The 140,550-nt window shown below is 42.9% G+C and overlaps 5 protein-coding genes and 1 long non-coding RNA gene across 10 annotated transcripts in view; 3 read left to right on the forward strand and 3 right to left on the reverse strand.

Annotated features, from left to right (window-relative positions):
* Positions 1-973: 973 nt before the first annotated feature.
* LOC125893255 (uncharacterized) lies at positions 974-4,715 on the forward strand. Its single transcript, XR_007449850.1, has 3 exons — positions 974-2,575; positions 3,074-3,210; positions 3,348-4,715. It is a non-coding gene; the product is annotated as an uncharacterized LOC125893255 (long non-coding RNA).
* Positions 4,716-15,941: 11,226 nt separating this feature from the next.
* Positions 15,942-34,051, forward strand: plin6 (perilipin 6). The gene is given in 9 exon segments (XM_049584399.1): positions 15,942-15,992; positions 15,994-16,085; positions 19,184-19,223; positions 22,030-22,228; positions 22,758-22,840; positions 23,171-23,408; positions 24,312-24,496; positions 32,139-32,405; positions 32,535-34,051. Coding segments are annotated over 9 exon segments (1,587 nt in total). The 3' UTR covers positions 32,967-34,051.
* On the reverse strand, positions 34,034-38,340 carry zgc:171704 (Ras-related and estrogen-regulated growth inhibitor-like protein). Its single transcript, XM_049584400.1, has 4 exons — positions 38,019-38,340; positions 36,878-36,931; positions 36,678-36,754; positions 34,034-36,143 (listed from the first exon to the last, which is right to left on the reverse strand). The coding sequence occupies exons 1-4, from the start codon at positions 38,119-38,121 to the stop codon at positions 35,733-35,735; spliced, it is 645 nt and encodes a 214-aa protein (XP_049440357.1). The 5' UTR covers positions 38,122-38,340; the 3' UTR covers positions 34,034-35,732.
* A 3,434-nt stretch (positions 38,341-41,774) lies between these two features.
* trim33l (tripartite motif containing 33, like) lies at positions 41,775-67,606 on the reverse strand. 5 transcript variants are annotated; one of them, XM_049583294.1, is made up of 14 exons: positions 67,387-67,606; positions 56,754-56,799; positions 56,464-56,599; positions 56,077-56,203; positions 54,983-55,099; positions 51,485-51,599; positions 49,396-49,542; positions 47,827-47,938; positions 45,953-47,550; positions 45,025-45,197; positions 44,780-44,891; positions 43,688-43,744; positions 42,304-42,411; positions 41,775-42,212 (listed from the first exon to the last, which is right to left on the reverse strand). In XM_049583294.1, exons 2-14 carry the CDS (start codon positions 56,781-56,783, stop codon positions 41,916-41,918), a joined length of 3,129 nt encoding a protein of 1,042 aa, XP_049439251.1. In that variant the 5' UTR covers positions 56,784-56,799; positions 67,387-67,606; the 3' UTR covers positions 41,775-41,915. The 5 variants fall into 5 exon arrangements, with proteins under 5 accessions (XP_049439251.1, XP_049439247.1, XP_049439250.1 ...); XM_049583290.1 differs by having other exon boundaries at positions 67,050-67,606; XM_049583293.1 differs by lacking the exon at positions 67,387-67,606 and adding an exon at positions 63,811-64,973.
* Positions 67,607-118,093: 50,487 nt separating this feature from the next.
* Positions 118,094-133,848, reverse strand: dcst2 (DC-STAMP domain containing 2). Its single transcript, XM_049582979.1, has 16 exons — positions 133,622-133,848; positions 132,603-132,862; positions 132,189-132,359; positions 131,561-131,662; positions 131,095-131,289; positions 130,802-130,867; positions 130,517-130,730; positions 130,217-130,374; positions 129,908-130,072; positions 129,656-129,823; positions 128,097-128,197; positions 125,405-125,544; positions 123,780-123,904; positions 120,868-120,961; positions 118,439-118,624; positions 118,094-118,302 (listed from the first exon to the last, which is right to left on the reverse strand). The coding sequence occupies exons 1-16, from the start codon at positions 133,720-133,722 to the stop codon at positions 118,113-118,115; spliced, it is 2,436 nt and encodes an 811-aa protein (XP_049438936.1). The 5' UTR covers positions 133,723-133,848; the 3' UTR covers positions 118,094-118,112.
* The window catches only part of dcst1 (DC-STAMP domain containing 1), a 10,600-nt gene continuing 3,811 nt past the window's right edge, over positions 133,762-140,550 (forward strand). Inside the window, exons 1-14 of the mRNA XM_049582980.1 lie at positions 133,762-133,952; positions 134,074-134,199; positions 135,126-135,200; positions 135,289-135,417; positions 136,256-136,395; positions 136,878-137,052; positions 137,156-137,299; positions 137,383-137,504; positions 137,588-137,742; positions 137,833-137,932; positions 138,034-138,129; positions 139,222-139,348; positions 139,747-139,863; positions 140,545-140,550. The exon at positions 140,545-140,550 is cut by the window's right edge and continues 137 nt beyond it. Coding sequence (XP_049438937.1) covers positions 133,907-133,952; positions 134,074-134,199; positions 135,126-135,200; positions 135,289-135,417; positions 136,256-136,395; positions 136,878-137,052; positions 137,156-137,299; positions 137,383-137,504; positions 137,588-137,742; positions 137,833-137,932; positions 138,034-138,129; positions 139,222-139,348; positions 139,747-139,863; positions 140,545-140,550 — 1,558 coding nt within the window. The 5' untranslated portion in view covers positions 133,762-133,906. The remainder of the gene's footprint in view (positions 133,953-134,073; positions 134,200-135,125; positions 135,201-135,288; positions 135,418-136,255; positions 136,396-136,877; positions 137,053-137,155; positions 137,300-137,382; positions 137,505-137,587; positions 137,743-137,832; positions 137,933-138,033; positions 138,130-139,221; positions 139,349-139,746; positions 139,864-140,544) is intronic.

A 140,550-nucleotide genomic window follows, 5' to 3' on the forward strand; every position in this document is an offset into this window, starting at 1 on the left:
CTGTGTTTGACCGACAGCAGCTGGCAGGTGGAGCTCCACAGGGAACGTGACAGAGTAAAGACCACAGCAGCGTCTGAACGGACCAAAGTCACATCCACAGGTGAGTTGAGATGCTGCTGCAGCTGACCAGCTCTGGTAACCAACATTACAAGTGCACTTTCACCCGTAAACGTTTCTTTGGTCGCTCGTTCAACAGGCCGAGGTGAAGGACAAGATGTGTGTTTATTTTTGTAAGTTACCCAGATAAAAAGGAGACTTTAGAAGAAAGCTAATGTGGGTTGTTGTTCAAAGTTTATGTTTCTTGTTCATCAGGCTGCTGATTTATAGAAACAGTTGAGACTTTGACTTTACGCCTGCGCCTGAAAAGGCCTAAGATTTACTTCTAATCTTAGCGAGAAGAATGCTTAACCTTGTTCAGTTCACGATCTGAGCTGACACTGTGCGACGCTGTGTTGGGCTATAATCAGGCTGATATCATGTAGTCTGAACCCGGCATAAGAGAAGTCAGGTTTCAGGGCAAGTTAAACAGTGCGTATCCTGCTCCATGTAAAACACAGCTACAGAGGCTTCTCCATCCTGACGAGGAACAGATTTCTGAAACTGAATACTTCTTGTGTTGTTCATCTTTAAAGAGACTGAAAACTGTGCAAACCATTGCCAGTCAGCAGCTGTATCAGACACCTGTCTGAATGTGTTGTTGCTAAGGCACGACCAGAACAGCTGATTTGTAAATGGTTTGTAAGGCAGAGGACAACTGAACCTGCCTCCGTCTGGTGTGGTGACACCAGCATTACTACACAGGAGTGGAGATGAATGTGAAAAACATCTCCGGCTGGGAAACATCTGGAGTTATTTAATGATATGTAGCCAGGTGGGAAAAAGTAGCTGGTTACTAACGCCACCAGAGGGCACTGTCTCATGTGGGGGAATTGTTTTGGAGAGTGGTCCAGAAAACGGAAGTCGCCATCTTGTTTGCTGCGGTGTGGACACGCTGCGTTTCTCGAGGGGTATTCCAGAAAGCGGGTTTAGTGATAACTCTGAGTATGTTAACCCTGAGATGAGGGAAACTCTGGGTTTTCAGTTCCAGACAGAGAGGTAACTGAAACTCTGAGTCAGTCACCATGGTAACAGACTCTGTGAACATAACCTGCTCGCTGACAGGTTTCCTTCAATAAACCCTGAGTTTCTCTCTGTCTCCTCCCTCTTACACGTTGTTTCATTTCCTCATTCATTCAGTCCGTGTCAAAGCTTGTATCGAAGCGCATTCATTAGCGGAGATTTACCGTCTGTCACAGTCTAAATCCTGCTGGATATTAGTTTGTTACTCAGGACTGTCTGAAGTTACTGAATTTATGCACATCAGTCATTTCTTTGGACATCAGCTTTTGTCTTTACATTCCAATATTACACAGCGAGAATTCACCCTCAGCTCAGAATCAAACCTCTGTCCTTTTTATATTTATTATTTTTATAACACTGTGCACAAGGATCAGACTGTCAGTCTGTCAGAGCAGCTCCCACATGTTTATTGCACATAATGTGTAGGTCTAATTATTTAAATGTTAAAATGGGTATGAAGCTTTAGACACGTAGTATCAGTGACTAATGATCTCTATCACTGATGTCACTGGTCGCACTGATGGAACATAACTCCTATAGCCTAATATTGGGGATTATATGTTCATATTTCTGAGTGAGCAATGGTGCAGCATTTCACTGTCTTTACATTTACTGCATTTGTAGCTGAAATAAAGTCACTGAATGCTGTTGAGTCAAGATACAAATAGATGTGCAACATTTTCAAATCTACTGTATTTTAACCTCAACGTCTTTTCAGGTGCAAATCACCAAACATATTATTACTGGGTCAGACTGTGAGTTTACAGTCATGTCTTTATGTCTTTGATCTATAGCCTAGCCTATATGTTTGAAATCTTCTGCCTCCTGTGTTTTTCCCCATCAGATCAAATCTGAACAAATATATTATGATATATTATTAATATAATGTAATGTATCTACAGCCTGATACACAGTCAGATTCCACCACTTTATCTTCATTAAGGAAATGTAAGTCTGATAAATGATGAATAAACTTTTTTATTAACTTTATGGTTAACTTATTGACACTTTCCTCGCTCTGACTCAGGCTCTTCTTTTAAAGATAAACGTGCACCGTCTGCTACACATGCATTAATATCTCTACATCCACTGGATTAAAATGGAGGCGCTGTCTTTTATTTACCTGTTGCCATGGTGAATCGTGGAGTCGGAGCTCCATTGATGATGGCTTTTTATTGTTGGTTTAACTTGACTGAACTAACTCAGATCAGCTGTTCTGGAACCGGATACTCACAGTTTCCCATCTCAGAGTAAATCAACTCAGAGTTCAGGGTTAGACTCAGAGTTTGTTGAACCTCCTACCTGGAATACCCCTCTGATGTTTATGGAGTGTTTGTGTTAGATGCTGACACATAAACAGGCTGTGTCTCATGATAGCCTTGAGAGAAACCCGTTGGATGTCATCTAGTTAACGTTCCGCCGTTAACACTGTTTGTGCTCCGGAACAGATGCACACGTTAGTATGCTTTATAATTCTGCACATTCACTGTAATATTTTGACCTGTGAATGTAAGACTGTTAACTGAATATGTGAACTTGTTGTGTTACAGGGTCGAGAGAGCCACGATAGTTATTTTTGCACTCTGTTGCCAGCCTGAACTATTCAGTTGTATTTTTGATAGTAGTCTGCAGAGAGATATTTTTTGTATACTTCTGTACTAGACTGGAAGACTCATTTTGCACACTTGTGTACTAGCATCCTGATTTCAGTTGTCCACCTTGGAGAGGGGTTAGGCACCAGTAGCTCAGGGTCATCAGCATCGCTACTGTGTGAATGTAACAGATTAATTAGGCAGGTCTAAAGGGTTACATAGTACAGAGCAGAGTGTTAGGGGTTACTGGTTTTTGTTTATCTAAGGGGACTGCAGATACAGCAGAGAACAGTCTGCTAGTTTTATTTTGAAACTCTCATGATTTATTTAATTGTAACCAAACACCACATTCTTTTGTTCAGAATAAAGGCCCCTGAAAGAGATTTCTGTGTCCTGTGCTGATCCAACTCCACCAGGCTACAGATATATATTGTGAAATGGTTTCACTGGTCCGGCCCACTTGAAGTCAGACTGAGCTGTCTGTGGCCCCTGAACTGAGGTGAGTCTGACACTCACTCACGGGGTTAAAAGTTACAGCTGACACATTTCTGGAGGAATTTATTTAAAATGATGTTTGTAGTAGTTTCTTGGTGAAATATATTAACACTCTCCTGCTTTTCAAATGGGTTTAATCAGCTGGACAGACGACCTCCCTGTCATATATCTGTACTGCTCCTCGGCTGGTGTTTCTAAGGTGTGATGGTGAAGGCGGGGGCCCATCGATACTCACCTGCTTGTAGTCGGAGCGAAACATTGAGAGTGGTCTGGACGATGCACAGCAGGCCAAAGCTGACTCCCACCAACCACAAGACTTTTGACCCTCCTGCAGGAAGATACACACACACACACACACACACACCATAACTTTATTATTACTTTGAGGAAGTGGTTTTTGTCCCGCGTCATTAGATTCAGTTAATTCCTTTTAATAAACTTCAGCTTTATGAAGCACCTTCAGTTTTCTACCTCAAACACAAATACTAACAATCACATCATATTTTAGCACGTCCTCCACGACTCTGTGTTTTATGTCTGAGAATAATAACCAATGATGATGTTCAGCAGAAGAACAAAGAGGAAGTGGCTATAAATACAGATTTCTATGAAAACGACCAAAACTATCACTGACGTCACAGTTATTAGGAATAAACTAACAAACCTTACGTGTGATTATTTTTATACAGAGCGTGTAAAGTCCTGAAAGGAAAACTTTTCATGAGCTGAGTGGGTGGTGAGGTCGTTGCAGCTTCCAAATAAGTTCAACAGTATCTGCCCACAGACGCCATAACAGGAGATATGATGAACTCACTGTCTGTGGTTTAAAGAGGCAACAGACAGCATCTTTTCCTAAATATATCATGATGAAAATAATGTGGGTTGCACAGGGTAGTGTCCACAGTAAAAGCAGACTATCAGCGTTTACATAGGTTACTTAGTGGCTTTGCAATCTTTGCAATAAGCTTCTGTCATGTGTTGTGAAACTGGTCAGTCAGCCAATCAGGGACTGGAGCTGGTCCTTATGAGGAGCTGGGCATGAGATAGTTGAGTCACGAGCACAATGGCAGACGGACAAAGTTTGGAGACAAGTGAAAAACGGCCTAGCAAAAGAAAAGGAGCTCCTCTGTGTGCATTCTGCTGTAATTATTTGCATTACTATTTGTTTTTTCTTCAGATAAATCTGATAATTGTTGCTCGGTCTCTTTACTCATTTATTTAGTAGAGTGTCCACACACCTTCTCATTCTACATATACATAGAGGTATACTGGTGGCTTTACAGCCTGCATTTTATTCATTATCTCTGATCCCCACGAACAATTTGGTCGTTGCGACAGTGCGATGCAACACCACTGACGCTAGGTGGCGCCAAGCTAAAAAAAACAAATCCCACCTGTTGCCTCCTTAACTGTACTCACTGTTTGATGATCAGGGTGCTGTGGTTGGTTTAAGAGTCAGCTGATTTGCAGGATGATGCTATCAACTAATTGTCTTGACTGTTGCATTTACAAAATAAAAAAACAAAACTCTCCAAATAAACAGGCCCTCACAAATCAAAGTTAAATGAACGGGGTTTTAAAGGACTTCATCAAACAATAAAAACCAAGATCAACCAAACACACGGCGGGTAAAGACTGTAACCCTGTGGTGTCTTCACGCTCCTCACTCACTTCAGCACACCTGCCTTCAGTTCAAGGTTCCTGAGATGCCAGGTGGTCAGGTGACGCATTAAAGAGACTCAGAAGAAACTAGGACCTGCTAGAAATGGCTCTGACAAAGGAAATGACTTGTTTGCACAGAAAGATAAAAAATGTCACCTTTCTGGACTTTAGGGGTTCCGTACTTTTATTTTGCTGCATCTCATCTTTAAATTTTTACAGTGAACATTTGAAAGGAGCCACTGTTACTATAAATATAAAGTACTGTTACCACACTGTGAAAATATTCCAGCAAAATGTACTTGAAGGGTCCAACAAACCCTGGACACCCAGGCCGTCCCAGAGCATCAACAAGGATGACTAGAGCGTAATATTTGTAATATTCTGGTCATATGTGACGAGTTGGGATGAGGACGTGTCGGTACAGATGTGGTGTATTTTAACTCCTTTATACACTGCTTGGTAGTTTAATCTGCAGCGATGCATCATGGTCCATGAGATCATCATATGTTTGTGGCGTGGCTGTCCTGTGAGAACCACGTATCTCTAAACTGTCAGAAAAACAGCTTGTTTGTGACGACGACTGTTCAGCTGATCCAGGAGGGTTTTGCAGAGTTAATTTAGATTAAGAAGGAGGAGAACTTTCTCAACACATGAAGGAACAACTCGTCATTCAGTTGATCACAAACACTCAACATGAACACATCTGGAGATACATGCTTTTCACTGGACAGGAAGGGCCATAAAGACTGTCATCTGTGAAGTAACTAACACAGTCAGACGATGTAGAGCAGTAAAATATACAGTATTTACCTCTGAGATGGAGGAGAAGGAAGAAGCTGCATAAACATACTCAAGTAAAGGACGAGTACGTGTATCTGTTACAGTCCATGTACTGATTCAGTTCCACCACTGAGAATGAGTAGTAACGCCCACACTGACATGTGACCTGATTTTTAAGCAAGGGAATCTCTACAGCATCGTGGTACTTGATCATATCAGCATGTCATTGTTATCAGCTGATATTGTCTTTAAAATGAAATATCAGAATGGACCAACATGCCAATATCTGTCAATATGACAAACCAATATAAATATTTTTTTAGGAAAAGTGAGCTGACTGGTTGTTCTGTAAGATCAGACGTAGATCAGAGCTTTGTGTTGGGTGCTCATGGAGAGCAGGAAACAAAATGTACGCAGGATGGCGCTCCAGGCGCTCCAAAAATACAGAGAAACAGCTTTATTGTCGCGGCTAAATCAATGAAAGAGCGAGCATGTTTCGACCACTGCAGGTCTTCATCACGGCTTTAAAAACAAGTTTTTAAATCTGTTTTACACATTTCATAAACCACCACAAAGTGAATCACCCCAAGAAAACAAAATATTTAGAGCTTTTCAAATTTTAAGAGAAACGTTCTTTATAAATGCAGATAAATCCAACAATGACCTAACAGTCCGACACAATGCAAACACAATGCATGGTGTTCAACAGGGTGTCACAGCAGTGCGCCGACACTAATGAAAATACAGATAGATAAACAAGGTAAAAGCAAACAGGTATATTCAGTCAGAGGATGTGGGGAAGAAAGTTGCATAACTTTCCATAATATTGGGATACCTATACATATATACACCTCACATATGTGTTGGATGCGTTTGTGAATAAGCCGAACATCAAATAAAGATGAAATGCTGAACTAAATCTCAAGCAGCCTGTCTAAAGTAAAACTGTATGAGGTCAGAGGTCACACCAAAGAACAGGGCTGTGAAAAGAACGGAGGAGGTCGGAGGTAAATAAAATAAATACTTAGTTCAGATATTCTGACCTGAGAGATGATTTCCTCTCTGCTGCTGTCTCTCTCCGCTTCCATCAGCCGGTGAGTTGATCTCCATTCTTCTGACCGTCTCGAGCCAAATGTTAGAGAGAGAGGACTGATCTGTCCTACAAATTATCTCCACAACTGTAGGTGTAAATTAATCATTCCCTCTTTATGAAGACTGACCATGATGCAATGCAACAACAACTGTGTCACCAACCGCAGATCACAAAAATAAGTGTTCAACTTCCTGTCACCAGAAGATGTAACACACTAACAGTTTCCATCATCATCACGTTGAAGCTCCTTCTTTGGAGACAAAAAAAAGGACAGGAAGTCATGCTGTTTATCAAAAAGAACAATACCAGTGAACCCTTCATTCAACTATTTCTAAACGCATATAAATCAAATACTAAAGGAGGGGTCATCTCTTGACTCAAACGCAACTATCTGATCAGCCAATCACAGCCTACCTGAGTATTGTTGCTGACTGTGTCCGTCCCTTTATGGCCGAGGCGCTCTGAATCAGAAATAAATAGAGTATCAGCTGTTGCACAGCGCAAATAAATATTGGATTGCACTGATTATTCCATGTGTTTGATTTATCAACCTGATGGCTCTCAGGTAAAAACTGTTTTTGAGTATTTGTGTGTGACGTTAAGCTCCTGTATCTCTGAGCAGAGGGCAGGAGAGAGACCAGCTTGTGACCCCGGTGGGAACAGTCTTAATTTTCATGGCTCTTCAGAGGCACAGGGAGCTGCAGATATCCTCCAGAGGAGGCAGAGGGCAGCCGATGATTCTTTTCATCACCCTCTGCAGAGCGTATTTGTCAGCAGCTGGACAGCCGTCACACAGAGATTCAGTGTGTCAGCACGCTCTCAATGGTGGAGCATTCGTGTAACACCAGCAGCTTCTCCTTCAGTCTGTTCTTCTGAAGCAGCCTCAGGAGGTGCGGTCACTGCCTGCTTCACGGCTGCAGAGGTGTTTACTGACCAGCAGAGGTCCCCAGAGATTTGCACTACAAAGAACTTGAAGGTGGAGACCCTCTCCACCCTGTCCCTGCTGATGAGGAGGGGGGCAGGTTCTGCTCAGTGTTGAGAGACATGTTTGTTTTCACAGCACCACAGACAGCTGCTGGATCTCTTCTCTGTACGCCGACTCATCTCCACCGTGTGTGAGAGCGACCGCAGTGATGTCATCAGCAAACTTAATGATGGTGTTGGAGTCAGAACAGAGAGCCAACAGCCGCTGAGACTCTGTGTCCTGCCGCCATCTTTTTTGTTCACCTAAGCAGAGCTCAGTGGGCAGAGCAGGTGTCTCATGTAGGCAGTGTCTTACTGCAGCTGTCGTGGGTTTGATTCCAGCCTGCATGTCATCCCCTCTTTCTGCCCCTTCACACTTAACACTGTCCTGCTGATTAAAGGCAAAAGCCCAAAAATAATCTTAAAAAAAAACCAACAGCAGCAGACAACTCTGGGTTGATCTCCATCTCTGGGAAACTCAGGGCGTTTTTTTTATCTCCAAGGTAATGGATTCAAAAGCAAAAAGGTCAGAGTTCATGACGTAACGTTTTGAGACACCAGCATGTCCGATTGTGTACAGGATGCCGTTTGTAAAGTGTCTCACGCTGAAAATAACATCAACATTTTGCCACATTTAGCTTCAAACAATGTTTAAAAAAGTGTTGTGAATTTTTTAACGTCACCTTTTACCACATTTACAGCAATATTTGTTAAATTATATATTAAAAAGTTAAATCTAAATATTAAATGTGGCACCTAAATGTTAAATGTTAAATCTAATGCTAAATCTAAATCTAATGTTAAATCTAAATCTAATGTTAAATCTAAATCTAAATGTTAAATCTAAATGTTCTGGGTGAAACTAAATATTTCGCTAATATGCAAATTCACACTGCCGATCACCGGAAGTACCGAAATAAAAGCTCGAGATGGTCAGACTGTTTATAGAATCAAATAACGAATTAAAACCAGCTTATCAGGGGAAATAGACACTTGAACATACATTAGCGTGATAATAACTACCTAAAATAACAAGAAACATGTTTGGAGAAATTTTATTTGATGTGTACTTTGAGTTGTTAGTGTCCCTTCGGAGGGAATCACCTTGTTGTTTACAAATACTTCCGGGTAGAAAACCAGCGGAGTTTAGCTACATATATATATATATATATGCATATCTCACATTTTTCACGTCACTATATCACCGTTTAGACTAATCTGGTGTTTGTAAAGTCTATAAACACTATGACTGAACAAACATTACTATCACATTCTGAAATTAATAACATGGTTATCATAGATTAGCGGTGCTAACCGTTAGCTGTTAGCCCCGTTAGCGGTGTCTGTAATGACTCATTAAGTCTAAACGGTCAGTGAAAAAAAATATTTTTTCCAGCGGATGTCTTAGTTACAACATGATTGAGCTAACTGGAGTAGTTTCATGTCGTATCCGACAACGGGAGGCTTTTAACAGATGACGTCCTGATGTTAGCTTTGCTAACTGTCCCTGTCAGCTGCAGCCACTGATGCTTTCTAGACATCGTGATTTCCCAAAACTGAATAAATACCACACATCGCAACACAAAACTGCTTTGCTAGCTCAATCATGTTGTAACTAAGATATCCGCTGGAAAAAAATATTTTTTTCACGGACCGTTTAAGAGTTAATGAGTCATTACAGACACTGCTAACGGTGCTAAAAGCTAACGCTTGTTAGCTTAGCTTAGGTTGTTAATCCCTCCGAAGGGACACTAACAACTCAAAGTACACGTCAAATAAAATTTCTCCAAACATGTTTCTTGTTATTTTAGGTAGTTATTATCACGCTAATGTATGTTCAAGTGTTCATTTCCCCCGACAAGTTGGTTTTAATTCATTATTTGATTCTATAAACAGTCTGACCATCTCGAGCTTTTATTTCGGTACTTCCGGTGACCGGCAGTGTGAATTTGCATATTAGCTAAATATTTAGTTTCACCCAGAACATTTAGATTTAACATTTAGATTTAGATTTAATATTTAGATTTAACATTTATATTTATATTTAGCATTTATATTTAACATTTAGATTTAGATTTAGATTTAATATTTAGATTTAACCTTTAGATTTAGATTTAGATTTAATATTTATATTTATATTTATATTTAATATTTAGATTTAACCTTTAGATTTAGATTTAATATTTAACATTTAGGTGCCACATTTAATATTTAGATTTAACTATTTAATATATTTCTAAGTTAACAAATATTGCTGTAAATGTGGTAAAAGGTGACGTTAAAAAATTCACAACACTTTTTTAAACATTGTTTGAAGCTAAATGTGGCAAAATGTTGATGCTATTTTCAGCATGAGACACTTTACAAACGGCACCCCATAACTGTGTGCAGAATGAATGCAACAGCACGTATGTTTTACAGACAGCTGCAGTACTTACTTGAAGTGAAAACAAAAAGGATGTGATTCAGAACGCACCCACGGTCACCTCTGGCTCCGGAAAACTAAGATGGCGTCGGCCATAATGCCAAACTGGAGTCCACAAACCAGTGGGTGACATCATGGTGGCTACGTCCGTTATTTTATACAGTCAGTGGTTCTTTCTTTGTCAAAGAGGTGTGACGAAAAATGTGTTTTTGTTTTCTGATTTCTGACACGATGGTTGAAGAATCACGCTGTTAGTGCTCGAACATTTTAGAGTCAGACACATTTCTGAAACTCTGCAGTAATCTGCACCAGCTTTTACTTTGAAGGTCAAGTCACAAGTCAGGACTAGGGCTGGGTGATATAACCACTATGTACGATATATCGCTATATTTTCAAGTACAATATGAATTTATTATATCGATATGAGGTCAAGTTGCGTTACATAACCATACCAGTGTTCATCTCTCCTCTCTCACAGCTCCGCCCCCTCACTCACTCACTCGCTCACAGTTTCTCCATCAACACTCAGACACAGAGTTGCTCCTCTGTTTAATCTGTCTGTTCATTAGTCTACAGTGTGACGTCGGTCTGTACGCTGCACGTGCTGCGCTACGTCAGTCTGTGAGATGAATGAAATGACCGCAGCAGCACACGTGCAGTACAGCGCTGCGCTGCTAGTTTGTGTGTGTGAGGCGGATCATAGTGCATAGTGGTATTTCTAGTCTAATGTGTGACTTAAAAACATGCAGCAACAACACAGATGTTTCATATACAGACGTATATAAGGAGGACAAAGTGTCTCTGTCTCCGTCCGTCCCTCAGCCTCTCTGCTGGTGCTCTGTGCAGAAATAAGATTCAAATATTTAAATCAGCACTAGATTCATTTGGAAGGCCGACAGATGGAAACTTCGTGTGTAACTCTGCCCACAAAGATTTTTAACCGTTTCAAACCTACCTGACACTTTAACAGTCCTGTTATAGTTCAGCATCCTGAGCTGCAAACCTTTAAACCTCTGTAGCTCCAGTGCTGCGTGCACAAAGTTACCGTACATTATTTTTAATTTCCATGTTGTGCAGCTGTTTATTTTCAAACAGGGAATAAAATCCTTGTCTTTGCATTTTATTTTGATCACAGTCTGTTTTTATAAAAGTGTGTGTGACATCTCAAATGTGGCTCTGACCTGCAGCTGAACACGGAGCTCATTTCATAGAGAACACCGAGATAAATATTGTGTATCGCCGCTCAGCCTGTAAATACCCAGATATGAATTCATGTCCATCTCATCAGCCCTGAGTCAGTAGTTCTTGTTGTGTTAAGTAAGTATGACAAAAAAAATGTGTTTTTGTTTTTCTGATTTCTGACAGGGACAGAAAAGTCCCGATGGTTGAAGCATCACACTGTGAGCACTCGAGGGTTTTAGAGTCAGACACATTTCTTCAATCAGAGAATAAAAAGCATCTGCAGTAATCTGCACCAGCTTTTACTCTGAAGGTCAAGTCACAAGTCAGGATCAACAAAGTCAGTGACGTTAAGTCTGAAGTCAGACCCGAGTCGATACATGTCAGTGTATGTATATATATGTACACACTGTTGGTTTAAACATGAAGAACTTCATAGTTGAATAATAAAAATAACATCTCAGCGAGGCCTCAGAGGCTCAACTCTTCATCTGTGTTTTATAAAAACTAAATCCAGCGTGTAAAAAGTGTTAAACCAGAATATGTGAGTGTCTCAGTCACATGAAGGTTTCCCACTAACTCTCAGACACTGATCCCTTCATGATCAGGACTCTGTGGTGTTCCGCTCGGCTCCGTCCTCGGGCTTTAAGAGGAAAAACTCCACGCTGGTGATGTCACAAGAAACCTCTGAGAAAAGATCAGGTTAAACTAATTATCTTTTAACGAGTGAGACAAAACTCAACAAGTGACATGTTGTTTGTTGAAATATCAACATCAAATGGAAACTGAATCACAAAATGTCCCATAAAGTTAGTTTTAAGATGAGTCAGCTGTCTGTGAGCATCACGCTCTCCTCTCTGACTTTACACATAAAGCAATTAATGAAGTGATTGAAACAGAATCATCAGTGAAAACGCTGATCATCATCACATGATCTATGGAAATATCTTTATTAGGATCTGTTGTAATGTGATTCCAGGAATCTACAGTGATTAACAGATTACATGATGATCATCAGACACCACAGATTACTGAGAGGATGACTCCAGGGTCACACTAACCTCTGGTGATATTTACACCATCAGTTTGTTGTGTTTGGATCAGTTATCAGTAGGGAGGTGCTGATGCTGAAACTCAGGGCCGATACAGATGTTTTTATATAGTTTGAATCAAAAAGAAAATTAAAGCTCCAACACACCAGGAAATTCAGGTTGCGAGGTACGCTGTGCTCACTGGAGGTTTAAACCATTTAAAACTGTCTTGAAACTTTGTATTTCAGGGGCCGGTTGCACAAACTGGTCTTTACTAAGCCTGGTCGTAACTCCTAAGACGGTCTTTGTTAAGACCAGTCTTAAGGAGTGGACTTACGCCGGTTGCACCAACAGGGCTTACACCAACAGGGCTTACACCAACAGGGCTTACGCCTGGTCTTAGCTACGCTGGTTTTAGCTGTGCACGTCCATGTGAATGCCCCTCGCGGCCTGCCTAGAGGAGCGCGGTGACGTTAAATGACGCGCCACTGAATCACCCCGTGTACTTGACAGATGACAATTGACAGTTGACAGCCCCTCTCATCTGTGTTGACAGTTTATTTACAGTTTAAGATTTGAAGAAAACATGAAGGATCAACGAAAAACTTTACCGACACTGAAATTAGAAAATTAATCAAGCTGTACAGCCAGCAGAGAGACGTATCACAAATAAGAACAAACAGTCGGTATGGGCAGAGATAACGGGGCACATCAACACGTGTTCACACTCTGGCTGCCTTCATACAGAGGCTGACATGAGGAAGAAGTGGAAAGATCTTCTCAGCAAGGCAAAACATACATCTCCTCCAAAAAAATTCATCCAACTGGCGGGGGTCCTCCCCGAAAACCTCAATTTACAGTGACATCATTGTTGATGTATTTGGGGAGGATTCCCCTGCCTGCTGGGAAGGCTGGTGGTGGTGCTGCGTTGCAGCCCAACACAAACTGTAAATCCGGTGACAGCTCTTCAATAAGTTCAAACAGATCTCTCCTACCGAATTGAAACCTCTCAATCAGCTCCTCGTCATTATATAGGCTATGTCCAGTTGCTTCTGTCCCTAATTACCCTCTCCCGTCTAAATGCCCGCTCGTATACCAAGTTGCCATAACCAAGTTGCGCTCTCTGCGCTCTAGAGCGCATGAGAGCAGCTTGGTAATGACCTTACACCTGCTCTTGACTAGGTGTAAGATTTACGCCTGGTCTTAGTGAGAAGAAGGCTTAAGCCCTGTTGGTGCAACCGGCTAACTATAAGGTCGGACTTAGAACGCCAAGTTACGACTGACTTAGCTTAAGACCAGGCTTAAGACCAGTTGGTGCAGCCGGCCACAGGTTTTTAGCAGTTACATTTAGTCACTGTGAGGGACTGATATCGTGAAGAATTATTGATACTACTTCTGTTATCAATTCAGTACTTTATCAAAACTATTGGCTCTGCATGAAGAATGGACTTAGTAGTTCAGACAGTCCTCTTCAATGTGAGCAGGGTTGTTGTCACTCACTGCTCCGTCCAGCACTCGCTGTATTTCCTCATCAGCGGTGACACAGATGGAAGTCTGCACCTGGTCTATCGTCCACAGAACGAGGCTGCACGCCCACATTTTCACAACAAAATAGAACAGGCTGCAGTGAGAGTCTCTCTCCATGGGATATTTCAAAATAGCAGCTTTGTGCATTTAGTCCTTCTCAGGCAAGCTCAGGGGTTTAGTGTTGCTGTAGCCCACAGGAAGTGAGGATTAGAATATATGACCTTCACATAATCCGCTCCAAATGAATCTATATTTTTAAAGTCATTACTAAAAGTGTGTGTCATATAAAAACTAAAGTGATGGTCAAAGTTGTCACAGTGAAATTTAAGGTGTGCTGATGGATTCACGTCATCAACTCATGCATTGAGTAACATTACAAGTTAACGTTCCACCTTAAAAGTTGCCGGCAGTCGGCCCAGTGAATGAAGTTATTTTTTCTCTTTCATTTTATAGTTGTAGTTTACTGATGTATGAACAGAGGTTACATAAAACCAGAGTGAGCGCTTGCTTGCGTTTCTTGAAAATGTTTCGCTTCTCATCCAAGATCCCTCTACAGTTCTGAGGTAACCAAGACCTGGACGACTGAGAATCTTCACCGACAGAAGCTGGCAATGGGAGTCTAATAAAGAATTCAGTAGTTCCTGGACAGATGTGTTTACTTTCACTGCCAACACTGGGAAATTAAAGTTCTAAATAATCATCACCAGCACCCTGCAGAGTCGCCACCTTGTGGTCAAACATATCAATGAATTCTCATTTGGACTCAACAGGCTGTGTTACCTTTATTTTAAGGCTCAAATATGTTCTGTGGCTTCAGACAGATTTTTTTTTTTTTACTTTTGGGTCAAAAATGGCTCTTGTGATAGTAAAGGTTTCTGACCCCTGATTTAGCCTCTACAATAAAGGCTTTTAATACTTCCTTCCATGTTTTCTGTATTTACAGAGGGTCTGGATCGCCTTCCTGTGTATCTTGTTGTTTCCTGTTCTCCATGAGCCACCGACACAAAGTTTTGATCCACATTTGATTTTACAGAACAACCAGTCGTCTCTCTTTTTTCATATCGGCAGAAACGGCACGTTGGCTGATTCTGATATTTCATTTTAAAGCCAATGTCAGCTGATTGATGACGTGCCGATATTATCGTGCATCCATATAAAACAGTTATTTTGCTCTGTTTGTTTCCTGATGGTTGTCACGCTTTTAAAATCGTGTGATTATATGATAAGATAAGATACACCTTTATTGATCCCACAATTGAGAAATTCCAGTGTTACAGCAGTCAAGGGGAAAGAGTCCGATTAAAGATTTTAATATTTAAAAACTTAAAAAACTAGGCATGCAGAAAAAAGTACAAAAGATACAAGAAACAGCAATAAATAATAACAATAATAATAATGAGCAGTGGATAAAAAGTGAGCAATGGATTAAAGTGAACATATTTAGTGCAAGTGAATATTGAATGTGCAAATAACAACATGGGGGACAGCAATGCTTATAGTGGTGTCCATAAAGCGTTCCTTCACACACTTTGGGTGAGTCAGTCTTTCGCTGAAGGAGCTCTCCAGAGCTTTTATCTCCTCCTGCAGAGGATGGGAGTCATTAGTCCTCAGAGATGACAGCTTGGCTGTCGTCCTCATTTCTCCCACCACCTGCACAGAGTCCAGAGAGCATCCCACGACAGAGCTGGCCTTCTTGATCAGCTTGTCCAGTCTCTTCCTATCTGCAGCCGAGACGCTGCTGCCCCAGCAGACCACTCCATAAAAGATGGCTGATGCCACCACAGTGTCAAAGAAGGTCTTCAGGAGCGCCCCCTGCACTCCAAAAGACCTGAGCCGCCTCAGCAGGTAGAGTCTGCTTTGGCCTTTCCTGTATATTCTTTGTATATTATATTCAAAGAATAACTCGAAAGCCTCAGTAGAAGCTTTGAATATTAAAAAATGACACTGGGCACAGCTCTGTGTGTGTGAGTGTGAGTGTGTGTGTGTGTGTGTGAATGAATTCATTGAGTGTCTGTTAATTGATTGGTTGCTCACAGAATCAAACAGCAGACGTCTGATTCACGTTCTCAGTGGTGATGTCACAGCACGCTCCGTCCAATCAGATTGCTGATTTCAACCACAAAAAGTGTCTGCACTCTGTACGAGCAGGTCACACAGGCAGAGACTCTTTGTCATCATCATCATCATCATCATCATCATCACTCAGGCTGTCTGATGGGGTAAGACCTGATTTTCTGAACAATCTCTGGCTTCATCAGTCGATCAGAGAAACTTTGATGTTTCATTAATTTCTCAAGTTCAGTTTATTTTAACAGAAAATTTCATTCAGAACATTTCTCACATTTGATTTCATTATAATCTCTTTGAGTTTTGGAAATTGTGTTTTTCTGTATTATTTATAGACCCGATAATCAGTCAGTTTCTTCAGGAATCGTTCTGACTGGTCATAATTTATAACTATAACAAGAAAATAAATGTTTTTCACAGGAGAAAAAAAAATCTGAAAATAATCTAAAATCAGCCTCAAAGGACAAAAGACAGTTTGAAATGTCAAAATATTGTTTCATAAAACTGAGAAGATTTGTTCAAAAACATTCATAACTATCTGTAAAATAACTAATGTATGCTGTAAAGCCCTGTGAGGCAAATTGTGATTTGTGATATTGGGCTTTATAAATAAAATTGATTGATTGATTGATAATTGATAATACTTTCTGCCGTCACTTATTCTAAGATTTTAGTGTTTTATGAGCTGATTTTTTCAGATTTGGATGTGTTTTTTAGTTTTTGTTTGTGCTTGTCATCAGCGGTGAGACTGCGAGGTGTTGTCCTGTCAGGGTGTGGCTTCACTCATCTCACTCTGGAAGTTTCTGTTGCTGTTACAGTTTATTAGTTGTGCAACTGAACAAATTTGCTGATTAACTCACTCAGATCAATATCATGTTGATGTTTGATGATTTTGTTCCTTAAAATGTGATAAAATCTGTTTTTTAGCATCTCAGTAATAAAATAAAAAGTTTCTGGTTTTAAACATCTCTCTGATTTTAGTGTCATTTCTGATAGCTCTTCTCTCAGATTTCGACCCTGATATTTTAAATATTTCCTGTTTGATCGTTTAAAAAGCAGCATGAGACCAAACTGAACCGTCGGACTCAGAATTCATTTCATCTGGAGTCTGTCTTCAAATGTTTTTTACGGTGTAGATTTGAATCATTTGAATTTGAAATCTGAGTTACAGAAAAGTCAAACTGACAAACAGCAAGGAGCCCAACATGAGGGCTGCGACCCCACAGAGGTCATGAGACGATTTACACAATGTGAATGCAGGAAAAACATTTATGCTGCATAAGGTTAGATTTAATCTTTTATCGGCTTTGAAATGAACAATCAGAATCAGCCAACATGCTTTTTCTTATTTAGCACAATGACTGAATATCACAGACACTTGTTTCATGTCTCCATCAGCTGGTGGGCCGTCGTGATGAGAGCATGTATGTATAATATGATGTTAATTCACTACAGAAGAGACTTGATGATCACTAAGGTTAGGTGGAGGAAAAGTGGATATATTGATATCAGTTATTGGTTATATAAGTTGTTATATATCAGCATATTGAATATCAGCAAAAAGATCCAATATCCTGCATCCCTGCAACTTTCTCGTCTTGTTATTTCTGAGTAAGTTTCAGGCATCTTAGAAACAGCTGACGTCACTTCCTGGTGCATCTGATTATAATTTATACTTTTTATAAATATTCTGTAATTGACATATTTAACACTTTGAACAAAGGTGCTGCTGAGCAGAACCAAACGCTCCGAAATGTGTTTCGATCCCACGTCATTATGAGCCAGTAATTCCTGTATGACCACATATTTTGGAAGGCTGTGATCATGTGACCAATGTGCTGATGGTACAGGAAGGAAGTGGTCACAAGTGGTCCAGTTCGGAGGTTTGCTGGTGGACTTTCCCAGGATTTTCCAGGACACTGGAACTGTGTGAATTTGTCAATATATTGTTTTTACATTGTTTTAAACACTGGGCTTCTGAATGATCCCAGAAAACACCAGGACGAGTCAGTATGATTCTAAATGACACTTTTACTTCAAATATAAATGTGTATTCATCACTTCTTATGTAATGTTAGCCTAAAAAACTCAAGATGGACTAAATGTTTGCTGAGAAACACAGTTTGTTACCTTTTCAAATCTGGGATGTGTCACGTGGAGGCAGGAGGCAGAGAGCAGCTGCTTTGATGGGATGTCCTCTGGAAATACTCTGTTCTAAACTCAGCTGAAGAGCCAGGTAACAGTCTCTAAAGAAACAGACAGGAGCTTTAAACGTTTTCTACTGGTTCTTCAGTTTAGTTCAGTGACCTAACTGTGGAAAGAACAGGTTGAGAACCTCTTCAACACTGGTTCCCAACCCGAGGGTCCCGACCCCCACTAGGGGTGCTAATGCTTCACAAGTAGGGATGCACCATCGTGGATTTTTGCAGATAGGCTGATATATAACAACTTATCTGACCAATAACTGATATCAATATGTCCACATTTTTCCCACCTTTCCCTAAATGAGTCTGTCTGTAAGGAGATGTTTTAATGGTGGATTATTTTCACAACAGTGACAAATAATTCTGAGGCTGAAGACAAACACTGTCATTACCTGTCAGGTGAGGGAGACGTGATGCTGCTCTGCAGGACGCTCAATTTGTGTGGTTGTCTGAAGGAACGTTAAAGAGGCAGCAGCTCGACTCAGTTGTCGGGAAAAACACACACTATTAATTGGAAATTGATGCTATGGACCAACTTTAAAGATTAAAATATGAAATTATTAATATAAACAGAAAAAAAGGGCACTTATGTAGTCAGAGGGCAAAACAACAGGTGCTTGAGCGCCACCTGGAGTCTGTCTGTGCACGCGTCTGATTATTTGTCCAGTTTATCAGTTATCTGTACATTTATTGCTCTGCAATGAATTTAATATGAAGTATCTACAGTATGTTGTGACCTCCAGGTTGGGAACTGATCACTGACTGGATCATAACTCTCACAGTGTAAACAAACAGAGGTTGATATGATACAATGCAGATGTTTGTGATGTTTATGTGAGCTCTGTGTTTATCTGAGAGAGAATGTTGAATCGATGACAGCACTTGGTTGTCACGGTGATGTGTGGGGAACATAATCAGAGTCCTGTATCGATGGTAAAATGGGAGACGATGATTTTTCACGCTGGTTTGATGAACAGTCGAGATCTTTGTGGAGGTTCAGCAGCTGACTGCCTCGTGCTCATCTCTCCTCTGTTTGTTCCTCTCAGACTCGGTGAAGGAGAAATGTCTCAGCGTCAACATCAGGAGGTAACTTCTTCTGCTACTCCTTCCTTTTTCTTAATGTCCCTCTCCTTTTTGTTCTCCTGCTTCTTTTTCTTCTTCTCTTCCTTTGTTGTCTTCTCATACACAGCTCAAAAACTGAAGGGAACCCTTAATGGTCACAGTGTAACAGGAAGTCAGTTAAACTTCAGGGATCAATCAAGTGATTGTGAATCAGTTTCAGCTGCTTTGGTGCAAATCAAAGTGACAACAGGTGCAATGGAGAGGCAAAAGAAAGACAACCCCCAACAAGGGAATGCTAAATGGACCTGCATTTGTATAGCGCCTTTCTAGTCATCTAGTGACCACTCAAAGCGCTTTTGACACTACGAGTCACATTCACCCATTCACACACACACATTCATACACTGGTGGCCGAGGCTACCATACAAGGTGCCACCTGCTGCTCAGTTTTAACACACTCACACACCGATGGAACAGCCATCAGGAGCAATCTGCTCCTTTGTGTGAGGAGGAACAGGAGGAGCACTGCCAGAGCCCTACAACATGACCTCCAGCAGGCTACTGGCGTGCATGTTTCTGACTACACTGTCTGAAGGGGAGGGTCACACAGACCTCCATGTCAGAGCCAACAGTACCCTGACTGCTGTCAGGTACCAGGATGAAACCCTCAGAGTGACTGTCAGACCTTACGCTGGTGCAGCGGGCCCTGGGTTCCTCCTGGTGCAGAGGGCCCTGGGTTCCTCCTGGTGCAGAGGGCCCTGGGTTCCTCCTGGTGCAGCGGGCCCTGGGTTCCTCCTGGTGCAGGACAATGCCCAGCCTCATGTGTCCAGAGTGTGTAGGCAGTTCCTGGATGATGAAGGCACTGATGCCATTGACTGGTCCTTTCGTTCCCCTGACCTACAGTAAATCCAACTGAGCATCTATGGGACGTTATGTATCAGTGCATGTGACGCCGCCAAGTACCACCGCAGACTGTCCAGGAGCTCACTGATGCCCTGATCCAGGTCTGAGATGATTGATAATTTTGGTTCTCAGTCATTTGGTTCTCAACAAATTATACAATGTACATCAGTAAATATTTTACACTTCAATCATTCATTCATCAATGTATGTGTCACTTAAGTGTTCCCTTCATATTTTTGAGCAGTGTAGTATTGCGGTAACGTTACCGTGTTTTCAGATCAGATGTAGTAATGTTACCGTGATTCAGACCAGATGCAGTAACGTTACCGTGTTTCAGACCAGATGCAGTAACGGTACCGTGATTCAGACCAGATGCAGTAACGTTACCGTGATTCAGACCAGATGCAGTAACGTTACCATGTTTCGGACCAGATGCAGGAACGTTACCGTGATTCAGACCAGATGCAGTAACGTTACCATGATTCAGACCAGATGCAGTAACGTTACCGTGTTTCAGACCAGATGCAGTAATGTTACCGTGATTCAGACCAGATGCAGTAACGTTACCGTGATTCAGACCAGATGCAGTAACGTTACCGTGTTTCAGACCAGATGCAGTAACGTTACCGTGATTCAGACCAGATGCAGTAACGTTACCGTGATTCAGACCAGATGCAGTAACGTTACCGTGATTCAGACCAGATGCAGTAACGTTACCATGATTCAGACCAGATGCAGTAACGTTACCGTGTTTCAGACCAGATGCAGTAACGTTACCATGATTCAGACCAGATGCAGTAACGTTACCGTGATTCAGACCAGACGCAGTAACGTTACCGTGATTCAGACCAGATGCAGGAACGTTACCGTGATTCAGACCAGACGCAGTAACGTTACCATGATTCAGACCAGACGCAGTAACGTTACCGTGTTTCAGACCAGATGCAGTAACGTTACCATGATTCAGACCAGACGCAGTAACGTTACCGTGATTCAGACCAGATGCAGGAACGTTACCGTGATTCAGACCAGATGCAGTAACGTTACCATGATTCAGACCAGACGCAGTAACGTTACCGTGTTTCAGACCAGATGCAGTAACGTTACCGTGATTCAGACCAGATGCAGGAACGTTACCGTGATTCAGACCAGATGCAGTAACGTTACCATGTTTCAGACCAGATGCAGTAACGTTACCATGTTTCAGACTGGAAGCATTAACGTTACCGTGATTCAGACCAGATGCAGTGACGTTACCATGTTTCGGACCGGAAGCAGTAACGTTACTGTGTTTCACACCGGATGCAGTAACGTTACCGTGATTCAGACCAGATGCAGGAATGTTACCGTGATTCAGACCAGATGCCGTGACGTTACCGTGTTTCAGACCAGACGCAGTAACGTTACCATGTTTCAGACCAGATGCAGTAACGTTACCATGTTTCAGACTGGAAGCATTAACGTTACCGTGATTCAGACCAGATGCAGTGACGTTACCATGTTTCGGACCGGAAGCAGTAACGTTACTGTGTTTCACACCGGATGCAGTAACGTTACCGTGATTCAGACCAGATGCAGGAATGTTACCGTGATTCAGACCAGATGCCGTGACGTTACCGTGTTTCAGACCGGATGCAGTAATGTTACTGTGATTCAGACCAGATGCAGTAACGTTACCGTGATTCAGACCGGATGCAGTAATGTTACTGTGATTCAGACCAGATGCAGGAACGTTACCGTGATTCAGACCAGATGCAGTAATGTTACTGTGTTTCAGACCAGATGCAGTAGCGTTACCGTGATTCAGACCAGATGCAGTAACGTTACCGTGTTTCACACCGGATGCAGTAACGTTACCGTGTTTCACACCGGATGCAGTAACGTTACCGTGATTCAGACCAGATGCAGTAATGTTACTGTGTTTCAGACGAGCGCCGTGCTCAGGGTCTCCAGCCTTCCTCTGGTTCGCTCGGCACTGCAGTCGATGACCTTTGTGTACTCAGAGGTCAAAGGTCGTTACCCTCTTCTGCGTCTGATGGGAGGAGTTGCTGAGGTTGGAATCCGCAGTGTCTCCCAAGTCGCCATGACACAAGCCACGCCCCTCCTGCAGAGTCTGGAGCCACAGAGTACGTGATACTGCAAATACTACTGATACTACTGCTGATACTGCTGAGTATTACTGACTGACTCCTGCAGAGTATATGTAGATAAATACTGTTAATACTGCTGCAGCCTGAAGTCTGTGGAAGTGAATACTGCTGCTGATAATACTGTGTTTGATACTATAAATACTACTGCTGATACTGATACTGTGAGTACTTCTGTCTCTGTCTGTCTCTCTGTGTCTGTCTCTGTCTCTGTGTCTGTGTCTGTCTCTGTCTCTGTGTCTGTCTCTGTCTCTGTGTCTGTGTCTGTCTCTGTCTCTGTGTCTGTCTCTGTCTCTGTCTCTGTGTCTGTCTCTGTCTCTGTCTCTGTGTCTGTCTCTGTCTCTGTGTCTGTGTCTGTCTCTGTCTCCGTCTCTGTGTCTGTCTCTCTGTGTCTGTCTGTCTCTGTGTCTGTCTGTCTCTGTGTCTGTCTCTGTCTCTGACTCTGTGTCTGTCTCTGTCTCTGTGTCTGTGTCTGTCTCTGTCTCCGTCTCTGTGTCTGTCTCTGCAGTTGAAGTTGCCAACAGTATGGCTCTGGTTGGTCTCGACCGTCTGGAGAAAAACTTCCCCATCCTGAACCAATCAACGGACGAGGTTTGTTCTCATCATCATCATCATCATCATCATCATCTCTAATATCACAGATCAGACCTGGAGCCAGTTATTGATCAAAAGGAAATTAATGACAAATAATTGAATAAGCAATAATTTAATCATCAATAATTCCCCTCTTTTCTATCTGCGAGTCTGTTTGTCGTCCACAGACGAGACATTTGTCCCTCTGTTATAGTAACCTATAAACTAAATGATTGATTGACAGATTAATCAATAATGATCAGAGTGAATATGCATGTTGCTTCGGGGTCAGAGTGAGCAGGTGTGCAGAGCGTCCCCGTTGACCAGGTGTTGTCCCCTGGTCGTCAGGTGATGGGACACCTGAAGGACGCCCTCTTCCTGACGCTGGACGACGTGCAGCTGTGGATGGTGGACGGGATGGACGGAGCTCTGGATCAGCTGGAGCGTCTGTCCGACGCCGCTCTGGCGGCCATGCGGCAGCTGCAGGACACTCAGGTGGGCCGAGCCGCCACGTTGGGACTGGACGACGTCCTGAGTCGTCTGGAGGACGCCACTGCCTACTACCTGCCCCTCCCCCCCACGCTGCGTGAGTACAGGGGCATTCTGGGTAACTGTGGGTGAGGATTTGGTTGCAGCCGTCTGACTGAGCTCAGAGATGTCTCACATGACGTCCACCAGTCTGTCCTCCACCAGTCTGTCCTCCACCAGTCTGTCCTCCAATCTGTCCATCAGTCTGTCCTCCATCAGTCTGTCCTCCATCAGTATGTCCCCCATCAGTCTGTCCTCCATCAGTCTGTCCCCCATCAGTCTGTCCTCCATCAGTCTGTCCTCCATCAGTCTGTCCTCCATCAGTATGTCCCCCATCAGTCTGTCCTCCATCAGTCTGTCCTCCACTCTGTCCTCCATCAGTCTGTCCTCCACTCTGTCATTCATCAGTCTGTCCTCCACTCTGTCCTCCATCAGTCTGTCCTCCACCAGTCTGTCCTCCATCAGTCTGTCCTCCAGTCTGCTCTGCAGCAGTAAACCTGATTTAAAAAGTCTCAGACTGACATCAGACGTGATCATTTAACCCTTTATGGGCATCACTTATTTATGAAGGCGGGTTGGGGCCATGTTAAATAAAAAAATCTTAGATTTCAAGAACGAAGTCGTAAATCTGTGAGAATAAAATTGAAATATTACGAGATTAAACTCATAATTTGAGGGGAAAAAAGTCACAGATTGAAACTGGAAAGTTGGTAACGTGGTGTAAAAAGTGAGGCGGTGTAGATCAGTGTGGATGAATGAAAAATGAAAACAATAAAGAGTTTATTTTGGGTTACACATTAGGTGACACTGTAGATGTGATGATGTCACATGAAGTCCTTGGTAACACGTTATGTTACTGAAGCTCTGCTCTTCAGCTCCAGAATCTTCTCTACGTTTTATTTCACAGAGAATCTGAGAAACGCTTCAGATGGGTGAAACGTCTCTGCTGTTTGTCTGTCAGGTCGGGAGTGGGAGATGAGGGTGCAGGAGTACGAGGATGAAGATGAAGACGCAGACGAGCCCAGCCTGTGGACGAGGGTGCGCAGCCTCCTGCTGAACCTCAGCCTGCAGCTTTATCACCGCATGATGAAGGTCAGAGAGCAGCTGCAGAGAGCCGTCAGGGCCATGGGAGACGCTGCAGACAAGGTATGAATAATGTTCATGAACTTTATTTATACAGCACATTTTGAACACAGTCACAAAGCGCCTGACAAAACTGAATGAAAGAAAAAGCAGATAAAAAAAGATAACAGAGTAAAACATGATAATAAAAAAGGTGAGTCTGCAGCTCTGATCTCCTCAGACACGTCACTCCATAGTCGAGGAGCTGTGACTGCAGGAGCTGTCAAACCTGTGCTTTAATCCAGACGTCGAAACAACAAGAACAGATTCATCTGAGGACCTCAGGCTGTGAGAGGGAACACAGGGCAATAAAAGATGTGTTATAAAACTTGGAGCGAGGCCTCAGGGCTTCGCAAGTCATCAATAAAATCTTACAGTCATTTCTAAAAGCAGCAGGTCACCAGTGTAGGGAAGGATCGCCATGACGTGTCATGTTTTCTAGTCCGAGTCAAGACTCTGGCAGCAGAGTTGTAGATGAGCTGGAGGCAGGAGAGGGATTTCTCACTGGTGCCAGAGGAACTACAGCAATCTATTCGACTGGTTATGAATGCATGAATCAGTTTCCGTGTGTGTGTTAAAGGAATGATCTGATCCTGGAGATGTGTCTGAGGTGGTGGAAGGTGGACTGAATTATTGAATTTACATATTTGTCCAAACTGACGGTTTGTTTAGAAATGACAGCGAGGTTCCTGCAGTGTGGAGTCACAGAGTCGGACAGAGAACTGAGACCGTTATGTGATATGTGAATGTTCACACCAGCCTGTGATGAGGTGACAGTAAAATACAGAGTTTCAAACACGTTCAGACATATTTGTAGTTGTATGGTGTGTGTATGGTTGAGGTGGTTGGTGGGCGGCCCTGGAGCAGAACATGCTGTGATATTATATATGTCATCTGGTCTGGGAACGCCTCGGGTCCCTCAGGAGGAGCTGGAGAGCGTCGCTGGGGAGAAGCACGCCTGGAGTACTTTGCTGCCCCCGAGCCCTGGCTTTGGATAAGCAGATAATGATGGATGGTTTGAGACAACACGAGGGAACATGAACAGACAGAATTAAAAACTCAAAGTCTCTGAGTTCACTCATTCATCAGATTCACTCCATCCTGATGTTTCAGGCAGCTGCTTTGCAGATAACCTCCTCATCAGAGGTGATAATGATCAGCTGCTTGTTTATTTTGGGAAAACCAATTTGGGAACTGGTCCATCAGCAGAGTGCTTATATGTTCATTATCTTAATAAAGTGTTCATACAAAGCTGACACATTAAATCAAGATTGAAATGTTAAACAAAGAAGTACAACAGAAACATTTTCTGAGTAAACTTGCAGCTCAAATGGAAGTTTTAGATCAAGGACAGTGATTTAAAGACGTCTCTGATTTTAAAGTTAATTTGAGAGCTATGAGGTCAGACTCCATATTTTTTGACAAACCTCTAAATCAGATGTTTATTAAAGCAGCACATCAACATTTAATTTCCCCTCTGAATATTTCCCTCGTCACGTCTGGCCTCAGACATGTGTCTCCTCTCAGCAGCTCAGTGCAGCTTCAGCAAACTGAGATGATTATCAGCGTCGCTGTGACGCAGCTGTTTAAACTGAATCTTTCTGTCCTTTAAATCACCATGATAGAAATCTGAAAACAAACAAGTGTGTGTGTGGCGGTGGCAGCGGCTACGTGACCAGACACATGAGCGTCTTTCCGTCCTGAACACACAGATCTCATTCACTGTAATCGGATGCAGTCCGACTGATTTCACACTGAAGCTCAGAAATAAATAAGAGTTTGTTTTTATAACAGGACTCTCAGGAAATGACATAAAACTGCATGAATACACAAAAATATTAAACTCAAGCAGCAGCTGAAAAAAATCAGTCTGTCACTGCTGTCTGACAGAAACCTTACATTTACATGATCTGTTTTTATTTTCATATAAAGTGATGTATCTGATAGGAAAGGCAGCTTTATTTATACATTACATTTCATACAGCTGTGCTTTACTGAGCGATAGAATATAAAACATAAGGAAACAGATTTACAATAAAAGAGTGAAGATATAAAAGGTTAAATTAATGACTAAATGATTTACAGTTTTAAAAAAATCACCATTAAAATTAGCAAACATGCAGAACAAGAGGTGCAAAGATAAAAAGATTATTTATAATGACTTAAAATGGAGTTTATAAATAAGTTAGCGCTCATTACAGGGTGGAGGAGGCAGAGTACGGAAGGAACGTTTTTAGCTTTGAGTCGAGGCTGTCTGACGTCATCTGGGATGTTGTTACAGGTCTGTGCTGCTTTACGATGTTTTGTTTGAAATCTTGGGACGGTCAGTCAGCTGGACGCAGATGTCCTCAGATGTCCTCTGATGTCCACAGATGTCCTCAGATGTCCTCTGATGTCCACAGATGTCTTCAGGGTTCCAGAGGGTTCAAATGTCAAAAGTATGTCAGAGATATAGAACGTATTTGAGCGCTGAGCCACAGAGTGATTCCTACACAAGCAGCAGGATTTTGAAATCAGTTCTCTGAGTGACAGCTAGTCAGTGTAATGTTGGGTTCACACTTTATGATATCAGCCCGATAACAGCCCGACAGAGTGTTGTACACTGTCCACTCAGATCGTGAACGACTGTTGTACGATATCCTCTATTGTCTTATCTCCTGTAGTGTGTCACAGTAGACGACAACCGACGCCACGTCTGAGACGCCTCACAATGTCCCTACAGAAAGTCTAGCGTGTTTGATTTTTGTCTTCCATGACTTCTCCCGTCACAGCCGTCACTTTGACCAATAGGAACACAGAGCGATCTGCTGCCGTGGAAACTGTAGGACAACAACAGCCCAGCCTTTTAGATATTTCCTGTAGGGACGTTAGCACACAGAGTGAAAAGGAAACAGCAGAGGCACTTTATCAACCCGCTGAGTACTGCCATTAGCATCAAGCTAGCAAAGAATGTTCTTTCTTCATAATGGAGGATATAAAGGAATCAAACTCACAGATAGTGTCTGGGCCTTTACTCAGCACAGCTGCAGAGGCTACCAGCTGCATCTCAAACACACCACATTAGAAACAGGCCCTCATTTATTATTCTGTTTTTAATTTCAATCCTGTTAAATTTAATGCATCACACCGTCATTTCAAACTCAACACTTCCTGTATCCGTTTCAAATTAAAAGCCCCTTATCATTTCAGCTGAGATAATCCCTTCATTTTCATAAGGGTTTTATTGTGAAACATTTGCAAGAACTTCCTGTAGAGGATTCAGTGACTGTCATGGTGGTACTTCAAATGTAGCTCCGCCCATCTGGTGACACTATTTACATTACTATAGTAACAGTTCAGCTGGAACATGAACAGACACAGTGACTAAAATAATAGTAATAATAATAACAATAATATGACGAGAATAATCCGATGACATCACACATGTCGTGAAAAACGACCAAGGATGATTGGTCATGGACCATCCTGTAGTCTGTCATGTCTGTCGGCCAAGTCACGACACAATTTTATGACTCTGCAATCACCTGATCTGACATAGAGAGACTGTCAGAACGGACAAAAATATTGTGTAGTCTGCATCCGACATAAGGATTTTAGAACGGGAGTAATGTGGTCATATTTCCAAGTTTTTGTCAGGACCCTCGCAGCAGCATTCTGAATAATACGAAGTTGCAGATCATCTTATTTTGAAGGGCCTATAAACAGAGCACTGCAGTAATCTGACTGGATATAAAAGCATGTTTGAGCTTTTCAAGGTCTCACTTTGACATTATTCCTCTGACCCTAGCAGTGTGTTTAAATGGTAGCAGGCAGATGATGTTATGGATTTGGTGTGGCTGTGGAAATTTGGTCCAAGATGACACCAAGGTCTGGTGTGTGACTCTTAAGTCCAGCTCAGACCAAAGACTCACGACGAGACAAAACCGTTTTAGAACGTTGCAGAGAAAAGTAGCAGCCATGTGAACCTGGTGAAAGCAACAGTATTTGTCATCTGCATATTTATGGTAAGCTACATTATTATTCTGTGTGATTTGGCCCAATGGAAGCATATGGAGATTAAACAAGAGGGGTCCCAAAATGGAACCCTGTGGGACCCCACATGTCACGGCCATCTGCTCTGACATATAGTTACCAATCGAGAGAAAGAACTTCCTGTCATGGAGATGTGACCTGAGACAGTCCGACCCAGGTTTCTGGTCTCCATAACAGGACGGTCTTCTCTCTCTAAAACAGCACTTAAATCCATCAGCACTGAAACAGAGACTCTGAGTCTGTGTTCAGGTGAATGTCAGTTATTACCTCTCTGAGTGCAGCCTCAGTAACGGGGCCGAACACCTGACTCAGAGTTATCAAAGCAACTGTTCAGCTTGGCATCAGCACTGCTCTTCTTCAGGAGAGGCTGCAGTTTCATTTGGAGAGGAGCCAGACTGGACGGAGACATAAACTTTATAAAATCAGCAGAGCGGCCTCTCCGCCCAGTTAAAGAGGCACACAGGAAGATAAGGAGCTCCATCCCTGATAACAGCTTCCTCTGCAGAGATCTGACTCTGTGTACGTGCTGCACCAGGCGTCTGAGTCTGAACACACTCACTGTGCCGCTGTGTTTATTTACCCTCTGTCATCATGAGCTACTGTAACACACTCACTTGTTTTATGTTCATCTGTTTCGACCAGTGGTGGAAGAAATATTCAGATCCTTTACTGGAGTAAAAGCACTCAAGCCGGTCTGATACTCAGTGTTTGCTTAATCATTTCATTATTGCTGTTTTGACGTAAATTGTTCTGTATTTTTCTGACGCTGTCGTCATCGTGGGCCTTCTGACTACGATGGCTGATGTGAAAATGTCTCTATCTAGAGCCAGTGTTTGGTTTGTCCATTCTGGGCTACTGTAGAAACATGGTGGTGCAACATGGTGACCTCTGTAGACGAGGACCTGCTCTCTGTGCAGATATAAACAGCTCATTCTAAGATGACAAAAATGCAACGAGTCTCATTTTCATCTGATTAGACACTAAAGAAAACAGACGGATTATATTATTCCCTCCTGAATCTGACACACTGGAGCTTTGACAGACTCAAACATGTTTAAATCATGATCACATCTTATGATAACATTATTTATAATAACATTTATCATCATAGTTAAAAACTGCGAGCTGCTGACTGAGCTTCACAATAATGAGACTGTGTGTGTGTGTGTGTGTGTGTGTGTGTGTGTGTGTGTTGGCAGCCGTCCTGGTAGTGTCCTCTCGTGTTGTTCTGGCTGTTGCTCAGAGGTCACGACCTTCTGTCCCAGTCTGACCCAGATACCTGATGAGACCCTGCAGAGTCTCTGTTCACTCAACGCAGCCAGCAGGAACCAGATTCCTCTCTTCACTGGTTTCACTGGTTTCATCACGTTTCTCTGTTTGGTTGATCAATGTTGTTTCTTCTGTCTGTGAACCTTCATCATCATCATCATCACCATCGTTATTAAATTATCTTCTGGTGGTTTAAATCTCGAGACGACTCGTCAGATTGTCTCAAAATGTCCGGAGCGTGTTTATAATTCTGAAAAATTAACCAGGGGTTAAACCCAGCGCTCCCAGTTTAACTCTGAGAGAAACCAGTCCTCCTTGAAAGTAGACTGAGTGTTACTGACTGAGTGTTATTATGGGCCCCACAGTGCGGAAGATCCAGGTAATTTCATACTGCAGAAACAGAGCTTTTTGGCTTCACTGAGTCACTTTGATAGGAATGAACGGGGGCCACCTTCAACACTGGATCCAGGTCATGGTTTTGCTACTACAAAAATTGACTTCAAAGTCCAGGGGCCCTTCCTGGGGACCTGGGTCTATGGGGACCCTTGTACATGTACTCACTTTTGGAGCCAGCCTCAAGTGGCCATTTGAGGAACTGCAGTTTTTGGCACTTCAGCGTTGGCTTCACTTTTAAGGCCTGGAAGTTAACACTTGGTATTTGCAAATGTAGATGACTAAAATCTCTAGATTATTTATAATGCCAGGACACATAGATAACCTGAGACATAATAAAATTAACTGTACATGCAATTAAAAAGTAGCTAATTCAACAGAAAAGAAAAATGCAAGGATAACTGTTCGCCTTCAATAAAAACCATCACAAACAAAATAAATACAGTTCATACGTACATATGACCTGGACAATAAAAACATTTCTCATTTTAATGAGTTAAAACCAACAAGTATCGTAAAGGTTTGTGCTTTTAATTCAAGTGTGGATTTCCTCTTTTTAAGGTTTTACTTGGTGCTGAAAGTTGATTCATTCAGTTGATCTACAGAAAATTCATCATACATATGAAACAGAATATTTTTAGGGTCAAACATTTAATTTCCTGCATTCTGGTTCATTTTTATGCATCAGTTTGTTTGCACCAGTTTATGTAAATAATTTTATAATAATAATAATAGTAATTTATAATAATAATAATCATGATGTTTTTCTGTAACTGAGGAGCCGTGCCGACCATCAGAGTTTGATTTGTTGGTTGTGTTTGTGTCTGAGCTCGTCACAGGTTCAGACTCTGATGCTCAGTTATTTCTCAATTTATTTTCACTGCTGGTCCTGAGAGTACGACCCGTTGTGACTGTCCCTGAATCAGCCCCCCTGCTGTCGCTGTCGTTGTTGCTGTCTCTGTCCTCGTGGCGTGACTCTGGCGGCCATCCTCACGTGTCTCAGTCCGCAGCTCTGAGCTGGTCTCAGTCCAGACCTCTTGTTCTCTGGTGTGCTGGGAAACTGTTGAAGCTGCCAGCTGGACTCTGAGAAGCTTTCAAGTCCTGTTTGGATCAGACGTCCATCAGAACAACAGAACGTTTACTACAGACGCTGGATAGACAGACAGAACTGACCTCTGACCTCTGACTGAGGTCACAGAGAAAGAAGAGCTGAAGGTGACGGTTCTCTTAGTGAGCTGTTCAGTTATCAGCTTCATCACGTCGTGTTTCTGTCATTTCTCTGTCATGTTCTTGTTTTAGTGCAGGGCATTTTTTAATTGTGTTCCCATCACGTTTCCAGAAAGTTTACGTCATGTTTCTGTCATGTTCCCCTTTTGTTCCCATCATGTATCTGTCATGTTCCCGTTGTGTTATCATCTTGTCCCCGGCTTGTTCCTGCTATGTCTCTGTCATGTTCCCATAATATTTCGGTTGCATCCCCCTCTTGTTCCCATCATGTATCGGTCATGTTCCCCTTTTGTTCCCATCAGGCTTCAGTCAATGCCTTGTTTCCTGTGGTTCCTTCACAATAAGAGCTTGTGTTGGTCCACTTGAAGTGTTTTATTGTGACGCAGCAGCAGGAGGAAGTGTTGTGTTAGCATTAGCAGTGTTAGCAGCAGGTTCATGAGTGAGTTGATGTGATGAAGGTAATTAAGTTCTTGTGTTTGGTTTTTTGGGAGAAAAAAATGTTTTTACAGGATGTTGAGAAAATCTGGAGCCAGAAGAGTCCTGATCGAATTATTAAGATAAAAACAATGAGATTCAACAATAATCTGGGAACTGACAGTTTCTTGTGTTTCACATGTGGTGATGTCATGATTTTCTGAGTGGATCAGGTTTTGTTGTGGGGCTTCAGAGGACCTCGGGGGTCTTCAGGGGCCTCACTCTGGTGCTGGTTGCTGTGTCAGCTGCTGACCTCCTCTGTTCCCTGCAGGTGGGCCTGGGTGGAGTCCTGGATCTGGTTGGTGAGCTGCTGCAGTACCTGCAGCGCCTTCTGGTGGCGCTGGTGTACCGGGCAGAGGGTCTGCGGGAGCTGACAGTGGGCGGAGTCAAACATCAGGCCGTCATGTTAGCTGAGCTGCGTCCCGTGCGTCAGATCAAAGAACTGCCGGCTCAGGTCCAGCAGCTGCTCAGAGACCTGCAGGAACTCTCCAAGCTCCTCCTGCAGCTGGTGATCAACGCCACGCCGCTCTACACCATGGTGAGGCTCACGGGACGGACTCACCGTCTGAGACACACACACACATTTCTTGGTCTAGCTAAGCGACCAGTTTCCTGTTTCCAGTCACAGTGTGTGGACGATAAAATAATCTGAACTCGTGTGTTTCAGCTGCAGCAGCCGACGGCTCAGGAGGTGGAGGACTTCCTGAACCAGGAGGACTTCTCAGCTGAGTCTTCGGCTCGTCGCAGCTCTGCTAACAGCCTCTTCCTAAAAGCTATGGATGGACGTCCTCGCCGCCGCCGCAGTCTCTACTCCCGTGCTGCCCGGAGCCCCTCCGGCCCCCGGAGCCCAGACCCCACAAACACCCCCCGCCGCCGCTCCAGCACGAAGGACCTTCCAACCATAGAGGTAGACAGCCTGCAGCTCCCTTCCGAGGTCACTGCGCACCGCCGTCCATCCGCCACGGAGATGCTTCTCGCTCCGCTCAAACAGTTCGTCTCCCAGAGCCAGAAGGCGTTCGAGTACTTGAGCCCCAACACCCCCGAGAACGGCACCAGTGCCACCAATGGCACCGACGACGTGGAAACAGACGACTCTTAAACACCATGCTGACATCTCTGATCCAGTCACCACTGCCGGTCCCACCCCCCGACCAATCACAGAATCCCGTCTCATACCCCAACGATGACACATTTCTGCCTCAGCTGATGCTGGTTTGTTCGTACACGTTCAGCAACAGAGCGATCGGAAAGTTAGTTTAGATCTCTGAAAAACGAGTCGATTCATAAATCAGGAGGTTTTATTTTATTGTAACAGAAACAGGAAAGATTTAACGACGCCTCGTCAGCTGTGGTTTGACTTTTAGTTTTCATCAAGAATTTATATATAAATTTAGATTTCAGTCGACTTTATTATTATTATTACTATTATTATTATTATTATTATTATTATCATTATTAGCATATTTTAAATGTACAGTTTATAAAAAATGTTTATTCCATAAAATATTTACTTTAAAACTCTGAAAACAAATTAGTGACAAGATGCGCTGACGTGGTTTTTCCAGTGCTTTCAGTCACATCTCATGACCTTCATCATCATTGAGTCTCACATACATCTGCTGAGGTCCACGAGACGTGACTGAAAGCTCTGGAAATAAATTGCTGTTTGACAAAGATTATTCAAGCTCAACATGTTATTATGAAAGGCTGCTTCTCTCCTCTGGGCCACCGTACTGAGACAAAGCATGCCGGCTCAGTTTACTGTGATGAAGAGTTGTTTTTGTTGTTGTTTAGAGATGTGATGAAGGTTTTGACAGAATAGTGAAAGGTGACAGAATGGTCCTTAATTATATTTGATCCGACCTGAATCTGATGGATATCTGAAATATTTTTCAGGACTGAAGTTGAACTGAATTTAAATAAATTAAGTGTCTGTAACTGACTTTTAGTTCACGTCAGAAATATAAGCTCTTACATTTTCAATAAATATAAATTCAGTCTGTCTGATTGCTTATCTAAGAAGCAGCTGTTTGTGTCACCATGTTTCCCTCCATATAAACACTAACGTGTCTCTGTCTGTATCAACATGTAATCTGACGTGTTTAAATAAAGCTTTGAGCTCTGCAGCTTCACTTTGTTTGTTGCAGAATTAAAAAAAAACTCAAGTTTCTTTGTTCAGCTTTTATTTAAAAACAAAAAAAAGCACCATGAGTCATTTTCAACATCTGAAGTTTCACATCTGACCTTCGCTTGTTCTCTTTCCATCACATCAACATGTGTAAATATTTATTTACACAAGCAGTGTTCGGTGAACATCACCACGCTCAGAAAGTGAAATAATGATAATAAACTGAAACACTGTGAACCAGAAATCATTTCCACACAGACACGGGGGTTTCTGTAAACATGGTTTTTCCCTCCTCCAAATTAAACAACACAACTGAAGCTCTGTCAAGAGCCATGGTGCCTTTTGGGATTCAAGATGGCTGCCACCATGTTGTCCTGAGAAGTTTGGGCCTGAGACAATCCAACTAAAATCTACACAATCCTCTGTAATATCTTCAAAAGACCTCGTCACAGGGCTAACAACAATATATTTCATCTTCCTGTGACGGTATCTTAAATCAGAGACGCTGGATTTTTAACTGTTGGCTCAGTCGAAACACCAACACTGACTCCGGCCTTCAGATCCTGAGGACTTCATCACGGCTGCACAGGTACGTGTTCTCCTACAACAACATAAAGTCTTCTACCAGGAGCTTTGAAGCCAATTATTGTGGTGGCAAAACAGTGTAATTTCACCACTGAGGGATGCTTTGCAGCCCAAAAAGACTGCTACCATTGACTGACATGGTGAAAGAGATGTCAATAACTCAGTAGAGACTTTTTTTTAAGCATCACAACCGTCATAAAATGACCTGATTGACTGTCCGGATTTGATCCATTTTAGGCTGCACTAAAAAAAAAAAGTTTCTAAAAACCTTCAGCGTGGACGGAGTTTTACTAAAGGCTCGTTTTCAGTGACCTAAAACGCAGTTTGTTGGACAAAAAAACAAAACACATAAAAAAAGCTTTGTCAACAAAAAACACCCGTGACCGTGTAGATGAGGTCGAAATCATGACTCCAACAAACAAACAAACAAGAATCAATAAATAAACATTTAAACAGATTTTTATCAAGAAATATGTCAAGTTAAACACAGTATAAGTTTCCAGTGAAACCAGTAAAGTTTACTGGAAACATGTCTCATATCCAGTTAGCGCCCTCTAGAGGCTGCAGGGTTCATCACAGCCACAGTAGCATTATAATGTGAAGGGTTCATCCTCTGAGGAGCAGGATGAGGATTTGTTTGCTAACATGCTAACAGTAACAATGCTAACATGCTAAAGTGCAGCAGCTACAATGTTAACCCTGTTCATCATGTATGTTTAGCGTGTTAGTGCTTTAGCTAACATTAGTTCTGTAGCAGTAAACCTAAAGTACAGGTGAGGCTGATGTGAAGGTGATTAAACACTAATATGATGACCTGATGATGGCGCTGGATGAAAGGTAAGGATCATTACATGAACACAAATGATGAATCACATGTCATCACAATCAGTCCACTAATAGCTGTTTAGATGTTTCGGCGGTTGCCATGGTGCCAGCTTGGCTAAAAGTCTCCATACACGTTTTTCTGTCGAGTCAGCTCGGGCCATCTCACGTCGCTCTGAAACAAAACATTTCTACGACCTTCTTTGACCAACTTCACGTCAACGCGTTCTTCCAACCTGCCTCTGTCCATCACCTCTCTGACCTTTGACCTTCCCTCATGAAGACAGGAAGTGTTCACTGTGATGTCACCGTGGGTTCTTCCATTCTCGTCTACTCGGCTCGTTTCTTTGCAAACACAGCGGACACACTCCGGACAATCCCTCGGACACCGGCCAAGCTCTTCCTCAGCGCTCGGTTCTCTCTGACGAGGTCGACCAGCTGGTGGAACACCAGCAGGACGCCATGGTACGTCTCTGCGGCTGACACCTCGAAGAAGGCGCAGTGTTGAGACAGAGCGAGCAGCCTTCCCTCCTCACCGGAGACACTGCGATGATTGCTAAGGTCTCGTTTGTTCCCCACAATGACGACAGGGGCGGACGATAGCTTCCTGCTGCGACGGATCTGCTGCAGCTGCAGACGGACCACGTCGAAGCTGCGACGGTCGCAGATACTGTAGACCAGGATGATCCCGTCGGCCCACTGCAGCTGTTTGTCACTGACGGACGGACTCGTCTCACCGTCCTGACGACCAAACAATAAATGTATCGTCAATTATGATTCAAATAAACATTTATTTTCATGGAAAGATTATAAAGCGCTTTAGTGAGGAGAGAATATTTGAGCTGCAGTTCCTCTGACGGCCACCAGATGCTGCTGTGATCAAACTGTATTGATGTGAATGAGAAAATCTCAAACTTCTCTCCACAAATACAAACGCAGTTTTTACACAACGCGTTAAGCTCTCAGCAGATTCACTTAGCAGAGACTTTCAAAATAAATGTCTCATGAATTAGAATTTAAAGCTCGTATAACCTCTGTGTGTGTGAGTGTTTCTACTTGTACGTGCTACATTGTGAGGACTATGACATGTAATAACAGAGTGAGGACATTTTGGCTGTTCCTCACTTCTTCAAAAGCCTGATTGATGGTTAAGACTTGGTTTTAGGGTTCTTGTAACAGTTAGGTTCAGGGCAGGGAGAGCATTATGTTAATGAAGGTCCTCAAAGATAAAAGTACAAGAATGTGTGTGTGTGTGTGTGTGTGTCCATCTGTTACCTGTGTGTACAGAGAGTCCAAGATGTTAAAGCAGACCTCCTGACCGTCGATCCGCTCGACTCGACTGTACACAGACTCTGAAAACAGATCAAAACATCAGATCAGCTGATTATATATTGATCACAATAACAATAATAATAATAATAATAATAATAATAATAACAAATACAGTCACTCTGAGGATTGATGTGGGTTCTTACCAATTTCTCCATACTCTCCGATAAATCTCCGGGTCAGAAATCTGACGGTGAGAGCTGCAGACAGACAGACGGACACATCATTAATATAAAGGCAGGAAACGCAGAATCAGTCTCAGGTTCGCATGATGATGATGATGATGATGATGCACAATTTATTTTGATAAAATGTTAAAACTTGTTTTGTCCTCAGTGTATAGGCTACACATTCTTAAACTGGAGAACATTAAGATTCAGTGTAGCCTACAAACATGGTAAATGAAACTTAAAATGTTAAAAGAAATGTTATTAATTTTAACAGGTTTTGTCAAAGCCTCAGAGACACTGGAGAGAGAACTTGTTTCCCACCCCTGATCTACGCTGTGTGCAGTCAGTGGATTATATATTTGCACGGACACTGAAAACCTGTGGCGAGAGCACTTTGTCCTCCACACAGAAAATTAATCAGAAATCAATAAAGAATCGTATCAATCAGCTGAATTGATAATGGCACTGTTATCAATAAAATCTTATGAATTACCATCCCTACTCTTCTGTTCTGAGGTTCAGTTCTCCAGTTGATTTTATATTTGATATAAATGTTTTTTTTCTGGGTTTCAAAAAGTTTCTACAAATTAATAACTGATAAAATCATTTAAACAACAAAATGAAAAATGCTGCTGCCTGATTTCAAATTAATTTATGAATCAACTGATCGCTTTAGATCGAGATTTATTGACTATAGACCACACTTTTTAAAAAGCACCTAGTTTACATTTTGTCCTTCAGTTTATCTGTCTATAATAATAATATAAATTTAAACATGGAGATGTTACGGAGTATCTGGCAGGTTCTTCTTCCTCTTCTCAACAATGTTATTTCACATTCAAACAGGACATCATATCTACCATCGGGTCAGTACATTAATTACAAAACTTTTTAATCTTCCCGTCAGCTCCACGTTAAAATCCAGCCGACAGAAATTCTAAAACAATTAAACTAAAAACAAACAATCATCTGAAACAAATAAAAAGCCTCAAAATAAAACCAGACAGTAAAAAGAGAAACAAATATCAAATTAAACATTTTCGGTATAAATTGAACCTGAAAACTGGACAGAAACTGAGTTTGGTCATTTCTGTGTTTGGAGGTAAAGTTTTCTCACCAGACTTTCCGACGCTGTGAGCTCCCAGCAGCAGGATGTTTGCCTCCACTCTCTGCTGGTTCCCCTCCATCGCCTCCACCCGACCTTTCACTTCCACCACCATCTTCGCTCAACACGGTCTGGACTACAAGCTCTGACAGGTCCCACAGCAGGTCTCCTCGCTCAGGCTCAGGTCTCCTGGTTCAGGTTTAGGTCCTGGTCTCGCTGACAGGTCTTTATATAGACCCTGGGGGCGGGGCCTCAGAGCAGACTGCAGTCAGTGATTAGTCAGTGTTGAGTCATTAGTGTTAATGAGAAACTGGACTGAGATCACAGAGTGTGTGTGTGTGTGTGTTTGTGTGTGTTGTTTTCACCCACACTGTTGTCCTCACAGGTTTAACTATTTATTTCCCAGTGTACATTCAGCAGACTACACGAGCTGTACATATAATATATCCTGTGTGCTACATGTTGACAGATTTAAGTTACATCAGAGGAAACAAATTGAGTTCATTTAAATCTGATCGTCTCCTGTTGGTCTGAAACTGAACATTAAATTTCTGTTAACTGCCGACTCGTTCACCGTCATCATCATCACTGTCTGCAAACATCTGTTATGGCCAAAAACCTGTTTTGTGAGGTCACACTGACCTTTGACCTTCAACCACAAAATTCTTCTCAGTTTATTTTCCAGTCCACACCAAGCCCAGTTCTAGGCAGGCACATATGAGGGGGCAGTCATAAATGTGAAGGGGGCATCATGCTCCAGCACATTTTTGCCATGGGTAGAGCTGACAAATAAAGGTCACTCACTCACTCACTCGCAGGATGTGGGGACGCTGTGTGAGTGCCCTATAGAGGGTGTCAAAGCACTGTGGTCTCAAATGTGCTCACCGCTTGTTTTGTTGTTGAAAACAGTGTTTTCTACATGGAATTGGGTTGTTGTTAGCTGTGTGTCCAACCCCCAACCTAAAGAAATGGATTGCACTCTGTCAGACCTCTACCCTAAGACCTGTCCAACTTGGGTGTCCCACCTGAAGACTAAGCTCCTGCTGGTATAGCTCTTAGGGTCACTGAGACACACAAACCCCCTGACCACAATAAAGTGGCAATCCCTCAGGGAGGAAAACTGAAAAATAAAATAAACAAAAAATAAAATAAAAATTAAGAAAAAATTAAATAAAAATATCCGTCATCCAGGCACAACCAACATCTTAACATTTATCTTACTGGATGGCCATTAGGCATCTAGGCATATGAAATAAATTTGAACCTAATAATTACAATAACCTCACTATAGCCAGTATTCAAAGCTAGTCTTATAAAAAAAAACTTCTCAAACTAACAGAAATAACAAACACAACAGATATAGGCTAACACAGAAGTTTTATTTGTTTTGTTTGTTTTTTTGTCATTTTTTGTTTATTTCTCTTCAAAAAAGCTGTGATTATCAAAAAACAGCGTGCAGAACTAGAGGCTGGGCGGGGCTTTATGTAGGGGTCTGGCACACACAGGGCATTTGTCCTCAGTATGTGACATGCAGCAGGCACTCATCGTCCTATTACTGCATCTTGCTAACTCGGCCATTCTGGATGTCACTAACTCGGCTTCTTCTCCGGAGCCTTTGTGCTCCACTGTCTCTCAGATTAACTCATATCACAGCGGTGCCTGGACAGCGTGATGTGTGTGGTTGTGCTGCTGCCGTGGTCCTGCCAGATGCCTCCTGCTGCTGCTGCCATCATTAGTCATTAGTCATACTTCTACTGTTATTATACACATATGACTATTGTCACACATGTATACTGCCAGGTATTAATACATACTTTCAACATATTGTACCACAGTAACCAGAACTATAACTATAATATTATTACTTCCATTAATGTTGTTGTAAGATACTGTCATTACCTGCATCTCTCTCTCTCTCTCTCTCTCTCTCTCTCTCTCTCTCTCTGTGTCATGTGGATTACTGTTAATTTATCATGTTGATCTGTTCTGTACGACATCTATTGCACGTCTGTCCGTCCTGGAAGAGGGATCCCTCCTCAGTTGCTCTTCCTGAGGTTTCTACCGTTTTTTCCCCGTTAAAGGGTTTTTTGGGGAGTTTTTCCTGATCAGCTGTGAGGGTCATAAGGACAGAGGGATGTCGTATGCTGTAAAGCCCTGTGAGGCAAACTGTGATTTGTGATATTGGGCTGTATAAATAAAATTGATTGATTGATTGATCTCTTGCTGTGCTTGTGTGATAGAAGAAACGTTTGCACTGACAGGCTCACTCTCTATGTTCACACTTTGTTGTTAACTATATATTAAGTATCTCACGACACGAGACGCTACGACGAGTTTAACGGAGCTTCACCTACTGCTGCATTCTGCCTCACTGAGACTGAGAAACCTGGCACTGATGCATGCTGGCTCATTTGCATACTAAACTGTGATTGGGTGTTTACTGGGGGGGTTGTCTCTGCCGACTGCAGACAGTAGATCACACACAGCCGGCACACAGCACGGAGTGGAGACAGATGAGAAAACTTTTCAGTTTTGTGCCTTTTTCGGCAGATTTGATTTGAGGGGGCAAGACATTTGTTTAAGGGGCATTGCCCCCTCTTGCCCCCGCGTAGAACCGGCCTTGGTCCACGTGGACGTTTGTGTCATATTCAGAGAAATTACTTCAAGGTGTTTTTGAGATATCGAATTCATCAAAATGAGACAGACAAGGTCACAGTGACTTTGACCTTTGACCTACGACCACCAAAACTAATAAGCTCATGTTTGTGTCAAATCTGAAGAAATTCCCTCAAAGCTGTTCTTAAGAAATTGCGTTCACGAGAATGAGATGGAAACAAGGTCATGGTGACCTTGACCTTTGATTACTAAACTCGGATCAGTTCATAGTTGAGTCCAAGTGGACGTTTGTGCCAAATCTGTAGAAATACCCTCTAGGCCTTCTTGAAAACTGGGACGGAGAGGCGTCTCTTCCTAAAACAATGGCTTCAGCGCGGAGGAATAAAAAGATCTACAAATTATTGAATCCTGTTTTGATTCATGTTTTATGTTTTACTTGTCCCAATTTTTCTGGTATCGAGGTCGTAAATTAAACGTTACACTTAAAACCTCCTGAAAACGTAAAGACCTTCTGAGCTTAAAAACATTCTCATTTATCATCTGCACTGTTGATAGTCATGTTAAGTTTTATGATGCAACTTGATTTTTGGATCATAAACAATCAGAAATCCTCATGGACGGGGCCCCAGTAGCCACCATCACTCCCACCAGCCGCACACCATCCCCACCCCACAAACCCATGGACAATAACTCATTGAAAAAAATGCTGTTTATTATAAAACACTGAGTATAAATAAAGTTAAATACAAAAACAGACCACAGACGTATGATAATAACTTCAGAGGTATGTGACCCACTAAAGAGGCACAGTAGTGTTTCTCCCGCTGGCCCCACCCACCAATTCCAGCTCAGCTCATTGACCTTAGATTGTGATGATGTCACAGATATTTTAATCACTTTTCTCAGCTCCAGTAAACTTTTACAAAATTAGAACCACCCTGGCTCAAAATTCAGAACATTAAGAGTCACAGTTTGACCTTGTCAGCACTTCGAGGCGTCGACTGTTTTACAGACGTCTCCTTCAAACGGCGGTCTGTGGGGAAATGAGTTTTGAGCTACAGGAGATTTTTCACAAGCGGCCGCTAAGAAGAAAATGTCTACAAGGCGGAGCTGCTTTCGTGGTTTTCGTGGTGTCGTTTCCTGACACAGACCAAAACAAACAAAGAAACAAAAAAAAAAAAAAAAAAAAAAAAAAAAAAGTATGTAATTGAAACTCTGCAGCATCATGTGACAGGAAGAGGAACCAGTTTCAACATTGTTAGGTCGTGACGTCACAGTTGTGTTCGGTCACTCTCAGGAGCGGTCGTCCGCCTTCGTCCTCTTGGAGCGGGACGTTTCCATCAGATCCAGAAACTCTCTCAGCCTCTTCCTCGTCTCCCTCAGTTTGGACTCGCTGCTGATCACTTCCTTCTTCTCAGTTGTGACCTTTGACCCCTTTCCCCCCTCGGTGACCTCTCGTGTGTCGGACATGTTGGAGCTGAACGCACCTCTGACTCCATCAGTGTTGCTGCTGACTGAAGGAAGAAGCTTTAAACTTGTCATCCACTGCCGCTGCAGACGGTCCTGCAGTTTGTTCAGAACGTCGTCGTCCTGGAGACACGAGAGAGACGGCTGAGTGACGGCTCAGACCAATCAGGGACGTGATGATTAGTAATAACTGATAACTAATACGTTTTTGTACCTGTGATGTGTCTTTGAACAGACTCCAGATGTCTGAGAGGAACTCTGCAGGTGTTTGATATGAAGGAGAACCGCTTGTCAGACGCTTCGACACCAACATCACCTGAGACTGAAGACAACAACACATCATTATCATCATCATCATCAGCAGCAGCAGCGATGAGGCTGCAGCAGCTTCTGTCAGAGCTCCACCTGCTGGTAAATACACTGTTACACACACAGGAAGTGTTCAGATCCTTTACTGCAGTAAAAGTACAAACAACACGCAGTAAATATTCTGTTACAAGTCAAACTCCTGCACTGAAAGTGTTCCTTCAGTAAAAAGTACGTCAGTATGATCAGTAGAAAATAATTAAAAAGTATAAAACCGTCCTCTGTGACTGTTACACTGTTATATTTGATGTCATTAGATGATTCTGCCTCATGCATTAATAGAAAAACAAGATTTTATTGTTGGAGTTTTTTGAGGTGGAGCTAATTTTGAAGGGATAATTAATTTAATCTGCTGATTATTTAATAAAATTATGGATTGATTGGTTTAAAAATAGTGAGAAATGTTGGTCACAATGAGTCAGAGTCCAAAGTGACACCTTCACATGTTTGTTTAACCTCGACATCACTCATGCATTACAGTTATTAACATTATTCAAAGGAAAAGTTTGTGAATCTGAAAGCATGAAATGTTTGAGAGAAAAATGACTTCAGCCGTCAAAACTGTTTCAGTGTTAATAGTTTTAATTTTCTATATACTGCTACAACCACTAAACACTTCTGTATTTTAACATTTTTGAATAAGGTGAACTGAAAACATGTACGTCAAAGTGAAATGTGGTCCATGATGTAGCAGCTGTTGTCATTTGTTTTGCTGACATGTGATTGGCTGCAGCTCCTGACACTTCAGTTTTAAAGTCTTGATTTGTTGACGGCCTCTCAACTGTTTTTCACTCACCTGTACGGTGTGGCCTATAATCTATATTCATATGTGATCTATAATCAAGTCTACTGCCAGTGATCAGCACCTCGTTATAATTCTCGGTGTGCGTTACTTTTGTGTTTTAAACATTAATTTTCTGTCAATCAATTATTTGTTTCCTGGACTTTCGGTTTCAGCTGTATTTGTTTCAACTACATTTATAAGAGAACATCTGATTCTATAAACTCTTCATATATTCTTTGTTTACAAATCTGAATTTTGTAAAATAAGTAAACGCAGTGAAGTGAGATGTACAAAGTGACATGAAAAGAAAATACTGACGTTTGATGTTTATAAAAAACATGTATAGAATATAATCCACATTCACAGGAGCCACGAGTTGTTGGTTTGAAAGCAGTGGATCAGTGCGTCTGTTACGGTCTGCTACAGATCTCACTGTGGACAAACTGACCTGAGAAAACTGAGCGCTGCCTTCGACCATCAGCTGCAGCAGCAGACTCTCACACCTCTGTGAAACACACAAAACACAGCAGCTCAAAACAATCGTCACACACAAAGGAACAAGTTACAACAGCTAAGTTTCTCTCCACATGGACCTCAATTTACACTGAATTTCACAAAAATAAAACACAGCTCAAAGTCGTGTTTCCCTCTGCTCCTGATGTGTGAATAATAATATAACGTTTGTTAACAGCTCGTCTCCAGTTGGTTATTCGTACCCCAAACTGCACCACCAAGCAAACAGCGTCTCAGAGCTCCTGTGCTATTTGCATGTATTTAAATGAGGTAATAAACAAACATTTGGCCCCTTTCTATCCAAATGAGCCTCGTTACAGAAACAGTCTAAATCACAGAGATCAGTCAGTCCCTCCTGGACTTTGTTGAGATCTGACATGCACTAAATCACAGCAGCTCTTCTGAAAAACTGCAAAGTATGTTGCGATTTTGAGCGTTTTTTCCCCACAGAATTAGAATTTGTTAGTAATGGTGGAGTGAAAGGAACTCTGATGATCATCTGTTGATGCTGCTTAACGCAGCACTGAGGGATCGTCTCTGTGAGCAGCTCTCCTCCTCCTCTCCTCCTCCTCCTGCTCTCTCTGCCCGTTACAATGAGCTAACACAACAGGAGCAGTTAATAAAACGATCTAAATTCCTGCCTGTTTTGAGGAATACCTCTGCACCTCGTCAGTCAGGACCTTTTTTCCTTTTTGTCTCTGCTGTTTTTCTACCTGCTGTGCTCTCGGTGCATTTATAACATTTATACTTTGTCACATGGATAACTGCAATCAGACCCGAAAAAGGGTCAAACTGCACTCATCTGCAAAACTCTGCACTGTAACATCATCAGTGCTGTATCCTTTGTGACTCGCACCTTAAGACGGGACAGATAACGGTTATAAGTGATGCTAAATTCATGGTGTTGTCAGCAGCCTCAATCCATTCTTTGTGAATTCATCCCGCTGTTTCTGCTTTTATCCACACAACTACTGTTACAGCTCACACAACAGGAAACACTCTGAGAGATCGACATGTGGACTCTGACCCTCTGATCCAGCAGACTGAGACCGTAACTCTGAAGTCTCGGAGGTCTGTCACAGCTGAAGGGGTCCGAGGGGTCCGACAGGTCCTGACACAGAGAGCAGATCCACTCTGACCTGGAAGACAAAGAGGAGGGACACATTTACACCAAGAAGGTTTAAAAAGACAGTGACTGCTGACAGACATCGACACAGGAGACACTTCTGCTTCGCTGCTTTCAGGCTCAAGTAGGCTCTGACTGATGGTTACCATATATGAGGTCCGACAGGAGGAATGTGACAGTCTCGGTGATATCCTCGACCGCAGGCTGTGCAGACTACTGAACCGTTGCTTGATCGACAGGCGGAGCAGGTGACCATCATCAGCATCACAGGTGACTCTGGTGATGATGGCAGTATCTCAATGATGTCATCATCGTCAGACTGTAACACAGCAGAGAGGAACCATGAAGGTATAAATAGAACTGGATACAGCGTTGGAGGCGGGGCCCCATTCAGTCCTGGGAGAGTTGCTCAGCAGCACATGAAGCAAAAAACGTGAGACTTCAGGTGTAAAATGACCCAGATCTTCTGCGTCATGTGACACACAGAGAACGCCCACTCGCATTTCCTTTAACCCCGCCTCCCAACCGCTCGCTCACATGATCAGTGACAGAATGGATTATACTGCACGAGTCGTGTCAAAGTTTGTCAACGGATGTTTTGCTGTTTTTAAATGTGTTTCCTGTTTACTTCAGTTCATGAAGAATGTTCAGCTTTTTTGAATTCTTCTTCCACCGAGGAGGGGTGCAGGAAAAACAAAGTTTTCTTTACAAATTTAAAATAATACGCAGTGAGTAACGGCAGTGATAAACAAATGGTCACTGCAGGTGAGGTATTCCTTCAGCTTCACACCTCATCACTGCAATCACATGATCAGCGCTCAGCCAGTCACTTGATACTGATTCATGGTTTCATTTTTCTGCCCTTCTTACCTTTATTTCAAAATAAGAGCGCGCTATTATTCAAGACAATCAAACCTCAAACTGCCCTCAAAGAACCAGGTTGTCTTGATGAGAATTAACAGGATTGTTTAAACCTGATCACAGCATGTTAGTCTGAGTCAGTTAAAAGTCACGAGAACACGTTGATTCCCTGATTTGTAAAATAGTGATTATGATTCAGAGGTGACCTCCTACCTGACTGTCATCGCTCATCTCTTCCAGGAAAATCTCGTCTTCAGCATCTCCGAGGACCAGACGAAAACCAGGGAGGGGGTGTCCGGGGCGGGGCAAAGATACAGGCAGCCTGTACAGAGACACTCTGGGCTGCCATTGGCTCAGACTGCAGTTCAGGTATCCAATCACTGAGCTCCCTTCTTCAGCTTCTCCGTCTGATACTTCAGGTTCAGGTTCAGCTTTGGTCTCTCGTACTTCAGGTTCAGGTTCAGGTTCAGAATCAGGTTCAGAATCAGCTTCTCCGTCTGATACTTCAGGTTCAGGTTCAGCTTTGGTCTCTCGTACTTCAGGTTCAGGTTCAGGTTCAAGCTCAGCTTCTCTGTCTGATACTTCAGGTTCAGGTTCAGCTTTGGTCTCTCGTACTTCAGGTTCAGGTCCAGGTTCAAGCTCAGCTTCTCCGTCTGATACTTCAGGTACAAGTTCAGCACTGGTCTCCAGTACTTGAGGTTCAGGTTCAGCCTTTCTGTCTGTTACTTCAGGAGCAGATTCTATATCTGACACTACAGGTGCAGATGGTTCCCTTGCAGGTGCAGGATCCCCAGACACTGTGGACGTTGGTTCGTTCTCTGCAGGTTCCTGCCGCCTCACTGCAACCTGCTGTACGCTGCGGTCACAGGCGGAGTCTGCCACCGCCCTCACTACAGGACTCTGCTGCTGGTGTTTCAGAGAAGAAGAATGAGGGCTGATTTCAAGGGGGGTAAAGGGGTGTAAACATCCTGGAGGCTCTGGCACAGGTTGTTTGTCCTTGGTGAAACAGTCAGTAGCAGGGGTGAGAGGCTGGCTGGAGGACGCAGAGCTGTTTCTATCTGTCAGAGGTTGATGCATTGATTTTGGGTCGTGGCTTGGCAGCACCGTGACACCTGGTTGGGAAGAGCTCTTGTTTCCTGTGGTGGCTGAAGGAAGTACCTGATGACTGACTGAGACGGAGCTGAACGGTCCCTTCTGCTGTTTATCCTGGGTGTTTGTGGCTGAGGTCAGAGTGCGCATCGTGCAAAACTGAGGCACAACAGACGGGAGGGTGAAGCAGGACACCTGGTACAGAGCCTGAGTGTAGTTCAGCATGATGGCGGCGGACTGGTTCTGACCGGGGGCGGTCGGTTGGTTCAAAAGTTGGAGTTTGGTGCCTGGAGACGGACCTGCTGAGTGGGGGACAAGGTAGCCCACAGACTCCAGGTTCCCTAAAGTAGAAACAGGCACTGACATTTTTGTTTGGTTCTTCTTCAGGTGAGACAATGAGGAAGGATGCTGGACAAGTGGAGTGAAGGTGGGTGCAGCGATCTTAGTCACAGGAGCACTGGACTGGATGATGCTCAGGCTGGAGGAGGGAGGAAGACTCAACTGACTGGATGAGGACTTTGACGAAGCAGAGGGACAGTTAAATGGGACAGATGAGACAGATGATTCTTTAGCAGTCCTGCTTTGGGGGAGGGTGGAGGAGGAGGAGGAGGAGGAGGAGGAGGTGGAAGAGGAGGAGGAGGAGGAGGTGGCGGCGGCTGCTGGAGTGTTTAGATTGGACGTCTGAGTGACGGCGAAGGGGACCCATTTTATGTCAAGTTTACCTGGAAACAGAAACGTCACGTCAGCAGCAGGAACAGCCAATAAACTGTCACCGACATTAGAGCCAATCAGAAAAATGACAAACATGTGATGTCATCAGTGTTAGAAAACTAAAACACAACATTAAAATTTTTAATAAAACCTGTTAAACATTTCTTTAAATATTCAATCGCTAAAACACTAAACTAACTTTTTTTTAACTGAAGAGGTCCAAACTAAACTGAAGACAAAATGAAATGATATAAACACGGGGACAAACCACTGATGTCCTAACTCACCAAAGTTCAAAATGGCCCCCAAAGACACCGAGTCGGTGATGACTGTCAGAAGAGACATTGTCTCAGGAGGAGACGAGTCCTGATCAGGAGGATTCTTCAGGTAAGACTGAATCTGCAGACAGGAAACACCACGAGGTCAGACTGGCTCTGTATCGCTTACACTTTTCAAACACTCACAACCTGGTTTAGTTTGGTTTGGTTTGATTTGGTTTGGTTTGGTTGGCGCAGCAGGGATTTGCGTCTCTATTACAGCCGGGCTACCTGCTTCAAAGTGTGTCTTTCCCAGCCTTTCCCAGTGCACTGCGCTGATTTCAATACAGCACCACCATCTTGTTACAAATGACAGAAACCCACCGAGTGCAGTGCTTGTTTTTATGTTGATGTTTTGTTTTAATGATGTCTTTTATCTTCTACGCTCTGTAAGGTGACCTTGGGTGACTTTAAAGGCACCTCCAAATAAAATGTATTATTATTATTATAGAAAAGGGTGTTTTCCATTGTGACACCCGTCAGTTTTGTCGAGAGCTGGAGGCAGGACAAAATTTGACAAAGGCAGCCCTCTTATAATTCTCTAAGCAGGAAAAAACAATCACCTACATAAGCTGCGTCTTCCGATACTTGACATTGACTGGTCTGTATCTGGGCTCTGCCATCCTCTCGTATCCTTCCAGAAAATGATTTAGACGCCATACACATGCTGCGTCTTTAACCGCCTGGAAAACCCGAGGTCAGACGCTGGGTGCTGTTCTGTGCCAGCTTTCAAGAGCGCAGCGGCAGGCTGCGTTTGAGGTTGCTAAGCAACTTTATTAAAAACCATATCACAGCCTATTTACCTGAAATCCTGAGTGCAGAGCTGATCTTCTTCCAGACGTTGTTTGCTCTGACAGCTCTGCACTAAACTGATCAACATTTCATTATTTATCATACACTCATATTTCCGAAGAACGGAAAGATATCTGTCGGCTGTGATTGGTTGTTCCTCATCACATTCCATTCAGTGTGTGCAGCTGCGTTCCTAAGATAGAATTATGTTTCTCTGCGCCCTGAAAAACGTGCGCGGCACAACAGCATTGCTCTGGCGTTTGAGCACGCCTGTCGTGTGTCTATATTGGAAACAGTGAATTTGAGGTCCTTATAAAACGCAGCATGTGTTCGGCCCCCTTAAGTGTCAGTAACCCATAAGTCCAAACCATCCAAAATGTTTCCACGTTAGACACAAACTGAACCATGGTTCAGTTTGATCCGGACTGAGACCGCCTCTTTGGGTCTGAGGAGTTTTTACACCTGAAATTTTGGTCCTGATCAAACGAGGAGGGTGTGACGAGGCCATTAGAAATACAATAACAAGTGTGTTTGTTACTTGCTGCTTGACTTTATTTTAAGAGATTTAATCTGAATGACATTACTTACAGATACACTGAGAGATACACTCTTCCTGCAGTGCATCATGGGTTTTTCCATGTGTACATGTGATCACCTTCAGCTGAAGGATTAACATGTGGGATCTTTATCCAGGAGCAAACTCTGTAGATGAAAGAGTTCCAGACATCAAACCATTGAAAGACATACCTGAGCTGTGAAGGTCTGCAGGGCCGACAGGTCGTTGGTGTTTCTGGCTTTTTCTGCAATTTCAGTCACTGACTGTTGATCCTGCTGCAGCTGCTTCATCTTTCTCATCCTCCTGACAATCAGCTCGCGCTCCGACTCAAACACCTTCTGCTCAGAAACACAAACATTAAGCACACAGAACTTGTAACCGATCGATCACTGGGGACATTAGAAATGTGGCCTCTGAACTTAAAGCTGTTTTTTGTTTGTGTTGGTATGTTCCAGGACAGATTGACTGTGAGGACATTTACATCTGAAGATACTGAGGTCCAGCTTGTTTGTTTTTGTGGGTGATGTGTTGTTGTTTATTTTATGCTGCTTTTCTTTGTGTCTCTTTGTCTGGTTGATGTGGGAAGTGTGTGTAGAATATATCGAGAAATCAAGAAAAAATAAGAAAGAAACTGGTCTATCATGAATCTTATCCACTCTGTTCAGAGTTGTGACACTGAGACTGAGAGCAGACACAAGAGAAACGAGGGATTAAACTCACGATGTGATGACACTGAACACTGGGTAACAACTGAATAAATGAATGAGGATAATATAAAATAACACAAAATCAACAGTATGTATAAATGGTTTAAAATAAGAAGTAACACTCGTTTGAGTTATTTAATTTGGTGATAATGAGAGAGTATGTTAAATTGGGAACACAGGGATGCGCAAAATATTTATCTAAGGAATCCTAGATTATAGATACCACGTGTATCACCAAAGTACAGGATAGCCTAATTCAAATACACACACTATAGACTAACCTATAGTTGCAACCTAACAAACAAGTTGATTAAAAACCCGACTATATTTTAACTCCAAATATATTATATGGATAAAATGTATAATCTCACTTCCAACAGACATTTCAATTCTATCACACAGAAACATTTGGTAAGAGAGTGGAAGGCGTGATTTCCCTGGGGCAATGCGAATGGTCAGGATGAGGCCGAGAAAAGAAGCATTGTCTCACGACAACTAGTGGGTCGTTCATCACCGCGTTTTGCCTCAAGGCTGGATGCTTTAAGATGGCAAGTGACTTTTTACCTCCTGTTGGCCTAAGGATGGCTGAAAGAAGGTTTTGTCCAGGCGGGGGTAATACAGGGGTGAGTCCTGAACATCTGACCCTCCGGTGGTTTCTTGTTGTCTTGTTCATTGATAATACTGGTTCAAGGGAAGTCCAAAGAGGCTGTTCTCTACACAAGAGATTTGCGATGCTGCGTCATGACAGCTCATCACTGCTGAGATGTGGTTGAGATTCTCCTGATGTTACAGAGCATTAGAAATGGAGGACAAACTTATTGTGGATGTCTGTCGGCACCCAGAGCTCTACCACTCAGCGTCAGTACTACAACGTCAGACAGAACACAAAAGGATTGGGCTTGGAGAAAAGTGAGTGAAGCCTTGTTGCTACCTCCTCTCTAAAACTTCACCTGAGCCTCCCTCGGCATATGGGTGAGTAGATAATGGCTGCATTTTCATTTTTGGGTGCACTATCCTTTTAAGGTGCTTGATAACTCACGAAACTTTGCACACAAAGCAGAACTGGTGTGAGTTTACTGCTGATATAGGTGTCACGATTGGGTGTGAAAAAAATGGCTCAGTAGCGCGCTCTATTAAATTTCGACGAAGCAGCCCGCGAAGCTGGGCAGGCACAAGTAAAATCTCGAGATGTACAAAAAAGTCTCTTGGAGCCATACTCAAAACCCAACAGGAAGTCAGACATTTTGGATTGAATGTGTAATTTTCGTGCATTTTTGGCCACTTCAGGGGTCATACCTTCACAAACTCCTCAAAGAGATGTAATCTGATTGCGTTCAATTTTTGACATAAAAAATGAACTCAAAGCTTGAGTTTTCATCAAACCATGTCACCTTCGCAAGGTGTTGATTTTTCCATGTTTCACAACCAGACAGGAAGTGACTTGTCTATTCCAGCATTCATGGACCAATCAGCCCCAGCAGCTTCTAGAAGTCTAGATTTGTTGGATTCCACTGCTGACACATGCTGAATCTGTTTTTCCAAAATATTCTTATAAAAAAATGATCTATGTTACCTTGACTTCTGACAAAATGTCTTCCATCCTCCTCTTCAGATGTTGAGTTATAAGGTTGTACGAACGCTGCAGCTCAGTCATCAGAAGAAAATTACTGTCAGCGATGTCCTTCAGCCTGAAACACATCAACACACACACACAGGTTTTATTTAGAGATCGATACTTGATACTAACCGTTGGTTTCACTTCACATCAACATTAACTGGCAGAGGCTTTAAATGTGCTGCAGAGAGATCATTAATCCACCACACACAACATTCACTCAACTAAATACGTTAGTTAGAGGTTTAAAGATGACGATCTTTAGAAAAGTAAACAGATTTAACGAGAGAACCTGAACCTGAAAACAAAGATGGATGTTATAAAAAAAGACGTGTTCAGCTTGAAAAACAAAAGCAGCTCAAACAGAAATCATTAAAGAGACCATTTGTATATCAGTTACTCAGCGCTTGGTACCTTGAATTCATGGAGAAAACTTTGGTTTTCTCTCACGCCTCATCAAGGCTTAATCAAGGTGATCAGAGAATCCAAAAAAGGTGCAAATTCTTCATGACTGAAAGTAAACACAGTCCACAATTAAAGGGAAATTTCAGTTTATTTCAACCTGTCTCCTATCGTCCTAAATTTGTTTCAAGTGACTAGTGACATAAAAATAATAGTTAGCATGTTAGCCGTTAGCCTAGACACAGCTGGGGCGCATAGTAGCGTCAGACCTGTTAAAACGTAAGTGAACGGGCAACCTTCAAGTGCAAAGTTAGTCCACTAAACAAGCTTTTTTTCCACAAAGACCGCCTCATATCGTTAGGATAAATGTCAGAGAACATATGGAAAACGACGGCCGAAATCTCGCGAGAACAAGCAGCAACAGCTGGAAGGCAGAACCGGACAGTAGCCTGAAAAGTTCATTCATTTATTTTATGAAAGATTTATAGAATAATGGCTGACTTTTTGCCAGACTTCGACTTTGTGGAGGAGGAATTTGATTTTGCAGAGTTTGATGGCCGCCCTTATTTATTTGAGCCAGAATACACTGACAAAGAGCTTCGTGAAATTGAAGAACGGAGGAGGAGGAGAGAGAGGCGCAACAGGTAGAGGACGAGAGAGGAGGAATGGCTGCTGCAAGGCTGTGTAGCTCTGGAGATTGGTGGTGTACCTGTGAATGCTGTGCCCCAGTGCCCACAGAAGAGGAATGCCTCTGTTGCAAGGAATGGGACCGGTTGCAGCCTTATTTTCAAGGTCTGGATGTGACCGAGGACGAGACACCTCCACCTGGAGTAGTATCCAGCTGGGCTTTATCTAAAGCTCGCCAGATATATTTTGGCCGTGCTTTGGAAAGCAGAGCTAGATGGTAAACAAACATGGCAGCACACCGGTAAGGTAAGACAACACGTTTACATGTGGTTTTCTATATGTTCTCTGACATTTATCCTAACGATATGAGGCGGTCTTTGTGGAAAAAAAGCTTGTTTAGTGGACTAACTTTGCACTTGAAGGTTGCCCGTTCACTTACGTTTTAACAGGTCTGATGCTACTATGCGCCCCGGCTGTATCTAGGCTAACGGCTAACATGCTAACTATTATTTTTGTCACTAGTCACTTGAAACAAATTTAGGACGATAGGAGACAGGTTGAAATAAAACTAAATTTCCCTTTAACAACAGCAACACTACATTAAATCATCTGTTTACAAACTCTCACACAACTCGCGCAGTTTAATCCAAGTCTCATTTATCCAGTCGTATGCTCAGTATTTCCTAAACACCTGCATTTTCACACAAACATTACGATTTAAAACACATCAGTATAGTCCACGATGGTTGAGTAGTGCGCCTGGGCACCTGCGTATGTTTGAACTCTGCTCAAGCAGAGTTAATATGAACGGGCGACAGGTTTGAGTAAAAATGTGTTTGTAAAGTTCTGAGCATTCGACAGGATAAATGGGACAGGGATTATACTAGGGCTGGGCGGTATGACAAAATTTTCATATCACGGTTTTAAGAAAAAATCATATCGGTTTCACGGTATTTTGCTCAGGTTCGGCCAACTTGACATGCTGCTGCGTTGTGCTATGGTCTATTCAAGTGCCGGAATTTGTTATTTACCTGACAATGCCTGAACACAACACACGCTCCGCTCCATTCATTTGGGCTCCACTGACTGCGTACTGAAGCGACACGTAGAGAAGCCAACAGGGTTGTTTACTGTTTGCCGAGCTGAGAGGCTGCATGTAGGCTGCATGAAATGTTAAAGCATTTTCCACCTAAGTTATTAAATATATTTGAGTTATCTACAAGTTTACTGTACTGTTTGTCATCTACTCGCTTTCAAATGTCCGCCACAGACATCTACACATTGTCACGGATAAACATGGGTAAATGCATGAAAAAAAATCATCACATATCACCTCTGATAATGGTTTATTCATTAAAAAACACATTGTGCTCGTTTAGCACACTACTTCATGTAGTTTTTATCTGCTGGAGGGTCGCGTAGGGGAGCATAGCGCGACAAAAATAGAAGAGCCGCGTAAAATAGAGAGTTGTTGCGCGTCAGACGGGGGTTGTTGTGCCGCTCCCGTTGCAGCCACTGTAATTGATTAACCGAGGGGGCGAGCTGCTACGGGACTCGCGCTGCAGACGTGTCGTGCCGCTGATGTGCCCGGTGGAGCCCGGCCGTAACTGTCTTGGACTCGGGACGGGTCGTCTTCGGTCAGGAAAATGCAGTCAGAGCCGTGCTCTAGTGTGCTTACCTGTATGTGTGTGTGTGTGTGTGTGTGTGTGTGCGTGCGCATCGGGGCGAAACTCCGCCGTGCGCGGTACAGAGGGCAGAGGAGAATTGTAAATGGCGGTGCGCCGCTGCTAGTTGCATATAGGGGAAACACTGCTCTTTTTGCTATGAGTTCTTCTGGGTCATCGTGTACAGTTGCTTTGCTTTCAGGACTCTCTGGCAGCTGTTCTTGCCTCTAAACTTTTCTATGCTCTCACTCTCACCCGCTCAAGCGTGCCTGTGGTGTGCAGCGGTGAAATGGGTCCCCGCTGAAACACTTTCCCGCCGCACACGTTCCGGACGTTGTTTGGGCTATTCACCGGTATTGCCGTATATGAAAAATTCATATCATAACGAAAATAAATACCGGTTTTCGGTACAAATCGGTATACCGCCCAGCCCTAGATTATACTGCACGAGTTTTGTGAGAGTTTGTAAAAAGATGTTTTGATGCAGTTTAGCTGTCGGTCCCTGTTTAATTCAATTCATGAAGAACGTTCACCTTTTTGGAATCTGCGTTCACTGTGAAGGCATGTGAGAAAAATAAAGTTTTCCTTAAAAAAGTCAAGGTTACACACGATGAATTATTGATGGACAAATGGTCATTTTGTGGGTCTTCCTTTAACCGTCGTTTATTCATCATCCTATTGTTTTATTTTTCTAATCATTTAAGCAAAGTGTTTCCATGTTAGTTGCTGTTATTCAGTCACATTCATCCTCTGCAGACTGTACCTGGTCTTCATGTCCAGCAGATTCCGCCTCACTGTGTCTCCCTGTGCTCTGATTGGCTGAACCAAGACATCCAGCTGCTTCCTTATGCTGTCCAGCGCTTCACTGACAAACTGATACCTGAGAGGAGGGGAGACATCGACTACGTTTACATGACACTAAATAGTTTTTGCCCTTATTCTGAAAAAGACATCACAACTCAACAGTTTGCATGGTTAATAAGAAAATGAATATTACACTAATATTCCTGTTTACATGCAGCCGTGCACGCTCTGATTAATGTGCCCTAACATGTTGTTTATCATATCAAAAAAATAATTAATTAATTTCTAAATTTTTAGGTTTATTTTTATTCTTAACCAGCGAGTTACACTGTACCTGACTCCTGACGTTACACTACAGTCTTGCTTTGCTCCTTTTCGGTTGTAAATTCACTCAATGCTTTTACTGTTTTCTTTCTTGTACTTCAGTATCTGTTGGCTCTGCAGACGGACGGCTAACGTCATTAAACATGTGGAAACATGGCGCCCACTGCCCACCTTCCAGTCTCCACTGGTTAGCTAATGTTAGCCTTGGATGCTAAGACAAACTTCACCTGCAGCGCTCGAGTCTTAAACTGTAGGCTGTGAAACTTTCTTTAAAAAGTTCTTAAAAGGTTTTACTTCAGGATTCCTGCGCAGAGCCTCTTCTGTCTTGCTTCTTCCAAATTTACCAAACAGTTTATTTTGACAGACCAAACACTTTGCCCATGTCTGTGACCTGTTGTTTTCATCCTTAGTATGGCAGTGACCCTTTAAAGGAACCACGCCCAACTTCCTTCAAATCTCACTCCAAAGTTTTCTGCAAAGTTGAAAACTCTGCAGCTTGCTACATCAGCACTCATTTACGATTGGCGCTGTTAACGCTGTCCTGGTGGAGGGATAACGTAGCTGCAGAAACACCATGGCTGACCCCGGTCTCTCCCCAGGTAGCCGCAGTGAGTAAGCACCTCATTTTGAGCTGCAAAACCTCTTCAGCATTTTTAAATTCCATGTGACCAATAAATGATTGACTGATTGTAACAATAATCTTGTACTTGGAGTTAAACCTGTGTTCACCTGTGGTTCATGTGAGCCGTGAGCTGACAGTCTCTGCAGGTGAGCTGGAGACAGGTGAAGCAGTACAGTTTGAGCGGCTCAGACGGGTGGTGTCTGCAGAACTTGGTGGGAGGAGTTGAGACGTGTCCTGGAGACAGAAAACAGATACTGTTAACATCCTGCGACAAAAAGCCGATCAGAATCAACTGTATTGATCCTCAGAGGGAGAACAGCAGGACAGAGACACCGAGGAGGAAACAGATTAAACTGTTTTTTATTTTAAGGTCCAGTCTGTAGGATTTAGAGGTGTCTAGCTGTGATGCTGCAGACCTAAAACTTCTTAAACGCACACAGTCCTATCTAAAGCCAGTGTTTTATTTGTCCATTCTGGGCTACTGTAGAAACAACCTGCTGGCGGTTGGTTGAGGATCTGGTGAGATCTGGTGACCGTCACTCTGCGATGAGCCGACACACAGATGTCGCACAGGGCTTCATTACATTCCACACACCAACATCTGGCTGAGGAGGCGTCACAGCTGCTGCACTGAAGAGGAGACAGGAAGGGGTTAACAGCAGGTACTGTGCTGCAGTACAAAGTTAAGGTACGTGTACTTTACCTGAGTGTTTCCATTTAATGCTACTTTATATTTCTACTCTTCTAAAACACTCAGAGGTAAATAAACTGAAGGATGAGTTACCTGCTGACTGCAACCTGCTGTCGTCTCCATGTTGAAGAGAGAAGTCCTAAAAGATAGAGAGGATTTTATTTAAGTCATTTTAATGAAAACACCTGATGAAGCGAAAATCGGTGCCTGGAATTGGGCCAGATGGCTCCCGACCTCGTCCTCACCTTCTCTTCAAATCGTCCTCTGTGTTAGTTTAGTATCTTAGGTTCGGTTGACTGGTACTCAGAGAAACACTGGAGACCAATAGAATCTGGTACAATCGAGTTTAATGTGTCCACAAGCTTCAACACATACAACTCATGAGTCAGGCTCCGGAGCAAGACTGTAGTTTCACTTTCTGCGCTCTCTCTTTTATGCTGGTGAAGATTCGAGAGAATCTCCACCCTTTTTCCTTTAGTCCTTCCTACCTGCCTTTTTCTTTTTAGCCCTTTTTCATCTGGTCCAAATCTATTGGTGGCAGGTCCCTTGGGCCCTTGTCCAAACATGACCTAATGGTGTAATCCCTTGGCCTGGAAATCCCCAAATTCTCCCACCATTAGGTTTGAGCCTGGTTTCACTTTATTTTTTAAAAACATATGAAACCTGGAGACGTTCTCTATACAATCCCCTGTGCTTTCATGCAATGTGAACTTTAGAGTGTGTGTCATGCAATACAAACGTTAGAATGTGTGTGTATTATTAGTCAGTACATGGTGTGGTATATGTGTGCGCTCTCAATATGCGAATACATAACCTTGTGTTATGAATACATAGGCTTGTGTAAAAGTGTTTTTGTCACACATAGATGCATAACAAACAGTTTTATAGGAACTTACACATAAAACATTATTATATGAACTTTACTCTTAATCAACTTATGCAGTATAACACTTTACCTGATTAAGGATTAAATCTTACACTACAACGCTCACATTTTCAGAACAAAATAGAACAGGCTGCAGTGAGAGTCTATTTCAAAACTTTTCTGTATTTATTTTTCCTTTCTAGTCCTAGTCTATGTCTAGTGCACATGCGCCCGCGCGTGCAGCCTGTTGCAGTCGCTCCTGCTCGTTTTTCTCAGTTTTCTTACTTTTTTTGCTTTATTAAGTTCGGTATTTGTGCTTGCTTTTTGTGATTGTAATTTTGAAACTGCGCCCTCTCAAAACATGCTGACTGAGAGAGTTGTACTCGTTTTCCTCACCCTGGAATTACTTATTTCATTCGGACCCGGCACCATTGCGCAACAACTTCATGGGCGCATTGTTTACTCCAGAGATCAGCTGATCGCGCTGAGGCCGGCTGGCTTGGCGGCCGGAACATCGGAGATACCAGCTGAACTGTGGAGGAAAACACACAGAGGATGCAGGGGAGGAAGTAAACAGCGGCGGAAAAAAGCAGGGTTGAGACAACGGAGGCTTACGGAGAAGAGAAGATATAAGCTGTGTCTCCCCTCTCTCATCATGGGCAATGTGAGGTCACTGGCAAATAAGATGGACGAGCTGACAGCGGTCGCCAAAAGTCAGGAGTACCGGGAATGTAGTCTGATGTGCTTCACTGAGACATGGCTTCACCAGGACATTCCCGACAACAACGTCTCCATCAGCGGCTTTCAGACTGTTCGGGCCGACTGGGACTGCACCGAGAGCGGTAAGCGAAAAGGAGGGGGGCTTGCTGTTCTCGTAAATAACCGCTGGTGCAGTCCTGACCATATTTCCATTAAGGAACAAATCTGTTGCCTGGACATTGAACTGTTTGCTGTTGGACTCAGGCCGTATTATTTGCCCAGGGAGTTTTCACATGCCATTATTGTGACTGTTTACATCCCCCCCTCTGCCAACCCGACGTCGGCATGTGATGTCATTCACTCCGCCATAGCCCGCCTGCAGACTAAACACCCGAGTGCCTTCATAGCTATCTCGGGTGACTTCAACCATGTCACCATGGCAACAACATTACCACATTCACACAGTATGTGAGCTGCCCTACCAGAGAGGAGAGGACACTGGACTTGCTGTATGCAAACGCCAAAGATGCATACAGCTGCTCCCCCCTCCCCCCTCTGGGTAGGTCAGACCACAACCTGGTGCACCTCAACCCCTGCTATGTACCACTAGTCAAGAGCCGGCCTGCGACCATGAGGACAGTGAGGAGATGGTCGGAGGAGGCTTATGAGTCACTGCAGGGCTGTTTTGGTGTGACAGACTGGCAGGCACTCTGTGAGCCACATGGGGAGGACATCGACGGACTCACAGAATGCATCACGGACTACATCAGCTTCTGTGTGGACTCCACTGTCCCAGCCAGGACTGTCCATTGTTACCCACGGTTTGTTATTTGGGTAACAAAGGACATCAAAGCCATCCTAAATGCAAAGAAGAGGGCCTTCAGAGCTGGTGACAGGGAGGAGGTGAGAACAATACAGGGGAGCTGAAGATGAAGATAAGGGAGGCTAAGGAGAGGTACAGGAGGAAGCTGGAGAAAACTCCAGCAGAACAACATGAGAGAGGTCTGGAGTGGAATGAGGACCATCACTGGCTTCAGGACCAACAACCACAGAGGAGTTGAAGGCAGCGTGGACAGGGCCAATGAACTGAATCTGTTTTTTAACAGATTTGACACTGCTGGACCTGCCCATCCCCCCCCGACTCTTCTGCTGTCTGTCTTGGTCAACCATCTCCCACTCCACCCTCCTCCCCCACTCCTCCCTCTCACACCTCAACACCCTCCTGCTTGACCCCCCCTCCTCCTCCTCCTCACACCTCCTCCCCCCGTGGTCACACTGACTGCTCTCTCCATCATGAGGACTACACCCCTCCCACGTGTCGTCACCTCCACAGTGTGCTTCACTGCTGACCATGTGAGAAGACAGCTGATGAGACTCCACTCAAATAAGGCTGCAGGCCCTGATGGTGTCAGCCCCAGGGTGCTCAAAGCCTGTGCCCCCCAGCTATGTGGAGTACTTCAGCATGACTTCAACATGAGCCTGAGTCTCCAGAGGGTCCCCTTGCTGTGGAAGACATCCTGCCTCGTTCCTGTGCCAAAGACGTCGCATCCCAGTGGCTCCAAGGACTACAGACCCGTGGCATTGACCTCCCACATCATGAAGACACTGGAGAGACTCGTCTTGGAGCAGCTCCGGCCCATGGTCAAGCCACTTTTGGACCCCCTCCAGTTCGCCTATCAGCCCCGACTTGGAGTTGAGGACGCCGTCATCTACCTGCTCAACCGTGTCTACACCCATTTGGATAAGCCGGCGAGCACTGTGAGGGTCATGTTTTTTGACTTCTCTAGTGTGTTCAACACCATACGTCCAGCTCTACTGGGTGACAAGCTGACAGCAGTGCAGGTGGATGCCCCCCTGGTGTCCTGGATTGTAGACTACTTGACTGGCAGACCACAGTATGTGCGCTTGCAACGCTGTGTGTCAGACAGAGTGGTCAGCAATACTGGGGCCGCAGGGGACTGTCCTCTCCCTTCCTCTTCACCCTCTACACCACGGACTTCAGCTATCGCACTGAGACCTGCCATCTTGAGAAGTTTTCTGATGACTCTGCTATAGTTGGATGTATCACCAAGGGTGATGAGGATGAGTACAGGGCTGTTGTGGATAACTTTGTCACATGGTGTGAGCAGAACCATCTGCAGCTCAACGTGGCAAAGACAAAGGAACTGGCGGTGGATCTGAGGAGGACCAAGACACCGGTGACCCCTGTTTCCATCCAGGGGGTCAGTGTGGACATTGTGGAGAGCTATAACTACCTGGGGTACACTGACAATAAACTGGACTGGGTTAAGAACACTAACGCTCTCTACAGGAAGGGCCAGAGCCGTCTCTATTTTCTGAGGCGACTGAGGTCCTTCAACATCTGCCGGACTATGCTCAGGATTTTCTATGAGTCTGTGGTGGCCAGTGCTATCCTCTATGCTGCTGTGTGCTGGGGCAGCAGGCTGAGGGTGGTGGACGCCAACAGACTCAACAAACTGATCCGCAAGGCCAGTGACGTCGTGGGAACGGAGTGTGACTCTCTGATGGTGGTGTCAGAGAGGAGGATGCTGTCTAAGCTACGAACTATCTTGGACAATGTCTCACACCCACTCCACCATGTGCTGGTCAGGCACAGGAGTACTTTCAGTGGGAGACTCATACCACCAAGATGTACCACTGAGCGTGTAGTGTAAAAGTTGTGTTCAATGAATCAAGTAATAAGGTTTTAACCCAAAATTGATTATAAAGGAGCTATATAATCATGTATAAGGTATTATAAAGCTTTGGATCAACGTTAAATATTGTTAAGGTATTCACAATATTAGATTATTATGTGATGTTGTATGCACTTACTGAAAGAACACACCATGTTTTGTTCAATGATGATTCACACACACACACTCACATATTGTATGACTAAGGCTTTATTTTATAAGGAACTAGGAGCACTGTGGACTGTGTAGAAAGTCCCTAGAATTCACATATTTTTTAAAAATAAAGTGAAAATGAAACCAAACATAAGGGAAGGAAATTTGGGAAATTCCAGGCTGCATTACACCATTAAAAATGGGCCCAATCAGAATTGGACACAAAGAAAAGTTCTCCACCAATAGAATTGGCCCAGAGTGGGAAGGGTTAGCAAAAAGAGGTGGAGACTCATTTGAATCTCCACCAGCATATAAGCTAGGACGCTGAGAGCAGGATTTTAGTCGCATCCCGGGGGCTGACTCACGAAGTTGTATGTGTTGATGCCTGTTGACACATTAAACTTGATTGCATCGGACTTCGCCTGTTTCCAGTGATTCTTTAAGAGTTTGCAGCTGAATGTAAGATACCAAATCGACATCTGAGAGACAACTGACAGAGACAAGAGGTTCAAGGTCGGGAGCCTACAGGCCCACTTCCAGGCACCGAATCTTTGACACTTCAAGCGCCACAGGAAATCATTCCTGCCTGTGGCCATCAAACTGTACAACTCCTCCCTCTGAGTGGCCCTGTGACTATTTCACACACTGCAATAATTTAATCTAACTTGTGCAATAACCCCATTCACCCTGACTGTATATATTTTGTTTGTGTAAATAATCTTGTTCAGTTTACAATATATATATATATATATATATATATATGTATATGTATATATATATATATATATTTATTTAAGTTTATGTTTGTTAATAATTCCTGTTTATTTAACTCTATATTTGTTAATACTAATGTTTAAATTTCTTATATTTTCACGTATCTTTCCTCTCTTGCAAGGAGCAACTGTAACATAAACAATTTCCCCTCGAGGATCAATAAAGTATTTCTGATTCTGATTCTGATTTCTAGGTCTTAGCTAAACTTAAAAGTCACTTTTGCCGTGGGTTTCAAGATTTTAACCCTTTCAGGCCAGTTTGAACACAACTGGGTGCTGCTTGTTGGGGTGGCAAAAACACAAAAGGGAGGGTTTGGGACACAAAAATAATTTTGTGGTGGATCATGTTGGTGCTTATTACAGGGCTACATGGGCCAGTGATCCCCACCAAAGGGAGTTTGGATGCCATGATCCTAGCAGCATCAAAGGTTTTCCCCAGTAACAGTGCTGTTAACAGTGTAGAGTTGAGGTGGGTGAGTACAGAGCTCATTGTTTCCCAAGACAGTCAGAGGAAAAGACAAAGAGAAATGGCAGAGAGAAAAAAGAAGAGACTGACTGGCACTGAAGCCACAGACATGAGTTTGGAGGCCCTGGATTCAGACAAACTTCCACATGAGACAGACAGCACCTCAGAGGAGAAGGAGGAGGTGAACTACCAGCCTGTGGACTCCCATCTTCCCTTTGTCTCTCAGGCACACCTCTTTCACAACAGAGAAACCACTGACAATAGAGAAATAATGTGCTTTTGCAGCGTTAACAACTGGATCAAAATGTGTGGTTTCTGGGATTTTTCATAATGGGAGTCAGTGGGAGGGAGATGAGAGGGGGGCATGATTATGTCATCCACACCAGACTTATTGGTCCACAAAGTTTTCCGTGAATAACTCAAAAAGTCCTCGACCAAAAATGCTCAAAATTTACATACTGCAACTAGAGACCATGAGTAATGCACTAACCTGGACAGTTAGCATAAGCATTGCTAGCTTGATATTATAACTATCATCACTATGTATTTATACAATAGGCTATGTAGCCAGACCCAGACATAAATCACACATCAAGCCAGTTGACATTGTAGTGTAAAAGTCAAAACCCTCATCAGGTGTTAGACCACCAGTTGGATAAGATACAAAGAGCTATATAACCATGTTAGTGTGTAGACTTTTACAAAAACTAATACTGCATTTATGTGTAATATGCAATATAACGGTGTGAACTCTTAGTGACATCTCAGTTGTAAACTCTTATTGACATATGTAACTTATCACGCTCTGTGTAATGATATAATGCACTAACCTACACTCACATGATGTTGTGAACGTACAGTGACACTCATACAAGTTACCACGTGCTGTGTGATGAAGATAGCACACTCATTTGATTGTACTGCCTAATGCACTTAAGGGTTTATATTACACAGGAAAGGTCACACACACACACTCAAATGATTGTATTACTTAATGTGCATGTAATGGTTCATATTACACGGGAGCACGAGGGACTGTAGCATGTGAGTCCCCAAAGATCACGTTTTTAAAAAATAGAGTGAGAGCGATTCCGAAAATACTGGTGGCAGATTCCAGTTTGAGCCGGAACAAAGGCAAAGTCTGCCACCAGTAAAAACGGACCGAGATGGGAAGGACTACAGAAATGGGTGGAGATCTCTTCGACCTCCACCAGCATATAAGCCAGAGCGCCGAAAGCAGGTTTTCAGTCGTCCTCCGGAGGCTGACTCATGAGTTTGACTGTGTTGTTGCCTGTGAACACAATAAACTCGATTGCACCAGATCCAGCCTATCTCCAGTGTTTTTCTACGTACCAGCCAGCTGAACCTAAGTTACTGAATTGACAACAGAAGACATTTTAGAAGAAACAAGGAGGGCAGGGTCGGGAGCCGTCAGGCCCAATTACAGGCACTGATTTTTGTCACTTCAACATCTGTCACACTCAGATAAAATATTTACCTTGACAGACAATCTGTTGAGCTCGGAAGACGTGAGCAGCAAGGTAGTCTACTGGTAGTGTGGGTCCATCCACATGAGCAACATGCCTGGCAAGTCTAGTCTAGCTGTGCTGTGAACTGTCCACCAACGGTCGAGCTAAACAGCAGCAAGATACTGTAGCTACTGTAGCTAGTTCATTTGTTTGCTAACGAAAAAGAAAAGAAAGCTAGGGACATGTAGGCTACCCTAAAATATTATTCAGTGATTCAGATTTAGATTCAGACAACTTTATTGATCCCACGTGAGGCAATTCATTTGCAGCATACTCATCCCAAGCATCAACCACAACAACATACAGTTTCAAATGTAATGCACAGTCCAGTAAAACAGACCACTAGGTCATTGAATGGCACAAGTTTTAAAAAAACATATGGATAAATATATATAATTTTTTTTTTTTTTTAAGTAAAAAATATTGTTATATCCAATATTATAAGAATGTGTAGCCTATTATTTTTGTTTTTTGTTTATTATTTGATTCGTGAAGAAAGTATTTTGAGTATTTTAAATACAAAATTACTCCACTCAAAAGTATTTTGTTACAAATTACATTTGCTTTTTATCTGCCTTATCAAATACAAATACAAATTACAAAATACTCAAATGCAATTGAAATACGTATTTTAAATACAAGTAATAAAAATACTGCGCATCCCTGCCTCTACCCTCCTTCTGTGTTTCTGCCCTCCACAAAAAAACCAGCATCATCACCGTGTGTTCAAACTGGCCTGGAAGCTGTTACAATCAAACCTGTCTCAAAAGTGAGTTCCATGTGTAGCCAACCTAGCTCCATATAGTTCACCACAAATATGTTGGCAATACTTGCTCAGGGTGCGAGAGGATAGTTATATGCACATCAAAAAAGGTGCAAGGCTGGCACAAAACATGAATGAAAAAGAGGTAGAGCCTGCACACTTACTCCATGCCACAAACTTTAATGAACAACGTTTCGATCCTAGAGGGATCTTCGTCAGGTCTGAATGTTGGAAAATGCAAACCACACCTCTATTTATAACGTTGTGTGCAACAGGTGTGGTTAATCATCCAAATATCATCTGGGGTTATTTTTTAAAAAACATCGACCAGAAAAACAAACATCAAATTCAATCCAGGGTAACAATTCAGTACAAGTACATCAAAAACACTCTGAGAATATTTATATATTATAAAATTCCATCAGAAAAAAGGAGGGAGGGACCTACAATAAAAAACATCGAAAAATATATCATGAGCAGCAATCATATTAAGTGAATTAAATTCAATTAATCAGCATGAGCTATTAGTCTCTTCAACAGAATAACATTAAAGTTAACAAATCATCACAGTTAAACAAAACATCAAAAATACATCTTAGCAGCAAAAACTTTGTCTCATGTATTTAAATAGACCTCATCAATGGAAAAAAAATCAAATGATTAAGCTCACAGATCCTGAACACAAAAAACAGTGTTCACAATCATGTCCAAGTAGTCTGCTGGGACATGTAAACTGACGAAACCATATAGAACAATATAGGAATGTATAAAAAATAAGAAAAATATGTTAATTCATCACTAAAGTAAGCCTAATGGTTTTTTAAAGAAAGTGTTTTGATCTCATATTCTTGATTCAAACCACTAGGGGAAAGAGTCTGGAGGGTGAAGATATAAAAACTCTCTCTTTTTAATAGGAGGGTGTTCAGATCACCTCCTCTTCTTGGGGGTTTTACGTGCTCGATGCCGATGTATCTCAAAGAGGCAATAGAATGATTTGCCTCCCTGAAATGCACCGCCACCGGGCTACGCTGGTCCTGAGTTCGAATACAGCTCCTGTGTTCTACTTGCTCAGAACAAATGTCTAGACTAGTGTTGCACGGTATACCAGTACTAAAATAGTACCGTGGTACTAGAGTATTCTAAACGGTACTATACTGCATTTGGAAAATACCGGTACTTTGAAATTGATTCAATTCATTAATTTAGTTAATTTATTTTACTCATTTATGCACACAAACGCCTTTCTTGTTCCTATTGGAGCACAGATTGCACAAGTGGTGTGTATGACAACAGCTGTATCAACATCCGCAGCAGGCGCATGTGAAAAAAGACAAGAGAAAGTCTGCCTCGCAAAGGGAGACGACACGAGACAACTCAAACTTGGTGGAACATTTGAGTTACCAAACCGTGATGTCTGCACCGAGGTACTTACCGAACTATGATTTTTTTGGTACCGTTACACCCTTACTATTTATTGTTCTAAAGGTTTGTATCCAAAAGGACTTTTCCTTAGGAAAAGTACCGAAGAGTATCAAAAAGTATCAAAATTCATATTGGTATTGATACCGAAACAAAGATTTTGGTATTGTGACAACACCATCTAGATGACATGTACATAGTGTTTGAACCTGTGTGTAATTGACAACAGAGTGAAAAATTGAATTTCCCCTCGGGGATTAATAAAGTAACAGTTAGTTCCGGCCAAGCAATTTGAAGCAATTTGATTGGCCAGGAGACATTCAAAACGTGACGATATTGGAGTACAACATCACGGTTTCTTTACTCTCTGAATGTATTACTCCGCATCAAACAGCTGATCAATGCTAACTACCGCTGCGCTCAAGTGACATTAACGAGTCTGGCCTACTTCAGAGAAAACATGGATTTCTTAAAAATATCAGTTTTGAACTGAATGACGAGCCTGCGGCCTCGTACCTACGACCGAATCACAGCCGTGATGATATCACAGTACAACATCACTCCCTCTCGTGTGATATTGCTTAAAAAAAAAAAAAAAAAAAAATATATATATATATATATATATATATATATATATATATATATATATAGGTGGACGTGGATACGAGATCAGGTGTTGGGATGACTCCACAGCCCCGCCCCCTGCTGCGCGCGCACCATCGTGGGGACTTTTCCCTACGGACTTTTCACAAGAGCTATCTCGGTGTTTACATCACCAAAGTTAAAGTGAGAAACATGATTAAACAGCAGATCTGAGCTAATTAACTCCAACAGTGATTAAACGTTCAACCATGACTGTAACATGTCACCGCCACAAAGTCAACGCGCCGCATTAACGTCAGATTCAACGTGTTTCTGTGCGGCAGTGTTTTATCACAACAGGGTTCAGACATCAGCGGAACTAACGTACAGTCCAAGTTTAGTTTTTAAAAAGTGACCGGAAAGTATAAAGAAACTTAGTCTCACCGTTACGTTCCAGTGAGATCCGTGTCTTCCTCCGCCCACACGGACACAAGGTGAAGAAAACAAACGTCTCCAACAGAAACAAACTGATGACTCTCCGGTAAAGTTTTTAATTCCGTTTGTTCGGGTTTACCGGCGCTTCGTGGCGTCATGTGCCCGGTACTCGTTATTAAAAAGCACCTAAGTACAGCTTGACCACCGACAGAAACACTCTGCACCACCGCCACCGTCCGCTGTGAAGTTAGTGGTGTCAAGATGGCGCCGACGACGCCGAACATCCTTCCGTTTTTCAAAATAAAACATCTAATTTCCTCTGAGTAGTGAAAACGTATTTAATCACCTTGACGAAGTAAAAAACAGTGTCTGGAGTCGGGCCAGATGACTCAGGACCTCACCCCGACGCCTTTGTTCAAAACTCTTCCCTCAGATGTAACTTAGAATAAAGAAGGCAGCACTCAGAGTCACTGGAGACACTCAGGATCAGGTGCAACTGAGTTTAATATGTTCACAGGCAACAACACACACATCTCATGAGTCAGGCTCCGGAGCCAGACTGAAGACTCTCTGCACTCTTCCTTTTTTGCTCGTTGAGATTCTAATGAGTCTCCACCTCCTTCCCTTAATCCTCCCCACATGAGTCAGAACACAATGATGTAATGTCTATGGAGCTACAACAGTCTCAAAATGAATGAATGCACACAGAAATTAATAAATGCACAAAAAAGGATTCACACATGTATTTGGGGATTTATATATATATATTTATGACTCAAAACACAAACACATTTTCAATGCACATAAAGATATGTTTCAGTCCATATATAAGTAAAAGAAATATAAAAAAATAAGATTTATAAACATATTTGTGATGCATGCACAAATATTTCTTGTTTTAAATATGTGCAATTGAAATTCACAAATGTATGCATTTGTAGATTATGTTGAATATTGTTGCTGATGGTGCTGGAAATGGAGACTAGTGGTAAATCAAGACAAAACTAAAATAGTACATTTCAGACAAAAATTAGTGGAGAGAAGCCCAGCTGGTTTCACTCTTGGTTCAGTAGTGTGTAGAAGCGAAAATCGGTGCCTGGAAGTGGGCCAGATGGCTCCCGACCTCGTCCTCCACTTCTCTTCAAATCGTCCTCTGTGTCAGTTTACTAGTATCTTAGGTTCAGTTGACTGGTACTCAGAGAAACACTGGAGACCAATAGAATCTGGTACAATCGAGTTTAATGTGTCCACAAGCTTCAACACATACAACTCATGAGTCAGGCTCCGGAGCAAGACTGTAGTTTCACTTTCTGCGCTCTCTCTTTTATGCTGGTGAAGATTCGAGAGAATCTCCACCCTTTCCCTTTAGTCCTTCCTACCTGCGTTCAAACCTATTGGTGGCAGATCTTTTTCTTTTTAGCCCTTTTTCATCTGGTCCAAATCTATTGGTGGCAGGTCCCTTGGGCCCTTGTCCAAACATGACCTAATGGTGTAATCCCTTGGCCTGGAAATCCCCAAATTCTCCCACCATTAGATTCGAGCCTGGTTTCACTTTACTTTTTAAAAACATATGAAACCTGGAGACGTTCTCTATACAATCCCCTGTGCTTTCATGCAATGTGAACTTTAGAGTGTGTGTGTGTTATTATTAGTCAGTACATGGTGTGGTATATGTGTGCTCTTCAATATGTGAATACATAACCTTGTGTTATGAATACATAGGCTTGTATAATAGTGTTTTGTCACATATAGATGTATATCGAACAGTTTTATAGGAACTTATACATAAAATATTATTATATGAACTTTACTCTTAATCAACTTTTGCAGTATAACACCTTTACCTGATTAAAGATTAAATCTTACACTACAAGTGCTGACATACACCGACCAATATAAATATCTTGGCTTGACATTTAAAGAAGCAGTCAGTGTTTCAGCTCAGTTGGCGGGTAGAGCATTGGGATCTGTAATCAACAAAGTAAAGCACTGTGGTTATAGTGTTTTTACCTTCGGTGTTGATCTGACTTAATAAATGAGACTCTAGACGGTGCACATCATTCAAGTCAATGTTTACTTTGGTTCCTCTGCAGTACATTTAGGAGTGCAACAACAACAACAGTCCGAGTAGGAGCATATGTGTACTGACTGCAGGAGAGTGTGTACTTCACTATATTACAGTGGTAGTTTGGGATTTGATACTTACACACAGCTTTATAATTCATGTGTGTATATCCTGTGTCAGATTATGCCTCTGGTGTTTGGGGGTTCCTTGAATATAAAAGTTGTGACACTGTGCATTATAGAGCTATTTGATCCTTTCTTGGAGTTCATAAACTTATCTCACTTTTAGCTGTTAGTGGAAATATGGGATGAAAACCTCCAAACATTAGGCATAGATGTGAAATGATTCGGTTTTGGAATAGACTTGTGGAGATGTTTGATCAAAGGTTCACTAAAAAGATATTTAATTGGGGTATCTCATATGGTCATCCTTGGGTTGAAGAGCTGAAATCCTTATTTTACTTGAATGATATGTCATTTATTTTTCAGAATAGGTTATTATGTGATATTCAGGAGATTAGGAGTAAAATGTTCCTTACTTATAAAGAGAAATGGTCTGTTGATATTCAGTATAACCCAAATTTGAGGACTTACTGTCTCATAAAGAACAGCTACAGCACAGAACCCTTTGTGAGGTATAATTCTAACAAAAGACAAAGATCTCTTTGTGCACAGCTACGTTCAGGAACGTTACCTGTAGCTCTAGAGACTGATAGGTTTAGTAACTGTCCAGAAGAGGACAGATTTTGTTTATTGTGTGAATTAGGAGAAAGTTCATTTTTTGTTTTATTGTCCTGCTTATGAGGCTGAGAAGGAGGTATTATTATGTAGAATGTCTTCCTTTTATGTTTATTTCTTTGAGTTGGATGACTATGACAAGCTTGAACTATGTTTCAGGAAGGGAAACTGTCATGTTGTGTTTATGCATGTAGAATTTAGGTCCAGAAAGCTACGTGGAGAAACTAAAGGAATGTATACATTAGTCTGTTTTGCACGGACAAAGAGCCTCCTGAAACTGGAGAAGGGAATGACCACTTTTGGTTAGGTGTATCTCATTATGCTATCAGAAATGAGCTAATATTATGAATATTGACATTTAAAATGTGGAGTCTGTGGGGACAAAGGGCAGAGTTTCTATTAATGGCTGAATCTCTCTCAGGCTACTGCAGAAGCTTGATCTGATACTGGCTTGCTGATAAAGTTCTCTTGATCCGAAACAAGTCTGTATCAGCGGAGTCTTTCTTCACCATCATTTCACCATCTTTTTGTCATTGCAGTAAGAAAGGCCTGATAAACTATATGATAAAAGGAGTGGTAAAATATTCACCAAGCAGTTCACATGATTAGCCTTTTTTAATTAGTATTTGCACACACATGAAACTGCATAAAATCCAAGTAGTACAAAAAGAAGACAAGAAGAGAGGAGGAAATGTGTCAGGAAGGTGAAGAAGCCACAGACGTATACAAACAGACCTCCCATGAACTTTAGGAGAAAAACAGACAATGACAAAAAACAGAGAAAAGTAGATGAAAGAACTTGTTGGGATTCGCTGGTCGCCAAAAGTCAGAAGGAGTACCAGGAATGTAGTCTGATGTGCTTCACTGTACATGGCTTCACCAGGACATTCTCGACAACAACGTCTCCATCAGCGGCTTTCAGACTGTTTGGGCCGACCGGGACTGCACCGAGAGCGGTAAGCGAGAAGGAGGTGTAGTGTAATTTTATCCGGCTTATATTTTATCCGGTCTAAATCAATCAGTTGTATAATCATGTTTGCGTGTAGACTGCTATTAAAGTAGATACTTAGACTGTTATTAAAGGTAGATACTGCATTTAAGGGTAAATAGGTAGAAATAGATGTGAACTCTCAGTGACATCTCAGCTGTGAACTAGCAATGGGCCTCCTCAGAACTATTGTGAACGCATAGCAGATTTCCTCATATGGTATTTTGGACTTTCAATAGACTTCCTTCTATGCTGTTTTGAACTTTCAGGGAACTGTTAGACATATACATACCATATATGGTGTTAGAATATGATGTACTTTACTAAGAATAATAGCACGTGTGTAAGCTTGAGCACAACACTATGCACTGGATGAAGAAGGGAGCACACTCACTTGATTTATTGCCTGCTGCACCAAAAGGGTTCATGTGACAGGGGAAGAAGACACACACACACATTCAAAGGATTGTATTACCCAGTATATGTGTAATGGATCATATTGTACGGAGCACACACACACTCAAATGATTGTATTACCCAGAATATGTGTAATAAATCACCTTGTATGGAAGCACGAGGGACTGTAGCATGAGAGTCCCTCAGGTTCACATGTTTTTAAAAAATAAAGTGCGAGCAGCTCCGGAGATACCGGTGGTAAATTATAGCTGAGCCAGAATAGAGAGAAGAAACCTGCTACCAATAGATACGGTTTGAAAGGGGAAGGACAATAGAAATAGGCGGAGATCTCTTCGACCTCCACCAGCATATAAGCCAGAGTAGTGAGAGCAATTTTTCAGTCATCCTCCGGAGCCTGACTCATGAGTTTGTCTGTGTTATTGCCTGTGAACACAATAAACTCGATTGCACCAGATCCTGCCTATCTCCAGTGATTTCCTAAATACCTGCCAGCCGAACCTAAGACCCAGAACAGACAACAGAAGACATTTGGGAAGAAATAAGAAGGACAAGGTCGGGAGCCATCTGGCCCAACTTCAGGCACCGATTTTTGTCACTTCAGAGGGGGGCTTGCTGTTCTCGTAAATAACCGCTGGTGCAGTCCTGACCATATTTCTATTAAAGAACGAATCTGTTGCCCGGACATTGAACTGTTTGCTGTTGGACTCAGGCCGTATTATTTGCCCAGGGAGTTTTCACATGCCATTATTGTGACTGTTTACATCCCCCCCTCTGCCAACCCGACGTCGGCATGTGACGTCATTCACTCCGCCATAGCCCGCCTGCAGACTAAACACCCGAGTGCCTTCATAGCTATCTCGGGTGACTTCAACCATGTCACCACGGCAACAACATTACCCACATTCACACAGTATGTGAGCTGCCCTACCAGAGAGGAGAGGACACTGGACTTGCTGTATGCAAACGCCAAAGATGCATACAGCTGCTCCCCCCTCCCCCCTCTGGGTAGGTCAGACCACAACCTGGTGCACCTCAACCCCTGCTATGTACCACTAGTCAAGAGCCAGCCTGCGACCATGAGGACAGTGAGGAGATGGTCGGAGGAGGCTTATGAGTCACTGCAGGGCTGTTTTGGTGTGACAGACTGGCAGGCACTCTGTGAGCCACATGGGGAGGACATCGACGGGCTCACAGAATGCATCACGGATTACATCAGCTTCTGTGTGGACTCCACTGTCCCAGCCAGGACTGTCCATTGTTACCCAAATAACAAACCGTGGGTAACAAAGGACATCAAAGCCATCCTCAATGCAAAGAAGAGGGCCTTCAGAGCTGGTGACAGGGAGGAGGTGAGAACAATACAGGGGGAGCTGAAGATGAAGATAAGGGAGGCTAAGGAGAGGTACAGGAGGAAGCTGGAGAGGAAACTCCAGCAGAACAACATGAGAGAGGTCTGGAGTGGAATGAGGACCATCACTGGCTTCAGGACCAACAACCACAGAGGAGTTGAAGGCAGCGTGGACAGGGCCAATGAACTGAATCTGTTTTTTAACAGATTTGACACTGCTGGACCTGCCCATCCCCCCCCGACTCTTCTGCTGTCTGTCTTGGTCAACCATCTCCCACTCCACCCTCCTCCCCCACTCCTCCCTCTCACACCTCAACACCTTCCTGCTTGACCCCCCCTCCTCCTCCTCCTCACACCTCCTCCCCCCGTGGTCACACTGACTGCTCTCTCCATCATGAGGACTACACCCCCCCCCCCACGTGTCGTCACCTCCACAGTGTGCTTCACTGCTGACCATGTGAGAAGACAGCTGATGAGACTCCACTCAAATAAGGCTGCAGGCCCTGATGGTGTCAGCCCCAGGGTGCTCAAAGCCTGTGCCCCCCAGCTATGTGGAGTACTTCAGCATGTCTTCAACATGAGCCTGAGTCTCCAGAGGGTCCCCTTGCTGTGGAAGACATCCTGCCTCGTTCCTGTGCCAAAGACGTCGCATCCCAGTGGTTCCAAGGACTACAGACCCGTGGCACTGACCTCCCACATCATGAAGACCCTGGAGAGACTCGTCTTGGAGCAGCTCCGGCCCATGGTCAAGCCACTTTTGGACCCCCTCCAGTTCGCCTATCAGCCCCGACTTGGAGTTGAGGACGCCATCATCTACCTGCTCAACCGTGTCTACACCCATTTGGATAAGCCGGCGAGCACTGTGAGGGTCATGTTTTTTGACTTCTCTAGTGCGTTCAACACCATCCGTCCAGCTCTACTGGGTGACAAGCTGACAGCAATGCAGGTGGATGCCCCCCTGGTGTCCTGGATTGTAGACTACTTGACTGGCAGACCACAGTATGTGCGCTTGCAACGCTGTGTGTCAGACAGAGTGGTCAGCAATACTGGGGCCCGCAGGGGACTGTCCTCTCTCCTTCCTCTTCACCCTCTACACCACGGACTTCAGCTATCGCACTGAGACCTGCCATCTTCAGAAGTTTTCTGATGACTCTGCTATAGTTGGATGTATCAGCAAGGGTGATGAGGATGAGTACAGGGCTGTTGTGGATAACTTTGTCACATGGTGTGAGCAGAACCATCTGCAGCTCAACGTGGCAAAGACAAAGGAACTGGCGGTGGATCTGAGGAGGACCAAGACACCGGTGACCCCTGTTTCCATCCAGGGGGTCAGTGTGGACACTGTAGAGGATTATAAGTACCTGGGGTACACTGACAATAAACTGGACTGGGTTAAGAACACTAACGCTCTCTACAGGAAGAGCCAGAGCCGTCTCTATTTTCTGAGGCGACTGAGGTCCTTCAACATCTGCCGGACTATGCTCAGGATTTTCTATGAGTCTGTGGTGGCCAGTGCTATCCTCTATGCTGCTGTGTGCTGGGGCAGCAGGCTGAGGGTGGTGGACGCCAACAGACTCAACAAACTGATCCGCAAGGCCAGTGACGTCGTGGGAACGGAGTGTGACTCTCTGATGGTGGTGTCAGAGAGGAGGATGCTGTCTAAGCTACGAACTATCTTGGACAATGTCTCACACCCACTCCACCATGTGCTGGTCAGGCACAGGAGTACTTTCAGTGGGAGACTCATACCACCAAGATGTACCACTGAACGCCACAGGAAATCATTCCTGCCTGTGGCCATCAAACTGTACAACTCCTCCCTCTGAGTGGCCCTGTGACTATTTCACACACTGCAATAATTTAATCTAACTTGTGCAATAACCCCATTCACCCTGACTGTATATATTTTGTTTGTGTAAATAATCTTGTTCAGTTTACAATATATATATATGTATATATATATATATGTATATGTATATATATATATATATATATATATTTATTTAAGTTTATGTTTGTTAATAATTCCTGTTTATTTAACTCTATATTTGTTAATACTAATGTTTAAATTTCTTATATTTTCATGTATCTTTCCTCTCTTGCAAGGAGCAACTGTAACATAAACAATTTCCCCTCGGGGATCAATAAAGTATTTCTGATTCTGATTCTGATTCTGATTCTGATTTATCATTGATAAGATCTAAACTGGAGGTGTGAAAGTTTTTCCTCAGGGTGTAACATCTCTAATGGTGGCTGAGACCCCATGTTCTCTGTTCTTCAAACAAAAGACAGTCTCTTGTCTCCACAGGGTGCCTCATTGTCAAACCTCAGTGAGAGACCGGCCCACAGACAAAGTTTTCAAACTTTATTGGGCACTACTGTCACAGTGACATCTGACTCTGTGATGTCACCAAGCCAACTTAGAGAGAAACTTCTTCTCTTTCTCCTGAGTCTCTGATGGGCTCTCCTGCCCCGAACTTCTGAAGAGGTCAGACATCACACAGCAGGGCCTGCTACGCCTTTCCCCTGTTTTCTCACCTCTGCATGCTGACAGCAGGAGCTGCAGCTCTGCTTTCAATGTGGGCTGCTCCCAGCAGACACTGACCCTGAAGATCAGAGAAGTTAAGCCCCATTTCCACCGAGCAGTAACGTTCAATTCAGTCACATTTTTTCTCTGTCTCCACAGTAAAAGTTGTGGATGGTCCCAACAGCAGCGTTCCTTAGCGTCCCCATGTTTGGTCCCCCCTCTGTTGGGGTACCTAGCACACAGATCTGGTACTAAAAGGTGGAGCTAGAAACCCTGCAGTCTGATTGGTCAGTAGAGGACGCTCACTCTGGTTTTATGTAACTTCTGTTCATACATCAGCAAAACTACAACTATAAAATGAAAGAGAAAAAAATAACTTCATTCACTGGGCCGACTGCCGGCAACTTTTAAGGTGGAACGTTAACTTGTAATGTTACTCAATGCATGAGTTGATGACGTGAATTGAAGTGACAAAAATCGGTGCCTGAAGTTGGGCCAGATGGCTCCCGACTCTGTCCTTCGTGTTTCTTCCCAAATGTCTTCTGTTGTCTGTTCTGGGTCTTAGGTTCAGCTGGCAGGTACTTAGAAAATCACTGGAGATAGGCAGGATCTGGTGCAATCGAGTTTATTGTGTTCACAGGCAATAACACAGACAAACTCATGAGTCAGGCTCCGGAGGATGACTGAAAAATTGCTTTCACTGTTCTGGCTTATATGCTGGTGGAGGTCGAAGAGATCTCCGCCTATTTCTATAGTCCTTCCCCTTTCAACCCGTTTCTATTGGTAGCAGGTTTCCTCTCTTTTGTTCCGGCTCACTGTAATCTGCCACCGGTATCTCCGGAGCTGCTCTCACTTTATTTTTTAAAAACATGTGATCCTGAGGGACTCTCATGCTACAGTCCCTCATGCTTCCGTGCAATATGACTCATTACACATATACTGGGTAATACAATCATTTGAGTGTGTGTGTGCTCCTTCCCGTGTCATGTGAACCCTTTTGGTGCAGCAGGAAATACAATCAAGTGAGTGTGCTCTCTTCGATATACAGTGCATAGTATTGTGCACAAGCTTACACACGAGCCATTATAAGTTCAAAACATCATGAGAGTGTATTATATCTTAACACAATATATGGAGTGTTTAACAAGTTCACTGTAAGTTCACAACAGCATATGAGGAAGTCTGCTACGCATCCACAATAATTCTGAGGAAGTTCATTGCTAGTTCACAGCTGAGATGTCACTAAGAGTTCACGTCGCTATACTGTCTATTACACCTAAATGCAGTATTTAGTTTTTATAATAGTCTACATAAAAACATGGTTATACAACTGTTTGTTTTAGGCCGGATAAAATTACACTACAGAATCCATCAGCACACCTTAAATTTCACTGTGACAACTTTGACCATCACTTTAGTTTTTATATGACACACACTTTTAGTAATGACTTTAAAAATATAGATTCATTTGGAGCGGATTATGTGAAGGTCATATATTCTAATCCTCACTTCCTGTGGGCTACAGCAACACTAAACCCCTGAGCTTGCCTGAGAAGGACTAAATGCACAAAGCTGCTATTTTGAAATATCCCATGGAGAGAGACTCTCACTGCAGCCTGTTCTATTTTGTTGTGAAAATGTGGGCGTGCAGCCTCGTTCTGTGGACGATAAACCAGGTGCAGACTTCCATCTGTGTCACCGCTGACGAGGAAATACAGTGAGTGCTGGACGGAGCAGTGAATGACAACAACCCTGCCAAACAGGGCTTAAAGTGCCTACAAAATGAGTGTGAGAAACTTGAGAGATTTCTTTTCCATCTATTAACACTGGAGCATAGTCCCTATCATACCTCCTGCTACTTGATGCAAATATAACTAGAAAAGCACTCAGAGATTGCAGACCTCCGCCAAGTAGGTGATATTCCCTCCCCCTCTGCATCAGATTTTGCAGCCTGCATCACAGTTAGGTTATTTGTATCACTATCATTATTAGGTTATATATGCCTTCACCATGGAGACACTGTGGTGTATTTATTTCGTCTTTATTTTGTACCAACTGTAGTGTAAAGAGTTAATCCCTAAATAAGTAAAAGTGTACTGCTGTACACTGCATAAGTCGATTAAGACACAAAAGCTACATAATCAGTATGTTATCATGTTTTAAGATTGAAAATGTATTTATATGTGTTAAGGCACTGTTATTCATGTCCAAGTATTCACAATACGGAGTCAGGAGCTGACACTATGTCATGTTCAGCGTAGTGACACACACACACACACACACACACACACACACACACACACACACACACACTCAAATACTCGTATTATCTAAGGCACATTAAGAGATTGTATTGTATGACACACACACACACACACACTTAACTACTTGTATTACCTGATGCACATTAAAAAACACATTAAAAGATTGTATTTCATGAAGGCAGGGGACATTAAAGAAATGATAGTCCCCAAGCCCCATGTTTTTTTAAAAAATAATGTGAACCCAGGCCCAGATGTAATGGTGGGAAAGGTTGAGAATTTCACCATTAAGACATGCCTAGGCATGTCTAGACAAAGGCAAGAAGACCTGCTACCAATAGGTTTGAGCCTGGGTAGGAAGGAAAGGAGGGTGGAGATTCTCCACCAGCATAAAAGGAAGAGCACGGAACAGTGAAACTTCAGTCTGGCTCCGGGGCTTGACTTGATGAGTTGTATGTGTAGAAGCTTGTGAACACATTAAACTCGATTGCATCGGACTCTGCCTGTCTCCAGTGTTTCTTTGAGTATTATCTAGCTGACTCCAAGGTATCAGACCAGCATCAGAAGACAACTGAGAAGCTATGTTGTGGACGTGGTCGGGAGCCTCCAGGCCCACTTCCAGGCCCCGATCTGAGCCACTTCACAACACAGAATATAATATGTTTTTTTGTATTTTTCACTTTCTTTTTTTCCAACACAGAACATTAATCTCAACTTTAGAATTACAACAATATTTAGCAAGTAGAACAAGACGTGCTTTCCGGCCACCAGATGGCGCTATTTTCACTGTCTCATTAGAAATTGGAATTGCTGCTGAGGCTGTCAGACGATAGATTTTATTTATTATTTTATCCACTTTGCTTCAGCCGATCACCACCAAAATTTTATTATCTGTTCCTTGTCCTATTATCCACCTTTCCTGAAAATTTCATCAAAATCCGTTCATAACTTTTTGAGTTATTTTGCAGACAAAGAGACAAAGAAACAAAGAAACAAAGAAAGAAAGAAACAAACAAACAAACAAACAGACAAACAGACCAACACCGGCGAAAACATAACCTCCTTGGCGGAAGTAATGAATTTGGATTTTTTAACGTTTAATACAAGCCCTCCTTTCTCGTCTTAATCGAAGCAGCAGTGTTGCTTTTAACTGCAATACTTTAATATTCTTCAAAGGTGGAAGTCGGCAGCACGCCATCAATTAAAGTCTTTATTCCAAAAACCGGTTTAGCATTAGATATGATATAACGGTGTCACACCTGCTCTGCAGTTTTAGGTACTTTCCACTCTACTGGTGTCGTGCATACTACAGCTGTTAACTCATCCATAGTTTTTCCTACAGCAGAATCTTTGGGCTCTAAACTGCTATTTCAAAAACAGTTTTAAAAAGCTCTGGGCCATTTTCAAACTGCATTTTTTAAAAGAAACTTTTTTAATAAAGACATAACTCAAGCATATGATGAAACATTTAACACAAGCGGAGGTATCAGAGGCTGATGAGGTCAGAGATAATCGAGGTCTGTCATCACAGAAACAGGTCCAGTTCACGAGCAGTCAGTCAACACAGCAGACACATCCAAAGAGGGCGAGGCAAAGGCAGAGTCCAAAGAACAGTCCCATACTAACCAGCACGAGAGCGCTAACACGAGGAAAGTAGTGGTGGAGCGCTGGCTGAAAGAGACAAAGACGAGCTGGCACAGAAGGAAGGGAACACCCAGCTTATATACACAGAGAACAGACTCAGGTGTAGCAGGGCAGGTAATCACACAGGAGGGAAACTCGACAGGACGTGGAGCCTGAAGTGATACGAGATGGAGATGAACAAAATAAATGTAAAATGTGTGCTTTCACTCACAATCACAAGTATGTGCAACAACAATCGACCAGGCAAACTTGAAGCTGGATTAAAGATCGGTAGGTTTTTTTTTCCTCCTGTTAGTTTCTTCTCTCATCAAATGATGGATCATGAGACGGTGCAGTGTACGGCCCGGTCAGGTGGGGGAGAGGTCAGTCTGCACAGATGTCTCTCCTCAGTTCTGACTCCCCTCTGCTCCTTCTTACTTTTCTATCTGCTCTTGCTCTTTCCTACGTTGACTCCCACTGGGAAACCCCCAGACGACACCATCACTCCCACTCATACTCTCAAGTATGTGCATCAGGGATCATAACATCTAGTCCTAAACTGAACTGAGCTGTTAATCACATAAGCATAGAGGTACGGGTATCATATATCTCATGTTCTTTGTGTGTGACAGATGAGTAACTATAACAGATATGTAATCATTCCACTGTGTGTGTGTGTGTGTGTGTGTGTGTGTGTGTGTGTGTGTGTGTGTGTGTGTGTGTGTGTGGAACCTTCTGTCACCAAGAAGCTGTTTGTCTGTTGAGATCCATCAACATCTGTTCTTAGCCTTGAGCTATGGATTATGTCAGCATGGCTAATTAGGGGCCCAGGGTCACGAAGGTATTTATGGCCCAGGTCAAGGTTTGGTGAAGTCCAACTAGGGTGCCTCTCTTTCGTCAGTTTATTTTTGTCTCACATTTCACAAAAACAACCAACCTATCCACCACTGTGTAAATGGTGTAAATGGGAATCACCTTGTTGTTTACCTTGTTGAGTTTAGCTATATATATATATATATATATATATTGTAGCAGGAAGGGAAAAGGAAGTGAGATCACAGCCGTGTCCACCTGAGCAGGAGAGGAAGGAGGAGGGGAAGGTGATAAATTAAGGGACACCTGTGAGCTGAACAGAGAGCGGGAAAATCAAACAAAGGAGACTTGAAGGAGGATGGAAAGGAGAAGTGAGAATGGGAAACAAAAGAGGAAATAAGTAAATGGGTGAACCAAGCACTGGATTAAAATGAAAAGACAACAGTGAATTTACCCTAGGGACAAAGTGTTACAAGCACTGGCTGGAAATGAACGGTGAGGAAACAACAACCTCAAAGAAAAGCTGATCTCTGGAGCGGGTGGAAACAGACTGGATCGGCTGTGCCTTTCCTGCTTGGATTCGGTGGCTGAGCTGAGGTGGATGACTCACTACCAGCAGATAAGTTCCTTTTTTCCCCACAATCTCCTGGCTTCTCCAAACTCGAGCTTCAAGCAGACCTGGGTCCTTGCCTCCCCCCCCTCACTCACACTCACACTCCACACTCTTCCACCTGAACTGATTTGAACTGAATTACATTCACACATCCGAACTGAACTGAACTGGACTGAATTACATTCATACTTCCCCACTCACTCACACTCACACCCATCCAAACTGAACTGAACTGGATTACCTTCATTCTACTCATACTCCCCTCAACACTCTCACCTATCTGAACTAAATTAACTGAACTGTAAACCTCTCTCTCTCACCCACACACACACGCACACACCTACACACATAATTTCCTTTTATTTGTTGATGAGCTGAATGAATATTATTTGTATTTGAATTTTTTTGATTTCCTGTGGTTGACTATTGAGTTGAATTGGATTTCTGTTTACTGCAGTGACATTGATGAATTAAGAAATTTGAGTTATTTGATTCTGCTTGATCTAATTAGAATTAGGAATGAATATAACGACCTTTAATTAATCAACTTGATTTGTGGTGTTTTCTGTTCTTTTGTAGTGTAGAAGTAAGCAGTCGGGTTATTTTACTTTTACTTCACTTTAAATAAATTTGACAGGTGAGGATTTTTGTGTCCGCCTGTCTGGCGCCCAACAATTTCTTAGGTTTCTACGCTACAATATATATATACAGTACAGGCCAAAAGTTTGGACACACCTTCTCATTCAATGCGTTTTCTTTATTTTCATGACTATTTACATTGTAGATTCTCACTGAAGGCATCAAAACTATGAATGAACACATGTGGAGTTATGTACTTAACAAAAAAGGTGAAATAACTGAAAACATGTTTTATATTCTAGTTTCTTCAAAATAGCCACCCTTTGCTCTGATTACTGCTTTGCACACTCTTGGCATTCTCTCCATGAGCTTCAAGAGGTAGTCACCTGAAATGGTTTCCACTTCACAGGTGTGCCTTATCAGGGTTAATTAGTGGAATTTCTTGCTTTATCAATGGGGTTGGGACCATCAGTTGTGTTGTGCAGAAGTCAGGTTAATACACAGCCGACAGCCCTATTGGACAACTGTTAAAATTCATATTATGGCAAGAACCAATCAGCTAACTAAAGAAAAACGAGTGGCCATCATTACTTTAAGAAATGAAGGTCAGTCAGTCCGGAAAATTGCAAAAACTTTAAATGTGTCCCCAAGTGGAGTCGCAAACCATCAGTGTGCCTTCAATTTTGAATAAACTGGCACACATGAGGACCACCAGGAAAGGAAGACCAAGAGTCACCTCTGCTTCTGAGGATAAGTTCATCCGAGTCACCAGCCTCAGAAATCGCATTAACAGCAGCTCAGATCAGAGAGCAGATGAATGCCACACAGAGTTCTAGCAGCAGACCCATCTCTAGAACAACTGTTAAGAGGAGACTGCGCGAATCAGGCCTTCATGGTCAAATAGCTGCTAGGAAACCACTGCTAAGGAGAGGCAACAAGCAGAAGAGATTTGTTTGGGCCAAGAAACACAAGGAATGGACATTAGACCAGTGGAAATCTGTGCTTTGGTCTGATGAGTCCAAATTTGAGATCTTTGGTTCCAACCGCCGTGTCTTTGTGAGACGCAGAAAAGGTGAACGGATGGATTCCACATGCCTGGTTCCCACTGTGAAGCATGGAGGAGGAGGTGTGATGGTGTGGGGTGTTTTGCTGGTGACACTGTTGGGGATTTATTCAAAATTGAAGGCACACTGAACCAGCATGGCTACCACAGCATCCTGCAGCGACATGCCATCCCATCCGGTTTGCTTAGTTGACGATCATTTATTTTTCAACAGGACAATGACCCCAAACACACCTCCAGGCTGTGTAAGGGCTATTTGACCAAGAAGGAGAGTGATGGAGTGCTGCGGCAGATGACCTGGCCTCCACAGTCACCGGACCTGAACCCAATCCAGATGGTTTGGGGTGAGCTGGACCGCAGAGTGAAGGCAAAGGGGCCAACAAGTGCTAAACACCTCTGGGAACTCCTTCAAGACTGTTGGAAACCATTTCAGGTGACTACCTCTTGAAGCTCATGGAGAGAATGCCAAGAGTGTGCAAAGCAGTAATCAGAGCAAAGGGTGGCTATTTTGAAGAAACTAGAATATAAAACATGTTTTCAGTTATTTCACCTTTTTTGTTAAGTACATAACTCCACATGTGTTCATTCATAGTTTTGATGCCTTCAGTGAGAATCTACAATGTAAATAGTCATGAAAATAAAGAAAACGCATTGAATGAGAAGGTGTGTCCAAACTTTTGGCCTGTACTGTATATATATTCATTCATTCATTCAACCTTTATTTAAACTCGGAAATACATTGAGGTAAGGACCTCATTTACAATGTAGCCGAGTAAAACAATAAACAAATAAAAGCACTTAGACACAGAAACAACCAAAGAGAAACTTACATAAGAGTGGCAACAAAAATAAAAAAAAACACAATAAAACTGAAAAAAAATAAATAAATAACAGCACCAATAATGAATAAAATACTTAAAATGTAACCCACCATAATCAGGTTAGACAGGAACATCTAGAAGTAAAATGTGATACAGTTAAAGATTTAAATTGCCCAATGGATAAAAATGATGAAAGTTTTAAATGGTTCTGCAAGTTGTTCCACGTTGCAGGTGCACAATACGAAAAACTGGATTTTGCAAGTTCACTAAAAACAGTTGGTACCTGCAGTGTAATCCAATCACTGGATCGAGTCTGATAAGAACCCACATTAAAAGAAAGCATGGCACTGATATAGTTAGGTAAAAGACCAATAAGAGCTTTATAAATAAATAAAACCCAATGTCTTTCACGTCTTACTGCAAGGGCCACCCAACCTTGGAATATAATTCACAATGATGGGTGTTATAGCTGTCACCAGTGATGAACCTTAATGCAGAGTGGTAAATAGAGTCCAGAGGCTTAAGAGTCGCAGCAGAGGCGTGCATGTACAAAATATCACCATAGTCCAACACTGATAAAAAAGTTGCCTCAACAAGCATTCTTCTACAATGCGGTGGAAAGGAGAGTCTGTTTCTATAAAAGAAACCAACTTTAATTAAAGAAGTCACCAGCTTAGAAACATGATGTTTAAAAGTTAATTTATCATCTAACCAAATACCAAGGTACTTATACTCAGTGACCCTTTCAATATTTGTACCATTGTTGGTTGAAATGATGAGGTTGTCATGGATACTATTTTTTGACCTGGTGAACAACATGAATTTAGTTTTGTCAGCATTGAGAACCAGTTTATGATTATTGAGTGCAACTTGGAGGTCAGAAAAGCAGTGTTGGAGGGAAGTTATGGCTGTGTGTGCATCATTGGCAATACAATACAAAACGGTGTCATCTGCATAAAGATGAATATTACACCCAGTGACAGCTGAGGTAATATCATCGATGTAAAGCGAGAACAGAACAGACCTTTTGCTATTTGGACATAGTCAGATTTAACATTACCAATAGAGACACACTGCTGCCTGTCGCTGAGGTAACTCTGAAACCAATTTAGAGCTAATTCATCAAATTCAATAGTATGAAGTCTTTTTAGGAGCAGTGTATGATCTACGGTATCAAAAGCTTTTGAGAGGTCAATAAAGGGAGCTGCACAATGTTTTTTCTTATCCAAAGCGGTTATGATGTCATTTACAACAAGAGTGGCCGCAGTAATGGTGCTATGTCTTTCCCTAAAACCAGATTGATGCATGCTGAGAATACAATGTGTTGAAAGGAATGATCTTAGCTGATTATTAACGAGAGATTCCAATGCTTTTGCTAGGCATGATAATTTAGAAATAGGTCGGTAATTATTAAGTTTGGCTGTTCCACCGCCTTTATGCAAAGGAGTTACCCAAGTGGCTTTCCAAACCTTAGGGACCGTGCCATTCAAAACCGAAAGGTTAAAAATATGTGTAATGTAGCTGACCACAATTTGTGCAGCAAGCTTTAAAAAGCTTTATATATATATATATATATATGTGTGTGTGTGTGTGTGTGTGTGTGTGTGTAATTATGTACTCAGAGGTGGGTGGAGTAGCCAAATATTGTACTCAAGTAAGAGTATTGCTGCTTTAAAACAATATAACTCAAGTAAAAATAAAAAGTATTTTGCATTAAAACTACTCTGAAAAGTACAATTTATCCAAAAAGTTACTCAAGTAAATGTAACTGAGTAAATGTAACTAGTTACTACCCACCTCTGGTAAAAGGTCACCATCCATCATCATTAAATTTGACAGAAGCGGTATTCACTCATTCTCTCTCATCGAACACAACTTCACAGTCTCATTTTGGTAACAACGTTAAGGTCATGTGACCGTGGTGCAGTTTGTTTGTAGCCTAACGTTAGCTTTTTACTTGTGGCGATTGCATTTACCCTTAAATGATCATAAAAGTGTTTATTTGTGAAGATTATCCTGCTGAATAGAACATGCTAGTACCGTAAACGTTTGTTTGCCACTGAGTTTATTTTCTGCAGTGATCCAGAATCCAACAGAAAATCTTATCAGCTTTTTGTGGAGGGAATCAGAGTGATTCTGCATCTGCGTATAGAAGACGTCATCCCTACAGCCCCTCTGGTTCGACACCTGTTAGTAATTTATCATGAGGTCTGACTGACGGAGTTCAGCCTCATTTGTATTTAGATTTGAATAAATCATTTGATCTTCTCTTTGCCTGCGTTTGTGTTCAGTCTTTGTCATCATTTAACCAAATGGACTCTAATGAGTACGTCTGGTTTTACATAATGTTTCTACTTTACATGAAGAGAGGACTTTTGGTGGGAGGGACTGAGGAACACACAGATATAAATAAAGTTTCACAGTTTGATGAATCAGCAGCAACTCACTGAAGCTCCTCACATCAGGTATGTTATACTGCTGAATTTAACTTTATCTGTTGGATATGTAATCAGTTATTACTAAATCTCAATATTATTATAATACCTCATATAAATACATACATATTATATATATATATATATATATATATATATATATATATAAATTAGTGATACATCTGCAGACGATTCTCTCTTTTTATAGATTCATTGTTCAACCCATGAAACATCAGAAAAACCTTTATAATGGGAGGGTCGATTGTTTTGATTTGTTTGTTAAATTTTATTTAGTATAATCTCACATCATGTGTCGCTGTGTGCACTTATTATTTTAATTTTATTTATTTATTTTAATACTTTTGTAACACATACAAAACATATAGAAACATAGAAAAAAATCACAGAATCACCATCAACCAATCTGAAAACAACAGAAATACAGAAACATTTTTAAAACTATATACATACATATATATTTGTGTAATTTGTTCAACTGAACAGAAAAACACATATCCTCATCAACTTGTCGGATCTTAGGCTTAGATACTTTATTTGTCATTGTAAAAGAATTTACAACAAAATTTCATTGCACAATCAGGATTCGGCCTCATAGCTAAAAAGAAAATAATAATAAATATAAAAGAATACATCCTTCCATACATTCCAACACACATTCACACAGTCAACCAGTCAGTCAAATCAAAACAAATCAAAAGTCAAAACTGCCATTTACAGTGCCATTGTCTCCATAGAGGTAGATATCTGCTGCTCTATGTGCCTTAAATTGCCCCCTGGGGACAAATAAAGTTTTTTGAATTGAATTTGAATTGAATTGAATCATTTTTAAAAAAGTGATCATTTACTTTTAAAAATAGTAACACACTAGTCCATGCACCCACTGAGTGCACAGTTGCCCACGTACAGTTTCACATGGTGTGTGTTTGGGATACAGGTCATAGGAAACTGCAGATTAAATAGTCAGCTGAACCTATTAAGAAGAGCAATGTATTCAGACAGAGTGTTTGTGAAGTTGATAGTACGATTGCTTTATTGAAAGTACAGTAGTACCATTGCCAATAGTGGGATAGTTAGTGGGCTAAAACTGTACATTAGTAGTTGAGGTAGCACGTTGAAAGGCAGATAATTAAAGTGTTTATATGTTGTATTGACTTTAAAGTGGGCACACTGGTAGTTCACATGGGAAAGGTGCAGCTAGCCCTTGTTGCAGCAGCATACCATACCATGACTTAGTCATACCAAACATCAGAAACAACACCAACATTGGGCCACAGGGGGAGCCACAGCAATCGGTCGCATTTTAGCCATTTTTAAGCATTTTTCTGTTGTTATAGCGCCACCCAGTTGCCAGTTAAAGTTAAATTTCTCATATCTACCAAGTTTAGTAAAAATCCATATGGCGGTTAGGCCTAGATTAGAAATGAGCTCTCTAGCGCCCCCATTTTGTTTGATGGGGTCAATAATGGAGGGGTCCCCTCAGATTATGTGTGGTCATACGCCTACAAAGTTGCGTGGTGATCAGTGAAACCCTTGAGATGTTATACACCTTTATGTGATGAGCCACGCCCTCCGCAATATTCATTGCCTTATAGAAGCTCAGTTTTAGTAAGTTTTCCAACTTTTGCCAAGAGGGAACTTTAGATATTGCTCCCTAGATTATGTTCACCCAGTTTCATGCAGATCGCTCAAACTTCCTAGGAAGAGATCCATTTGAAGTGTTTTTCAAAAAATTCAAAATGGTGGAAAATCTATATAAGCGGAAGTTAAGGGTTCTTGAGGCAAATGTGTTCCTCATGAGGAGAGGCATCTCTGTGCAAAGTTTCATGTCTCTACCACATACGGGGCATGAGATATGCCCATTCAAAGTTTGACATTTCAATGGGTTGCTATAGCGCCCCCCTTTGGCCAACTGATGTAATATTGCTTCATTGGCATCCTCCCATGACCCTCTACCACTGTGCCAAATTTCACATGGATTGACCAAGTCAGTGAGGAGAAAAACGTGGAAAACACACACACACACACACACACACACACACACACACACACACACACACACACAGAGTTTTCATCATTATATAGTAAGATTGCACATAAAAACATGAAATGCTGTATTGTCTACGTTGCACGGTTTTTGGGTTCATTGTTCAGTGCGGTTATGGCTGTGGGGTAAAAACTGTCCAGGAACGTGTGGTGCTTGTTTTGATGGACCTGTATCTTCTGTCAGAGGGCAACAGTTCAAAAAGGACTTCTGGACACTCTCAGTGGTGCAGCCGTAGTGGGACACCAGCAGTTGTTGTGATAGGTTGACCTTTCTGAGTGTTTTCAGGAATCTCAACTGTTTCTGGGCGTTTTTAGCCAGCATGCTGATATTAACTGAGCATCTGAGGTCTTCTGTGATGTCAGTGCCCAGGAATTTTAAGCTTGCAACCCTCTCCACTTCCTTGCCATTGATGTGTAGTGGTGTGTGTGTGTGTGTGTGTCTCTCTCTCTTCATTTTAAAGTCAATTATAAGTTATTTTGTTTTTTTGATGTTTAGTGTGAGCTTATTGTCTTTGCACCACACTGTCAGCCCTTGTACTTTCTCTCTGTAGGCAACCTTGTTGTTGTTGCTGATCAGCCCCACCACAGTCGTGTCATCTGCACATTTTATGATTGTGTTGATGTTATGTGACGGGGTGCAGCCATGTGTGTGCAGGGAGTAAAGGAAAGGGCTCAGCACACAACCTTGTGGGGCTCTTTATAACTTTGTATTTTAATTTGTCTTTGTAGCGTTTAATATATTTACTGCTGTATGAACTGTGAACTGTGTGGTATAAATAAAGTTTAATCTGTCCGTGCTGCAGTTATTAATATTCAGAAGCCTCAGCGAGTGATAAATATTAAGATTTCTGTACGAGGCACGACTTCATCATCTCTGCTTTATTATCATTGGAGAAAGTTCTAATTAAGAATCCTTTTTAAAGGGGAATTATATCTGAAGTGTACAGTTTATTGGCCAACTCAAGTGTAAAGCAGAAAAACGATCTGCTGAATTTAACCCAAAATTACAGATGTTGTGAGGAGACAGGGACATTTTTCACTGTGTATGGAGCTGCTCAGGGACTGTGGAATTTTGGACAGACGTTCGACGGGTAGTGCAGGAGATTTTATCTGTTCAGTCAACCAGAGAGCCTAAATTCTTTGTTCTCATCCAAAGGGACATAAAATAAACGACACGTGCCTTTTACAAGCAAAAAGATCTGCAGTGTTAACATGGAAAAGCATCCAGAGACCGAGCACTGGGCACTGGCTTAAAGAAACGCCTCTGTGTTTTCCTTTGGGAAAAATGATGAAGGAAGGAATTATCTTGTATGTTGGACGTAACTGAGGACGCACAGTTACAACCTCTGCAATAAAACTCATTTATGTGAACAGAGTAAACAGTGTCTGTCGTATAGTCCCCTCAATTTAAAGTTTTGTTTTCCTTTTCATTTATTATTATTATTTTATTTATTATTGTTGCTGTTTGTGTTCCATTTATTTATTTTTGTACACGTGCTTGTGTGAGTGTGAGTCTTATACGTGCGCAGTTGTTTTAACACATACATACAAACTGTATTCGACATGTTTTTGTCAAGTGTTGAAAACTTTATAAGAAGATTGTTGAAAAATTTTCTTTCTGTAAAACAAAACACTGTTATAACAAAGCTGATGAGAGATGTTCCTCTTTATTGGGATTATTGATGACGTAGCTGATGATGATGATGATGATGATGACCGATGTCTTTGCAGACTTGCAGCCATGAAGAGAAGAGGCCTGGTGTTCCTGCTGCTGTCAGGTCTGTAAACTCAGATTTCTGTACACGTCTGACGGCAGTGGTGTGACGGGGCGGCTGCTCTTTCTTCCCCATCACTGTCAATTCTCCATTTTAATTAGACTGTAAATGTGTCGTACGATGATGTCACACCATATCTAATGAAGCGGTAACAACACGTTCTCATCCCAGCTCACCAAACACACATCAACATACAGATCCCTCCTGCGTCAGTTTCAGTCGTTCATGGACGGCGTGTCAGTTAACGACAGTTTCTGCTCGTTACATACAAACAGTCCTTTTCAAAGTTAACTGACAATGTTGGTAAAACTTTTTGTTTTAAGATTTACTTACTTTGGTTTATGAAACGAAGCCACGCGGTTAGAAAAAAACAATAACTATGGCTGTTAACTCAAGTAATGTCAAGTCATGTGACATACGTCACTAGCATAGCACGCTACACAAAATGACTCCATTGACTTTTGGTCCCGGGTGAAAGTCTGAAGTTTATTTGACACTCCCAGACTTACGTGCATGTTATGGGATGGCAGTAACTTGGGTTGGGAATCGGAGGGTCACCGGCTCAAGTCCCTGACTGGACCAAGGACCGAGCAAGGACTGGTAGCTGGAGAGGAGCCAGCTTGCCTCCTGGGCAATGCTGAGGTGCCTTTGAGCAAGGCATTGAACCCCCAACTACTCAGGGCGATTGCCCTGTGTGCATCAGACACTGAGATCCATTGACGAAGGGGTGGTATTTGCAGAGCTGGGGTGCACACTGGGAAGAGTGCCTCTGTGCATCAGTGTCTGACACCGAGATGCACCGACCGAGAACGGGCTGAGCACATACAGACTCCACGTGGACACTCCGTTTTAATTTACTGTCCAGTTGAAAATAACTTCTTACTGTGTTCGTGTGTCTTAAAGAATCCACAGTATTTGCAGTATGTTGTAATGTGTCCCCTTCAGCATACTAGGACTATGTGAGACTGTCTCGACCGTCTCATCTCACAGGTTGTGTGCTGGTCAGTCACCTGCAGCCTGAGGGTGTCATCAGACGTTTCCACGCCATCAGAGAGATGAAGAACTGGACTGACGCTCAGCGTTACTGCAGGGAGAAGTTCATGGACCTCGCTACTATCCAGGATCAAGCCCAGAACACTGAGGCCCAGCAGGTGGCCGGGAGCGGACAGTTCTGGATTGGACTCTTCAAAAGCGACTGGGAATGGTCTGAGGACAACCAGCAACTATCCACAAAAACATGGTTCAACAGTTGGGCCCTGGATGAGCCGAAGCTAAAGTGTGCGACCATAACTGAGAATGGGAGCTGGTTTACCCAGCACTGTGACAAGCAGCTTTACCTCATGTGTTACAATGGTGAGGTGTAAAAATGTCTCTGAGTCTGACGTGAACAAGTTTACGTTAATGTAAAGAGAATAATGTGATCTTTACTCTTTCAGCTGACAGTGACAAACACATCCTGGTGAAGTGGAGGATGACCTGGGTTGATGCTCAGAAATTCTGCAGGTCCAGGTACACAGACCTGAGCAGCATCAGGACTGGGAGTGTCAACAGGGTCATCTCCAGGTTACTGCAACAGGAGACAAACACTGCTGAGAGCAGCGAGGAAAATGTTGGTGGCACTGCCAGTAAGACCCAACCCCACTCCTGTTTTTTTTTTTTATTTTAGGTACAAGGGGTAGTGACTGAAATATAACCTGTCTAGACCCTCATATGTCTTCCATATCATCAGCAGCATTGTTAGCGTTCACGTAAACAACTATGGCAATAATGGTATTATCACAATAACATTCGACATTTATCTGGTGGCGACAGAAATGCATGAATGCTCAAGATTCACTCACAGATTAAGGTCCTTGCTGTCAAAGTCCTCAAATAAAAAATAATATTGTTTCATAACCAAGCCACTAGCAGTGCTCTGTAGGCTAACATTAGCAACCCGTGCTCCCACGTAACCTGCCAGTCTGCACTGATGTTTGAGGAGCGGTTTGAGTGCAGCAACTTATGTTAAATTTTGCTTTTCATATGTCATCAAAGGACGGGAATGCAACATGGAAATATGTTCAAAGGTGAGACTGTCATGCACAGATCAGCAACAACATCATGTTAGCTAATGAGCTGACACAAGATAGTGAGCTGAAGAGAGACAGGAATATGGTAGAGAGAGGGATGACATGCAGGGAAGGGCGGCTTGTCAAGATCAAACCCTGACTGCTGCAAAGGACTCAGAGTATGGACCCTCTCAGGGCCGACGTCACAGTAACATCATGTCATCAGCTGGAGGTGCAGCTGCCTCTCCCCCACAGGGCTGTAGGCTCCATAGGAGTGTTAAAATGTGTTTGTCTTGTTGTGTTATTGGGAGCCAGAATAGAAGGAGTCATGGCTCAAAACCAGCCGCCACTGCCCGTCAACAAAAACAAAGACAACTATGGTTAAATGTGATAAGACCAAAGGACTGGACGGAGGCCATCATCAAAAATGCTCACATGTGCAGCGCACACTTCATATCAGGTTAGGGAAAAAGTATTTCCTGTTGTAGGGATGAATAAGGTTATGTGTATTAAGGGTTATCATGTCCACCTCATCAGAAACTGGGGAGGGATTAAGAGGAAGATTGGATTTCTCTGCAACGCTAACTTTTTAGCACATTAGCTAACGTTAGCTTCCATAGCAAAACAAACAAGTGTGGTCCTCCTTTGTAAGATTGGCTTCCTGTGACATCATCCATCCACTGAGTGAGAGCATACGGGTCGGCCAGTCTGGTCCCGCTGGTCAGTGTTTACTTATTCAAGTAACACTGGCGGTCCCGGAGAGTGAGTGACCTGACATGGTGCGTTGGTAAATTCAGTCTGACGCTCTACACTAAAATGAGAGCCCTGTTGGTGGAAGAAACGCAGCGTTATATTTCTACATGAATGAACCAACGGTTAAGTTAATCACACATTCACTCCGCTCGGCGCTCTGCTGCTCCGTCTCCACAGACAGAGTGTCCAGAGTGCGCTCTGCCACTCTGAGAGTGCGCTGCTCTGGATAACCCAACGCTACATTCAGACAGCGCTCCCAATTTATCAACGCTCCAGTTTGTGTCAGAGTGCGCTCCCACACTCACAATGAGTGTTTCTGAACGCACCACTCACATCATCTTCCTCCATCATCTAAAACAAGACAACACAACTTGTTAGCTAGCGCTAGCTAATGTCTGTGGAGAACTGTTTGCCTCCAGCTAAGCCCCGCCCACCAAAAGACGTCACGCTGTTTACTAACAGTTAAAGGGTATATGTGGGCACAGGCATCACCTGGTGAGTTAAAGGTTGCCCCAGAATAATTTCTCTTTAATGTTACCAGTTTAACCTGATGTCTCAACGAGAGCATATCTATGTTTCCAGGGTTCTATGTTTCCCGCTCGACCAAGCGGGGAACATTGAACCTTTTTTGCAGGGTTAAGTGGGGAACATAGAACCCGGGAAACATCGGGATGACCCCATCTCAACGGAGATGTTGCTTTCTAATGTTCTGTAAACACAGTACAAATAATAATTTAGTTCATTTACAAACAAAGTAAAAAGCGCAGGTAAAGGTGATGAAGGTCCGGATTTAAAGAGGCATAAAGAAGTCGGTAATTAGCGCCACCTCCTGAGAGTAACAGGAAACATTATGGAGAGCGCTGGCTAACATTAGCCCTCCTTCATATTGTGAAACATAAACAGTTTGTTATTGATAATCAAATGTCTCAGTGCAGGCTGAACTAAAAGCTGCCACACTAAACACCAATCTGCGTTCACATGCTAAGCAGTGATGTCATGACCCTTCCTTCCTTTCCAGGTCCCTTGAAGGCCTGGATCGGTTTGCATGTAAACTTCTGGAAGTGGTCCGACCGGAGCACCGTTACCCACAAGCAGCCGGTGATTAAACAAGCTTCTGCTGTGACAGGAACCTGTATGAGCATGGACTCAGCTGCTGAGTGGTACAGTTCACTCTGCTCACACAAACACTTCTTCCTCTGTCACTCAGGTGAGTCCTGCTCACAGTTTCTGTAGAGTCGGGTCCAGCCGCTCAGGTCTGTGTTGATCTGGTTCCTTTGTTTGGTGTGCAGATGTCAGGACACAAATACTGAGGTCAGTGAAGGTTCGGCTGAGCGGAGGATCTGCAGACCTGAACGACCCTGCACTGCAGGACGCCATCCTGCAGCAGGTCAGAGCACAGACACGTCACAGCTGACATCACATCCGATTGTTGTGTCTTTACAGGCTTTCAGTCAGTATCTTAAAACGTGTTTACATTAGAGGTAACAGAACAAACAACAGACACGAGCCATAAATACCCTAATAATAAATACCTTCTGCTGCCACCTCAGAGCCGCACAGACAGTTGATGCCTTTAAGAGAGGCTTAAAGACTTTCCTTTTTAAAGAAGCTTTTGACTCGGCCGAGGACTTTGAATTTGTTTTTATAATGTTTTTATTGATCTACCTGTATTACTGTGTGCTGTAGCACTGTGAGATGTTTTTTTAAATGAAAAGTGTTTTATAAATTAAATGTATTATTATTAAAAATATAAAGCTCTGCTCAACACAATCTATAATCAGCCTGTAAAAAGTCATGAGTTCAGTTAGTGTGTGCTGTTCTCACAGGATAACCAGATCTGTGCAGCTGTAGGGGACGAATATTTCAATGCTGATAATATACGTTTACTTCCATCACACACTGGGGCCGTTTACAACCGAGTGTGAAGCAGGATGAGAGTCAGTACCTCCAAGTCTGACGCCACGGCTCCAACACAAGAGCTACAAGTCAAAAGAAAGCCCTTCAAACATGTGCGTGCAGACACTGTGCACGTTGCTGTAAGATGTAAAATGGATGGTGTTGTTTATTAAATAGCGATGATGATGTGACGATGATGAAGGACACTCCGCTGACACCGTCTTGCTTGTATATAGAAAGGTTTATTACAAGAAGTACAGCATCAAATCAAGCATCTAGATTGCCTGAGAGAGAGTTCAAAGCCAATATGAACTGCTCTGAATAACAGCTCCAAGTACTCTGCCTATATAGGGTTCAGTTGTTTTTGTGAACGTTGAGACAAAATGTGACAGGTGACAGAAAGACAATCTAGATGGAATCCAACCTTTCACCTAGCTTATCTATCCTTGACCTGAGCCATAATAAAATCTTGACCTGGGCCCCTAACTGATCATATAAGACCCCGGTCATCACATAACATGTGGCACGTCAGATACTACAATGTTATTATGACTGATATGTACAGAAGATGTTTTACATTTTGTCAGAGTTACAGAGAAAAGTAACTGTAGGCTTCCTATTCCTACCCTCCTTCCCATTTGCAGCATCTAGTGGACGTTAGAGGAACTGCAGTGAGATCAGCCCTCACTGTTCAGCTCTGCAGCTTCATCAGCATTTCAACTGTCTTTTGTTGTCAATGATCGATCAGACTGATCAATGAGCTGAAGTTAATGAGGTCTGTAACCTGTTGCAGCTGAAGCAGAAACTGGAGGCGGCAGGGATCAGAGAGGAGGTGAAGCTGCGATGGAGGAGGCAGCCTGATGGGAAGAGCTTCCACAAAGAGGAGAAGGAGAGAGCGGCCCCTTGTGACCGGGAGCAGAAAACTGTGTGTGACAACAGAGTGATTTATGAATGAGTTATAAAACCCAGAAATTAGTTTTAGCTCTACCAGTTTTACTTTCAGTTTCTTGTCCTTCTCTGTAAACAGCAGCACACAGTGAACACGTCCATACTCACGAATCCAGGTGCAGCAAAGAACATGTGGCAAACAAGACATTCAACATAGACATGGCAACATTAGAGTGCGATAAAGTACACTGCAGATACTAATGAAAATAAACATAAGTGAGTGCATTAATACAGCACCACGAACAGGACCTGCAGAGGCCGCTGCGTCTGTGTGCACCGCCATCTTTCTTCGATCAGTTCCCTCATCTCGAGGTCAGGGTGTGTTTGGTTCGATGTCTAAAATAAGGTCTGTGATAACACGAGCTGAAGAGACTTTCACATCTTGTTCTACGACATAAAATATGTCAGTAAAAACCCACTGGTTAATTTTGAAGCTTTGACTTGTCTCTATGAAGGGGGTCGCTACCACGAGGCTGAGTGAGACTGCAGACCATCATCATGACGAACACAGCCTCGTTGTGGTGGTGACGTTGAAGTCATGTGACCGTGGTGTAGTTTGTTTTTACTTCTGGCAGTTTCATTTGTCAGAGATAATGTTGCTGAACAAAACTTGTGAAAAACGTGTGTTTATCACAGAGTTTATTTTCTGCAGTAATCCAAAATCCAATGGAAAATTCCCATCAGCCTTTTCACGAGGGAACCAAGGCAACGCTAACATCTGTGTTAGCTTGCAGAAAAATGTCGTCCCTGCAGCACTGTTTCGTTGAGCAGCCGAGGAAAGTGAAGTCTTCTGGTTTAAGTTAATCGGCTCATATTTGATGAATTGATTACGTCCAGCATAATTTATAGTTCAGTTTCTGTTTCCTACACATATGTGTCACAGAAAAGTGCTTGTCCTAGTGCTAGCCACGTTTAGTGTTCTGACTGCTAGCTTGTTTAGTAAGCCAGCTTTACAGGTGATGATGAGGAGTTTGAAGAGGAAATGCTGGAGAACAGGGAGCCAGCGGAGGATATGGAGGACGAGGCAGATGTGGTCATGGGTGCTGCAGTATGAGAACACGAGCAGCTGAGTTCTGGATATATTGTAGTGTTTTGAGATGTTTTTGTATCATGAACTGTGGAGGAGACTGTTGCAGTGGTCCAGGCTGGAAGTGATGAAGCATGAATGAATGTGACTCTGCAGATGAAGAGCAGAGGGTTGGACGGAGGCGGGCGATGTTTCTGAGATGGATGAAGGCTCTTTAGGTGACGTGTTTGATGTGTCAGTAAAAAGAGAGGGTTTGATCAAAGATGACACCAAAGTCATGGACATGAGGGGAGGAGAGCAGAGTGGAGCCATCGATGGAGAGGAGGGAGAAGTTATGGGTGGATCTGATTAGAGATTTCTGACTGATGATGACAACTTCTTTTGTTTAAGATTTTTTTTAGGTGTTTTTGCCTTTAACTGATAGGACAGATAAGCGTGAAGGGGGGAGACAGAGAGATGGGGAATGACATGTAGCAAAGGGCCACAGGCTGGAGTCGAACTTGAGCCACTGCGGCAACAGCCTTGTACATGGGGCGCCTGCTCTATCCAAACCACCGATGCCCCGATGATGACGACTTCTGATTTGTCAAGTTTGAGGACATTGGTTTAAAGCCAGTGTAGCAGGATGAGATGCATCATCCCTGCTCTCATGACGAGTGTGCCACCTTGCTCTCCCCTCAGCACATTAACCAATCAGCACCTGAGGCCACTCTACATAAGAGGGCAGTGCGCATCTTGTCGCCCTCTTGCTCTTTGGCTCTGAGGCCCGCCCACTTCCTGGTCGCCTCACTTCCTCCTTCCCACCGTTGCTGGTGCAGACGTCAGATTGTCGGACACCGTGCCGACGTAACCGCTCATGGGGAATCTCCGTTCCGAACCAGAATCCAGACAAAATTCAGAGTGAATAGACACCTGAATAGACACGCTAGCTAAAATCGCGAGGCTAGCTAAAACAAACTAAGTGTATATGCTGACGTTCGCAGCCCATTTTCCTTGGGCCCATATTTTATGTGTGTGAGCTGCGGGGTTAACTCCCTTATTTTCTCATTTTTGTTCATTGGCTTCCCATTTGCTCCTTTTGTCACCACTGGAGGTGCACTCAACTGATTTGTTTCAATTATTTTTGTTTTGGTTATCTGATGTCATGTTAACTATATTTTGATCAAGTGCCGTTTATTTTCTGTTTGAATAATTCTGATTATTTTGTGTACATTGTCGTTGTTAAATTGTTTTGAAATATTTATGGCAGCTAAATTATTTTGTTAATTTGGTTAAGTTGTAAACTTGGTCGCTGCCCCTTTGTTAAAAGCTTTGTATTTATTTTTGTTTATTGGCGATTTGATTATTTGAGTTCACCCTAATAATCGTTTCCCCTCTCCTTTCAGGTGCTGGAAGCTTACGGTGGTGGTCTTGGTGTCCTGGTGGTGGTGTCCCCTTTTGTGTGCTGTGCAACCCCCGGTTTTCATTTGGTTTCCCCGTTGTGTGTTTGCGTGTGTGAGTGACACGAGTGACTGGGGTGCTCCTTTTCCTGGGATCCCTCTCGCCTCCTCATTGCCCCATTCCCCTCCACTGGTAAGCTCCAGCCCTGTTAGTGTCCTCCCTTCCCTTCACATCCCTGTATGCATGGTATTTTTATTAGGTATTTTTAATAACTTAATAAAGCATATTGTATTTTAACTAGAACCACGTCTCCCGTAAACTAACTAAACTAAGTAAAACTAACCTGTGTGCCTTGTGTTGGTACTATAACTATTTCCTGGGCGAAATTCCCAGGGTGGCGTTGTCTGGCTTCCATTGGGTTGTTGATAAATCTAATCATTGTACCAACCCCACTCGTACGTGTGTGCTGCCACACCAGGATTTTATTTCAGCGCTGCAGTTGGTGAGGGAGCGGCAAGGTCATTGTTTCCACTCAAATAGAAATTCTACATCACATTTTTGCAAAACTCAAAACACAAACTGCATAATTCAGCACGGTTTGTTCACCAGGAAAACACTGGCCTTCAAAATGACTCACCTTTATTACCAACACGTCTCACCTGTTGAGACGTCGTGTCGGAGGCCTGAGGAGACCTCTGCTGTGTCGGGCAAACAGAGATGAAGGCCGACAGAAAACATTTCCTTTTGCAGTCAGCTCAGTCGGCTGAACATTACACTGTGTTACAATAACTAATAAATATCTGCTGTGTGATCTTTTTGCATTTGTGCACTGATTTCATCGTCACGTCTCCAGACAGACATTTAAACATTTTTCTTACTGTTTCTCACTTTACTCCCAGTTTCAGTTCTGTTACTGGAAGTTTGGCCAAAACAGGAAACATCTATAAATTCTCAGAACTCTGACAATGTTGAAATATCAACTCTGGTTTACAGTGTGACTGATATACTGATACAGTCATTGTGTCAGTCAGTGTTTATACAATATGGTCGTGGACGAAGCAGCAGAGCACAAAGAACACAGGTTTAATGTTTAAAAAAGGTGGGTTTATTTTCCCAAAATCAATTCACAAAGCAAATGAATGAAGGGAACTGAATTAGAGTTACAGGGCCGACAAAACCAGACGTCAACTCAACAGCTTTAACAGAATCTTCTTCTTCATCTGGCAGTCGACATTCTTCATGTTGCATCACTGCCTCCTTCTGGTTTTAACTGATCACTGTTATCCTGATCTGCAGTCCTCTGATGAGTCCTGTCGCTGTCAGAAACCTAAATATCACCGTGTCTCCACTCTCAAGCACTTCCTGTCCTCCTTCGTCCTCCCCTCTGTAGTCCTGTCATCATCAGCCTTCTTTCCTCTTCATATTTCCTGTACAAAATACAAACATGCTCCACTGACTCCTTTACTCTACAGTGACTGCCGTGCTGTGACCTGTTCTTAATCTGCTAATAACTTCTCCCCTCCTTTTGTTGCATGATCCCAAAACTGCTGCCACCCAGACAGAATCTTCTTCTGATGTTTAACGACGGTTGGAAAACAGCTTTTAAAGTTCATTAGCGCCACCTTCTGAAACAGAGTGCAGATCAGATGTCTACATTATATTCTTCTGCTAATCCTTGTCTTTTCCAAAACTGTAAATATTGCCCTGTATCCCACAGGCCCTGAGCTCAACAGCAGCATATAGGACAATAGTAAATAACATGCTGACTGTTTCCTGCATGTAACAATATTCACACATGCCAGTTTCATGTCTACTGGTTAACCTAAGTGTACCATTAAGAATCAGACAGACTGAGACACTGGGGCAACACACACCGATCAGCCAAAACATTCAACCCACTGACAGATGAAGTGAATAACACTGATCATCTTGTTGCAGTGCAATGTTCCATTGGGAAACCTTGGGTCCTGTCATGTGGATACTACCTGATGCGCTCCACCCACCTGATCACCACTGCAGACCAAGTGAACACCCTCATGGCAATGGCACTTGTTGATGGTAGTGCCCGCCCCCAGCAGGACAACGCACCATGCCACACCACAAAAACTGCTCAGGAATGACCTGAGGAGCAGGACAAAGAGCTCAAGGCATCGACTTGACCTCCAGACACCCCAGATCCCAATCTGATCAAACATCTGAGGGACGTGCTGTTACCCCAGAGGTACCCCAGATCCATGGTGGGGCCTCCTTGAACCGGACTTGGCTCTGACCTGTCAAGGCATGAACACAGGACCTCTGGGAGGGTGTCCTGTGGTGTCTGGCACCAGCGTGTTGGCTTCAGATCTTTTGGGTCCCGTGGGTTGTGAGGTGGGGTACCAGCGCGTCCCACAGATGTTTGATCAGACTGGGATTTGGGGAATTTGGAGGTCAGGTTGACACCTTGAGCTCTCTGTCATGTTCCTCGGGCCACTCCTCAGCTGTTTTTGTGGAGTGTCATGGTGCATTGTCCTGCTGGGGGGCCAAGGCTACCGGGTAGTGCCGCTGCCATGGGGGGCGGGGGTACCTGGACTGCACTGGTGTTTAGGTGGGTGGAGCAGGTCTGGTGGCAACCATATGACCTGAGGACCTAAGGTTTCCCAACTTCCAAATTGCATATTGTAACAAGATGATCAATGTTGTTCATGTCACCTGTCAGTGGTTTGAAAGACAAAGGGGAGAACTGACACAGACCCCTGCTCCCCCCATGATGTCACAGCTCTTGGTTTGGTCCGTGGGATGGCTTTCTGTATAAAATCAGGCTCCGCCCTCAGCCCCACATTTTGCCCAACTCCAACCAGGAAGTGACTTCAGGTAACTCAAAGACAAAGGTAAATGAATTAATAACTTACAAAAGCAAAAAGCAACATGACAAAACAGTGTAAACTAAATGTGTGCGCTCAGTCTGGAACAGTTTGTTGTCAAAGTGCTAATGAATACATTTTTAACTAAACAAACTGGGGCTGTCTGAATTTAACTGACCTGCAAGTTGCAAGAAAAGACAGGAATTAAAGGCCTGTCCCAAATACAGGCCTGCTGATTTCAGTCACCGAAGCAAACAGTAGCCCGGGCTACTCATTAAAGGTTTAAGGTATTTTAAGTGACTTTAAATTAAAGGTAACTGGACGTGGTGATGATGTGGGTAAGTATGTGAATCTATGAGCCTTTCATGTGGCCGTGGGCCACCCTTCACAAATACATTCACAGTGTTGTGTAACAGTGTGGTCAAAGAAGAAAAGCAGCCTATTATCAGACAGCAGCCTCTCAACTTTAAAAAAGGAGCAATTTCTCATTTGGGATGTGCTGGAACGGGAGATTCTCATCATGGATGTGCAGCAACTGTGTGATGTCATCATGTCAATATGGACCAACATCTCTGAGGAATGTTTCCAGCACCTTGTTGAATCTGTGACACCAAGAATTATAAAGGGGGTCCAACCTGGTACTAGCAAGGTGTCCCTAATAAAGTGGGCGGTGAGTTCCAGAAGTGTTAAATTGATGCCCTGTATGAGATACTGATGTGAGAGCTGTGTGTTGTTTAAGTGGAAAGAATCAGTTTTGAAAAGATGGTTTTGAGTCCAGTGTTTCATTTTGCTGGAGATTTGTAGTTTTGACACAAGTCCTCAGTTGTATGTGCAGAGCTCTGAGAATCTGAGCTTCAGTTTTAGGAAATGTGTTTAAACAACGGGGGAAAACTGTAAGGTAGAATTAAACCAGAGATCAGACGCAAGGACATGTTAGAAAGAAGACAGAGAAAGAGAAGATGAGAACACTGAAAAACATACCAATAAAAAGCATAAAACCAGGAAACACTAATAATAATGATAATAATAACCAGGAGTAAGATAGAATAAAAAGATAAATAAAGAGACACCAAAAACATTTTTAACCAGAATGTAAACATGTTTATTTCTGCTGTAATGGGAGGTCTATGGGAACTGACTCGAATCTCTGTCGTAGTCGCTCATAGACTCATAGATCCAGTTATCACTTGAGCCTTTAATGTGTTTTTCTGCAAAGTTAAAATCACTCTTTATTTCATTTTGTAAACTCTGATGCACAAACTTCTGTTAACTTTTGTTTTTCCCACCAAATAATTCACTGAACACTCTGATTGGTTCGTTATATCAAAAGTGACGACAGATTTATTCACACAGGGAACATAAATATAATCTGCATCATCAGAGCTGAGATCATCAGAACACGCCAGTAACATTCAGACTGAACACATACGTCAGGTGTTAGTATCACAACAGCACACGTTTATTAATCACACGAACAAATGGAAAAGACTGAAGCAGGTTATATTTTGGTGCAGAGACCAAAGAATGATATAAAGTTGGTTAAAATAAAAGTCTTTATCAAGATTTGACTCGTGTACGCAGTCGTTGATTTAAAGGTTCAGTTTTGCTGTTTTTATTTCAAGAAAATTTCACAGTTTTTCTGTTAAAGTTTGTGTATAAACGACCAAACCTGAGTTATTGGAAAGTTAATTAATAAAGAAAAAAACAGAGAAATAATTTTCATTTAAAAATTGACCTACAACAAATTTTACACAATTTATCAACATTTTTCTTTAATAAAATTTCTTTTATTTGGATTTTTTTAAATGAATTTCTTTATTTTAATTTTGTAGATGATGATTTTTGTAGATTTTTAATTTTTGTAGTAGTCTTGACTTATTTTCTAAATTTTGGCACAAAGAAAATTGTAATTTATCTTGTAATTTTTTTATTCATACATTATTATTTCTGTTAACTTATTTCTAAATGTTTTTAATGATTTATTATAATTCTCCCATGTAATCAGGTTTGGTCTACAACAGGTCTGTGTATATTATTTAAAGTTTTTATTAATTTACACTTTAAGTTAAATGTTTTACATTTATTCCACAATTTATTCTATTGGTTTTATATAGCCTATTTAAGTTTTGAAATGTATTTCTTTGTTTCTTAATCATTTTTGTTTTTTTAAATCTTATTTCTCATTGTATTAAATGATTCCAGTCGTTGATTACTTCATTTATTTATTATGATTTTTATTTTCTAATAAGTCGTCTTTGATCCTCTGTACAATCAGACCAGTTCCAACAGATTTCAGTAACAAATTAAATGCAGTAATTCATTTGTAACACAAACAATCTTTGAATATCATCAGTAAAACTCTTCTTCCCTTCTTCCTGTGCGTCTTCCTGTCTGACTCTTGTCCTGCAGCGCCCCCCTGTGGTCAGCACAGAGAGACTAGACAGGTGTGGTGCAGGTGGTCTCAGGTGCGTCTGTGGTGCAGGTGGTCTCAGGTGTGTCTGTGGTGCAGGTGGTCTCAGGTGTGTCTGTGGTGCGTCTGTGGTGCAGGTGGTTTCGTGTCTGTGGTGCAGGTGGTCTCAGGTGTGTCTGTGGTGCGTCTGTGGTGCAGGTGGTCTCTGGTGTGTCTGTGGTGCGTCTGTGGTGCAGGTGGTCTCTGGTGTGTCTGTGGTGCAGGTGGTCTCAGGTGTGTCTGTAGTGCGTCTGTGGTGCAGGTGGTCTCAGGTGTGTCTGTGGTGCGTCTGTGGTGCAGGTGGTCTCAGGTGTGTCTGTGGTGCAGGTGGTCTCAGGTGTGTCTGTGGTGCAGGTTTCACTGCAGCAGGCAGCCACAGTTGGCGCTCTTCTCTTTGTACGTGGAGTTGAACAGCTGGATGGCCTGTTTGTTGATCAGATTCCAGAAGTTCTCGAAGGAGATGCTCTGACCGCCCTGGATCCCCATCTGCTCCAGGACCTGACCCAGACCCTCCTCAGTCTCCACAGTCTGCAAACAGTTAACAGGAGGTGAGTCGGTGCAGCTACACATGGAAACAGTCAACAGAATAAAACTCACGGGACAGTGATGTCAGCAGCAAAGCACTCGCAGAGACACTGATGGCCAAAATGTGAGGAAATATGGACATCATTGTCTGAATGTGGACATCTGGGACTCCTTTATGTTTCATATCACAGTCACACCCAAAACATTTCAACATATAAACTTAAAATTACAGCCCTGTTACATGGAGACAGATATTTTTTAAACTGATATTTAAAAAAAAAAGAAAAGAATCTGTCCACACGCCCATCGTTTCACAAACAGTCTCTGTTGGACTCCAGATGCTCTCTGGGCCAGTAGCTGGTGATAAAGGATACGCCAATGATAAGTCAAATACCTGAAGAATGATCTAAACCCACTGTTTCCGCCCAGCTGCCAGAAGAACATGTTGACACTGTACGTTTCTGCAAACTACAGATAATATTTGCATGTTTTATACGTGTCATATCAACGTTTCTAAAGTGTCACCTGCAGGTGAAATGGCTTCAGACCACCACAAACCACTGCGCAAGACCTACAGCAGCAAAACTGGTTGTTTTTTAATAATACAGTGGGTGACAGATCCAGCAGCTTTTTAGCCACCAATCACAGGTGTTTTTCAACGGCCTGTCGCTGAGTTTCCTGCATACAGTCCCTTTCAAAATAAAAGCACGACATCAGTACAAAACTGTGATTTGGTGTCTTTTTCCTTCAACAACAAACACGTGGTTGGGTTTATAAAAAAAGAACAGGGTTTGGCTTTACAGTCTTACAGGAAGTGAACACCAGCCTCCTGGGTGAAAGTCTGTGGTTGTTGGACACATCCGCCCCCCCCTCCCACCTGTCCGGTCGTACCCGGTCAGCACCTGTCACGTATCATGCTGACGTGAAAAGCTTTTTTCGTCCATGTCTGAGTCACTGCTGCTTCCCAAACGCTTTGTTTTTCATCTGCACGGATACAGTTACCACTTAAAAAAAACTGTACTACAGAAAAAAATCTGTGTTTTGGTGAGTGAACGTTCAGTTTGGGCAAAAGTGTAGAGGAAAATATCTGTTCCCAAAAATATCTGACCATGTAGACGAGGCTGAAAAGGTTTTGTACTTTACTCAACTGATGAGGGGTGACAGATAATGTAACTCACAGAGCTGCATTTATAACCTATCAGAGTTTGATTATTGATCACAGCCAGAGCTGTGATGTCATGGTGGTCTGTACCTTGCCGAATCCAGGCAGCTGTTTGGAGATCATGGTCTGGAACTGGGTGGTGTTCATGGTCGGTTGGTCGTCTGCAGCTTTGTGAAACTCTGTGACCAACGTGTTGATGGCCAGCTCCAGATCTGAGTACTGAGACAAGAACACAGGGACTCATGATCAATAATCAACGATCGACCAACATCTGTTATCAGACTGATCATTAGAGAGAATCCCTGAATCATCACACCTCAGCAGCAGGGGTGGAAGAAGTATTGATGCTTTTTACTTCAGTAAAGTAACAACACCACAGGGTGAAACTAGAATTAGAACGTCTCCACGAACCAATCAAGTGGCAGATACAGTTTAGGTCCACAGTATCTGACCAAATGTCTCCCCTTCTGTCCTGAGATATGACGTTAAAGCATGATATCACAGTCAAGCTGACCTTTGACCTTTTGACCTTCATTATTTTATCTGTTAGACATTTTTGTGAAGTTTTGTCATAATTGAGTTATGACTAAAAACATGTTTTGTGAGGTCACGCTGACCTTTGACCTTTGGCCACCAAATTCTCATCAGTTCATGTTTAAGTCCAAGTGGACATTTGTGCCAAATTTATGGAAACTCCCTCAAGGCCTTCTTGAGATATCGCATTTGCGAGGCGCCCGACCTATGACCACCAAAATCTAATCAGTTCATTTTTTTAATAAAGATGAACGTTTGTGCCAAATTTGAAGAAATTCCTTTAAGGTGTTCAGAAGAATACGATGGACAGACAGACACCTTTCGAGACACCCAAGGACACTTATAAGACAGTCAGTACAAAATAAAAGTTGCCAATAAGCAATAACAAAGAGCAACAACAACTGTGATGAAATCAATATACAGATGGTATAGAGGTGACTAGCTCTATATTTTACCCTACTGGTTGCTAATTGGCTGAACTGTTTGGACGTGTACACAGAAACTCCTTCCCATCTTTACCAGTGCTGTTTATCATCATACGTTTATTTTCTCACCAGTGTCCATGAGTCCCAATAACTTCCAATAAGCTTCAACACAAACGTCCAATAAATACAGCCGCATAAATCTTAATCTGAACACAGTGGAAAACTGTTTGTTTCCCAACATCAGCAACACCTGTGCTTACTGGCATGAACTTAAATACCATGGCCTGCCTCAGGCGGTGACATAAGCCACCTAGTGGCGTGGCAGGATAATACATTTAACACAAATCAAACACATGGCCCCAACACGCGTTATGAAACGCCAGGAAAGGCTGTACCAAAAAGTTTCAGCTGTGACTGAAGAGAAACCGACGTGCACTGATGCAGACCCTAAGGAAGAGCATTCCACAGATTAGGGCAAGGTACACTGAAGGCTCAGTCATCCATAGTACGAAGCCTGGAGGGGGGAGTCGAGAGTGAGTTGGCGTCAGCGGGGTGGTGTGAACAAGGCAACATGTAAGAATGGAGAAGAGTTTAAAGTCAAAGTGGAGTATTTAAAAACAAATGTGCTGTTTCACAGGGAGCCAGAGAAGGTGCTGAAGAGTTTGTGTGGCGGGGAACTCTTGCTGCTGAGTTTTGGCTGGTGAGACAATGAGGACAGCCTCAGACTCATCCTGCTGGTCATCAAAGCGTCATTTAAGTCTGTCAGGTTTGGTGGTGGCAGAGTGTCCGAGGGCTTGGTGTGAATATAGAGTTGTGTATCATCAGCATAGCGGAGAACACTGATGCCATGTTGATGAATAATGTGTCCGAGAGTGAGAATATGAATGACAAATGATAAAGGCCCAAGAACGGAGCCCTGAGGAACACCTTAAAAAAGTGGGGATGTGGGAGACCTAAAGCCGCTAATAAAGACAAACTGTTGTCTCATGATGAGGTAGAATTTGAACCATTATTGATGCATTTATGTGTTCACCACTTTAATGTTGCTTTTTTTTTTTTTTACTAAACTGCTGGTCGTCTTTTCAAACTCAACAAGGGATGAATGAAGTTTTATCTATAACACATCATTTATTGGTTGATTACATTTTGTATTAATAATCTGAATCTGTAAATAAGTAGTAAAGTACAAGTAAAGTAAAGTACAAGTATGTCAAAACTGCACTTAATCACGGTACTTGAGTAAATGTACTTTCCGCCACTGGATGTGACCCAGACAAAGCTGTTAATACATCAACTAAGATTTAATACCAGATATATTGGTATATTATTTTAAGGTGTGACTCTGAGTGACTCATTGTGTCAACACAGGATCTCTGCAGTTCCTCAGTCTGTCAGCCAATCAGAGAGCAGTTTGATTTTATCTGAAACGTTCATAATGAGCTCAGTATGAAGTGATTTTGAGCTGAGTGCTGCTGTTAATCATTTACATCTTCAGTTACAACTTGTGCAGAGGAGGCAATGATGTGTTGTGGAATTCAAAAAAAATAATAAAAAGGTGACAGAAACAATTTATCAGGATTTTAAAATGTCAACAAGAGTGTCTACAGACTATTTATTAACAGTATCCATAGATAATCAGTTTATTTATGATCAAATTGACTTTAACTGATCATAAATTTAAGATCAAGATTCATCCTGTCAACATATTTTATCTGCTCATTTGTGTTGCTGTTAATATATACTAAAGAGACAGTTCACACCAAAATGAAACACACATATTTTCTATGGTCGGGAATCACCACGATACGATATTATCACAATACTAAATATGTTTCGAAATTCTGAGTATCGCGATAAAATTGATAAAATTGTGATTTATTACATTTTATTAACTGTAAATTATGTCCCCAGAGGAAAACTTTGTCAACATCTGTTTTATCTAACAAGATAAAATTAGCAGTCGGTTCATCTCGCTTCAGTCTTTTTTGCAGCAGCAGCAAAATGTATAGAGTGGACTGAAAAAGCAACTGATCACAGTATTATTATTAAAAGGCTACCTAAAGTTTAATTTGTGTTTGTAATATTAAGCATTTATATAATAAAAAAATCTGTACTTGGCACTGTGTGACAATATGATACTGCCACACAAATATCTTGGGATACTATGCTGTATCGATTTTTCCCCCTCCCTTAATATGTTCCCTCTTAACTGTAGTGCTTTTTATCATTCTAGATAGTTTTGGTGTGTGTTGCAGAGTGTTGGAGATATCAACCGTACAGATGTCTGCCTTCTCTCCAATATCATAAAAGTAGATGTCACTCGGCTTGTGGTGCTCAAAGCGTCAAAAACTACATTTAAAAAACTCAACATCAGTCTCTTTCCAGAAATCATGACCTTGTTACTCAAGATAATCCACAGAGCTTGTTGTGAACAGTTTCATGTAGGAACTATTTTCTTTCTACCAGACTACAACTGTCAACCATATCACTGCTCAGAAGGAGGCGTGGATCAAATGCTAGCTTATCTAGCACCACTGAGCTAGCTAACACTACAAGAGGGCGCCATTAATGTTTACATATCGCACTGACACGTGCACAAACCTATCATCCATGAGCAGATGCACACTTCCTTTCATGGTTTGTAGGAAAAAAAATTGTTCCTCTTCATATCAAAATTTCTGAAGTGAAAACTGCAACTGTAATAGCTCCAGTGAAGACACAGCGTCAGCAGTATGTCCTGCGAGCAGTGTGTTTACAGTGACATCAGTGTAATTTGGCACCGTTTATAAAATGTTGTGAACACAGTGTTAGATGAGTAGCAGTGTTACTACAGTGTTTACACTGACATCAGTGTGATTTGGCACCATTAAGCTGCGTTCAGTAATCAGCCTGTTAGTGTTGACTTTGTAGGAGGATAATCAGGTTGAACAGCTCTGCAGCCTGACCTCATCCTAAAAACTCATAAAATTATCTGTTCACGGTGTGGTTTACCAAAATATGTTAAACTTTACCTTTCAACAACAAGTAACGTGTGGTTAGATTTAGTCACATAAACCACTTGGTCACAGTCAGGGAAAGATCATGTTTTGGCCTAAAGTACCTGGTTTCAGGGGCACAATCACCGCTGGGAAAGCTAACAAGCTGCTGGAAGAACAGTGATGGGTCACTAAAAAACACCCACGCTTGGGGGCTAAAAAGCTGCAGCTAAAAAACACCCGTGTTTGAAGGCCAAAAGACCGCTGGAAAACAGAATGTGTCCCTAAAAAACACGCATGTACAGGGACTTAAATGCTGCAGGAAAACCAACCATGGGTTGCTTAAAAACACTTATGTTTGCGAGCTAAAAAGCTGCAGGAAAAAGAGCCATGGGTTGTTAAAAGATGGAAAAGCGATAATTTGCTAAATCACGATCAGGTTTGTCATCTGTCCGTCTGCAGTGGTCTGCAGCTTGTTAGCTGTCTCGCCTACATGCCACACCATCTACTGTCCCCTCCACCTCTGCAGGACAAAGTCAGCGCATACACCACGTCCCTTCAGAAACACTGATATGATGCATATGGAACAAACACATGTAACATAACGCCATCATTTTCTCCTGACAACTGGGCTGATTGTTTTAAATGGAAGTTCATTTAACTGGAGAAAATTAAACACCCTGTCACAGCGTCATTTTTCAGTCCAAATATAACAAGCAGAACAGATGTTATCTTCAATATACAAATCCAAAACTGTCAGCAAACTGTTATCCAAAAAATTCCCCCAAACTTTCAGTGTCAGTGCTCATCAAGTGTCTCGAGTCCTCGCTGCTCACAAGAGCTGAAATTTGAGAGAAGTTTGACAGAATCAGGGAGTTCCTCCTTAAACACTGAAATTATGAGAGAAGAATGCGGCCCCTGGTGTGTGAGGGGCCCTCGGCAGCTGTTTGTGGAGCCTCGGGCTGTTTGACAGAGTTTGAACAGTTAAACAGCTGAATGAGATCAGACCGAGCGGCTCTCTGAGGACTCCTCACTGTTGTTGTGAAAGAGGGCGGCGGCTGCAGAGCTGCTCCAACAACATCCAACTGAAATCTGCCCGATTTAAAACCAACCGCTATAAGGTTCACATCAAAAACCAGTTCACAAAACCAGTCCCAGCCTCTGTTTCCAGCAGGATTCAAACAGGTTGGTTCTTTACGAACTCGTTACAACAGGAAACATCTCTGATCCGTCACTCAAAGCTTCAGCAGATTAAACAGTTCCTCTGTGATCAGTGACAGAAACATGATTCAGAAATATGATTCTGCAGCAACAGCAGAGTTTGATCTGAATCCATGTCAAACCTAAAGGTGAAGTGAACATAAAATAACAGAGATACTCACTGCTGATGATGAAACACACACTGTTGCTTTACTCACATTATTCACCAGGACGATGTCAAAGGTGTCCGATCACTGATGGAGTGAATATTTAGCAAATTTAATAGGTTTCGGCACAAAAACCTCCTGGTCATGGTTAGGAAAAGATCATGTTTTGGCTTAAAATACCTGCTTTTGAAGGCACAGTCACTGCTGGGAAAGCTCAAAAGCTGCAGGTAAAACAGCAATGGGTCACTGAAAAACACCCACGCTTGGGGGCTAAAAAGCTGCAGGAAAACAGCATTTGGCTGCTAAAAAACATGTTTAGGGGTTAAAAATTACAGAAGAATCAGCCATGGGTTGCTAAACAATAGCCACGGGAAAAACAGTCTGAGTTGCTAAAAAAACATTTGGGGGCTAAAAGGCTGCTGGAAAACAGCAACAGGTCGCTAAAAAACAGCCAGGGGCTGCTTTAAGATACCTCTGTTTAAAGGTTAAAAGGCCGCTGAAAAATCATGCATGTATAGGGCCAAAACATGCAGGAAAAACAGCCATGCGTTGCTATAAAAAAAACACCCACGTGTGGCCTAAAAAACTACAGGAAAAACAGCAATGGGTGGCTAAATAGAAACCCATCTTTGGGGCTGAAAAGCTGCAAACACACACCTTGATTTTACTCACATTATTTACCAGGAGGATGCTGAAGTTATCTGATCACTGATGGAAGTATTTAACCAATCAAATGTTGTCTTTACTTTACCTGTACGATAATTAGCATCAGATTGTTTCTATAAAACTTGAAAACATGAATTATTAGTAAACTGATGTAAATGAATTGTATGAATGTATTTTCATGGGACAAGATTTTATAGTTAGTACTGATATACACAGATAATAAAAAAGAATCAGAGGAAATTCATAAAATGTGCAGAAAATATGGACTCTTAGTGACGCCCACCGTCCACATACTTCTGGCCACATCTGTTCAACAGCTACCACTGTTGCTCTGCAGATTTTTACGTGTTGTTGCAAAATGTTCTCCCAGCTCATCAGATACGGACGCTTGGTCAGTGGCTCTTACACTATGCTGTAGGTTCGCATCCTGCATCAGTTTTGGACTTTCGGAGACGGCGTTCCAATAGACACTTTTTGTGTTCATAAACAGTGATGATGTATTTTGCGGGCGGAGCCAAACTGGTGACAGAAAGGGACAGTAGTGGTGTCTGTGTGAGCGCCAAGTAAAATGTAAAAAGCATTAAATTTCTCAACTGATGAGTCGCAATGAATCGTTTTTATATCCATGAGTTTATGATCTACGTATAGTAGAAGAAATGTTTGGTCTCCAATTAATTATAATCTCAATCTCAATAGTTTTTTTTAGTTTATTTACTTTACTTTATTTCCTTTATTAATCCCCCTGAGGGGAAATTCAATGTTTTCACTCTTGCTTGTCAACTACACACAGAAAGACACACACATGCACAAACAGGACCTATACATGCACAAGGTGGAGAGATGTCAGAGTGAGGGGGCTGCCCTTGGTGGGGCGCCCCGCGAGGTTGGGGGGTTCGGTGCCTTGCTCAAGGGCTCCTCGGCAGTGCCCAGGAGGTGAACTGGCACCTCTCCAGCCACCAGTCCATGCCCCATATTTTTGGACAGGGACTCGAACAGGCGACCCTCCGGTTCCCAACCCAAGTCCCTATGGACTGAGCTTCTGCCGCCCCCAATATTAAGGCCAATCACTGCTGCTCAGTGCTCAGTAGAGGAGTGTGTGCGTGTTTGAATTGACATGAACTGAATTACTTACGTGGTGAAAAATAATTCGTCATCATAAGACTCACGTTTGTCAGGCACATATTTGTCTTATTGTCCCTAGTCTGAGTGGGCGGAAGTTCGATGCAAAGATCTGCCTCTCATTGGGCGGAACGAGCCACCCGCTGAAGTCCCGCCCTACCACCTCTGGTTGTGTAGCAGTTTTCAACCGTTTTCAACACGTCCTTTACTAACTGTTGCGGTGTTTGATCTTGCGGGGATGTAGCCATTTTTCTGCCATGGTTCGCGTCCTGTAGGTGATATTTTTGTGGGCGTGTTACACCAAAACCTGTTTCCCCCCGGCAATATTTTTGCAAGCGCACCGTTGCTGTGGCACCGCCCAGAACGACTGTGATTGGTTGAAAGAAATACAAGCAGCCGGGGCGTTTTTTTCTCCAATCTTAAAGTGAGAGTCGGCGCAGCCAGACCTTTCTTTTCTTAGGAAAGGTCTGGTGAGCGAGACTATATTGTCCCTGGTTAATAGTTGTGGAGATGTCCCCATATAACTTAATGTGGAGGTACAACTGATCAGCTTGCTAGCGCGCTAGCTAGCTAACGCTGTCTGCTTAACATCTTGATTGACGAAGTGTATTAACTTTCACCACTGCTCACTGTAGAGAGGCCACAGCAAGAAAACATGTTCTTTGTATATTATCCCAGTGATAAGCTGGTTTGGCCCGATTCTGGGGTGTCATCCATACCGAGTCTCAGTCGAGTCAGGCAACTGGATGCGGCCCGGCTAATTTCATCCAGCATGCAGAATTCATACCCATTCTAGGCCAGGTCATTCTGGCTCCCTGGGATAGCCTATAATGTGTGTTTGGATCAGTTCAGCTGCATCCAGGCAGGGAAAATGAAAGGCTCGCTAACGTTAGCATTTTAGCTAACATAGCTAGCAGCTAGCTATGGCTGATCCTGACAGCTAGAAACAAACATTATGATCCATCACATGTTCAATAACATAAACTAGAACATGTTATCTCGTCTATTCACACTCGTTACATGCACTGTGCCCTTTCAAAATAAACTTCCGTTGTCACAGGAAAAAAACATCATGGTTTGGCTTAAAATAAGCACACAGCGTGCTACACATACTAGCATATGGTGCTGTAATTAAAAGAACTCGACTGACTTTTGGTTTTACACAGGAAACGAACAGCGACTCTGTTTGACTCGTCCACCACCCCTCCCGCCCACCCTACTCGGACTTTTTGGCCCTTTGAGTTTCGTTGTTCTTGCATTTCCCCCTGCTGTCGCCAGGCACTGTTAAACTATAATGGTGACTGGCCGTGTATCATGCTGACGTGAAAGGTCGGCTTTTTTTGTTGGTGTCTGACATTGGAAGTCACTGACAAAGCACCGGATTTTGACGACTTCAGAGTGACACCGGGTTGAACTAACACTTCCAACTGATACCTTTCTCAACGTGAGTAACATTTTAAATAGAAAACAAAGAAAACATCCGACATCCCGGTTCTGAAAACTGTCCTTTAATTTTAGGGTGAGTTCAGCAGATGTGCCTTGTGTTTTACCCTTTAACTTAATGAAACCAATTATTTCAAATCATGAAATTTCGCCACAACACTTCCTGTTATCTTAATGTGTGTGACACCAGTGCTGTGGGCGCGGCTGACCGGCTGGCTTGTGTTCTGATGGATGTTAAAAGTGGAAAAGTTTTAAGTAAATATAAGTTTTTGAGATATGATAAACATTTTATTTTGATAAAGTCATACTGTCTTTGATCAAATTTCAAAATAAGAGCATCATCCTTAGGTTTTTTTTGGAAGTTGTTTCCCCTCGTATATTCTGGGCGTGTTTGTTTGCTGAAGGTGTGAACTGAACTGGGATCAGTGTTTCAGCTGAACTGGGACACTTTAGGAAACATTTCTGCAGTTTAAAACATTTGAATTCAATATTGTTTAAAACTATATTTAGTATAAAAGTATATTTGCTCAAGTACTGTACATAAGTGCAATTTTAAGGTACTTGTACTTTATGTGAGTATTTCCATGTTAAACTACTTCTCCAGTCCATCTCAGGGAGAAATATCATACTTTTTGCTGCTCTATAATTATCTGACAGATTTGGTGCTTTAATTATATTTTTTATTCCAATATTTTTGTTCTGCAGGATTTTACTTGTAACCTGCAGTAACCTGTTACTTCTTCTGCTGAAGTTAAAGATCTGAATACTTCTCCCACCTCTAACTCAGTGTACAGATGTGTTATTGTAGCTGCCTATAATTAATTGCAAAAAACAAACAAAAAGGAGTTACTTACTTACTTACTTTAATCAATCATCTCATTGAAACTTTATGTTGCACCGTTTCAATGTGCGAGTGCATTTTTGTAGTAGTAGTATTTGAACGCACCTTGCTGCTGACCTCAGATCAGTCCGACCAGAATAAGAGCTTCTGCCACCTGATTTATTTCTGTGTTAATGAGCTTCATTAGCAGGACTCGTGTTGTCAGAAACACAAAGTGAACTTATCTTAAAGATGTTATTAATGATCTGTCTTGCGTGTTTCCATCGCCAGGATCAAACAGCCTGCAGAGACTCTTCACAACTTTTACTGTCTTGAAAATCATTTTAGTTTTGAACCAATAAAACAACCCCTCGCCTCTCTCTAACACCACTGCTCCTCTCCTCCTCACTGATCTGATCACTCTGATCAATATGTGATCGATCCGCCTGCATGCTGAGCTTACCTTAGTCGCCATCTGTGAAGATTTGGTCGCCAAAAAACTCCGAAAACTGCGCGAGAGACCGACAGAGACTGTGAGCAGAGAGGGACTGGAGCCGCACACTGTTTCCTGCTGAGAGGCGACGGAGTCCTCCCACTGCGCGCGCACACACACACACGCGCACACATTGAGCATATACACACATATACACACACATCAATTCTTGTGCTTCTATCTTTGTGTGGACCCTGATTGCACTCTTTAACACTTGACCCTTAGGGACCGTTCGTTACTTATGAGGGGGGAGGGGAGGCAGAGATCGATTTTTTATGTGGTTTAGGGGCGCGGCATACACATTTCACTGGCTGTATTATCCATTTATTTTACCACCGATTTTTACAGGAAACGCGGCTTTCAAATTTTGGCGATTTTCCAAATTTTTGCAATAATTTTTCAGGATACATTTTGTCAATTTTTAAAGAAAACGCGCTCCAAATGCTCTTTTCTTTAAAATTAAAAAAATAAAAACGCTTCGTCAGGAAAACAAATCTGATCTTAAAAGTGACTTTATTCTACTTTTTTTTCTTGTACAACAAAAATGGATAAAAACAAAATGTTTGCACGACAGCAGTGAGGACCTGAGGATGTTTTCAACTTCAGGATTATATCTTCATCTTTTAACTTTCAAACATAAAGGGTAAGTTTTAAACACCTAATAACTCATTAATAGTGGAGGGAGGGTCATGTGTTTTCCCCAAGTCACTCAGGGAGGCTCAAGGAAAAATGTTTGGTGCTTCGGGGAGGGTCACAGCCAGCCAACCCCTCCTCTGACAAGTGAAGAACAGTCCCTAACATGAACAATCACATCTAAATACCTAATCCTAACCCTTAAGCAAGATTCATACTTCTGCATCAAATCGATTCTGTACCTACCACATAGGCTTTGTGTCAACATAGAGCCTACACTGTAAATTACGTCTTAGCCTGACTCAGCGCCTCACCAAAAATGTAAACGTCTTGCAGTGATGCAGTTACATCTGTTTCTGTACAGCCTCCACAAAAATAACATTTTAATTCCTGTGTGTGATTTATCCTGGCTTCATATGAGCAGAGGAAATCTCTGCTTGTAGCTAGGCTAATTTATACAATGTAAAATGCCATAGGCTTGTGCTAATAACGTTAGCATGTTTGGTTTGTGGGGAAAATGTGTCCAGCAAAGGACAAATGTTTTGTCTATGAATGCTGCGATTTATAATCGAGCAGATTTGTGTACTTGTGTTTGAAATTATCTCTATTAAGCCATGTTTAACACTTTTTAGCCACCACCGGTATCTGTGATCGTATTCACTGATTTTTCAAGACCCACAGAATAATTTGTTCTATGAATATGTAAACAGTCTATACATCAAACTAAAGAACAGACCTTCTGTTTCTATACACTGAAAACATTTTCATTCTGTCTTATTTCATTTCTTTTTTTATCAACACAATTTGTGCATTTTCATAAAAACATTTCAGACTAGAAGCTGAGAAAATTCTCAATCAATTCACATTTACATTTTTTTGTTTTTTCTCATGTTCTTTCATCAGTTTGAACTGTATACATAAAAGTAATGATAATGATGAAAATAATAGTCTTTGAGGAATAGTGGAACACGTAACGTTCAGTGATCGTTCAGTGTTCTGTGTCTCCGTCTGCTCTGTGGTCGTCTTGTCTGTGTGTCACTGTCACCGTCATGGAGATCTCGTTTCGTCCCACCAAACTCGTTTGTTTCTTCGTCCAATTCGGATTCAGAATGTTGATCAAAACAGGAAGTGTGAGAGTCTATCAACGTCTCCATGGCGTCGAGCTGACACACAAGTATAAATCTGCTTAAACCTGACCTGCACCTGAAATCAAATCTGAATCCTCAAACAGGCCAAAATGTCCTCATTTTTTAAACATGTTCTCACTCTGTTGCTAAAATACCGTTTTCGGTCCTCATTATGTAACATGTACAAACACACACACACACACACACACTGTAATAGGTCTGAATGTTTGTAAAACTTCATGTTGACGTGTTTCGCTCTGTTTCTGTTTGTCTTTAGTTTCTTTGTGTCTCAGCTCGAGGCTGTTATCAGCCACACCCAACACACACACCTACAAACCTACACACACACCCACACACACTGGACATCACCTGAGAGCTCGAGGATCATACAAAGAACAAAACAAAGAAAAACCTCCAGTAAGACGTCAGTTACTAAAGTACTTCTTAACTTGAGGTACTTGAGTATTTCTGGTACTTCATAAGCTGCTCCTACTCCACTGCCTTATTTTATAACTTTGCAGATTCCTTTTTTTTAATACAAAACATGATCAACTAATATATGATGATGTAATGTCATAGATGAAACCACCATCAGTTTATAAAGTCATTCAAATGAGCTGCACATTCACCAGCTGCAACATTAAAGTGTATCAATAATTATAATATAATAATATCTATTTCTCTGCGTATGAGTACTTTTACTTTTTGGTACTTTAAGTATATTCTGATGATAATACTTTTGTACTTCAGTGAGAGTCTGAACGCAGGAGTCGTTTCTCTTGAAGATAACCGCTGATACGAAGGGCAGGAAGTCAAACACACCTGAGCCAGTTTCATCTGAATGTTATCAGTGGGTTTCAGAGCAGAACGCTGTGGGCTGAGTGCAGCAGTGAAGCATGATGGGAAATAACACTGTAGGCTGAGCGCAGCAATGAAGCATGATGGGAAATAACACTGTAGGCTGAGCGCAGCAGTGAAGCATGATGGGAAATAACACTCTGGGCTGAGCGCAGCAGTGAAGCATGATGGGAAATAACACTGTGGGCTGAGCGCAGCAGTGAAGCATGATGGGAAATAACACTCTGGGCTGAGCGCAGCAGTGAAGCATGATGGGAAATAACACTGGGCTGAGCGCAGCAGTGAAGCATGATGGGAAATAACACTGGGCTGAGCGCAGCAATGAAGCATGATGGGAAATAACACTGTGGGCTGAGCGCAGCAATGAAGCATGATGGGAAATAACACTGGGCTGAGCGCAGCAGTGAAGCATGATGGGAAATAACACTGTGGGCTGAGCGCAGCAATGAAGCATGATGGGAAATAACACTGGGCTGAGCGCAGCAGAAAGGTAAAATGCAAATACATGAACTGAGACCTGGGAGAAACCGACCACAGCTGACATCATAAAACTGAGGATTGCCCCCTCTGGGTTCGGGGAGCATTACTGCCCCAAGTGAAGGAGTTTGAGCATGTCGGGATGTTGTTCGTGAGTGAGGGTAGAATGGAGCGTGAGATGGATCGGTGGTCTGGCACAGCGTCTGCTGTGGTGCGCTGGACCATTGTGGTGAAGAGGGAGCTGAGTCAGAAGGCGAAGCTTTTGATTTCCTGGTCCATCTGCGTCCCAACCCTCACCTATGGTCATGAGCTCTGGGTAGTGACTGAAAGAATGAGGTCACAGATACAAGCGTCTGACATGAGTTTCCTCTGTAGGGTGTCTGGGCTCAGCCTTAGAGATAGGGGGAGGAGTCAGACATCTGGAGGGAGCTCGGAGTAGAGCCGCTGCTCCTTTGTGTTGAGGTGGTTCAACATCTGATCAGGATCCTCCTGGGCGCCTCCTGTTAGAGGTGTTCTGGGCACGTCCCACTGGTAGGAGGCCCCGGGGCAGACCCAGAACATGTTGGAGGGATTATAGATCTCATCTGGCCTGGGAACACCTCGGGGGCCTTCAAGAAGAGCTGGAAAGCGTCGCTGGAGAGAGGGATGACTGAAGTACCTTGGATAAGCAGTTGAAAATGGATGGATGGTAAATAACTGCTGCAAATTTCATAATCATTCAGTGAATATGTTGAGTTCAGCTGCCTCCATCTTGTTTTCAGTCGGCCAAGATTCGTCCACCAGACGCCACGACTCTGTCGGTTCAAACAAACAGCGGAGAGTTGACAGTTTCTCCTCGTGAGCTCGTTCAAACTTTCATTCCTCATCAAACTAACACGAAACCAAATGAACCAGACTTCACCTTTATTAATGCTTTAATGACTTTAATTACAAAGTGAAACCTCTGATCACACCAACAGACTGTTCTCAGTCATGGGGTTAGGGACTGGGTCCTGGAGGGTCCTGGAGGGTCCTGGATGGTCCTGGAGAGTCCTGGAGGCCTTGTGGACAGTCCGGTCTGTGTACGATGACAGTTTGGAGGCTGCTGGTTTTCGTAGAGCCGGTGGAGTCAAAGGAGTCGTCGCTGTCGTCTGACGCTGGGCGGCCTTGGCATGTCATGTCTGCTTCACTGACAGCAGACAATGTGGGAAAACAGATGTTCTGCAGGTAAAACCTCAAAATCTCCCAGAGCTTGTTTATATTTATCTGTTCTACAAACCAAGTCACGATTGATCAGATAATCAATAACCTGCAGTGAGTCCTACCTGAGCTCAGAGTGAACACTGATGAGAGCTCTGCTGTCACTCTCCCCTTCATCCTTTACAGTTCTCATTTGACTCTCTGAGCCTTCAGCTGGTTTTCGGCGGGTTGCCGTGGAGACCGTCCTCCTTATCAGTTTCCCGTCAGTGATGTGAGTCGAGTTCAGCTGCTCCTCATCATCACTGGAGCCTCTGAGAGAAACAAAGAGAAGGCCTGTTAATAGTTTTATTAACAGTGTGTTTATGAGACCATTCTCCTGCAGAATACGACCCTACAGATCATTTGTAGAGCAGCATATTGTGATCCATATTTACGTTTACTTACATTACATAGCAACGTTTCGTGGTTGTGGTAATAATAATGGCAGCAAAGAGTGATAAAGTCCATGTTGGATGAAGGTCAGGGTGAACAGATCAGATGGGCACAGGACTTTGACATGAGACCACTGTTTGTGTCCCGTGTGAAACTAAAAATCAACGCTGACTTATTTTAATGTTACATTATGTAAGTTCATCACTTCGGTCACATAAATACATCTGTTACATAACAAATGTTCTTTTCTCAAACCAAACCATGATCTTTTTTAAATCATAACAAACTGTAGTTGTTTCACAAAGTTAGCCACATGTTCAAGGGCTCTGACACACCAAGCTGACGTTGGCCGTTGGTCAGTGTTAGTTTTATCAGTGATCAGTGCGTCCTGCACAGTTGGCTTTCATCTGCTTTTTTTTTTTTTTTTTTTGGCAGATTCTGCAGTTGATTTGGCGTCGGAGCCGGTGGGAAATGAAGTCACTTGGATTGTCAGTTCAGCTCAGCGCACAAGAAGAGAAACAGAGGTGAGGAAAGAAAACAAACAACTCAAGTCAAGAGGGCGTTAGATTGAAACAAACATGTTATATTAGGTCAGGCTACTTTTTTAGCCACTGAGCTCTTCAACAGAAACTGTTCATAATTGTTTGTGTTACTGTTCCCTCGCATACAGTAAATATCAGTTGCTCTTTCAGCATCTGGTTGTGTTGCACATGTGCTAACTAGTGTCTTAAATCCGTCATGTCTGTTCTCTGATTTCCCTTTTTCAATGATGAATACAGATGACCACCACCTGCTGGTTTGGAGAGAGCGTACGTGCTGGTTGGCCGTTGGCTGCAGTCTTTGTGTTGAGTTCAGGTTCAACATTTTGGTTGGTTTGGTGCATCGGTGTCTTTAAACAGCGACAGTCAACGATTATTGATTAATTTCACTGTGACAACTTTGACCATCACTTTAGTTTTTATATGACACACACTTTTAGTAATGACTTTAAAAATATAGATTCATTTGGAGCGGATTATGTGAAGGTCATATATTCTAATCCTCACTTCCTGTGGGCTACAGCAACACTAAACCCCTGAGCTTGCCTGAGAAGGACTAAATGCACAAAGCTGCTATTTTGAAATATCCCATGGAGAGAGACTCTCACTGCAGCCTGTTCTATTTTGTTGTGAAAATGTGGGCGTGCAGCCTCGTTCTGTGGACGATAAACCAGGTGCAGACTTCCATCTGTGTCACCGCTGATGAGGAAATACAGCGAGTGCTGGACGGAGCAGTGAGTGACAACAACCCCGCCCACATTTAAGAGGACTGTCTGAACACACCGAGGGTCTAGGTACCATGTCTGAAGGCTTACTGCTGGTTCCAGAGGGACTGGACTGAAAGGGTTTGGTGGAGACCGGGCTGAAGACAGTGTATAAAGATGGATGACATGTCTCCACTGGATAAAAAAAGAAGCCACCCACTGTGGATGATTGCAATGTTTTGGCTTTAAATTTGGGGAGTTGTCATGTCGTCCATTTTTATAAACAGTCTATAGTTTCAGTTAAGAAAAAGATATCAAGTAATTTTTATTAGACTCATCAGTTGGTTAAAGAATGTTCAGATCCTTTGTGTGTTCATTAATGAAAAGATGATTTTGTTTGGACAGCAGGTACCTGAAGACGGTGTGATGTTCCACTATCAGATTCTACTGTTATATTCAGATATTTTACTGCAGTAAAAGAAGTAATTTTACTATTTGATTTAGACTTTTCTTGCAGTGTTGGTTCATCTGTGATCAACAGCTCAAAATCGACAACAAGCACTTTAATGAAAAGTCCTTCTACAGATAGTTTGTAGAGTATTTGTCACATTCCAACAGTTTGCTGAGATTCAACAATTCAACTGTTTGACTGTATTCAGCAGATCTACAGACTAAACGTGACAAAAAGTTCAACGAAATGATTCTGAGAACATGAAGTGAATTATAAAGAAACATCTGCAGTCTGAAGAGAAACTGTTGAATCTTCAAATCGAGCCTGAAAAGCTGTTGGACTGTTTCTGATCTATAAACTCTCCAAATGAATTATTTCATTGTGGCATTAAAATCCCTCGGAGGACTGTAACTCTGCAACACACTCACAGCTCGTCCTCGCTGTCTTCCTGGCAGGTCAGAGGTCGCGTGCAGACGACACACGTGTTTCCCAAACTGTGGAAACATGGCCGACAGTACACGCCTGCAAAAACAAGACAGCAGCTCGTTAAAAAAGACACTTCCACTCAGAGACACGAGAACTGGAACAACATATGGAGGACAGGATGTGGAATATTAACTGCAGCGAGCTCAAGTCTTTGTTTCATCAAATGAGACTCTGACAGAGCAGCTGCATCACTTCTTATCTGAAGAACGTTAAGTAGAGGAGCTCAGTCTGGACTTCAGACTAATGTAAGACTTCTGTGACGTTAAAGTGAGTCACCAGAGGAAATGAAAGATGCGGGGTGACAGAAAATGCATTCATAAAAAGCTGATTCAGCCCCATCCAAGAGGAACAGATACCTGAAGTGTATTAACAGAGTCCAACGACGCAGCAACATTTTCACAATAAACAGGAATCATTAAACTCATTTAACACATGAATGAGAACTATACAGTGTGTGTTGTGACGTCTGTGCAGCAGCTGCAGGTGACAGAGGCAATCAGCACGATTCTTGAAAAAGTCTCAATAACTTCTGTCTGATCTGGATCTTTGGCCTGTTCAGACATTTTTTTTAGGGGGAAACGATGTGACCTGGAACAAACTGGAGCTCGAAACACAAAATCAGCTTCATGTGAGGTTTTAGAGTTTAACTTCCTGTCTCTTATCAGAGGTGTTACGGGGGACGAGATCCTCCAGTTGGCCTCAGGTCGTAATAGAAGTAATCACATTACAGTACAAGTACAGGTAGTACAGGTAGGTACTTGTCACATTTCACCACCGCCCTCAGACGCTGAAGGGTTAACTGGCCTCAGGTCGGCACTCAGCTACAGTTACAGTCTGTTATCTGTCTGACTTCAGCTGAGTCAACAGCGACACTCCTTCAGCACACACACACACACACACACACACACACACACACACTCTCTTTAACAATAGGTGAATTCCTCTGCTGGTTAAATAAAGGTTAAAGTCTCTCTGACTCGATTTAACTTTAGATGATTCAGTTCACTAATATTTCCTCTCGTCCTCAGCCTACATGCAGACACGTTATATGTTTTTTATATGTGTTCAGACGTCCGTCATCTTTTCACATTTAAGTTGTTTGACAAACATCTTGGTCTGAAGCAGCTTCTACAATAACAAAGCCTCTCGAGATGAAATATAATCGTGCAGTTCAGATTTAAAGGCGTCAGGTAGGCGTTTTTATTTTGGCGTTACTGGGCAAAAATTCCATAATAAACTTTGAGCATTTTAAAGGGCGTTCCTTTTGGCTGTTGTACAAATGCAGATGTGCGCCCACGTCCCTTCAGATGGCGTAAAGGCCAAAACACACTGGCGGTGAACGCCACGCATCAGAAAATGCGCCCTTATTATTTTCAATGTTTAACCCCCCACCAGGGGGGCGAGACGCACCGCCCTGCGACACCTCGTGCCACTGTCCTATTTCAAATCTCGCCACCCCCAGAATTAAATGCATTTTCCCCCACTCGCTCTCTGCTTGTACAGACCAGCTCCTGTAGCAGCTCTCCTTCTCTGCTCCTACAGCAGCTCGACTCCTCTCCTCACCATGGATGTGTAAAGAGAACTCTGTTGCTGTGTCTCGTGTGATGAACGGATGAGGAGAGACTCGTTGTTGAGGCTGAGAAATATCCCGAGCTAAACGACCCACAGTCCCGTCATTATAAAGACAATGGCCAAAATGATACTTCGTGTTGAGTCACGGCTCTGGAGATCAGCTCTTCAGGTGAGAAGTCAACTTTAATTAGCAGCTGTACACACATGATTTTAAGCTAATGCAGAGGTGGAGGAAGTTCAGATCTGTCAGTAAAAGCAGTCATAACTTTGTGTGGTCGTCTGTTGATGAGCTGCATAGCAACGTGTCAGTGTGTGCTGGGGGCGGCACTTAACACATGTCACATGACGTGCCATGCAGCAGCAGTGTTGCTGTGTTTTCAGCTAAAGCCTGAGAATCCTGCAGAGAAAGTTGCTGTTCAAGCATTTGGCAACGACTGCCTACACTGCAAAGCAACCCAAAAAAGGAAGATGGACGTGAGGCATTTTAGAGACGGAGAAAAAAATGTTGCTAATAGTTTAGCCTTCTGCTAACAACAGCCAAAGTCTCACAGCCACAGTTTCATGTTCACATGTATGTTACTAATGTTAGCTAGAACCTTGAATCACAGTGAGTCCTCCGCCTCACTCTCCGCCGAAACAGACCAGCTCGCTGGGAGGAGAGTGGGCAGCAGCTTCAGAAACTGACTCCGTACAGCCCTGACTCCCCACTGGATGAGCAAACTTTCTGTTGCTGCTGTTACACAGGTTAGACCCAGCACTGCTGCTGGTCACCTGGTGCTGGGGGGGCCGAAGGTCTCTGCGGCTGCAACCTACTTTTCTTTCTTTTTTTTTGGTCTGATAAACAGTGAGAGAGCGGGGCGAGGAGGGGCTGAGGGAGTTGCGTGTAGCTCTATAATGAAATTAGATTAAATAAATCAGAGAATGGGAAACACTGGGTTACTGTATGAAGCGTGTGCATTAGCCCGTGGTCACCTGGTGGGAGGGGCTTAGGACAGAGAGGGAGAGCTGCAGGAGAAGGGAGTGTTTCAAATTCTGCCTTTTTCCAGGTTTCTGCCTCCTCCAGATTTATGAAGGTCTCCCTCCTGACATGTTCTGAAAATATGTTCTGACCATGAGGTTTTCTTATGTTAGACGTGTCCATAAACACGTCACCAGGTGACTGTGACGATCTCTCAGCTGGTCTCTGGTCGTTCAGTAAATTCATTTAACATTTAACTCAACAATATTTTACATGTTTGACAGAAACATCTTTTTCTCCGGAGACACAATCCAGCGTCTCTACCTGGACACTGTGGGACATCACAGGCGGCCATGTTTTCCTCGTCCTGTCTCAGCACCTCACCACAGGACAAACAGCTGACTGATGACAGACCCAGCAGGTGAGACAGGTGAACGCCTCCAGGTAACCTGAGACACACACAGATTTCATTTAACTTCAAATGTCACAGAATCAATTCAGTCGCTGCTGACAGAGTCCTCAGATTGTGTACGCGGACTCATTCAGATCCTCTACTGTGACAGCACTAATGACACACTGTAAAAAATACTCATGAAGAAAACTTTGTTCACGCGCCTCCAAAGAAAACAGCGAACATATTGAGGTATTGACTGATTCAGTGCTTCACAAACATGCATTTTGATATACACTCACCAGCCACTTTATTAGGTACACCTGTTCATCAGCAGCTCATTAACATTTAGTCATGTAGACATGATGAAGACGAGCTGCTGAAGTTCAAACGGAGCATCAGAATGATGAAGAAAGGTGATTGAAGTGACTTTGAACGTGGCATGGTTGTTGGTGCCAGACGGGCTGGTCTGAGTATTTACTGGGATTTTCAGCACAACCATCTCTAGGGTTTACAGAGGATGGTCCCAAAAAGAGAAAATATCCAGTGAGCCAAAATGCCTTGTTGATGCCAGAGGTCAGAGGAGAATGGCCAGACTGGTTCAAGATGATAGAAAGGCAACAGGAAGTCAAATAAGCACTGGTTCCAACCAAGGTGTGCAGAAGAGCATCTCTGAAGCAACAACACCTTGTCCAACCTTGAAGCAGATGGGCTACAGCAGCAGAAGACCACACCAGGTGCCACTCCTGTCAGCTAACAACAGGAAACTGAGGCTACAATTCACACGGGTTTTCTCACCAAAACTGGACAATAGAAGATTGGAAAAACCACATTCAGATGGAAGCATGGATCCATCCTGCCTTGTATCAACGCTTCAGGCTGCTGCTGCTGCTGCTGGTGGTGTAATGGTGTGGGGGAGATTTTCTTAGTACCAACTGAGCATGGTTTAAACACCACAGCCTACCTGAGTATTGTTGCTGAGCGTGTCCATCCCTTTATGACCACAGTGTACCCATCTTCTGATGGCTACTTCCAGCAGGATAACGCACCATGTCACAAAGCTCACATCATCTCAAACATGACAATGAGTTCACTGTACTCCAATGGCCTCCACAGTCACCAGATCTCAGTCCAATAGAGCACCTTTGGGATGTGCTGGAACGGGAGATTCTCATCATGGACCACCTGTGTGATGTCATCATATCAATATGGACCAACATCTCTGAATCTGTGACACCAAGAATTAAAAAGGAGGTCCAACCTGGTACTAGCAAGGTGTACCTAATAAAGTGGCCTGTAAGTGTAGTTTTCAGTTGAAAATCTGGTCCCCAATCAATCGCTGTTTTCTGTCGAGGTGTGCGAGAAGAACAGTCTTCTTCATGAAATCAAAGTAACATTCTGACTTGTTGAGTTACAAACAGTCATTTTGTTGGTAAAGTTTTCCTTTAAACTGATGGAAATACAAATCAAGGCCCTACGAGTTTCGTTTCACCACTGGTACGTTGGTGTTAAACTGCAGTCAGACTCTGGAAGATGAAAGCAGATAACATGTTAGTACCGCAGCAGCAGAGTTTGAAGGCAACTCTTTCTTCCTCCTCCTCCTCGGTCAGCTCGGCTCCTGGCTGCAGACCTCCTCAGGGCTCTCCCCACCTCTCTCCTCTGATCCAGGATCTGCTGCCGGAGGAACCGGATCCTCTCCTGACGAACGCACAAACAACAACACACCTCGTCAGTTTTATGTTTCACTTCCTTTCTTCACACATTCAGATTTTTATCTTCTCGTCTTACAGGCTCTGCTGGTGCTGCCGAGGAGCCTCTGAGCAGCACAGAGCGTGTTAACATGACGCCAGCTGTGAATGTGATGCAGAGATACAGTGACGTGTTGGAACAACAGACCGACGGCTGACTGATGGACTGACGCTGACACCTGAACAAAGCTGCTTTGTCCGTCAGTGGTTTACAGTTCAGATCAGCCTGAAGCACTTTGAACTGAACTGAAGGTCTTTGTGTCAAACTGTGATGATGCTCCATGTGTCTGTGGTTTAACAGACTATATCGTAAATAAATCAAATAAAAGTAGGGAAGTAAAAAGTAAACATTTCCCTCCTGGATGTGGAGTCGAATATAAAGCTGCAAAAAATGGAAATATCAGATTATTCCATGATAAAATTTACTGAAGTTCATCACCTGAGTAAATCTACTTTGTTACCTTCCACCACTGCTCCTGTTTGTAGTATTTTAGACTCAAAGGTCAAAGGTCAGCAACACAAATTAAATAAGATTACTCTTTTGGTCAATGGAGTCCATTTTTTTTCCATTTTCATCCATCTTAACTGGGGCCAGGTCTCAGGGGCAGCAGGCTGTGCAAAGTATTCCAGACGTCCCTCTCCCCAGCAATGCTTTCCAGCTCCTCCTGGAGGACCCTGAGGTGTTCCCAGACCAGATGAGATATGTAATCCCTCCAGTGTGTTCTGGGTCTGCCCCGGGGCCTCCTACCAGTGGGACGTGCCCAGAACACCTCTAACAGGAGGCGCCCAGGAGGATCCTGATCAGATGTTGAACCACCTCAACATGAAGGAGCAGCGGCTCTACTCCGAGCTCCCTCCAGATGTCTGACTCCTCCCTCTATCTCTAAGCCTGAGCCCAGACACCCTACAGAGGAAACTCATTTCAGACGCTTGTATCTGTGACCTCATTCTTTCAGTCACTACCCAGAGCTCATGACCATAGGTGAGGGTTGGGACGCAGATGGACCAGGAAGTAGAAAGCTTTGCCTTCTGACTCAGCTCCCTCTTCACCACAATGGTCCAGTGCATCACAGCAGACGCCGTGCCAAACCACCGATCCATCTCACGCTCCATTCTACCCTCGCTCATGAACAAGATCCCGAGATACTTGAACTCCTTCGCCTGAGGCAGTAACTCTCTCCCAACCCAGACACAGCTCTCACTTTGGTCATACAGGGACCGGACAGCTCGTATTAACAACCCTGGTACCCTATAATCCAGCAGTACCCTCCAACAAGACTCCCCTGAGGGACACAGCTGTAAGATTTCTCCAAGTCCACCAAACACAGGTAGACTGGATGGACAAACTCCCACAATCCGTCCAGCAGCTGCTCCACTGTTTCATGACCAGGACGAAGGCTGCAGTGCTCCTCCAGAGTCCGAGGTTCGACAATCGGTCAGAGCCTCCTTTCCAGCACCCTGGAGTAAACTTTCCCAAAGGTTACCTCAGGGGAGTCTGGTGGCTCGAATATATCAGCGTCAATTTTCTGTCTCAAAACCTAAACTTAAAGTGATGTTGATTTGTTTGGGTGAGTCTTTTTAGGTGGCTTAAACAAACCAGTTGTGGCAGCGTTTGCTCAGCACTGTTTGATTTTATGTCCATGACGCAGGGGTTATCTACCCAGAGGTTACTGTAAATTAACATTCAGTCTATAGGTCATAAACCCCGCCCCCTCCATGTTAGCAGATGGGCTGAATTTTTCACAAAGATGGTTTCTATCCTAACACTATGAGAAGGGGGTTGGCATCATGATTGACAGCTGTGTGTGCCAATCACTGTGCTCCCAATCAGTGGCGATGCTCATGATTGCTCAGACGGTGTAAAGGCGTGAACTCGCTACCATGGAGATCATTACTGCGCAGACCGTGGCTCCAAATAACATCACTAGTGCAAGATGGCATTGTATTCATGATATTTAGGCTTCATCTTTGGACATGTCACAGGAAGTGGAGACGCGTCGTCCATCTTTATCTACAGTCTGTTTGAGACTGAGAGCTGAGGAAGGACTGAGTGAAGGATTCACAGAGAGCTGCAGAGACTCAGAGTCCTGCAGAGTCGTGGACTCAACAGTGTGCTGCATGTTTGTGAGTCAGTTTCGGGGTCTTTGAGCCTCGGCAGGTCTCAGGTGGACACGTTCAGACCTGCCTCCTGCTTCATTCTGCAGATTCTTCACATGCCTCTCTGCTCTGTGACCTTTCACCCACAGCTACTGGGTCTGATAACATCCGTCTGTCTGCCTGTCTGTCTGTCTGTCTGTCTGTCTGGAAAACATAACTGTACTGTGAGAGCAGGAGGGGGCGGGGCTAACAGGGGGCTGCTTCTTCTTCTCCTGCTACCTGTCACCTGATCTTCAGTGTGATGAGGTCAGAGTTGAAGGATCAGATTACAACGTCTTTGTGTCTCCAGCGTTCCTCAAAAATCCCTCCAGGAAAGTGTGTGTGTGTGTGTGTGTGTGTGTGTACCAGCTCTCTCTCTGGATGATATGAGGCACAGACAAGTCGTCTGCAGCGCTGCACAAATCCTGCGGTCACAGAGACGAGCAGAGCCAGACCCAACAGGAGCCCTGCAGCACAAACCAAAAGGAATAAATTCGATCATACTGATAGAAGAACCGATAACGTCGGAGCTTATCAATACTACGGTCTTTGATCATTTAGCCCGGGGATCATTTAATGCAGGTTTCAGGACCCATCCCACCCCAAGACAGAACAGATGGAGATGAGTTTGACTTTTTAGGGCATTTATAGAAAATGACACCACTTTTGATTTAACGTGAGTTCTTCATTGAACACCAGTGTGTTTCTAGGTGGTAATCGGGCCCCTCCACCTCATGGACCCCAGTGCAACTGCACTGCCTGCACTGTCTGTCTGTACACCCCTAGCTGGGTTCATTATCCACCTCATCTCTCTGTGCACTTTAATGTTTTATTCTTCTGCTTCATCTCTTTTATTCCATTTTAACATATCGTCATCTTCAACTTTATTTTAGCCTCTTGTAGTTGTTTCATATATCACTTCGTCTTCGTGTCTCTTCATGTCTTTGAGTCATCTTATTGTCAATGTTTGAAATACAGATAAACTTTTCTTGTCTTGCCTTGATAGTGTGAGTTTAGTTAGTTTAGTTTTTATTGAGGCTGCTGTCAGCCCTAGAGTGGTCTCCTCTGGTCTGAATCAGGGACTCATGTTGTTCCAAAGTTGTATAATTGCCTAGAGTTGGTTGGTGTTCTCACGGCAGCATTTACAAGAGGACCAGATCAAATGCCTTGTGTGAGAAAGCTGCTCTTGATTGGTCAGAATTTCCATGTGGGAAAAATCCAGGAAGTAAAGCAAACGTTGAAGAAGAGTACACTTGCAAGATAAATGTGACACTTTCTAATGTCACAATGGAGGGACAACTACGCAGGTTGATTTTAGCGCTGCTCATCGTGGACTATATTGCTGTCATTGTTCATTTTAGTCAAAGCATACAGTTTGAAAACGAGGCAAACGCGGCTCCAACTAGAAAACAATGTTTTGATGCATTGGATGTGCTGAATGTGCATATTAAGGCAGTACAGGAGGAGGTGCACATTAATAATCCTCCAGGACTGTAACATGCTCATGTTTAACCCAAACAATGTGTCATGTGACTGCAGTTGCTTCACATCCAGGTCGCAACACCTTCTCACCACAAACCAACCGCACCAGAGTTCCTTTGGAACCGGACTGAGACCACCTCTTCAAGAAGGTCTCGGTCCGGTTGTTTTGCTGTGTTCACACCTGCACAAATGAACCGCACTGAGGGGACAAACCAACTAGACTGAACTGAACCAAACAGGGCAGGTGTGAAACACCCTCAGTTTATCAAATGTTTGTGTCACTGTCACCTTTTTGTAAATAAAGATATTAATTAAAAACAAAAAAGGAGCTGAAGTTCCTGCTGTAACAACAGTGACCCCTGACATCATCTACACCTTTTAAACCTGGAGGTGGAGCCACTCACGATGTCACAGCTATGATGTCACATCCTGTGTTATCTCACCCAGGATGAAACATGTGATGTAGTCCGGCTCTGACGGCTCCAGCAGACACTTCCTGCTGATCACCGTCACGTTTCCTCGCTGCAGGACGTCAAACGAAGTCACCAGGTCTCTGAAGATGTCTGAGGCGTAACCGGATCCGTTCACCTGCACCGCCACTGTGACTGGGGCTGATGGGACACATGTTACCATGGTTACCACAGCTGCTGTGGCTGACATTCACAGCCATATTTATATCAGGGTTGTCGTCTCACCTCTGGCCACCACGTCCCCCTTCACCTGGTGCTGAACCTGATCCAGCATCCAGAACACCAGGAAGTCCAGCGCCACCAGCAGCCCGCCCATCACCAGGTGTCTGAAGACTGAGGCCACGCCCACCAGCACCGCCCGCTGCTCCCGGGACGTCAGGTGAAACGACACTGCCGGAAAGACACTTGAGTTCAGCTTTAGGTTTTAGAACTGAACACACACTGAGCCACAAATGATGACATCATTTATTATCAGCCAATCAGGACAGTTGGAAACACACACACACACACACACACACACACAGGTGTACTGACGTGGTGTGATGTAGGTCCTGGCCTCTCTGCGTGTGATTGGCAGGACTGAGGCCCCGCCCCTTGAGGTCACCTGTCGGTCGATCTCCTCGAACTGAGCAGTGATGTAAAAGTTATCAAAGTCGAGCTCACGGAGATACCTGCGTCTGTACCACACTGCCCTGCACACACACACACACACACACACACACACACACACACACACACACACACAAATATGAAGTCCACTGATGTAGACTTGTTTTTTTTCAGTGAGGTAAACTGAAGTGTTTGGATGAATTAAACTGAAGTGTGAGTCCTGACCTCATGAAGGAGCATGCGAGCAGGACGAGGCCGCCGTAGACCAGCGGTTCGCTCAGCTTCTGAAACACCTGCAGCTCAGATGAAAATTCGTCCATGATGTCTTGAGACACCTGCTGCAGAGAGCGGCTGATGTTGGCGTCCACGTCAAAGGTCACCGAGGCCGAGATGTTGAAGTCAAACTCCCGCTTCATTCGCTCAAACGCTGCGACGGCGGCTGAAGGAGGACAGTGGCAGGATTAATGTCGTCAATGAAACTTTGAAAACAGTCTGAAATAACGAACTTACGAGCTGCCAGACGTTTCCTCAGATGGCTGGCGATGTACGAGGGGATGGTGCAGAAAAGCTCTCCGGCTGAAACAGACACAAAGTTTTTAGTTTTAAAGACGTTTATCAGAACTGAAACTAATGAGCAGCGTAATGACTGAATGATCAGTCAGTTATATTTGTGATTTGTGATCTATAAATGTTCATCATGAGGATCCAACCATGGACCACATGTCTGAGACATGTCGAGTCAAAGGCTGTCTACTCTTGTAACATCACTATGACATCATCAGACAAGATGACATAATACGCACCGCGAGCGAGGCCACAGAGCGGCAGGAAGCCGTCCACGATATCACACAGGAAGTTGAATTCTCCCAGCAGGTCGGAGCAGTCGGCTCGAGCCTCGGCGAACACCGCCCGGCACTTCTTGTACGGGGAACCCAGTGTGGCGTTGCACACATCGCCAATGTGCACCAGGAAGTGGAGAACGTTCCTTAGAGTGCGAGCTGTGTGGTTAGAGGTCAGAGGTCAGAGGTCATGGCTGTGTCACATGACCGCTATTTACAAAATATTAACTGTTATTGATTTGGTGTAATTAAAAATACTGTTTCCTTTAATGAGATGGACTCAGAAGATCCTCAAGGTCTTCTGTAACCACCATAAGGACTTCTTCATGACCTCTAAGGACCTCATCAAGGACGAATAAAGCCTCCCTTATTTGTATTTCTACATTAAACTCAGCAGCTGTTTGTTACATGAAACTGAACAAACACTCACCAACATGGCGGACGCTGTCAGTCAGAGCGTCAAAGAAGTCCTGAACTCTTCCTGCGACAGCGTGAGCGTTACTGCTGATCTCTCTGATTCTGTCCAACACAGCTGCAAACACACACACACACACACACACACACACACACACACACACACATTTCAAACAACTGAAAGACTAATAAAGCTGAAACATCTGAACCGTTGCTCATTTACTCTTCGTCAGTCCTTCATCATCTTAGAAAAGTCATATTGTCGTAATAATTGTGGCACCGCAGGTCGATCCTGAAACATTGAATCTGTACGTTTAATTCAGGTTTTAGGATTTAAATTTCATATCATCAAGTTATCTTTTATTCTGATTATTTGAACACAAATTTAAATTCACCACATGCTGCTACAAACAGATGACGAATCCCTGCTAAGAAAAATCTAGACTGAAATGAAGTGGTGGTTGCAGAGGATGTCAGCAGTACTAACAGAGGTATTAGGAGTAATATCAACAGCACTGACGTTAGCATCAACACCAGTGTCAGCAGTAGTATTAAGAAAAGTATTCAGAGTAGTATTAACAACAGTATTAACGTTCTAGTATTTACATTATTTTGTTGTGACGGTGGAGGTGGGCGGGTCTTACAGAAAAGGGGTGTGGCCGCTCTCTGCATCAGTTCCTGTGTTTGATTGGCTGCCAGCTCGGCGCCACACAGCAGACTGGCGGCGGCACGCTCAGTGTTTTCTAACGTGTTGGTGAGAGGACCGTTCAGCAGCACCGACACAAACAGGAAGAAGAGGAACTTCCTGCCGTGACCTGAAACATAGAAGAGTTACTGTGATAGGCTGAGCTGGGCCACGCCTCCATCTGAAGCCCCGCCTTTATTTGGAGGCCCCAAATAAACTTTATTAATTACAAAAGTTAAAGCGTGGCTCATTATATTAGGTCATCTCAATACAAAAAACCAATAACTTTATTTGTTTGTTTTTGTTTTGTTTTTAATATTTTATTTCTCTTCTAACTTATCTTATTTTCCATCCCTGCAGGCGACAAACTGACCTGAGCACAGTGACGGCAGCAGCACGGAGACGTCGGCGCGGACGCTGGCTGACAGTCCCATACCGAAGGCAGCCATGGCGGCCACGGTCAGCGTGGTGTAGACGCACAACCACAGAGGCTGTTTCTGCAGGAAGAGAGCCGTGACTCCGTACAGAGACGCCAACAGCAGCCCTGAAGCAAACGCCAGCAGGCTCTGCCCCCCATCCAACAGGTGACCTTTGACCTTTCTCCACCTGCTGAGGTCAGAGCGCCTCGCTGACCTGAGGAAGAAACATGACATCATCATGGAGGTTAGAAACCAGGCGGTCTTAAGTCTCAGTACAAATACTGAAGTACAGATCTGAGGTACCTCTACAGTGTTTTCTTTTCATGTCACTTCTGCTCCACCACATTTATCTGACGGCTTTATGAATATTTTTACACACAATATATGAAGAGTTTATGAATATGTTCCACCTCACAATTAATACAAGTACTTTTTGCACAGTCCTGTACGACATTGTAAACTGTCTTGTCTTTGGACTGAGCGCATGCACTTTGGTAACAGAGGTAACAGGGTGTGTACCTCACAAGATAGCACCCCCGTCCCACACAGCATGACCTACCTTCACATTCTCTATAGTTCTATAGTAACCTTGCACAGATGAAGTTAATTAGGTGATTGATTGAAATTAATACGAAACTATTTTTGATGGTTGAAGTCACTTTTCGTGTAAAAACATTTCATGGTTCAGCTTCTGACACTCTCCCTTTGAATGATATTAATAACTGTAGTGTATAATGTTGAGGTTTAGACTGGACAAAACAATCACTGAGTCACTCTGGGTCTCTGTGACGAACACATTTTATATATTTTTACAAAAATAATCAGCAGATTAATCCGTGATGAAAATAATTAGCTAGTTCTTGTCTTGTTATTAGGAATATAGCTTCCTGGTAGCCTTTAGCTTCTTGTTAGCCTTTAGCTTCCTGTTAGCCTTTAGCTTCCTGGTAGCCAACAGCTGTGGTGTTTCTCTCACCTGTGGAGGACTCCTCTGACAGCCTGCCTGACTCCGCCCCTCTCCACCTGGACTGTGATGTCATTTTTCATCAGGTGTCTCTTCCTCTTTTCACTCTTCATCCTTTATTTCTGTCTCACTGCTGACTCCTGTGTCTTCATGTCTCCTGGAGACCGAACAAACCTGTCACTCTGTGAGGATTCTGACCAACTGACCAACTGTCAATCTGACCAACTGTCAATCTGACCAGCAGCAGACGTGTCTCCTAAAGTCTCCTAAGGTTTGTTTGAAGGACACGGTGGACGAATGACGTCTCACAGTGAGCTGCACAGACCTTCAGCTCCTCACAGCAGTGAGTTCAACATTTATCAGCTTCAAACTGTTTCCTCTGATGATGTTTAGAAAGCTAACTGTTAGCTAGCAAACAGTTAGCCGTTAGCTAATGCTAGCTAATGCTTGTGTCTGTCCTGCAGCTGTGGAGAGGATCAGTTTGTCCGTCCTGCCTCCTGCCGTCCATCAGTTCCTCTTCAGCCAATCAGAAGAGTTTCAGGTGTCTCACCTGGTCTTCAGGGCGCTGTTTGGAGCAGTGAGCGGTGCAGGTAACTGAGTTCACTGACTCATAGTGACATGATGAATATGAAGGCTGAGGAGAGATTATAACCTGGAGACAGCTGTTGATATTTGGAGTCTTTAATTGGCTGTTTTTAAGTCTTCTTAACATGTCTTTTTTTATTTAGTTCACTCTTTAATGTTTAATGTTTTATTTATATATATTGTTTTGAATCATATCCTTTAATTATAATCAATACATTCAGTTTTTAATTTAATTTTAGTAGGCCTATTCTAAATTTCAATTATTTTTTATACAATTTATTCTTCTTATCTAGTTTTTTCATCCTTAAATGTTTAATTTATTTTTAACTATGATACAAGATTTTTGTATCTAATATTTATTATTCTGAAAAAGATCATTTGAAATTTATTTTGTTCTTTTATTATAATATAATTTAATTTTAAGTATTCTAAAATTATTTTTTTTTATTCAAGTCTTTTATTTATTTTTTCATTCTTAGATTTTTTAATTTATTCTAGATATAATATAAGTTTTAGTAACTAATATTTATCATTCAGAAAAACTGTATTTTTAAATTGAATTAATTTTTTATTATAATATTATTCTTAAATGTTTAACTTATGTTAAACTATAATAAGACATTTTGTTATCTTATAATAACTGTTTTAAAAATCTTTATTATTATTTTTTATAATTTCTTTATTTTTATTTTTTTTTACAGCAACTGATATCATCATTTATCATTTTTTATAAATATTTTAAACACTGTGTTTATTAAATCACATTATTACATTTAATTCATATAAATTATGAATTTCTTGTTTCAATGTGACATTTTTCCAATTTATTTATCGACTGATTGATTAATTAAATATAAAAAATCTCCTCAGCTGTTTTTTCAGTCCAGTGAACACAGATAATAACCTGTCATCGTGTCCGTCTGTCCGTCAGGTCTCTTCCTCGGAGTCTCTCACAGCCTCCCACTGACCTTTGACATGAAGCTGGCAGCAGCAGCGTTCTTCATCGGTGAGGAGATGAAACTCTTTCATCAGTTTTTAGCTGAAATAATGAAACATCTGTATGAAACAAACACGTCTGCTCACATCTGTTCCAGCTGTGTGTACAGTGGGCGGAGCTTTGTCTTCCTCCACCAGATGTTCTGTCCTCCTGATGTTTCCCAGCATGCTCGGCTCCCGCGGTCGAGCCTACCTGATGCTGTTCATCCTGACGGTGCTCTACAGAGGTGAACACACACACACACACACACACACACACACACCAATATACAGTTCAGGTAATGTTTATTAAATCAAAACTCAGTTCATTATTGTAAAGTGTTGTTTCATCGTTCTTATTCTGAAATGTTTTTGTTTTATGGGACTTTATTTCATGACATAATTTTTTATTTCAAAATGCACTTTTTGAAAGTCAGTTTTTTTGTTTTTTGTGTTTTTGCATAGTGACATTTTTCCCCACACTTTATTTTCATTTATTTGTTTTATAGTGTCATTTCATTTCACAATGTCACTTTTTTAATTTCAGTCACATTCTATCTTTTAATCTCACTTTTTATTTTATGTCACATTTATTTGATAGTGTCATTGAATTTTTTAATGTCAGGCCATAGAAATGTGTAATTTGCATTAAAACAGCTTTTTAAATTTGCATAAACTACAAAGAAACTTCACAAAACACTGCAACACTTTGCTCCTCTCAGCTGTGAACAGTTTATAATAATCAAACTAAAATTAATTTTCTTGCACAAACAAGTGAAAATGGTTCAGAAAGGTGAGAACACACACGTTGTTACTACAAACTGCAGTTTCTCTGAGTGTCTCATGAAGCAAAGGCAGTGAGGTTATCTGCAGTTTATTCATCCTGCATCAACCTTTAATGTCATGTGGTGTCAGAGGCACCATATTATATACTGTATCGTTATATGTACTTCATGTAGTATTGATGATACACAGATGTGTGTTATGTCTCCATACATGGTATCTTCCTGCACTGCGCTGACCTGTGCTGACATCTTTTAGTTTTGTGTTAATGATATGATGATGTGTCTGTTTTCTATATTGCAGGTCCAGTGTATAACATCCAGCGTAACGTGGAGACGGCTGCTCTGTCTCTGAGCTGTAATCTGGATCTGCAGGTTCATCACAGCAAGTTACTGTGGAGGGACGCCATCAGGCCGTTTGTCCTCATCACACAGGAGCTCAAGGTGAGACACGGAGACACGGAACGCTAACAGCTATGTTAGCATGCTAACAGTAGCTAATTATCCATAAACACAAAGAACATTTTATCCTTATAATTGCAGTATGTCCTGACTTAGATTTACTCACGTTTTCTTCTCATACATATTTAATGGGGATTGCTGTAACTATCGTACATATGACAATTAATAACCTGAAAGATGAAACATCAGAGGATGACCAAAGTTATTACAGTTTATCCTGAGAGAATCATGATGAACATTTCATCACAGTCCATCCTGTAGTTGTTGAAATGTTTGAGTCTGGACCAAAACGACGCACAGGCTGACATCCACAGAGCGACGCTGCTAAAAAAGAATTACACAAATAAAAACAGAACAAAAGAGTAAACACCAGAAGAACACACGTGAGCTGTGTTAAACAGTGATCAGTGAGTTGAGACGATGAAGGTCGGAGGTCGTTGATCCGTCTCTTGGTTCTCGTTCAGGATGACGAAGCAGAGTTTCAGTCAGAGGCTCGAAGCGTCAGTGAGAAGTTTCAGAACATCAGAGACGAGGTCATCCTTCAGTACGGATACGACCGGTTCAAACCCAAACACACCGTCGCCCTCGGCAACAGCACCCAGGAGCAGTTCACCTCCAAGACCATGATGCAGTGTGACAGTGAGAGGACAACGCCAAGATGAGATTTATTACACCTTAGACACATTTCACATCATTTAATGTGTGTGTGTGTGTGTGTGTGTGTGTGTGTGTTGTCATCCAGGTGTGGTGGATACAGGTGTGCAGCGATGTGTTAAGTGGTTCAACAACAGGTGGGCGGAGTGTTTGGCGGCGATCCCCGTCCCCATCATCAACCACGTCCTCTGCATCTCCATGAAGTTTCACTTCCTGTGTGATGTCATGAGAGGTAAAAGGTCACACAGACGGGGGTCATATGTCATCAGTAACATGATAATATGTGTTCTTCTTCTTCCTCTTCCTCTGTGTCAGCGATGACTCCGTGGTGCAGGGAGCAGATCCCGTTGGAGGGAAACTTCGGTCGTCTGTTTGATGGGCTGAACCTCTCAGTGGACCTTCTGTCCAGAGAGTTCAGCACCGACGTCGTCCTGCAGGTCACCGCCTCCTCCAACACCACTTAGGACTGACTCTATTAGTTCAGTGAATCCTGACCTGTGTGACCTCTGACCTCCTGCAGGAGGCGCAGCAGCAGGAGGTGCTGGGTGGAGCCGTGCTGGATGAGTTCACTCAGGCTGTCGGAGGATCCTTCCAGAGGCTGAGGACGACCATGGAGCAGCTGCTCAACGTCCTGCAGCTGCTGCTCTCCTTCACCTTCATCACCATCTTCACCCAGTAAGATCTCAGACATGACGTCGGCGTTCTGTTTCTGCTGAGTCACACTCCAGCATAACCTCCTCCTCCTCCTCCTCCTCCTCCTCTCAGGGCCTTTGGTTACCTCATACAGTACAGGAGGGATGTTCGATTCGACAACGCTTACATCACCACGTACTTCAGACAGATCGATGCCCGCAGGAGCAAAGCGGTAATGACATCATCATCATCATCATCATCATCATCACTGTGATTTACCTGCAGTATCTTAGAATGAGCTTGACTTGTTGTCTCGTCTCGTGGTGCGTTCAGGGGAAGCGCCACCTGCTGCCTCTGAGTCAATCAGAGAAGAAGGAGTTAATCGACCCCTGGAGTCCAAAGATCCACTCTGAGGAACTCCAACAAGTGGTGGGTTCAAATATAATATTTATGTTAATGGCACTGATGTCCTTTATACGGTCTCACCTGTTAAACACAGCCTGTAATGCACTGATAAAATATAATATCCCGAGCTAAACGACCCACAGTCCCGTCATTATAAAGACAATGACCTCCAGGTGTGATGTCAACTTTAATTAGCAGCTGTCTACACATGGTCTGCAGCTAATGCAGAGGCAGAGAAACTTCAGATCTTTCAGTAAAAGTAGTGATAACTTTGTGTGGTCGTCTGTTGACAAGCTGCAGCGTGACGCCTCCAGTGTGTGCCAGGGGCGGTACTTAACAGGTATCACATGACGTGCAGCACCGCGGTGGCTCTGGCATGTTTTCAGCCTAACTCTGCCTGTTCAGGGCAGCAGTTTCACGACATTATTCCGCCTCGCTGTTCTTTGTAAACGGCACAGTTGCAGAAAGGGGGAACAGAGTAGTCTCACCTTTAAGCTGGCTGCGGAGGTAGTAACAGTGCCGAATGGACATCTGTGTAAAAGGGACAGCTGGCAGGACGGGACGGGTGTGATGTTCAACGACGTGTTATGTATGCGACCCACCGAAGGAGATTTTAAAAGCAGTTAGTAGCAGTTAGCAGCTAACTCTACGATGGAGAACGGACAAAAATGTCTGCAAATAGTGGAAACAATGAGGTCCAGGAGCTCCTTACCCTCTGAGGAGAGGACAAGATCAGCCGCTACATAACAGGCACGATGAACGAGTGATGATGTTGTGTCATTGTTATTGTTGCAGATGTGTAGGTTAAGTGACACACTGGAGGTTGAAGGTGTTGTGTTAATGTCACACCCGTCATGCCTCTTGCTTCCACGATGCCATGACAGTGTCAAAAATCACACACTGGAGCAACACGATGCTGCCGTCCTTTAGTTCTGTGTAAAAAGGTTAATGAATCAGCTCCAGCCTCTTGTCCATATATGGTCACTTCTGGCTCCAGAAAAATCAAAATGGCGACGGCCAAACTGCCGAACTCAAGGCTTCAGAACAAGAGTCCATAAACTAATGAGTGATGTCACAGTGACTGTGTGTGTGTGTGTGTGTGTGTGTGTGTGACAGACGTCAGGTGCATTTCAGGTGCTGTCTGTCACTCTGCTGTCTGTCGTCCTGCTGACCATTGACTTGTCTCTGTTCCACGTGTTGGACGTCATCAGCAGACACACCTTCACCCAGTTCAACCTGACCAGTAAGTGCACGCACACACACACACACACACACACACACACACACACACAATACCGATAAGACCAAGCTTATTTTCTAACGCTGACAGTAGGTCAGAGAAGATCCCTTCAGTGGTCACTCTGGGGGCAAAGGTCACTGAGAAGGTTAACAACTACTACTACTACTGTTACTGTGAACACTTGTACTGTGAACACCTGTACTGTGAACACCTGTACTGTGAACACCTGGGCATTCTGCTGGATGATTCCTGTACTTTAAGCCACATAAACAGAGTTTGGTTAAAAAAAAAATGAAGCTTAGATTAAAGGACTTTAGCGTTTTCCAACCTGGACCCTATCTCTCGTGTAAATTGATCAAAAATTGTCAGAGGGTTTCTGGGTAATGGAGTCCTCTCTGCAGGTCTTCACAAGGTGGACATCAAAGTGGGCGGAGACTCCATGATGGCCCGCCTCCTGAGGAAGACGGTGTTAGCCTTCAACAGCTCGTCCAGCTTCGACATCCACACCGACAACCAGGGTGAGTCACATGTCCCACTGTGTTCTGTGTCATTTCCTGCTGTATCCTGATTGGTTGGTTTGTAATTGTGGTGTAGTCATAGCAACGGCCACTGTGCGGTCTGAGTTTCACAGCAGTTAATCATCCGTCAGCGTATCACAGTGACATCAGAACCTCCTTCCTGGACTGACGACCAGAGATTTCACCACATCAGCTTTCAGCTCAGACATCCCATAATAACACAGCGTCAGGAGCCTTCAGCAGCAGAAACTAAAGAAAACATACTGATTATATTACATTCAATTTCTGCCAGCATATCCTCCTGAATCCTCCACACTGGAGCTTTAATGGAAACTTCTGTTTGAGAAACATGAAGATGTTTTCTCTCAGGAAGTTCTTTAACCTCAGTTAAAGACAGACTGTAAATCAGTCGCTCCACCATCACTGACGTTCATCCCTCAGGACTGAACTGACTGAACATGTGGGGTGTCCACATACTTTTGGCCACATTATTATTTTAAGTGAACCAGCAGAGGGCGACAGTGTCTCTGTGTATCACCTGTCTGTCTCTTACAGTCTCAACAGCAGACCTGCACACAGTTTAAGACACTGTAAATATGAATACACAGAAATATATAATATACAACACAGTAACACAGCTGCTCTGTCTGTCTCTCTGTCTGTCTGTCTGTCTGTCCTCAGTGTGTG

This window comes from Epinephelus fuscoguttatus, linkage group LG8 (assembly GCF_011397635.1).
Source record: "Epinephelus fuscoguttatus linkage group LG8, E.fuscoguttatus.final_Chr_v1".
Classification (NCBI taxonomy): Eukaryota; Metazoa; Chordata; class Actinopteri; order Perciformes; family Serranidae; genus Epinephelus; species Epinephelus fuscoguttatus.

What these genes read in the sequence shown, in the direction of transcription:
- dcst2 (XM_049582979.1), bottom strand. Translation starts at nt 133,722, where the DNA reads ATGAAGAGTGAAAAGAGGAAGAGACACCTGATGAAAAATGACATCACA. An exon ending in GTCAGAGGAGTCCTCCACAG is followed by an intron (nt 132,863 to 133,621) that starts GTGAGAGAAACA and finishes TTTCTTCCTCAG; the next exon opens with GTCAGCGAGGCGCTCTGACC. An exon ending in CAGGACCTACATCACACCAC is followed by an intron (nt 130,073 to 130,216) that starts GTCAGTACACCT and finishes TCTTTCCGGCAG; the next exon opens with TGTCGTTTCACCTGACGTCC.
- trim33l (XM_049583294.1), bottom strand. Translation starts at nt 56,783, where the DNA reads ATGGAGACGACAGCAGGTTGCAGTCAGCAG. An exon ending in TGCAGACCTTCACAGCTCAG is followed by an intron (nt 47,939 to 49,395) that starts GTATGTCTTTCA and finishes TCCTGTCTGCAG; the next exon opens with ATTCAGTCTTACCTGAAGAA. An exon ending in CCTGTCGGACCTCATATATG is followed by an intron (nt 44,892 to 45,024) that starts GTAACCATCAGT and finishes TTTGTCTTCCAG; the next exon opens with GTCAGAGTGGATCTGCTCTC.
- zgc:171704 (XM_049584400.1), bottom strand. Translation starts at nt 38,121, where the DNA reads ATGGTGGTGGAAGTGAAAGGTCGGGTGGAGGCGATGGAGGGGAACCAG. An exon ending in CGGAGAGTATGGAGAAATTG is followed by an intron (nt 36,755 to 36,877) that starts GTAAGAACCCAC and finishes ATCTGTTTTCAG; the next exon opens with AGTCTGTGTACAGTCGAGTC. An exon ending in TGGACTCTCTGTACACACAG is followed by an intron (nt 36,144 to 36,677) that starts GTAACAGATGGA and finishes TTTGGTCGTCAG; the next exon opens with GACGGTGAGACGAGTCCGTC.